The sequence below is a fragment of the Gossypium hirsutum genome, chromosome D01, assembly GCF_007990345.1.
Source record: "Gossypium hirsutum isolate 1008001.06 chromosome D01, Gossypium_hirsutum_v2.1, whole genome shotgun sequence".
In the NCBI taxonomy this organism is placed as follows: Eukaryota; Viridiplantae; Streptophyta; class Magnoliopsida; order Malvales; family Malvaceae; genus Gossypium; species Gossypium hirsutum.
The window spans coordinates 10,712,302-10,856,480 of NC_053437.1; the positions used below are offsets into that span (position 1 = coordinate 10,712,302).

At 32.6% G+C, this 144,179-nt stretch overlaps 7 protein-coding genes and 1 long non-coding RNA gene across 17 annotated transcripts; 3 read left to right on the forward strand and 5 right to left on the reverse strand.

Moving 5' to 3' along the window:
• Positions 1-20,687: 20,687 nt before the first annotated feature.
• Positions 20,688-30,936, reverse strand: LOC107922310 (VPS35 endosomal protein-sorting factor-like). Of its 8 annotated transcripts, none has more exons than XM_016852290.2 (23): positions 30,680-30,936; positions 30,346-30,564; positions 29,753-29,801; positions 29,416-29,600; positions 28,840-28,999; positions 28,317-28,413; positions 27,903-28,072; positions 27,529-27,695; positions 27,039-27,227; positions 26,779-26,868; positions 26,523-26,600; positions 25,957-26,100; positions 25,634-25,716; positions 24,725-24,866; positions 24,555-24,638; positions 23,990-24,151; positions 23,820-23,907; positions 22,516-22,590; positions 21,989-22,055; positions 21,796-21,892; positions 21,522-21,638; positions 21,375-21,431; positions 20,688-21,212 (listed from the first exon to the last, which is right to left on the reverse strand). In XM_016852290.2, exons 1-23 carry the CDS (start codon positions 30,791-30,793, stop codon positions 21,063-21,065), a joined length of 2,784 nt encoding a protein of 927 aa, XP_016707779.2. In that variant the 5' UTR covers positions 30,794-30,936; the 3' UTR covers positions 20,688-21,062. The 8 variants fall into 8 exon arrangements, 5 of the variants coding, with proteins under 5 accessions (XP_016707779.2, XP_016707778.2, XP_016707781.2 ...); XM_016852289.2 differs by having other exon boundaries at positions 28,317-28,416; XM_016852292.2 differs by having other exon boundaries at positions 29,753-29,783; positions 30,680-30,881.
• A 24,115-nt stretch (positions 30,937-55,051) lies between these two features.
• Positions 55,052-55,827, forward strand: LOC107921847 (stigma-specific STIG1-like protein 1). The gene has a single exon (XM_016851682.2). The coding sequence runs from the start codon at positions 55,158-55,160 to the stop codon at positions 55,608-55,610; it is 453 nt and encodes a 150-aa protein (XP_016707171.1). The 5' UTR covers positions 55,052-55,157; the 3' UTR covers positions 55,611-55,827.
• A 2,237-nt stretch (positions 55,828-58,064) lies between these two features.
• LOC107922338 (uncharacterized) lies at positions 58,065-65,423 on the forward strand. Of its 2 annotated transcripts, XR_005909281.1 has the most exons (4): positions 58,093-58,874; positions 63,281-63,639; positions 63,763-63,864; positions 65,138-65,423. It is a non-coding gene; the product is annotated as an uncharacterized lncRNA (long non-coding RNA). The 2 variants fall into 2 exon arrangements; XR_005909282.1 differs by lacking the exons at positions 63,763-63,864; positions 65,138-65,423 and having other exon boundaries at positions 58,065-58,874; positions 63,281-63,685.
• Positions 65,424-67,834: 2,411 nt separating this feature from the next.
• LOC107921729 (3beta-hydroxysteroid-dehydrogenase/decarboxylase) lies at positions 67,835-71,717 on the forward strand. Its single transcript, XM_041087015.1, has 7 exons — positions 67,835-67,937; positions 69,037-69,126; positions 69,207-69,349; positions 69,448-69,618; positions 70,373-70,475; positions 70,625-71,148; positions 71,393-71,717. Exons 1-5 carry the CDS (start codon positions 67,850-67,852, stop codon positions 70,382-70,384), a joined length of 504 nt encoding a protein of 167 aa, XP_040942949.1. The 5' UTR covers positions 67,835-67,849; the 3' UTR covers positions 70,385-70,475; positions 70,625-71,148; positions 71,393-71,717.
• Positions 71,718-84,360: 12,643 nt separating this feature from the next.
• LOC107921962 (stigma-specific STIG1-like protein 1) lies at positions 84,361-84,798 on the reverse strand. Its single transcript, XM_016851758.2, has one exon. The coding sequence runs from the start codon at positions 84,796-84,798 to the stop codon at positions 84,361-84,363; it is 438 nt and encodes a 145-aa protein (XP_016707247.1).
• An 11,814-nt stretch (positions 84,799-96,612) lies between these two features.
• LOC107921963 (stigma-specific STIG1-like protein 1) lies at positions 96,613-97,038 on the reverse strand. Its single transcript, XM_016851759.2, has one exon. It carries the CDS (start codon positions 97,036-97,038, stop codon positions 96,613-96,615), a length of 426 nt encoding a protein of 141 aa, XP_016707248.1.
• A 28,493-nt stretch (positions 97,039-125,531) lies between these two features.
• Positions 125,532-127,343, reverse strand: LOC107920969 (alpha-1,3-arabinosyltransferase XAT3). 2 transcript variants are annotated; one of them, XM_016850804.2, is made up of 4 exons: positions 127,299-127,343; positions 127,016-127,141; positions 126,853-126,930; positions 125,532-126,748 (listed from the first exon to the last, which is right to left on the reverse strand). In XM_016850804.2, the coding sequence occupies exons 2-4, from the start codon at positions 127,131-127,133 to the stop codon at positions 125,580-125,582; spliced, it is 1,365 nt and encodes a 454-aa protein (XP_016706293.1). In that variant the 5' UTR covers positions 127,134-127,141; positions 127,299-127,343; the 3' UTR covers positions 125,532-125,579. The 2 variants fall into 2 exon arrangements, with proteins under 2 accessions (XP_016706293.1, XP_040942950.1); XM_041087016.1 differs by lacking the exon at positions 127,299-127,343 and having other exon boundaries at positions 127,016-127,262.
• An 11,933-nt stretch (positions 127,344-139,276) lies between these two features.
• Positions 139,277-140,340, reverse strand: LOC107921266 (uncharacterized). Its single transcript, XM_016851139.2, has one exon. The coding sequence runs from the start codon at positions 140,143-140,145 to the stop codon at positions 139,564-139,566; it is 582 nt and encodes a 193-aa protein (XP_016706628.1). The 5' UTR covers positions 140,146-140,340; the 3' UTR covers positions 139,277-139,563.
• Between the last annotated feature and the right edge of the window lie 3,839 nt (positions 140,341-144,179).

Sequence of the window (144,179 nt, forward strand, 5' to 3'; positions counted from 1 at the left end):
TTTTACGTGGGTTTGGATGGGTAATGCAGTGCATTTAGTTTACTTTCTATCTCATGTTATATTATTTAATTTCGTTGCTACCGTAATTTGTACATTAATCGTAGATGAATGCACTCTCTATTTAAACCCAGCTTAATAAATTGATGAATACGGGTAGATTCAATTTTGTATAATATATTGTCTAAAAGACTATACCATAATCCTATAAGTTAGCATTTCTAAACGAATTTTTTAAATAAAAGCTAGACAGAGAAAATTATGGACTACTTATTTCTTTTAAAATTAAAAAAGAACAATCCCTTTTTTTGTGAAAAAAATTCAAGATATATAGTTGCAATGTGCCCTCAAAATAGAGAAATAATTTACCACAAAAAAAAACAGTACTAGTTCAATGGTGCCTAACGATTATTTAATTATTATTTTTAAAAATAAAATAAATTATAATATAATTTTTTATTTTAAATAGATCTAACTCTGGATTTTTTTTCCTTATTTTATAAAAATCAATAAGTTAATCCCTATACTTTAATTTGTTAAATTTGAATTCGTATACCTTATGAAAATTGAAAATTAATTATTAACTCGATTAGACTAAATTCTTAATTTTCTTAAAACATGAAAGCTAAATTTAAATATATTAGAATAGATGGACTAATTTTTTTTATAAATTAGAAGAGAAATGTAAAATCCTAATAATAAGATAATTAGCTTAATTTAAATCCAAATCATACCTGAAACAATAAACACATTAACTATCATACTTAACTTGTTAATTTTTTTTTTTTTAAAAATACACCTTTTAGATATCGCTTTACTAACTAATGCAATTTCCATCTAAAAGTGGCACGGTCTTGGACTGGTTCTAAAAAGGCACCGCTGTGATTGGCCAGAATTGGATTCCACGTGAGAGTAAAAAAGGTACATAGTCAACGATATGGACGGACAGGATTCTCCACTAGAGATGTGAGTCCCACATTTTATTTGACCAATCCACGTTAAAAAATCGTGCCTGCAGCATCTGTTTCTATGATGGCGGCCCCACTCTCTTTTTTGTTTTTTACGATAAGTTTTTTTATTTATGGAAGCGTTAATTTGAAGTTCAGTAAATAATTGTTTTTTTTTTTAAAATTACTTGAGTGTTCGACTTGATGACATTAAAGTCATAAAACCAATTTTCAGAATTTTGATTTTGGAAAATGAAAGATTAAACAGGAAATTCTAGTCTTACACGAAACTTTTCCCTTTATTCCTTCTCATTGCCTTCTCCCTAATCTGGATAATTAACTATAATTGTGAATGTTTTTCAAAAAAATAAAATAATAATTGTGAACATTTCTGTATAATCTTTTTTCATTTTTATTAATTAGCTTTAAATAACTGATAAATCAGGTTAGCTATGAAGCTAGATTTGATAAGATTTTTTCAAATTTCTTTTATAGTTGTTCAAATAACTATGAGAACTACGATATTTATTTAATATATAAAATTTAATTCAGTAAGTGTCTTTTGATTTTTATTTTCTTCATAATGCATGAACTTCACACCTTCTATTTCCTTTGCTTTGTCTAAAATGTTCCAATATCACGTAGAGTGTGTGTTTGTTTGTAATGACAAATTCAGAAACCTCTTTCCTTCTAGGACACCTGAGCTGAAACTTGGACTTCTAATGTACAATTTCTTTATAATTCCCTCAATATTTGGACATCAACAGTCCCCTAATTTTGTTTCATTTTTTATATTTATCACCAAATCTTTTGTGTTTTGGGGTTCTTATGAAAAATTCGCTCTACCATTTTCTACTCTTATTGAGGTAACTTCTGTGGCATGTTAAATATGTAACTTATTAAAAAAATATTTTCTTTTTTTTCAATATTAATTTATTTCTCTCTTCTTCTTTTTTTGTATTTCTTCTTTCTTTTCCTTGCACATTTTTTGTATTTCTTTTTTTTTTCCTATTTTTCTCTCTTATTCTTCAGCAAACCCTAGCTATCGTAGATTTCACCACCATCAATGGCTTTCCTCGACCTGTACTAGACCCACTAAAATGACCCTCTTATCTCTCTCCTTCAACGTCTCTAATCAAATCTCCGACAAACTTTCCCAAAAACCACCAAATTTGGAACCCCAAACCCGAAAAAGAACCATTTTGGTTTGTTGGTTTCTTCATTCAATCTTCACACCACTTTGACCATAGTTTCCTCGTGATCGAACAGATCTCCTTATCTTTGAGATTGTTAATGTAAAGCCTCTTAGCATGTTTACTTTTGGTTTCACCAAAAGTCGACTCTTTTTCTTTAGGATTTTTGAAAGGTTTTTTTTTCCTCCTTTTCTCTTTGTTTATTTTTTGTATTTGAAAATCTCTCATTCTTTTCATTAGATATGTTTATATATATATGAGGATATTGTACTTTGTTTTCTCTTTCATCTAATTTCTCGTTAGTTTGTATAAATTTTAAAATTTTGAATTTAAAAGAGTTAGCGCAAAACAACTTAAAAAAATGGACTCACCCAAATTTCTTGAACTCTGTGTAAGCTCAAAGCAAAAAATTAGAGGGTTGTATCAGTGGATGAAAACATTCCAAATTTTTTAAGTATTATTATGGATAAACTCAATAAGAATAAGGTTTGGGAGTAATTGTAACACCCTCTATCCGACCCGAATCATCGAGTCTAGATTTCGGATGTTACGACATACAAACACTTAGCATAAATTTTAAACCATCTGTGGATAATCCTTTTTCAACTCACTTCATATTATTTTAATAAAAGTTTTCTGAACAAAAGATAAAGAAAACATTCAAGAATACATCAAACTCTTAAAAATAATATAATACATTACAACATAAAAGTTTGTTAAAAACAAACTCTTTGGGTAGAGAACTATATGTCATACTCCTAAGATGTTCTTTGTATGCATAATATGCCAACTCGCCATTCCCTGGCACATTCCTGGCTTGGTCTCTCCTAGAGAACTCATTCATGCAGCAACACATGAAACATGAACAAAACACTTGTAACTTCACACGAACTTAGTGAGTTTTAGTACAAATGCCTTGAAGCTTTTCTAGTTGTATTCTTCATCCTAGAGATATTGGATTACCACTATGTACATATCAACTCTCACTTCACTACTTGGTTGACTCCAAATCTTACCAGACAATATTTTTATCTTCTTTCTCTTAGAACAATGAAGGTACTTCTTAAAAGAATATCTATATCGAGCTCACTTTCTACGGATTTCCTCTTCAAACAACATTTAACATATTTCCCTAGAATGGTTGTTTACAGATGCTATTCTTTGGTGGATACTTATTAACTGACCTTACATTTAGCGAATTCCCATACTGAGTTGAATAACTATCAGACTACCAATTAGATCATACCCTAATTTAAACCCAAAACAAGCTCATATTGATGATGAAACGTTCCAAATCATTTAGAAGACTTCCAAATGCCTATGTTACATAGCACAAGAACGTATAAATTAACAAACAACTTAGATTCCAATTAACCCCAGAACAAGACATGATACTACTCATATATGGCGAATGCCCGATAACTCAAATTTCAACCTTACATAACGTAAGCAAGCTTAAACCAACTAACACTTATACATTTCATAATTATGAATACGTCCATATCCTATACTGATATACTACTATGGCGAATTCCCTCTTTAGAAATACAAATACATACTTTCTTTCAGGGATCGTCCCTTGAGGCTTATTCAATTTCATCACAAGACTAACTAAACCAAGCTAATTCCAAACGTATCAGATCCTTATCATAGGTTTATCTATTGAAGAGACCTTAAGACTTACCCAGATCTTACTACAAAGGTGAATAACCAGATTCTGCCACATAGGCATCCCCGAATATACGACATAGGCATTTCACAAATCGTCATAAAGGCAACATATAATACGCCACCAAGGCATTTACAGGATATGCCACAAAGGCGTCATAGATAACCTACCTAAAAATGCTCTATCTGGTTATCACCAAGGCACCACATGAATTGCCATGTTTACGATATGGATTTGCCTAAACTCATCATCGGCTGAGGTTTGTCCATCATCACATTGAGATACGCAGAAACCCTAGTGGATAAATGCGAGTCATCCGCCCTTTCCAGAATATGCCATGGCCATGGTCTTTCCTCAGAATTGTCATACCAAATTTTGTGTTTACTGCCCCGGTAGACTTCGTTGCATACCATCGCAGTGTCCAAACTCATATCACATAATCTCTCAACACCCCGTTAAACCTCTATTTCTCTAATATTTTCAATCATGTATCATACATCTAACATAAGTACACATTTATGTAGACTATACTCATTTTCCTAATTGAGTCATACTTCGTTACATGTTTTGCCCACATAAACACTATCATGTATCATAGTTTATGTTCTATGTACACACATAAATTTGCTTCACAGAATCTTATACACCCATACATACAACATATCACTCATTTGAACTCACATAGATACTATATGAAGATCATATATACACATGCAACATTCACTTCAGGACTCATGCATCTTTACTAGAACATCAACATAAAAAGAACCGAAATCTAAAAGATTTAAATTTTTAACCAATTGATCTTATTCGCTATTCTCGAACTTACGATTATTTAGACAGTGGGCTCTAACTTAAAGAACCGAACACATAACAAAATCGGTACTATTCTTGGAAAAGAGCCTTGCACAATCCTCTATATTCAAACCGAAAATTTTCTACTCTCTAGATCCGAATTATAATTACTAGATGATTGCAATTATGATTACTCCTAATCTAGAATCCAAAATTAAGAAAAACAAAATTTATTTTAGTACAAGAAAAAAGGGATCCAAAATCAAATTTTGGCAGAATATTCATCTCAATGCTTCACGTGCCTATATTTTGAGTGAAGTGAAGAAAAGGGGGATCCTTAAGTCCTCACCATTGATGCGAGTGAACCCTTAAAGAAGGCAATCTTCAACAAAGTGCCAACCTCATAGAGACATTAGGTACAAAAAAGAGGATGATGCCTATCTAAAAGATGTAATTGAACTGGTTGTTAGATGAGGACAACTTAAATAGTTTATTAGATAACATACTCGGTGCTCACCAACAAGAGTAAAATGTGCTTAGGACTTGACAATAAGACAAACAAGCTAAAGCACTTGGAAAAAGGTCCGTCAGGAGGACAATAAATATGATAGTCGATAACACCAATGAGCGACTAACCTCCAAATCAAAGAGAAATACTCATTTGAGAAATTTAATGTCTATAACTTCTCAGTAAAAAAATTCTATACAAGAGAAAGATGGCGAATGAGTTTTGATGAGAAAAACTTGGAGATGGTATTCAATGATAATGGCAATGACCCTTTGGTGGTCACGACGACATTGATGATCATGGGGTGAAAATAATTCTTTTAGATTTTGGAGGGCAGAAGAAGTTTTGCACTATGATGCCTGAGAAAAATTGAATGTCGATAATGACAATGAATCGCAAAGAAAAAGAGAAAAATAGAACACACAAAATTTTACATGGAAAACCTTTCGGGAAAAAACCACGGGCAGAGGAAAATAAAATTCGCTATGTCAAATTCAAATGATACAATAGGAGAGACGATTATGTCTATTTATATGTTTAAAAATATTATTCTAATCAAAGTCAAATAGAAGTAATGCAGTAAGATTAAAACACCTTATTCTAATCAACATCAAATAAAGGAAGTAAACTTCTATACAGATTTTACTTGTGTAGCTTGTATCGTACTTATTTTTGCTTATTAGGGATCTATGATGGCTTGCGGCCTTTACCCTCATAGATCCCCCTATCTTGCCACTTGTATTTTATTTTTAACGGGAATTTGGTTCACACAACTTCTAACAATGCCTTATTTGGATTACCATTTATAAGAAAATCCAAGCTTATTTTAGTTGAGTTCTGTATGAGGTTGAAATTTCATACTCTAACAAGAGTAGGATATATGAAATCAAATCAGTATATGGTGAGAAAGTGTCAAATTATGCAGAGACAAAGCCAAGGGACAAGCAGAGGCCCTGGCCTTCCTTGGTCATATGAGAAAATATTAGTAGTAGTCTCTCTCAAGTATTAATCATTTATTTTAAGTCCTTCAATCATTCAATAAAATAAAAAAGTAAATTTGGCCCCTCCTAAAAATTAATTATATAATCTAAATCCTTTAAGAATAAATTTTTTAACTTTGACCCTTTAAAATTTTAAAATTTTATCTGGACCCCTAAATAAAATTTTGAACTTTGTCCTTGAGATTATATCTCTCTAATTGACACAACATCCTATCAAAACGATATTATTTATTGGGTGATAGTACCTAATAAACTTATTTAAATGATATTATCTCAGATTTATAATATAATATATCATTAATTATTAATTTTAAGATAAGTGTTTATGACTAAAAGTTATAAAATAAAAAAAAAGAAAAAAAAAAGAGTCAAAAACTAAGGGTACATACAATTTTTGACTGGAGGACAAAATGCCTAGGTTTTTTTAATAAGAAAACAAACTCGATCGATAAATAAAAGAGTTTAAAACATGCACGTTGGTTAACGTTTTCATTTACCAACTTAAAATCATCTACGTTGAAAGTGTGGTTTCGAATATGTCATGAAAATAGACTTTTTAGCTTTACTTTGTCTCAATGTATGCTTTTGACATTAAAATAATGATATACATTCCCTTACTATTTTTTTTGGTAAACTTCAATATCACTAAATTATTATTAAATTTATATTTTAATTATTTAACTTCAAAAAATTATAAAATGTTCATTGAACTATTTGAATGTTTTCATTTCAGTCATTGGGGCTACTAGGGATTTTTTTTTTAAAAGTTCGAGTAGTGAGTTCCAAGCGATGATTCAATGATCATATGGTGGATCAGTATCCATTGACGAGTAGAAACACATACCTTAGATCCAAGTCGGTTTGACAGTCAGTGTTGGAGGTCGAAGAAGAAAATTGTTTGGATTTTGGTTCACAGATTCGTGATGTTTAAAGCTATTTTATGTAAAGAAAACTAAACTATAGAAGATAAGGGGAATAAGAGCTTTTAATTGGTGTATATGATGTGTATAAAGAAGACCATACAATAACGATTTTAACAGCCTAATAAATTAAATGAAAAATTTTGAGTAGTTTAATGATTATTTTGTAACTTTATTAAAATTGAGTGATCAAAACGTAAATTTTTAAAATACAAGATCCTTTATCTGAGAGGACTCAAAAATGATTGTAAATATCAAGGAAAGCCAAAATAACCATCCCCCAATTACAACCTGAAAAAATAAAATAAAAATGGCTATCAATTGCACATAGACACTCTATTAACAAACATTTAAGACGAGCAACTGTATCATGATAACGAAACCAATTCACCGCATTTTCAGTCGCTTTCAATAATAATATCAACACTTGCAGCCCATTTCTAAGCTTGAGGTTTTTTTTAAAAAAAATTATATCAACCATGCATATGATACTGTTTTTAATTGATCATAATAAATTAGTATATGTATATCAAATAATAGACATTTCCATATATAATTAGACCATACTATTGAAGTTTTATTAGCATATGATTTTTATTAGGTAAATTGATAGCGAAATTTAAATACCTTGTTAATAAAGTTACCATACTTGTCCTATATATGTTTCTTTCTTCCTCTACCTCAATCTCCCATTCTCTATGCATTAAGAATGGGGTAGTTCAAAAAACTCATGAATGTTTTTGCTTCTTTTCTTTCTAATTTCTTTGATCGTAGCATAGGAAATTAAGGCTTAAGTTACTTTTATAGGGATAGGTTTGGGCATGGCTAAACAACCAATGAGTGGTAAGTCAAAACGTGCCAACTTTCAACTTTGTTTATTACCAATTTGAAAAGATTAAATTCCCCTTTACTGAATCTAGTTTTTGTATTTTAATTTCATCACTTTTAGTCGATACAATTTTTAGTTTTAAAATTTCATTACTCATCAAACAATAATTGTTAAATTCATTAAGTTCTGTTATTTCTAAAATTTGATGCAACAAATATATTGATATATGTGTAATGTCATGTCTGCTTGTTTTTTTCACTTATTATTCATTAAAATTTCAATTAATGCGTAGAATAATATTTGTCATTTGTGTCTAATTTTGAAAAGTATAAGTATTTTGAATGATTGAAGGGTAAACTACACTAGTAGAAACTCGACTATTAGTAATTTTTTTATCATACAATTATGAAAAGTTACAAAATGATCACTCAACTATTTAATTTTGCCTTTCTTTACCATCAATCGGCCAACAATAGTTAGCTTTGAAATTTGGCATAATAGCAACTTTAACCCTCAACATTTATACATTGTGTCAATTTAGTCCCGATTTTGAATAATCTAACCCTCAACATTTACACATTATGTAATTTGTTCTTTTTTTTCTTTTTTTTTTACATTTTTTCTTTTCTTTGTGACCATTTCACCTAAAAAGCTAAAAAAATAAACTTAGTAGCTAAATTTGATTGCAAAAATCCAAGATAATATTTATTTTTTTTATTTTCTCGTTCTCTTTTAAAATTAACCCTTAATGTCACAAAGAAAAGTAAAAGTACTGCAAAAAAGAGAGAGACCAAATTATGCAATGTGTGAATATTGAGGGTTGAATTTTTCTAAAATCAAGACTAAATTGACATAATTTATAAATATTGAGGGAAGGTTGTCATTATGTCAATTTTAAAAGTTGTCACCATTAGCTAGTTGATGACAAAAAAAAAACCAAATCGAATAGTTGGATAACCATTTTGTAACTTTTCATAATTGAGTGACCGAAAAATAAATTTATAATATTTGGGTGACTACTAATGTAGTTTACCCATGATTCATTTGGATAAAACGGACAAGGGTAAATATGGATGGGATGTGAGGTTGAGTTCGGTGAGATTAAAAATAATGGTGGTGGTAGTGGTGATATTAGACTTGCCCAAGGGCTAGGCTTGAACAAGGATTTTTGTACATCGGGCCGAAATTCAATTTAAATAATAAAATATATTTTTAGACTTAAATTTAATTATAAAATATATATAATAGAAATTAAAAAAATATTTTTTTGAATAATTTATTAATTTTTGAACAGTAAAATAGACTTTTTGAATAGGACGACCCATTTATGGGCTTGGGGATGAATTTTTTTTGGAACTGGGCCTTAGCCTAGCCCATGGAAGCTCTAGGTGATATTAGTTACTGTAAAAATGATATTAAAATTAGTAGTGAAATATGTGTTTGGATACAAATGCAATAGCTGTTGTGAGACCAAAATGAAAATGACTATTAAGTTCATTAATATAAATAAATATTATTAAAATATTTTTGTATATTTTTAATAGTATTTAAATATTTTAAATATATTTTATTTTATAATTTCATTTAAATATTTAAATCAATTAACTAATTATATAAATTAAAATTTTTATTATATGAAATAAATGAAATTCTTAAAATGAAAAATTAAAACGACGAAAAAACCATAATTAATTTAAAACATTTGAAATAATATAACAAAATTAAAATAATTAAAAGCTAACAACTAATAAAAAGAGAGAAAACATTCAAAGTAAGGATAAAAATGAAATTTTCAGCTTTCTCTAATGGTTCAGTTCGCAACTGGACCCTCCCCCTCCAATCGAAAATTAAAAGATCAGTGGAGAAGAGTAGGGGTGAGCATTCGATCGAATCGAATCGAATCGAATCGAAAATTTTCGAGTTAATCGAGTTTTCGAATCTCATTTTATCATCCTAACTTTATTTGAAGTTTTCTCGAATCGAGTCGGGTGAGATGAAATTTGAATCGAATCGAATCGAATATATTTGTTCGAGTTAAATTTTAAAAATTAACTTTGGGTCCTTGTAACCATTATCACCATCGTAATAAAATTTGTCCACCTTAATCAATTTTTTTTATTAATTTCATCACTTCATAATTTCATCACTTCGTAATAAAAGTTTTAGAGGAAAAGTGGGAGGGAGTAAAAATTTTGAGGGAAAATAAAAGGTTTTGAGGGTTTTTGGGAGTAAAATTTTGAGAAAAAATAAATGGGAGAGTAAAATTTTGGTGGGAAATGGATTTTGGGTAGATTGGGGGGTTGGGAGGGGAGGGGAGTAAAAGTTTTGGGGGGAAAGTGGAAAGGAGTAAAAGTTTTGAGGGAAAAGTAAAAAGATTTGGGAGTTTGGGGTAAAAATGTAAAATATTATAGTTTGATGTTCGAATTATTTGAATTATTCGAGTTATTCGAATTCGAAAACTCAACTCGATTTGAACTCGAAATTCGAAAAAAAAATTCGAGTTGATTTGAATAACTCGATTAACTCGAATAACTCGATTCGTTTAACTCGAAATTCGAATTTTTTTTCGATTTTTTCGAGTCGAATCGAGTTTTGCTCACCCCTAGAGAAGAGTCTTCAAAACACTTTCTCCAGTGCGTTTACTTTTTCCAATAACGTAAATAATACTAATGGTGGGTTTGGATGACGATGTGTTTAGCTGTGGTTAGTGTAAAAAAAATAATGGCGGTGAGATTAAATACTGTAACAAACTGTAACGTGAAACAAAAAGTAAGCTAAATGCACCGTATCGCACCGTATCGCCATCCAAACCTCACCTTAAAAATTCAATGAATAGAGAGTTAAACGTGCACATGTGTGAAAACTAAGAAGAATTCGAAAAGTATAAATATTAAAATTAATTAAATTAATATACATAAATTAAATTTATAATTTTCGTAAACAATAAAAATTAATAGCATTCTAATTTGCATTCTAATTTTGAATCTAATGATTAAGAGATATAAATTCAAAAAAGAAAACATAAATTTAAGGATGGTATAATTTAAAATTTTCAAACCTTACTATAGAAAAACATGGCTATAGAAATGTTGATTTTGGTTATAATATTTTGAATACATTACTTATTAATTGTTATTATGAATGTGCCATGTAACATTTTTAAAATCGGGTTAAAAAAATTGAGTTTTGAAATCAAGAGTGATCATCACTCAATTTTGAGTTTAGACTTTGGAAACTTATGATAAGTAAATTAATTTGGTTCAGTAGTTAAGTGTTTGGGGTATGTGTGTGAGGTTTTGGGTTTGAATCCGGTTTTTGGAAATTTTTGTTATTTTACTTAAACCCTTATATTTGAACATTAGGTTTATAAATTAAATTCTGTCAATTGATGTTAAGAATAAGCTTGTTGGTTTAATTTTGGTCTTGTGTTCAAATCTTGGCGAAAGCAATAGGATTTTTTGTCATTCTTTTTTTGCTATGTTTCTTCTATCAATCGTTTTCGATATTTAGTTCTTTGTTTTGGTTTCTTCCTTTCAAATTGTTATTTTCTTTTGTTACGTTACGTCGTGCTGATTTTGTACGGGATTTGACTTATCTTTCTAGTTCAATTCGTTGGCCGGTAAGTTCAATTTAAAGTTTTGGCGTCGAAAGTTCTTCGACGTAACTTCGAATTTGGAATGTTAGTTTTTAGCGATTTGACTGTGAGTTAACCATTTGTTAGGCAATTTCTTGTCGTTTAGGGACGGACTTCATCCTTATTGTTTTTGATTTGAATATGTATCAGGTGCGTATCAAAAACCCCTGTTTTTGCGAATTTTGGACGACGAAAAACGTGACTGTCAATGCCACACGGCCAGGGACATGAGCATGTGCCCAAGCCGTGTGAGCCACACGAGCAATGATATAGGCGCCTGCCCAAGCAGTGTGATCCACACGGGCAAGGACATGGGTGTGTGCCTAGTCCGTGTGGGACACACGGGTAAGGACATAGGCGTGTGCCTAGGCCGTGTAACTCACTGTTTACGAATTAGGACCACACGGGCAAGTGACACGGGCATGTGTTATGCTGTGTGGGACACACGGGCAAGCACACAGGCGTGTGAAGCTATATTTGGAATTTATCCCTGAGGCCACAAGCGTCGTCTGAAACAGGCGCAAACCTACTGTAAGATCTGTACAATCTGAATTAGGCTATATAACTTAATATCTGATGATCTGATAGTGAACAACTTGTGATCTGTACGTATATCTGTTATGTTTGAACCTAAGTAAGTAGGATCTGTCAGAACGTAATGTGTTATTGTTTATGTGTGTGAATTATCCAACTATGATCTGCATTCCGTTAAGTTGTAAGTATGCCTTTGCGTTACTCTGTTGATAAAAAATATACGATATCTGACATGTTAGACTGATTGTTTTTTATTCTGATTTATAACCGTGCACGTGACTTCATGGCAAATCTATATGGTCTGTTGATGATTGACAAGTCTATTTTACAAAACATGGACTCCCATATTTACTAATTCTGTTATTGAGAGATAGCATGACTTACATGCTCATTATTCTGATTCTGCAATAGCATGCCATGACACATTGCATGAGACTTGGGTTGATATAAAGGAGGAAGTTTCTGGCAGTTTAATGATTTGCATTATCTGGTGGTTTATCCACATTTCTATTCCGACAGTTCGACTGTACTGTAGTGGCTTGACCACATGTATTTGATCTGACAGTTTTAACTGTAAAATACTGGTGGCATTGTCCAGAGTTATCTATTGGTGTGATCTAGCTGGATAAGTTCTGAAGAACTCTATTTCGGTGTGTAGCGAAGTTGGGTAGGATGTTTTTGATAAATCTGCATTTTGATCTGTTTGAAAAATACTACATCTGCATAAAATCTGCTCTATCTCGTTCTGTTCAGCATTGCTTTGCTTTGTTCCATTCTGTTCGGTTCTATTCTGTTTGAATTGCATTGTTCTACTCTGTTCTGTTTTGCTTTGTTCTGTTGTACTACCTCTGTTGAAATCTCTGTGATACTCTAGATCTGTTCTGTACTGGTTATACAACTGCTATCAAATGCTTGTGTTACTACGAATTATATATTATGCTCTGTTTATTTGTATTTTAGTTTGGTTATACACAGTGCTTGGTGACTCACCTTTTGTCTTACTTTTATCTGTCAGGAAAACATAGCTTGGATTGTTTTGCTGTGAGATAACTACAATTTAATCCTTTGGATTTGTAATCTGTTTTGGACTTGTCTTATTTTTCTTTTTATAACTCGTCAGTATCTGCCAAGTCTAAAACAAAACTACAAAATCATCTAAATCGACTAAAATGAACTTCTGATTTTCAAAGTTAAAACTCTAAAAAGAAATACGTTTTTACTACGTTGGTGTAACTCTTCCAGATTCAGCTTAAATTTCTAAGCCCTGCTTGAGATGTTACATGCCATTTGTTAAAAAAAATGAAATTTAAAGAAAAATGCAAACTAAAAAAAATCAAAATCTAAAACAGCTTGAACCCACTCAATTTGTCCGTTTACCACCTAGCTACTTATTAGGGACTAGTTGTTTAAATAAACTTAATTGAAAGCAATTAATTATTAATTACTTACTGCTAGTTCAACTTGAAAAGACACTGTTAATTACCTAATTAGAAAAAATTAATGCATTGAGATTGAACCTAATTCCCACGCCCAAAAGCAATCCCATGTCCATGCCCTAAATTGACCATAATTTACTCATATACTAATCTTTTTCTCCTTTTAACTATCGGATATTTTGACCCTCTTTTTTTATGTTCCTAATTTAGTTTATATTTTTTTAGAGAGAGAATGAAATTAAATTATAACCTTTTTATGAGGGTTAAAATGTAAATTTTCATTGTAAACTTATACAATTTTAGACAGACTAAATCACAATTTTATCATTTTAAGAAGATTAAAATAAATTTTACTATATATTAATTTATAATTTTTTAAAATTTAAAGGGGTTAAAGCATAAAAATTCCATTATAGGTTCGCTTCTGTATTTTTTTTCCTTAATTTGACCGCAATTTACTCATATTTTATGTTGATAATTTACTTATGATACAAAAATATTGATTAATTATAAAAAATTAATTTAAATTAGCATTACCTAATCTTCAATTAACATTATATATTTTAACTTTATGATTATTGAGTAGAAGCATGTGTTTAGAGTAGAGCTGGCAATATTAAAACATTATTGTAATGTTCAAATGTCTCAAAATTTGCATAAAATAAAGATACGATAAATATACGAATACAAGATAAATTATTATATCTAATTTAGAAATGTTACTCTGAAAAAAACTTACAAATGTTGTTATCATTCGTGTAGATATATAATAGATTTATACGAGATTAACAAATATTTGAGTGTAATGGTAAGACACATTACACTCTTAAAAAAGTTGCGGGTTCAAACTATTAGAAAGAATAACCACGAACCCAAATATGAACCAGAAAACAGATTATAAAAGAAAAAAAAAGGGAAAATGAAATGACTTTGCTGATTGGTACACGAAAGTTATTAATTTGTAGTAAAGTATGGCAATGAGTTGAAAAACTGAGGGAAGTTACATCCAAAGTCCAAGTTCAAATGACGTTTGCAAGCCAAGATTTTAGTTGCTACGCATGGCTGTATGGAAGATTTAATTGACCAACACTTGTTTTTACTTTTGTTCCATGTTATTAAAATACCCCATCACTTTTACCATCTTAATTAATATAAAAGATTTAACTTCAGAAATAAAATCATACACTGACTTGATTCCAGTCATATTTATTTTTGGCTAAATTATTGATTTGAGTCTTTAAAAGATAAAACAAAATCCAGAAAAATCCGAGCATGTATTATCTTATTAATGTGACATGGTTTCTACCAAGTTTCAACCATCTTATACCCAAGAAGTATTAAATAAAAGAAATACTGATAGAATAACAAGTTCAAAATGACAAATCATTTTGGGGATCATGTTATGATCTGACTTTGACTTCTTCACCAGCCCATCATTTATGTGCTGTTTACATATAAAATCAAGCTTCTAACTTTTGCTTTAAAAACTATGTTTATAGTTTAATTTAGTCAACATTGTAAACATTGATGATAGAAGATGAAAGTATAATTATTGATATTCAACGTGGCAATCTTTGTAACCGACCTACAACGAGGAAAACTTATGGTTAATGAATTATATGTTTGAAGAAGAAAGATGGCAGACTTTGAAAATATATAAATTAGTGGGGAAAATGTTAGGTTGGAATTTTGGGTATTTAAGATCAAGATTGGAAAATGACAAGAAAATATCCCATATTTCTTATTAGTTTGATTCAGAAAATGGATTCGGAGGCTCAATTACAAAGCTAAATTAGTGGGGACTCCCAAAAATCTAAATTTTCAACTTTTAGTAAGAAATAAAAAACCTGCTGCGCATGCTAAGAATTTTAAATCCATTAGTCAATAATTCCTTAACCTAGTAAGAACTTCAATTATTAATATATAACATAATCTTCGTTATCCCACCTTTATAATTTTATGTAAAATAATTGTGCGAAAAACAAAAGTTTGAGAAAAAATTGCATTTCTTCTCCCAAACCGTGGCAAATAAAACCAACCAAATTTAATTAAAAACCTAAACCTACCTAGTAATTTACATTCCTAAGATCATAGCTTTGCCAAATTTCTCAGGCTATTTCTGAAAAACTGAAAAACAAGTGAAATCCTTCCCACATTTGTGGTAGATTAAATTTTTAAAAAATCAATTGTAAAACCATAGCCTAGGGACTTTAAATTCCTAAGGTCATAGCTTGCCAAATTTCTGAGACTATTGGTGAAAAATATGTGATTATATATGTGCGTGTGTGCATGTGCCTTGGCTTTACGGCTAACCCATTTGGCAGCAAAACAATTATTCCATTTTTTTCAAAATCAAAATCAAAATCATTTCCAATTCCATTTGACGCATTCTTTGTGATCAAACAAAAAAATTATTGTCATAAATTAATAGAAAATTGTTGCTTCAAATCCCTATTTTCTTCCATCTCTACCTTACTTCCCAAGTTAGCTTCTCATTTTCCGCACTACTGATTTTTAATAATAATAATAATAATAATAATAATTATTATTATTATTATTATTATTAGTTAAGTTCCCTCTTCTAGGGTGATTCAATTCTATCATGAAAAATGGAAAAAAAAATAAAGGTTTTATAAAGTCTATCCCATTTCCCAAATAATCAGGAAATGATGTTTTTAATAATAAAAAAATTAATTAAAAAACCTCTTTTTTTGAAATAAAAAAATTGTAAATATTGAGGATTTTTTTCTTCAGCTAATAGTTGGAGAACCGAAGAGTTGTTTTTTTTTTACTAGTGAAGTTGAATTCAAAATAAAATTTTGAAAGAAAGCATTTTCTAAAATTGCTCAAAGAGGGAATTAAGTTCAACAAAAAAAAAATATTGAGAATATAATATTTGATTATATTTAGCAAAAAAATGAAGTTGTAGTTCCACTGTAAAATATCATTGTAGGGCCCAAATTTTGCGGAGCCCAAACCAAATGAAAAACAATTAAATAGTCCATTGCAATGGCCCAATATAGCCCAAAACCCTTAACCCAAACCAAGCCCAAAAATTAAACAAAGTCAGAAAAAAAACCTAGGGTTCCCTAACCCTTTTTGCGCCGCATGCCTCCTGCGCCCCTGCCTGCACTCTGCCACAACTCCGTACATGCGCACCCTCGCACCTGCAACGACCTGCAGCAACCACGCACAAAACCAGCAGCAAAAACAGAAAAAGAAAAGAAAAAATAACAGATAGTAATAGAAACAAAAAAGAGAAAAAGGGCAGAGAGGAGAGATTTTTGGATTTTATGTATTTTCTCTTCTTTTTCGCTTTGGCTATAAAAAGCCAATACAAACAATGTAAAAAGGGGGGTTTTTTTAAGAAATAAAAAAAGATTCAGAAAAAGATGATTCAAAAGGTAAAAATCGAAAAGTTTGTCTATTTTTTTTTCTCTTTTCATTTTTCTTTTTGATTCGTTTTTTATACATAAGCAAAGCAAATAAAAGAAAAAGAAGAGTAAGAACGCACCTGGTGACCGACCGTGCGCTCTCTCCGTCGCAATCGGAGTTGTGCATGGGATTCGGGAGGCCACTGTCTTTTGGCGTTGGGGCGGTACGGCGAAGGCCTGGAAGGCCGACGGTCGGAAAGGGGAAAAGGGTGAGAGAGAGCTGAAAAGTTTTTAGTTTTTCTTAAAAAAAGGGGAATGGGGCTGAAAGGTTTGCAGCGTCACCAAGAGGATTAATGGTAACAGAGGACCTACGCGGGTATATCTCAACTTGTTGGGGGGTAAAGTCTGGAGGATAAACAGGTCTCTCATTGTCTCCTTCTTCATTATTGAGCACAGAGCCTTTTCCTTTATCAGTTCCTTTGTTGAACCATTGAGTTAACTGAGTCATCATACTCCCTTGAGATTCTATCATTTTGTCTATCATTTTTTGCTGCTCATTCATTTGCTTTTGAAGTTGCTCCTGCATTTCCTTTTGGGATTGTTCTAGTCTTTCCATCCTTTGATCCATATCCTTAGTTTTCAATCGAGTACCGTAGCGGTGTTTAGTAGGCTGGTTGGTTTCCAGATTAACTGAGGAATGATTTATATCAATTAGAATCTTTTAGTGAACTTTAATGCATATGATATCATGTAATGTGAATGCATGCAATGAATGCATAAAGAGATGTTGATTCTGATTCAATTCCATTTAAAGAACTTTACTAGAAAACAAATCTCTTTACATAAAATGAATATTTATACGTCTCTTCTATCTCCTTTTTGCTCGATCCGGGCCGTAACTTGTTGTTCGCTCATCCTCGTGATGCTTGTTGGCTTCTCTTTAAGAAGGTTCAACGGTTCTCAAATAATCTTTGTCATCTTGAATTCTTGGGCAACGGAGCCATAGTCCTGTAATCTTCTATTAAATTATCATCCTTCTCTTATCACATGTTCTTGGACCATATTTGGACAACCATATTGTCATCCACTTTATCAAGAAACTCATTTTCTTATGACAAGCTCTCTATTTAGCAACTGAACGTGAATCAACACCTCTTTTTTTATGATGAAATGAAATGTCATGTCATGCAATCAAAATAAAACACATAAAGTCAGTATCGAATATAAACATAGAATATAATCAAGAAAGAGTAAAACACCTACTAGGATATCTACTTGGGTTTAGTATAGTTCTACCTAAGGTGGATTCCTAAAGTTCACTATATGAAGTTCGACTTCTAGGGCAAAGGTACCCGAACCAGCAGATTCCTCGATCTTCACCCATTATAGGCTCATATGGACCGAGTTCAGTTCAGGGGAATACATTTCCCTATGGCTGCACGGAGATGAAAATCTCACGAAGACATAGGTACGGATGTATCCCGGAAGCAATCCACTACCCTACACGGAGGTAAAAACCTCACGAAGGCATAGCTTCTCACTCTCACTTAAAAGGGTAAAATTGTTCAGCTCATGGATTGTATAAGGCAAACAATATTTAAACAAGAAGATAATGAAGGATGTCATGAGTTTTTTTATAAAAAATATTTTCTCGACTATAAGACAAGAATTAATCAACTTTGTGGCTCGACTCTCTTAAGTTCCCCAGTGGAGTCGCCAAGCTGTTGAAACCATTTTTTTGAAAAATAAAAGTTTTAAGGTTGTCGACCTTTTAAAAAATTAAAATTGGGAGTCGCCACCAATCTTTATTAGGGTGTGATTGGATCACCTAAAAAATGGCTTTGGTCTACGAGTTTTAGAAAAACGGATCCGGGAGTCGGTTACATATGAGGAAGGATTAGCACCCTCGTAACGCCTAAAATTGGTACCTAGTTAATTAATTAGTGTCTTAAGGTCGAGAATTTGGAAAAAAACGTAATCCTTAGCAAAACTTAAAAGGCTACGTATTAAGACCCTTATTATTTCAGAGAAAGAAGATACCACACCCAATGCGTTAGGGCACAGCATTCTAATTTTCCCCAAAATGAATTGGGCCAAAATACTTGTACAATAAAATTTTAAAAGAACATCCACTTATCCAAGATTTAAGAAATCACACCCAATACGTTAGGGCACGATTCCTCTAGAATCCCAAACTTGGAATATTTCCTTTACTTTAAAAGAACATCCACTTATCCAAGATTTAAGAAATCACACCCAATACGTTAGGGCACAATTCCTTTAAAATCCCAAATTCGGAATATTTCCTTTATTATTTTTAAAAAATCTTCATTTCGAGAAATCAATGCGTCACATCCAATACGCTAGGACACAACGTGTTGAATTCCCAATAATGAGTTTTTATTTTTTGATTGAAGAGAAATGCTCGATTATCGGATTTAACGAATAAAATTGGAACCCAATACGTTAGGGCTCAATTCCCTTGAAAATCCTAAATACGAACATTATCTCAATTTTAAAAAATTTTCTATCTTTAAATTTGAGTAAAAAATGATGTAACGTGATTTTATACATGCAAATGCTATAATAACAATAACAATAATAAATACATCATCGACATAAAAATAATATAAGCAAATGAATAAACGAAATAAAAAAGGTAATCCATGACATGCAAAATATTAAATGTAAACACAATTATACAATGGATGGGATAGCAAACAAATAAATAAGGATCAAAAGATGTACACATGGAAATTATGAAGATTAAAAATATACATATAATTTACAAATAAAATTTTAGGTCATAGAATTTATATATAAATACAATACATAATATACTTATGAAAATAAAGAAAAAAATATAATTATACGTACATTTATAAAATAATAAAAATAAGTATATTTAAAAAAAAGGGTGAGTATTTAATCACTTAAAAAAATGTAAATATATACATATAAATATGAAAATATTCATTAAAAATATAGGAAAATATTCGTTTAAAAAATATATATATGTGTGTACATATAAAAGGAATATATATAGATAAAAAAATAGAATAAAAATAATAATTACACTATTAATTAATAAAATAAATAAAAAGAACATAAAAAACTAAATTGAATCGCAATTTAAAAATCTGAGGTAAATCCGCAAATAAATAAAAGTAAAAGGACTAATTTGAACACTCGAATTACATAGAGGGGCTGGAAGGGAAATTTTCCCTTCTCCTCTAAAACGGTGTCGTTCAAAAGGATTAAATTGGAATTTAAAATAAATAAAAGGGTAAATTAAAAAAATAAAAAAAAACTTAATTACAAAAACATTAAAAGGCGGAGGGGATAAATAAATAAATAAATAAAATTCGCAGTGGTATCACATTCTCCCTTTTTTAAAATCGTAAATAAGTAAAAATAATCGAAAGAAAAAAAATAGTAAACCACCTTTAAAAAACTGCCAATCGTTCTTTTTTATTCCTCCTCTTTTTCTCCCCTTTTTTTTGAAGGGAGAGGCCTCTATTTATAGTTGAGACTCCCCAAATCTAACGGTACAGATCAATTACATCAACGGCTGAGATTAAAGGGTATCTACAAATTAAATCTCTAAGATTACAAAATCATATCTTCTAAGATTGCATATATATCATATCTAAGATTGCATATATATCATATCTAAGATTGCATATCCTCAAAAATTATGTTTCCATATGTGAGCCCAGGCTGTAAATTGGATATTACATTATTAAAATGCTTTTACTTTAGAGAATAATTAATATTATTTTAAAAATATTTTGTTATTTCATACTTTTATATAAAATTTCAAATAAAAATCGCACACAAGAGTAACAAATTCAAATTCAAATCTCTTACCCTCACTTCACCGATAATCATTTATTGAAATCTAGTTGTAATAATGGGATACAACTTACATCAAGATAAATGAATGATCTATAAAAAAGACAAAAGGCTTCTTTTCAAGAACTGTTTCCAAGTCTTAACAATCAAGGAATGCAAAGAATATTTCCTGGCCTATTTACCGGTTTTCAATTATGTTACATGGACTCCATGATGAACATCCAATACAAGTATAATTAATTTTTTTTCTATGCTTTTCTACGAACTTATCATACCATCATGTCAATTCATGTGTCCCACATGAATAATTCATAGAAAACGAAGGGTCCGATCCGATCAACATTGTAATTGAAAACCATTTTCATGTCTATCAGATAGCAATAGACGATGAGACAGCTGCAGCAGGCAAGTTCTTGTCCAGAAAACTAATGGTGGAAGTGAGATACTTGTCCTTCGCATTCAAACACAATTTGGCAGTTTCAATCAGTTTCAAGCAGACAGATAATACATGTTCGTTTATCTGCATGAACACGTGAAAGACACAAGTTAGTGGTGCCGATGAAATAATACGATATAGGCCCTGCCGGTGAAGGCACCATAAGAATTTCATAAGAGTTCTATAAGATCAAGCTAAGATTAAGGAATTCAGGTTAGTTACCTGAAAAAGATAAGAGGAACCTACCTTGAAAGATGATGCTATGCAGTTACAAGCTTCAAGTGACAAGCTTCCACGGGCAGCCTTAAGCCAACATGATAAGTCAGTCGTAGAAAAGGTAAAAAAAAAAGATCTATCAATTAAGTACCAGTAAAGTTTTTGAAATAGATTTACCCGGGAAGGCTCTTGCTCAATAACGTCAACAAGGTTTTGAAGAACAGATTCCGTCAATGAGAGAAGTTCACGCACATAAGATGAATCACCAAAAAATAACAAATCATTGCCCATAATCTGTGAATACGGGACAAAAATGTTAAGTTATTTTAGACCGTAAATATTAAGGTTTCTAGAAATTGGTTTGATGCTGATTTTATTGTTCTGAACATATCAAGCTTGAATATATGAATTTCCTAAAAACTGAAACCCAGTAGAAGATAAGTTTACAGACCTCTGGATGATCTGCATGGTATGGGAGCCTTTCTTGAGAAAGTGTAGCTGATAAAGAAATTATTGCGCATAATATTCTTGCCTTCAGTCTTGGAGACCTAAAAAAAGCCTACAACATTAGATAACAGACCAAAGGATACTGAATAGAACATATATTTATTAGGAAGCATTTAACACTAAATAGAAGGGCTTACCATGACCGGGAATGAATGATCAATAATATACTCTTTGGAATATGCAAAATTCCTACTTCAGGATTACCTACATGAGTAAAAATAATCAGACACTATTTGTTTACTAAAGTGATAATTTAGTAGAAATTAGCATCAGAGAACTTGATAGACTGTAGTAGTTAAATTCATACAAGGATAAGGTGTTGACATTAAGGTATGAAGCTGCAAATACTGTACATACATGTTTCCTTAACTCATTCCTTTTATCCTAGATGAAAAATACTTTATAAATTTATCATATTTGTTAGAAGATTTGATTAAGAAACAGTAAAAACTAATCAAATATTCATCTATTAGACAACTTTAAAGCCAATATTTCAACAAATAATTCATTTGTAGCCCCCCGCCCCCCAAAGGAAATGCTAACATTAATCAAACTGGTATTGGTATATGAATGAAACAGTCAAACCTAACATAATCTAAGTGGCTCTTTCAACATAGGTTATATATTAATAGAAAGTTCAGATAACATTAAACCAATAAATAACCTGGAACCATAATCAAGAGGCTGCATAATTTTCGAATGGAGGAAAGCATCCCATCAGAATCAAGTGTTCGAGAGCCTGAAATACAACATTACAGATAAATTACATCAACCTGTAAATAATTAAAATAACAAAGTGAAAAGACTTAGTAGCAGTGGTCTAACTGAGAAAGAAGACTTCTTAAAGAAAACAGGCACACCAAATGGAATTCAACCTTTGTTTCATTGAAGGAAATTGAAAGTTGGGGGGTACTTAAATTTGTTCAGCAGACTCTCCAGGTAGGATCTATTCCAGATGAATTCTGGAAAGCTCATATTACTCTCATCCCAAAAGGAATGAACCCAAGTACTCTAGCCAATTTTCGTTCTATCATGCTATTAAATACTTTTAATAAAATTCTTTCAAAGGTGATTGTTACTAGGATGAGACCTATTCTTCAAAAGATGTGCATTTTCAGATAGATCCCGGCCTGGTAGGAGCAATATAGATAATGTATCGGTCATGCTTAGGTTGTTCATAAAATGAGGCACTAGAAAGGACGAAGGATCAATGATTTTAAAAATCAACTTGCTTAAAGCTTATGATAACATAAACTAGAATATTTTATAGGATCATTTGGCTCACTTTGATTTCCTAGTACACTTAATCGTATTATGTTTTGTGACCGAGCCTCTTCACTTTCAGTGTTATAGAATGGAAATTTTTGCCTCCTTGTGTTCCTCGGATTTGGAAAGCTAGGAATAAAATGGTTTTTGATGGAATGCACTTAGGCCTTGGATACTAAATTAAAAGGGATGACTATTGCCGTGAAGTTTTCTGGTGTTCAAAAGGTGTCCTCCTCCAAGGGTTACCTAGACCATAACATAGAAGATATGTGACCAAGAAGTTAGTGGATAACCAGTGTTATGGTTAACATTGGCACTACAAACAGCCTGCAGGTGGAGCTATGAGGTGCTACAATTAATTTGTTGAAATTGATGCTTCTGTGGCAGTGCAGCCTCTTAATTATGGTGACAGATTCACACCTTTTCATGCTTTAGTGAAGGGCTGTTTAGAGTTGATAAAGGAAAGATGGGTAGTCACATTTTCAGAAAAGGTAACCAGTCTGCAGATTGGCTTGCTAACTCAGCTCGTGAGGCTGTTTTGGTGTTACTGGGCATCCTGATCCTCCAACTACTTCTTTTGCTTCTCTTGGACACAAAAGAAAGGGTTTGATTAGGTTTTAGTTTTCAGTTTCATCATTTGTATAAGAAATGAGAACAGGCACAAAATCAGCAAGACGGTTCAAAAGAAGGCTAACCAATTACCTTCCATCCAATCAGAACTCTGTAAACAGTTGATTGCTGAATCTATCAGTCCATCAGAATGAGAAACTAAACCACCTAACAGTGCAACCTAATATATACCCATGTGAATAAGCTCAGATTCATAGTTAAGACACAATATTACATACTTTATTACAGAAAGGGAACCTTACCTCAGCAGTTCCAAGATAAAGATTTAATTGCTTAATGTGACCCGGAATAGAAGGAATTGTGATTTCACTAAATGCTATGCAAGTCTTTACAAAAGCAGTATGCTTTTTCCCATCTTTTAGAGCTTTTGTAGCTAAACAATTACTAGAATGAACAAGAATTTCCTGCACAATTAATGGAAAACAACAGGCCAACATAAGCTTCTGGAAACCAATACAAATATGTTTCACTAATGGAATAATACATTTACAAAATACATGAACTACTAGTAACTGTTGTTACGCATTGAAGGCATGATCATACCCAATGCTACGACTACATTCTGGCCCCCACAGAGAAAAACCATTGCAACTGTTATCGTTCTTTAATATTCTCCAATTAAGTTGTGGACTGAGTTTAAAAGCAGCAGATGGTTGCATTTATCAACTATTTCCTAATAATGAGCCATATTCTCCTGATAAGTTTGATTGAACCAAACAGATTTATGAATCCTTCCACCACATTATCTCTATTGCTCAAATGGCTAACAAAATTAAATCAAAGAGAAACAGAAAGATAAATGTATACCTTGAGTTCAATAATGCTACCAAGGGCCCCACGACATTCCATAAGAAATGCTAAATGTCGTTCATACTCTACTCCATGATCTACCTAAACATAGAGCAATAGCTGTCAACAAGTCGCATTGATAGTCAAAAGTAATCACAACCTAGAGGAACATAACAGAGAAAAAATACCATTCGGACAAAACGAGAAATCAGCCGTGCTTGCTGTTGGTTATCATCATTTTTCATGTTTACAAGATCAGTATCACTATGTAAAGCCTGTGATATTTCAAAGAGTAACTGTATGGTTGTTGGATCATGTACATAACCATTCCTGCTCAATAACACAAGCATGAGATAAAACTCTAGCTGGATGTGCTTCAAAAACACAAAATACAAATACCCTTCAACAACAAACCAAAGGAAAAGAATGCAGCATAACCTACAAGAAACTTAACAGATATCCCCAATAGCAACAAGTTTTCAAGTTCCTGTATATTGTTGAAAACTACAACCACACCTATCATGGAATTTCAAAGGTTTTAAACAATTCACATGCGGATGAACTTGTTTCAATCCTGATACAAAGTAGCTAGCAGGTCATGTCTAGCCCCCTAGGTATACAGGGCTACCTAATTGTTATAAAGCATATGAATGCCAGCCTCAGTGACTAGGTTTCTAGAATTTTCTGCCACTGCACTGCTTTGAATGTCACATCACAGAAATAATTGTGTTAATACCTACAAAATATTTGGCATGCATTCCGACAGTATAGAAATCTCAACCTGCTCCATTACATATGACAAAAAATTCCAAAGGATGCATAACCTATACCTGATGCTATCTTTAACACATAATAGGGATATTGTCATAAGAATCTTGAGGTGAATCTTTGGTTTTCACTGAGATATTATGTTACGAGTAAATAGTAGATGAAAACAAGTCCAAGTGTCTCATGCAGCAGTGGCTGGGCAGAGATTATGACAGCATCAAGGCAAGCAAAGTAGCCATGACAGCAATAAACAGAACCAAAAAAAAATAAAAACAAAAGGGCAAGGCCTTGGCTGCATGAACTAGGACCATAAGACAAACAAAAATTACCTTGTAGCCATATCAAGTATATGCATATTGACAATGCCCCGAGAGTTCCCATGCATCATATCTAAGATCTGAAGAAAATGATTCTACAAAACAACAAATTGCAGCCACCCACTCATTAGTGATGTGATAACTTAGTTCTGTAATTACACCAAGCTACGCTAGTACACGAAAACATGAAACGACTGAAGTGTTACTAGGTATTCTCAGCACATCTGTAGGGCAATTTCCATGTAAAATGGTAACGAAAAGCTGAAGAAGGAAGAGAGAGAGGGACTAACCAAGATTGAAGAATATTCAATCAAGAAAATAGTTTAGAAAATTACCAAAGAAAACACATGTTCCAAGTCCTTAAAATGAGAAAGAAGCTTCACCAAGATGGATTGCAAACTTGCTAGTTCATCTTCAGCTAACACTTTATCAGATGCCAACTTTGAGATCCCTTCCAGAATAGTCTTTAGATGGTCATCCTGCATAACCAATTGATTCGGAGGATTGGATCTATTACAGCAAATGAATACCAAAAATGAAACTACTCAAAACAGGGAAAGAAGCACTCTGAGCTAGAACATAAGATACAAGTCAAGTAACAAACCACTTCTATGAATTTTTATTGTGGTTCTGCTAGAACTGAAGATTTCCATCTATCATGAAAAGTGAAATTCGAATATCTGTTTGCCTTTTAATTTTCCTTCCAGAGTCAGAACATTTTTCTGTATGTAATTTGGCAACAGAGAAGTAAAGAAACAAAGATCTGTATTTTCTGAGAATTACAGAATTGAAATTTTAATAACTTGGCAACTTTTTGGCACAAGACTCCTCTTTCTTCATTAGTGCAACTAAGAAAGGAGAGTCCCAATAGGGACAAAGCAAAGAGCACCTCCACACTTACCATCTGATTTTGAAGAACAATATCAAGATAAGCATCTACAACCTTCAGGTACTCATCAAGCCCATATTCAGAAACCACCTTACATTGCATTTTATGTTAAAAAATAAATACACCAAGAAAATAAACATAATCAGTACAAAATCTTAAGAAAAATATCTACATAACAAAACTTAAGACTTTATGATAACAAAGATACAAGAATGGTAATTTTCATCAAGAATTCGAACTTTGTGCGAGTAAACAGAAAGGTGCATACCTGAATAACTTCATTGACAACAGCCTCAACACTGCCAATTTGAGATATCTGTTCAGACAGCCTGAGTCCAACCAACCTATAATTCAAACACTGCTCCAAGAAAAAAGAATATAAATAAATATTCAACAGGTACACATCTAAAAAAGACAATAATTAAAAAAAGAAAGAGAACAGTGAGGAGAATGGAAACATAGAGATCTATCTGCTCTAAACGAATAAAAAGGCACATGGCCTAGGTCTCTTCACCAAATGAAAGTTACCTGATCATAGGAGTTATCATTGCTGCACTTAATAAGATGAAGGATATCCACAGCATGAAAGCTAACAATGTCAATAGGAAGTTCCTTCAGTAAATGATGAAGTACAATTGAGACACATGGGGAACCACCAAACAATTCCTCCTGACTTCTCCCTAGTCCAAGCTCAACAAGTACTTTCCCTGCCCGCCTCTTTCAAAAGATAATGGAAATATTGTAATCTCAATGTATTACAAAGAAAAATTGATCATGGAATAGCAATAACTCAGAACATTGTCACAAAGCAATGGCAACAATGCAATCAAAGAATCCTTAGACAAGTTAAAAAATTATAGAAACAGCAATCCAATGCTCTGCTTAAGTTTTGACTTGTACTAGTTCAGACCACTTCTATTAGGTCCAAACAGCACTTCATTGTTGTGGAAATCTTATTGATGAATATGGAACTTAGATATGCAGATGCTTTCAGAAAAGTTATAAGCGCATTACTGACCTGAGATGCATCATTTAATATGCATTTCATAATAAACTCAACAGATGGTTCCATCAGACTGATAAGTGACCTCTTACTGTCAGCGAAACATCCATGTGCAGATTCCTTTGTTGATGATATCCGTGTAAATATGAGTGTGATGTCATTAAGACATGTAATTAGATATCCTGCAACAACAGTATCAAACAAGTTGTGCCAACTAATAAATAGAAACTAGAGTGCAGGAAGCAAAAGCAAGTTGAGCCAATCCATACTATTTCCTTGGCCAGATTAACATAAGCTGGCAATTTTAGAATCAATGCGTCAAATATGCATGCACAAACTGATGATTTATAACATTGGCATAAAGTTGTATAAAAAAAATACAAAAGCACCTGTATCATGTGAGGGCAACTTCTGTGCATGATGGGCAATATACAGGCGACAATAGGCAGATGCTAACGGATCTCCTATCCCTCTAGTCATCATGACGAGGCGCTGAAGAGACTCTGCTGGTTGTTCAATCAGAAAACGCCAACAAGGGAAGATAGCCAGCTCCAAATAACTGAAATACAATACCAAAGTGCCATGTGGTAAAAAACCTTGTTTACAAGCAAGAAAGAGATAAAGAAGCAAGGGTAACTCCAATTACTGTACAAAAAAAAAGGAAAAGGTTAAAAGTAAATATAACATAGCAACGGCAAGCAAATAAAACTAAGCAAATATGAGAAGTACGATATTGCATCAACAGCATCACCTAGAAATACTAAGCCTAAAAGGAAAAAAACATAATATGAAATGACCCTCACATTCGTGGAAGAAGTTCTCGAATGGAGCCAACCTTGCAAAACCAGTTATAGCAAGTTTCCTTGGCATCAATAGGAACATCACTTGCTCTAAAATTCTCTGCTATAAAACCAGAAAAAAGTTTCAAAAAATCAATCCAGTTGCTACATTAAGAAAACACCAAAAATCTAGGTTTAAATCCAACAGTCAACCAAACAGATGAAAACTGAAAGTAAGAGTGTAAGGGTGAGTTTGGATGGGCGGTGCGTTTACCTGCGGTTAGTGTAAAAACAACGGTGGCGGTGAGATTAGATACTGTAGCGATACTGTAGCGTGAGACAAAAAGTAAGTTAAACGCACCGCACCGCACCCAATCGCCCATCCAAACCCACCCTAAGCACTAAAGAAATTCTATGGCGTTTTGTTCTCTAATTTAATTTTATTAAGAAATAAAAACACCATCCAATAGGTTCTTGGTGAAGCGGACACAGAATAGCAACTAAGAAAGATTACAAGAATGTTCAAACAGATTAACGGTATACAAACCTCTCAAGGAGCAAAGTCTGGCTCCATCTTCAGCAAATTCAGCTTTCTGCCTAATGCGTTCCCATACCATGTCCCCAAGCATGTTCAGTACATCCGTAACTAGGACAAACAATGTTGGATAAAAATTTGAAACTGATGTATCCATTAGAAGCCTTGAAACCTGCAAAATGGAGAATTTAATTAATTGAAAGCCATAGTTCCATGAATCCATATGCAAGCAAAATAAAAGAATATATACCCCAAACTCAAATTTTCACATCAGATTGATATTAGTTGCCAAGTATATCAACTTCATAAAGACAAAAAAGTACATAACATTATTTAACTATTTCATATAAATGAACAAGAGTAATCGAATTCCCTCCTCACCTACATGAAAGTGTTAAAGCTCGGTTTATTAAGTTGATTATATTCAGAATTTAAGACTCTCATATGATGAAACATCAATATAACTAATTGTATGAGCTAGAGGATAAAGAAAAACTTAGCCAACCATGCAGGCATTCGGTCCTTTCTAGACCTGTATTTTATTAGCTATTAGATGGAGCTAAAAAGTTAAAATTAGGGAATTTTCACCTTTATAGATAACTTCAAAGATTTTACACGATCTTCACTGTGCCAAGCACGATTTATTTCATCTTTCAGTTCATGTAATCGTGATACATATTCCTGCTGAGTGATAACCTTGGTATCCATCTCTGAAAATTTTTGTGGATCATCCAGTTCTTCCAGATGTGTGCTACTTGAAGATTTCTCATGTGCTACAAATTAGTATCATGAAATAGCTACAATCAGAACATAGCTCAAGTAAATGGAAAATAAACAATTACAGCACCAAGCTGACTACTAAAGCCTAAAGGTACATAAGTAAACTAATAACAAAAACAAATTAAAAGGAATAGAAACTTTATACCTTTTCCACTTCTCACTATTGTATTGGACATCTGTGAGAAGAAGAATGTCTCAACGTCATCACCAACAAAAAGAAAAAGAAACAGAAAGTGGTAAAGTTTCAAAAATCTAATTACTAGGTGGCACAAGAAAGAGAAACATATCAGAAACACCAAATATTCTCTACAAACATCATACAGAAGCCAACAGATATTCCCCTAACTCACATTGGAGTTCAAAAGCTCCACAACCGAGATCATATGCTTGTCACATGTCAATTTAACTATAAACAAGAATTTTAATACTGAATTATGACCATCTTGATCTTATATACTAGCTATGGAGCTTAAACTCCACGAGCAGATTATATGCTTGAGTGACACCAAAAGAACTGCTTAAATAGACAAGTCACAAACATATACTCGCTTCTGCCGATTTTAAATTCCACCACAGCATAAAAATTCATCAAATCATTAAGTTGCCATAATTACACAAATTTACACGTTGTAAGTATTTAGTGATCCAAATTTTAACATAATGCCGCCATAACTAAACCTAAAGTCTTAAATTATCAAATTAGAAATATAAATCCGCAAATAAAATCAATTTGCTTACAGAAGAAACTGAAATCATTTTGGAAACAGGAAATCTCTGCATTAAGAATCTCTTAAAAGAGGTCCACTCCTTTGTTTGAACTGGGAAAGAATCGTCGTTTCCATTAGAACTACTCTCAAAATCGTGTCCGTCGACAGTTTCAACCGATGCCTTAGAATCAGGTGCTCTAAGCGGATCAAAGAACTCCTCGTTGTTTCTATTTTCCTCGTTATCATCAACCTAAAATCATGGATTCTTAAAATATAATTAAATAACTCAAGAAGTGCTAGAGGTTTTAGTAAAATCCGAAACACAAGAAAAAAACGAAAACGAAAAATAAGTAGAGAATTTGAACCTGGCGGAGGATAGGCTGAGGAGAGGAGGAAGAGAAAGGGTGGATATCGGCGCGTGATCGAGGAAGCGAGTGGGACTGCTCTTCTGCGACGTAGTTTCGAGGTCTGAACTCCATTGAAATACTTGCTCTCTCAGCAGAGCTAAGCTAAGCTTAGAGAACAACGAGATCAACTTCTTTTCTTTTCTCTCTCTTTCTCTCTCTTTTTATGAGACACTAGGACATTAAATTCGGTTTCAGAGTTTTCGATCCACCTGAAACGCATCGTTTTATGTCCTTCCTGGCAATTTTAATGGGAGGTATTTAAAAGTGTTTTTCGAAAAAAAATATTTTTTATTAAAAGCAAAAGTAAATTTTAATAAAAAAATATTTTTAAAAAGTATTGCTAACTAGTTCTTAATATTTATGAGTTTTTTTTTTTGAATGGGTATTTTGTCCATTTTAAATTTTAATAATATTAATAATTAATTTTTTATCCCGTGCTATACACAAATTTAAGTATATCTATTAATTAGAAATCGCGCACGTTTAAATTTATCTATTAATTGAATTATATTATATAATTTGCTCAAATTTTGTGTCAATTACTTTAATATTACTTTAATACATAAAAGTATAAATAAATAAATTTTAAGTATTTGATGAGACATCCTCATAATTATTTTAGACTGTATCTTATTTACATTTGTATAGTTTTTGAGATTTTTTATATGTTTTAAATTCAATTTTGTGATTTGACTTTTTTATTGATATTGTAAATATTGAATATTTTTAGTGTTTTTCATGCATTTAGTTTCAATAAAATATTCCATGTAGAATTTGCAGGTAAAATAGGTTTGGGAAGAAGATGTCAATACATGAAACCATGAAATGAGATTAAATGCACTAAGCCTAAAGTTGATCCAAGATGATGAGTGAAAGTTCAAAGTTTAAAGATTAAAAATTTGTAATTTGAACACATTCAGAACTTTTAGTCAGAACACTTCTTAGTGTTTCGATTTGGGTGTACCTTACATCGTCAGAAAGGGATTTGAAGATCTATTCAAATATTGGAACACCAACACCAAAATGCATCAGGAAAAGATCCAAAAGTAAAGATAAAGTTACAAGTTTCACATTCATGGACAGTTTTGACGCATTTTCGTGTTTGGCTCATATCTCCTAGCACAATTAGAGTTTGGAGTTGATTTTTTTACAGCATATAGACAAGATGCAAACCATCAATCAACTCTCTTGGACATTTCCCATTGAGGTACGTTCACTTGGACAAAAAAAGTCATTTTTCACAAATCTTTATAAATTGTCTTTGGTTTCAGCATAGGAGGTATCTTAAAGTTGAGTTCAAAATCATTTGCTTGTTAAGTTTTTGTTTTGTTTCATTATTCGTGTAAAATTTCAAGTTTCTTATATCTAATATGTTTATTTTATTTAAGTTTGAGTTATTTACTTTTGTTATGTTATTTTAAGTTTTTAATGCTGAGGTGAAAGGGTGAAACTCTTGGGAAATATTAAGGCAAATTCCATACTCATCATTTGAGCTAAAATTAATTATCAATCATTTGTTATAATCATATTTGTAAAGTAAGATATTTTATTTGTTATAGACAATATATGACAAATGAATGCTTGGATAAATTAACTTTGATTTGTTGTAGACATAAAAATTGACATAATAAATATTTACTTAAATAGTTGAACTGTCATCTTGCACCATCCTTTGCTTATGGATTCATTTGCTAAACACTTGAACTTATTGAACAATCATTTTGTACACTCCATTAATGGACATACCTTTGCTCATAGATTCATATGTTTAATTAGTGGACGTACATTGCTAGATCATCCAATTGGGACCTCCATTTATGTGTGGATTCTAATTTAGTAATAACATTGGGTATTAAAATTTAATCTTAATATGACACCAATAGTTGATCCTCTAACCTCAACATATTTTCTTCATGGTATTTACTTTTTATTATTTTTAGTTAATTTCTTGTGTTGACTTTTTATTTATAGTGTTTCTAGCTACTGCTTTCATTATCAATGCTTATTCCAAAGTCAAGTGTTAAATTTATGTTCTACCATAATACTTGTAATCTTGTAAATTCTAATCAGCTTCTCTTTGGATCGACCTCAGACTCCCGAGATTTTATTACTTGAATATAATTTGCACTTAGTTTGTAGACCTAGAAAGTTATTGTCTAGTTTATGGCGTCGTTGCTGGGGAAGGTAAGATTTAGATTACAAGTTTATAAGTATTCTTTTTTCTATATAGATACTTGACTGGTTTTACATATTCAAAATTTCTTGCAAAATTCAATTGAACCATTTTTCAATGTTGAGAACGTTTCAAAGATTTGTTAAAGAGTGTTTAGGAATTAAAATAGATGGCTTAAAAGGTTAAAATACGATATAATGAGGTTAACAACCGGCGGGTTGTGCAATCGGGTCGGGTCAACCCTGTAAAAAATTGCAGCGATATCGCAACACAGAGATTTCCTATCACGACACCTCTGGCAGTTTGTCGTTGTCACGACATCGGGGTTCGATGTCGTGACACACTATGAAATTTTGGAATACTGGGTATATTGTCTTTGGTGTCATGACACACAGAGTCCATGTCACGACATCAAGTTGATTTTCTCAATTTCTTCAATTCTGGCTTTGGTGTTGTGACACGGGGCTGCCGTGTTACGATACTAACTCTAGTTTTCTCAAAATTCTAATTTCTAGAATGTCACGGTTCCTATAAAACGTAGATTTGATACAAATCAGAATCTAGACTAAATGGTTAGTTAGATATACAATAATTTACATAAAATTAAATATTAATCTAAATTGTCAAGTTTTACTGCCGAATTTGTTCGACAGTTCCATTAACATGCGCGAGGACGTGTTTTTGTTTCCTTTAATGTTAATCCATCTCCCGTCGTGCCACTCCACCTCTTTCCACTTGTCCCTTTCTTTAAATATGTTCTTTCGACTTGCATTAATTACGAAAAAACATTTCCCTTACTTCAAGGTAATCAGATTTATAAATAGATATTTAATATATTCTTTTAACTTTTCCCGATTTTCCCCACTCTGTTGGTGACCACATTTAAAATTTTCTATTTCACCATTAATCTTCATGGTTAATTCATTTTTTATAGATCAATGGTAGACCTTGATATAGCTAGAAAAGGTCTGTTTAACAGAATGGGTATCTCTCGATCTTCTTCAAAGTCTAAGACTACAAAATCTGTCGAAATGATAAAGTTGCGTACATTGACTAACACATCTTCCAGCACTTCTTACTAATGCACTGAGGATCTATCAGCCAACTGTAGTGTAATTTGTGTTTTCTTAGGTCCCCTAACCAAAGTTTTTCGAATATAAATAAAGGTATTAAATTGATGTTGGCTCTTAAATCACATAAGGCTTTATTGAAATAGATTTTTCATATCTCTATGGGAATTGTAAAATTTCCCGAGTCTTTTAGCTTTTGAGGAACTTGTTTAGATACAATAGCACTATAGGAAATGCTCATGTTAACTTGTTCACCTACTTTGATTTTCCTACGCTTGGACATGATTTCTTTTAAAAATTTGACGTACTTAGGGACTTTATCAATTAGTTCAATCAAAGGCAGGTTAACATTTAATGTTTCAACGAGTTTAAAAATCTTACAAACTCGTCTTCATCCTATTTTTTTCTTTCTTCCAACCTTGAAAGGAATGGTACCTGTGTGATGGTAGGTTCCTTGGTCAACTCTTTCTCCGACTTAACTGCCGGTTTAATTACTTCTTTTGGTTCTAGTTCTGGTTCTTTGTCAGCCTTTCGGGGGTCTTCTTGAAGATCTTCTATATTCTCTTTTGTCTCCTCTCATGTCAGAGTTTCTGGGCTACTCAAGGCTTTGCCCGAATAGAGTGCGGCCATTTTCACATGCTCATTCCTTTCCTTTCAAAAATTATTTTCAGTATTTCTAGGAATGCCAGTACCAATTTGTCTTTTGTTATCTCTCATCATACTCATCAATTGGCTCATCTGATCTTCCAGCTTAGTCAATATTTTTGTCAAGTTAGTGCACTCAAACTGCACTTGCTTCATATCTGTCTTCATTGACTGCATTTTCCCCTCTATCCAATCCAAACATTGACCACATACAGTATGGTCATTTGGGTTGACCTTTTCATAAGGTTTCGATAAATAAGAAGGTTGATAATTAGTGTTTTTGACTTGATTAGAACTATTACCTCCTCTTTGATTTCCTCCCCATCCCAAGTTCGGGAGATCTCTCCATCTGGGATTATAGCTGGCTTAATCTTAAAGTTATTGGCTGTGATGGCTAGTCTTGTTATACTCCCTTGAACCATATCCAGATTTGGCAGCGCATATTCCCTCAAATTTCTTTCGTTACACGCCATATTTGTGGGTAGTTGTAATGGTGGTGGATCTTCTAATTTATTATTGTTAACTTCGTCAAACTACGAATTATCTCATGGTGGTAAATTACCTACAACAGGTGGTTGGTTTTACATTTTTTGATATTGTTGTTGCTATTGCTGCCGATGATTCCTACGAATTATTCTTTCTAGATCCATGATTGGTTCTGTAGGTGTTCCCCTATACGAGTCATACTCTAAACCCAAAGACATTAGTAAAAATAAGAAAATAAAATTGTAGCTATAATTTAAAAAATTCCTAATTATTCTATTAAAATGCAAATAATAAAACCAAATTAGTGACGTTACCTCCCGAACAATAGTGATAATAACTTGACGCCTCCGGACGTACCAACGTCCAGAGTAGAAATCTTACACAAGATATATTAAAAAGGTGGTTTCCGCAAGTAAACGGGTCAGGTTGTAATATAGTTACAATAGAGTAGGTAAGTACTCCGAGGATCGTACCTAAGGGAGGCGAGCACTAAGTTAACTTTAACCTAAGGGCAAATAGATCTAATTAGTATCTTAGTTAAATTATATTACAATAAAATATAAAGAAAGGTTTTTAGGATTTATAGTAATAGTAAAAAGAAAATAAATAACGAGAAATCAAATAGTAGAATCTCTTAAAATTGAGTATGGGTGATTAGCTTGCTTTGGTAACCATAATCAACTGTTGCTTCGGGTTTTCTTACTCAAGCAACTAGTTGATACCCCATCATGATCTTCTGATCTTTCATTAGAATAACGAGTCGACAAGAATTACTTATCTCTCAACTTCATAGTCCAAACTGGTTCAGGGTTAAGGTGTTCACGGATAGACCATACCAATTTTGGGTCAATTCTAACGTTAATGTCTTCTTAGGGTTACCAAGCTTAGGGTTTAAGTTCTTTCTTTCCTGAATAGTTGATCCGCTAAGAGAACCCTACAAAATAGTTAATTAATCATATCTCTGCTCGCTAATCCCCCACAAGAGGATTAGTTCCTCATGGATTTCATAAACAATATAGACTTGATATATATAATAGAATAATATAAAGTTTAGAAGAATCCTTATTTGTATTGAATAAAATGTCGAATCCTCACAAAGTTTGATCAAGTTCACAAATTTGATCTCTTCCACAAAAGCAAAAAATAAAACTGAAATAAACCTAAAACCTAAGAAAATAGAAAGACTAAAACTAGGAAGAAAATTCTACAATTTGAAAAGCTGTCTATAAATTGTGTTAAATGAGCCTATTTATAGACTTAAAGTAGTCATCATCTTTGACCCTAAGTCAGCTGACATCCTCGTGCTTAATGTTTAATTGTACAAACCAAAACGTCCATGACTCGTAATTATTTCCTATACAGAGTTGATGTTGTGACATACCAGGCCCTGTGTCACGACATCGAAGGTAGTATGCTCATTTTCAATATATCTTCAAGGGTGTATCGCAACATCTTTAGGCTGTGTTGCGACACCGGAGACAATCTTGAAATTCTTCTATTCTGGTCTCTATGTTGTGACATCCAACTCTCCGTGTTGCAACACAGCAACTAGTAACGAGTTAGCATACCTTCTAATGGTCTCCTGCATGCTCTCAAAGCATATTAGCTCACCTTTAAGCTTCATTCGGCCCGTAAGGTTAATAAAAGACTCAAATTACAAATTCTATTAAATATAAATAGAATTACGAAAAATTAACTAAAATTTAACCAAAGTGCTTATACTCAAGCTCCTAAAGTGCGAAAACTAGTTCAATCTGCTACACCAAATTACGGTAGATCAGAGACACATGTGGAAAGAACACTCGGACTTAAACTTGGAGCTTTCGCTTGTTGACACCAACAAAAAATTATCACTCTTTTCATGGCCAAATTAGCACCAGCTAAATCTTCCTCGTTGCTCTTAGCAACCTTTTTATTTTGTAGTTTATAACAATTTGCCTTAACGTGACCTAACTTCTTGTAATAGTGACATCTCTTGTCTCGCTTGCTTGATGCTACCAAAATTGAAGCTTGCCTATCTGGCTTGCTATTCGAACCAAACTCATTGTCGAAATTGTTTTTTCTCAACAGATGACCCTTCACATCCTCGAATGAGAGATTATCTCTGTCATAAATTAGAGTTTTCTTGAAAGACTTGTATGAAGGGGGTAAAGAGCACAATAATAGCATAGTCTGATCCTCATTGTCAATCTGAATCTCAACATTTTTAAATCATTCAAAAGAGTAATATATTGACTGAGGTGACCTCTAAGGTGCTCATTTTCGTCCACGCGAAGCGTTTATAAATGTTGTTTCAACACCAATCAATTAGCCAAAAATTGTCGCGTAAAGGGTTTCTAACCTTTTACATAAGATGAATGCCGTTTTCTCCATCAAAACTTCTTACAATATATTATTTGTTAGACATTATTAAATCGTGGATAGAGCTATTTTATCTAACATATCTCATTTTGATTTATTTATGTCTGTAGGCTTCTTCTATGTAAGGACCTTTTCAAGATCGCCCTGAATCAGGATTGTCGTTATCTAAACTTGCCATAGATTGAAATTTGTGATGCCATCGAATTTATTAATATCAAACCTTGTTGCTTCTATTTGAACAAGTTGATTGCGAAAATCGATTAAGTTTTAATATCAATTTGTTAGGAATAAACCCGATTAAGTAATAAATAAGTAAAATAATGAAGAAATAGAATAAATAAAACAAAAATATTTTATGTGGAAAAACCCTCCTAAGAGGATAAAAAATCATGAGTGAAGATAATTTTACTAAAACAATAAAAACGAAAACTATAAAAGGTGAAGATAAAATTAAACCCTAAAACCTAAAATAAGAAATTTTAAAACGTAAATACAAAATTCTCTGAAAACTTGTAAAAATTAATACCTAAATATCTAAATTTGTAGGTCAAATAATATTAAAATAATCTTCCTTAATCATGTTTAAGTGAGAAATTAAAAACAGGATTTACCTAAAAAAAATCAACAAATATGAAGTATAACTCCACACTCAAAATTCATATTCAACCCCACTGCCGCCATCTCTAGCAGCCGCTCCCCGCTTTGCAACTTCCTCGATGATGCCAATAATGGTGAAGGATTCGTTATACCAATGATACTGAAATGGTATAACGAAACTAATTGATGAGAATGCTGTGATAGTTCTCGATAAATGTGGTCGTTCATGTGATTATGTTGCTGCTATAGAATAGGGTGAATCCAGTTTGTGAAGTCGACAAAGAGAAAGAAGAAACAATGATCAATGAATTGTCTGAGAATCAACAGTGCTGATGATTTTTTTTCTTGACTAATATTTATAGTGTTGAGCTTTAATATTAAAATTTTTTTAAAATTGATTGAGAGAGATTTACGTTATTAAAATTATTTTTTTATAATAATTCTATCATATTAAAATTAATTTGAAAGATTTAAGCTATTAAATAGGAATGCAATTAGTATAATTAGAACCAAATCAAACCTTAAATATGAAAATTACCATAATTCTAGACAGATAATTTTATGTACATAATAAATATTTTTCCAATGAAAATAGTATACGTAAAAATTATGATAATATATCTCTTTGGAAGATTAAAACTTTCATTCCATATAGTAATAAATTGTAGTATACGAAATATTCTGGCTGATTGTATGTACAATCAATTTTGTTTTTTTTGAAAATGAGGTAGGTAATCGATTTTAGTCACTCTCAAGAGAACATTTTTCCTCTCTCGTTTTATAATCCTGAAACCTGGTCCTCTCCGTCTTTCTTGTCCTTCACGTAGCCAGAAGCTTGGTCAATCGCTATGACTCTCCATTTTCCTTCAGGCTCCTTGCCTTACTGTTCCCTCTCTCCTTTGCTTAATGGTTCATTTTTCTTTTCCTTCTCATTGGGTAAAGAAGTCAGGTTAATGCCCCTTTCTCTCATTTTCTTCGGGGGACGTCATGGGTGGAATCTAGAGTTGAAAGATATTCCTCTTTGAGGCCTTTTCCAACGGTCACTTTGTCAGTCTCTCCCAATGGGGTGTTCTCCTTGATGGTGGGGATGGGATTTTGTAGTGGACAGACAGCGGCCATGTCTTCTCTTTGGTGGTGTTAGGCTAGAGATCACACCATTATTTTTGTGCTTTTTTTGTCTTTTGCACTTTTCTGAATTCCCCATCATCGGGTAAGCAAGGTTTGGGCAACATGCTCTTACATATTATGGTACACAAAGATGCCATGACCATGCAGTCGAAGTTATGGGCTAGGATCTCCTCTCTCACTCATGATTAACAGAAATTGCGCCTAAAGGATCAAAAGAGTCCTCTCTCATCATTTATTTTCACCCAATTAAGCTCTTATTGATGAAAAATTAATTAATTAACTCTTTCAATTAATATTAATTTTACTGATTGTTAAATTATATTGACATAGAAAATGATAGCATATGATTAACTATTCGCATATCACGTGAAATTGATGCTGACATGACATATATTATATTGACAAATATTTTTAAAAATGTAAAAGTTAGAAAATTAAAATATTATAAAAATTAAATGAAATTAATAAAAAACTATTTAAAAAAAACCACTGGTCCTGTTTGTTTTCCCTCGTACACTATTCTACATAATACCTCAATCCATCATTGTCACCTTTCTTTAAATGAAATTAATATAAAACTATAAAATAAAAATAAAAAAAACCACTGGTCCTCTTTGTTTTCCCTCATACACTATCTCACATAATACCTCAATACATCTTTATCCCCTTTCACTACATCACGTCTCATCAACTAGAACCATCACCCATCACTCAACTTAAGCAACTGTTATATTATATGTCAATAATGGCAGTAGAAATGATTGCAAAGCAATAAGAAAGAAAAATAAGAACATACATATTTTACGTGAAAAGCTCTTATCGAAAAAAACCATGGATACAGGAGGAGAAATTTACGAATGTTGAAAAATAAGAATACATGAGGTTTTCGGCTATGTGCAGTTTTTAAGGGTTAAACAACCTTTTTTTAATCAACATCTAATAGAAGAAAATATAGTTCTATATGGATTCAACTTCACCCTTCACATATTCCCAATTTTACCTCTCTATTTTATTTCTCTATCAAGTAAGTTGCATATCTAACTTTTCAAACAGGATCAAATGGGATTCAAATCACACAACTCTAACAGCAACCAATCACTAAACTTATCATCACTCAAACCCCTTGCTTATCACCTTTCACAAGTCCAACCACAATCACACCTCAAGCACCCCATTCTTTATTTCCGAAACCATCATCCCCTTTAACTAACTCACCACCCAACAACCTTCCCCCAATCAAAACCACCAAGAGACACCATGCCGCATTCACCATTCAAGCCCTCACATGTCTTTTTTTCATATAATCCACCAACAAACTCAATAATCACACAAAACCTTACCAAGCCTACAACCTAGTAGTCTTCAGTACCGAAGACTCTAAGGGTGAGTTTGGATGGGCGGTGCGTTTACCTACGGTTAGTGTAAAAACAGCGGTGGCGGTGAGATTAGATACTGTAGCGACACTGTAGCATGAGACAAAAAGTAAACTAAACTCACCGCACCGCACTCAATCGCCCATCCAAACCCACCCTAAGCCTACAAAATAACAAATAGAAATAAGTGGTCAACAACCCACGAGAGAAAACAAAAAAACCAAACCTAGCCACAATACCTTTCCGTATCTCTTTTTTGAAACTCGAGAGATTTTGGGCCATTCTTCGAAATCTTTGACGGTAAAAAGATGAGGTTCTAACAACTAGTGACAATGGAAAGGCTTTAGTACATTTTCACAAAACATGTTCGAGTTTGAAAGTTTATCTGTGTCGATTAGAGTTTGCAACGATTTCAATTTGAGAAAATTCAAGCTCGTAACAAATTTAAGTTCAAGAAAATCGAGCTCAAAAAGCCCAAGCCCATAATAGACTCGAGCCTGAGACCGATAGAACTTGAACTCAAGATAAATTCGACTCAAAACTCAAAAAATTCCAACTTTACAACTGAACAACCATGATAGACATTAATAATTAATATAATTTTATGATATTACTTAAAATAAAAATAAAATAAAAAATAATTCTTTATTTTTTTTAAAATGTATTCATTCGCATAGCATATTTATATTAAAATTTTATTAATAGGAAAAGTAATTAATAATAATTTTTTATTTTACATTATAATATAATTGTTAAATTTTAATTTAACCCCTTTTCTTTTTTTAAGATTATATAATGATGGTTAAATTTAAGTTTTGGTCACTATATTACACTCAAATTTTAGATTTAATCTCTATGTTTTAATTTTTTTACATAATTTGATGAATCAGTTTTATAATGTCATTAGTTATTCTAAATACTATATTCTAATTAAAATGTTGGCATGAATTTTAAGAATCATTAACATCATTAAAAATCTTTGTTAAATTTAAGTACATTACAATGTCAAATTTTTGTCACATGATTGTCAAGTGAGTACCTTTTTTTTTAATTTCAAAATGTCGCACCAATAAATTTAATAAAATTTTGACGGTGTTAACAATTAGATCTAAATTTTTAAATAAAAAATAAAAAGACTACATTCTTAAAAATAAAAGTACGAAGACTAAATTTTAAATATAAAAAAATAATCACCTTTATTTTTTACTTTATAATTTAACCAATACAAAATAAAATCCATATTATAAATAAATTTTCAGTTTTTGAAATCTAAGAGGTGATTTAAGACCAAAAAGAATAAAAAAAAAGGAGTCTTATTTAGCTGCTCTAAATAACATTTTTATATTAAAAGTTAAAAGAAATTATGTTTCAACAAAATCTTGATTATATATTAAAAAAGAGGAAAAGTAACCGTGAGTGGGATTATTAAATGATTAAAGTGTATGAAATAGCGTCAAATCAAATCTCAAATTGCCTTTCCTCTATTGAAGTAATGCCCAGCTCACCATCCTCTACAAATCATATTTGTCACGTTTTAAAGGTTTCGAGATTCAACTTAATTTAATCAAATCTTACGAATCAAGAGAGTAACCATCCTAATTAAAAGTTTTACCATAATTCATCGCACAAAGTGAAAAAAAAAACTAAACTTCTTTTAATAAAAGAAGTTCAATAATTGGCACGAAAAAATAATTAAAGAACACACACATATAGTTGTTTAAAGTAGATAAAATTTTAATCTTTTAAAAAATAAATTATAAATATAAGTTTACATATATATATAATTGAGTTCATATCCCCAACAAATTTCAAGTCAATCATGTTTCAACATCATCACAAAGTGGTTGACATTTTAACCAAGCCGTATGTTCTTTGTAAAGCTGTGACATAAAATTTAGAGTACTCTCAGCTAAAGGCTGCTCATATAGCACAAATAGAAGAAGGGAAAAAAATAGGGTGATAATTTGTTGTTAAAAGAGTTTAATAGCATTAATTAATATTAATTATGTAATACCTCAAAAATTTTCGATAATGAAAATAATATTATTTTAAGAAAATGTATTAGTAAAAATTTTAAGGAAATGGATTAGAATAATTTAATATTTTTTTAGAAAATGATTAGACACCGGGAAAGGATGTTAGCAAGGGTAAATATGTGAATTTTAAATCTCGAGTATGGACTAAATTGAATAAATGTTAAAAGTACATAAATTAAAGTGTAATTTTACCATTTTGTGAGCATGATGAAATGATTTTATGGGATATAATGATTTGTTGGGACACCAAAGTATGCTAGGTGTACATGTATGGTGAAAATGTAAGCTGATTAAAGTTGAAAAGTGGGTTAATGTGATTGGTTAGTAAAAAAGCAAGGAAAATTTTCAAGAAAATGAAAAAAAAATGGACTAAAATTTCTTAGGGTGCCCTGCCAAGAAAAAGAGAGAAGGATAGAGAATATTCTATATTTTTTCCATAGGAAAAAGAAAAAAAAAAAAAAAGAAGAAGGAGAAAAGAAAGAATACAGAAACTGAAGATTTCAAGCTTAAAACAAGCAAGAAATCATGTTTTCTCATAAAATTTGATCTTGTTTTTGAGAGAGAAGCTTATATTCAAGTTGTTTACATCTTTTCTATTTAGTATTAGAAAGGAGAAGAAAGTGATGAAATAGCTTGTTTAAGTGTAGAGAATTAAACGAGCAAGGTAAGAAAATTAGATGCTCATCTCTTTTTCACGTTTTAATTGAGTACATGCATTGGTAGTGATTTCAACTTGTTATGTATGTATGTATGTATGTATGTATGTATGTATGTATGTATGCAAACTTAAAGATAAAAGAGAAAGAAGTGGAAATTGATGCAAGTAGCAAAGGAAAGGAGAAAGTTATAGGTTGAAAGATAAGGTGTTGATTTCAAAAGTGAAAGTTGTATGTAAGCTTTGAAATCTATGTACCTTGAGTGTATGAGTAATTATGTTAAATAAAAGTTTAAATTATATTAATGAAATTGTTTAATTAAAGATAAGAAACATGATCTTAACATTCAAGATTAATAGTCATGTTAGTAAAAAAGTTTAAACAATTAGTAAGAAAAAAAATGTAACGCTCCAAATTTTCGATATAGTAAATGGTACTGTTCCAAGATTGAATACAATAAATTTCGAGGAAATTGAAAATTGAGTGTAATTAATGAAGTTTTAAGGAATTAATTACATATTTAGAGAATAAAATTTGGGAGTACCAGAGTGGACTTGGAATACTGGAAAAAAGGACTAAATTGGAAAAGTTTGAAAACTACAAAGACTAAAATTTGATTTGACCATAGAAAATAGGAGTTATTAATGATTATTTGGCATGATAATCATAAATAGTATGAATTCGTCTCAAGGGAGTCTTGGTTGAACTAAATTGAATGAAGGTGAAGAGTACAATGACTAAATCACAATTTTTTATTTTGCCAAAAATGTTGCATGCAAGCAAAATGTTGCATGTATAATTAATAATCATGAATGATAAGTATGACTTATGGAAATTTTGATGTGCTAAGTGCCATGAATGGAAATAAAAAAAGGTAATAAGTGATAAAAGGTTAAAATGCATGTAACGATCTAGTTTCCATTGGCATCGAAAAATATGATTTCGGAACCTCATTTTTATAAAACAAGTCCGTAAATATTAAATAGAGATATTTATGAAGTTATTATATAGATGAATTGAAATCCGATAAGTAATTTAGTCAAAATTGTAGTTAATTAAGGCCTAGGGACTAAATTGTAAAAGTTTAATCACTATATATTTTTAATTAGGAAAAGATTTGGGGAGTAAAATAGCAATTATCTCAAGGACTAAAATGGTTATTAGACCATTTTTTTATATAGTCAGTGGACAGTTATGATGAATTGGTTAAGATTAAATTATTAATTAAAATAGTTTCATTAAAGAATAAATTGAGGTTGGTTAAGATTAATTAAAGATTAATCTTTGCATATAAAGAAAAAAACTTAGTCGGAAGTTGCCATCTTCCTCCCCTAAGCCACCGAAACCATTACAAAGAAAAGAGAAAAGCTTGGTTCTTAGTATTTTCATTTCGGTCAACCATTTGTTAAGGTAATTAAGCATTTTTCATATAATTTTTATAGATTTTTTTTTTATCATGGGGGCTTGATTTAGCTAGCCCATGTATCAATTTTTTTTTTCAATTTTTTAAGTTTTGATAAGTTTCCGTTGTTGAGAATTGGATGAATTAGGTGTTAAATTGATAGAAATTAAGCTTGGATTATGAAAAAGACTAAATTGTAAACCTTAATTGTTAGTTTTGTACAATAGGGACTAAATTGAATAAAATGTAAAATTGTTTTAAAATTTCAATAGGAATAGAAAATAAAGGGTCCCTAATGAATATGTGCAAAATTATATTTTAATCCGAAGCTCTATATTGAAAGTTATGTTTGTCTCGATTTTAGGGACTAAATTGAATAAATTGAAAAAATATGTGTAAATTGATATTTGGTTATGAATTGGATAGAAATTGATAATGTGTTATGTTTTGTGACTATTCGTACCTAACATCGACGTGGACCCTTTAAGAAGGAAAAGAAAAGCGAGAGTTGTTGACAAGTGACGCGAGACAACGGTTTGTAAATTTATGATTTAGGTTTGTATTGATTGCTTGCATCTTCATGTTAACTGCTTTTATAAATATAATTTGAGTATCTAGTGATAATATGAGCTATTGAATTGAGCTTAATTGTGAATTGCTGAAATAGAGGACTAAATTGAACAAAATGTAAAATTACATGAAGTGTTTGAATTATGATATGTGCTATACGATTGGGTGACAATGTATTGAATGACATGAAGTATATATGATATGTTAATAGATTGGGTTGTGATAGTGAATATGTTTGATAAATGTTAATCGTACTAAATTGTAAATAAGTTGAATATTGGTACCTTATTAGCTATTTGGGCTGTGTTGGATATAGTTGGCATGCCATAGTATTGGTTTGTGTATGGGATTATGCGCTTATGCGCTAGGGCCTAGGAAAACTTCGTATGCCAAGATGCACTTCGTGTGCTAGTATGTGCTTTGTACGTCAGGATGCATTTTGTACACCAGTATGCAGGTTACGTGCCAGTTACCCTACTTCGATTTATCCGATGGTGCACTTCGGTGCCTGTTTAGTGTTTTTGTTAGATGATCCGAGTATCCGTATGAGTTTGAGTCAAGTTAATAGGGGTTTCAAAATGTATAATTGGTAAATGATATGAATGTGATATCAATTGATGCTATTGGATTGAATTATGTATAATACTGAAATTTTATTGCTAATTGAGTAAATAAAATGAAAACGAGCCCCGGTGGCTGAAAAAAATGGGAATGAGTAGATGGAAATAAGTTGAATGATATGAAATCAAAGTAAAATAGGTTATTTCCATGAATTATGAATAGGATAGTGTTAATAGCATGTGGTTAAGTTACATAATGGTATGTTTAAATGATTGGAAAAGGGCAAGCAAGTTGTGTAATGACCCAAATTTAAGGTTATCAGAATAGTGGTTTCGTAACCACAAATCTGATTTAAAGAGAAAATTATTATTAATTTTTATGATTTATCGAGTGATTAGATATAAGTACTAGAGTATTGATAAGAAATTTTATTGATTGCATGCCTAAATTGCCTATTAGGACTTAATTGCAAAAGTGGGTAAATATGAGTTTTAGATGATAAAGGATTTATTTGAAGTGCATAATCAAAGTAGAGGTCCTTAAATAGTAATTATACCATAAAATTTCCATGGACAAAAATAGGCATGCATAGATAAAAATAACTAAAGTTTTAATGAAGGGTATTTTAGTCATTGAATAATAAAAAGAATAAAAAGGGAAAAAGATGGCAAAAAATATCATCTTCCCCAAAAAGCTTGCTGCCAAAATTTGAAGGACACCATAGCTAGGGTTTTCACACTTTCTCAAGCTCATAATCAAGAAGAACGGGATTCGAGGTTAGATCGAGGAAAGAATAAGATTGAAGACTAAGTGGTAGATTTGGCTATATTTGGTACCGTGGTAAGGTTACGGTAAATAAATTCAATATTTTAATAATTATTATTAATCCTGTTATTTTCCAGCAATTATGTATTTATTTTATGAATTTATTTGATGTTGACTCAAGTATGAGACGATAGAGAATTGATATTAAAAAGTCCCGTTAAAACATAAGGAATGTATTGGATACAAATGTCATGACATTTGGGTAAAGAGATCTCATGTAAGACCATGTCTGGGACATGACATTAGCATCCTTGAAATCATGAGAGGGCCCATGTAAGACCATGTCTAGGACATGGTGTTGGCACCGAGACGAGGGGTCCCATGTAAGACCATGTCTGGGACATGGCGTTGGCACCGAGATGAGAGGTCCCCCGTAAGACCATGTCTGGGACATGGCATGGGCACCGATATTAGAACTCCCATGTAAGACCATATCTGGGATATGACTTTGGTAGTACATGAAACATCCCATGTAAGACCATGTCTGGGACATGGCTTTAGCATGTTATTATCAGAAAGAGACCCAAGTATCCTTATTGTTCCAATGTGGCTCAACGGGCTAGTAAATAACTTATGTTCATGAAAGTTCAGTTAAAAGCATAAATGGCAAGTTCAAGTGAGTTATAAGAGTTAAGAGTATATTATGTTACCATTGAAAATCAACGTTTTAGCAAGAGAAAAGCAAGTCATAATTATGAGTTATCTAAGTAAACAAGCAAGAGAACGAGTAAGGAAATAAGTAAAGAGGAAATTAAAGATTATGTCACTTGAGTATTATTAATTGTTTAAATGTTGTTATTTATTTACTTGTAAACTTACTAAGCATTATACTTACTTTGTTTATTTTCTTTTTATATAGCATTATTAATCAAAGTCGAGGATCCTAAAGACGTCGGAGATCGTCCACACTATCAACCACAACGACTCGGTATTTTATGATGAACTATGTTTGAACTATGGCATGTATAGGGACTTACTTATTTTGAATGTTGTATTATGATTTTGCTAAAGAATGATGTGTAAATATCTAAAGATGAATGGTTGTCAAAATGGTTAAGTATGAAGGTGTTTGTTGTTATACATGTCTATGTGATAAATTATGCATAGAAATCATGAAAGAGTAATAATTTGCAAAGAAACAGATTTCAAACAGCAGCAGTGACGTGATTTTGAAAAATAACTTAGGATAGTATAAAATAAATTAGAGGGTGTATGATATATAGAATGAAAGCTTGTTGAGTCTATTTTCATGGAAAATAACGGTTTAGCAAAAGGAATTTTATATTTTGAGATATATGAATTTTGGTGAGACAGGGGCAGAACCGTTTTTGGAGTCCCCTATTCTGAGTTTAGAAAATCACTAAAAATTATAAAAAATATTTATGAGTTGTAATTTATATGTCTAGATTTCTTATTGAGTCTATTTTCTATAGAAAGAAGTGATAACATCATATGAAAATCCTACAATGAGAAAACTTATTTTTAGTGGCAAGAGGTCAGGACAGTCGAGTGGTGAAATAGGGGAGACTTTAACTAATAAACTGTACTAATTGGCTAAACCAAAAATTCTGAAAATTTTATGGTAAGAATATATATGAGTCTAGTTTCATGGAAAATTTACAGATTTAAATTTCGAGTTCCGTAGCTCAAGTTATAAATGATTTAGTGACTGCTGCGCGAGTGGACAGCTTTATCATAGATAGTGAGATAAATTTTAAAAGCAAACTTTTATGCCCCGAACTAATAAGTTAAATAAAGTAATGCCTCGAGCTCTACTCCGGAAATGGTCTCGGGTAAGGGGTGTTACAAGTTGGAATTGATCATTTATGTGTATTGTTGGATAGGTTGGTTGCTAATGTCTTAGCATGCTTGCACATATAGATTGATGATGAAAAATGGTTGACATCTTGGAAACATGGTTTGTCTAGATATTGAGTACACATGTAACATCCCGCTCGGCATAGTCCTAATGATCCGGTTACTGTCTATGGAAGTATAATGTTTAGAGAAAGTTTTGACTGGGTAAGGTATTAATTGTGACTAAGTATGTAAGTCTATGAGTGCGCCCTTGGGTGAAGCCTATGATGGGTGAGCTTAATGGTTTGGCGAACTTTTCTAAAAAGTATACGCCACCCCAGCTGTTAGATGAATATGTTAAGCCCTCAGTTTGATAGAATCATTTATTATATTATTATATTATTATTTTGGTTGAAAATTTTAGTTAGACAAATGAGAATTGGTTAGAATAAAACTAAGTTACCGTAGTCAATAAGGCTCGCATTTATGTTAAGAGAGAAAGTTCTTAGTCACAAAAATCGAGAAGGTTAGTGAGATAATCAGATCTATCCACTAAACCTAACTTCCGTGTCTATTTGTATAAAGTTGGTATTAACTTATTGATCAAGCTTTTACGTCTTCTCTTGTATTCACATTTTCTTCTCAAACTTTCTTTTCACTTTTCTCTCGGAAAGCCTAAGACCAGAGACCTGCTTGAAGATTTGGGTTCACTGTACTCACCAACTCTTTCGTTATTTTAGCACTTGGTAAATGTTAATAAAGCTTAGGTTATTTTCATGGTTATTTATGTGGCTTTAGGGCTGCACGCTTAAGCGTTTGTTTTGAGTGTAAGGAAGGAAACTTCCTGAATCTGGGTTTTGTGATGTTTCTTGTAAGTTTTTTTTAGTTTTGTGGTATACAATCTAATAAGTTTAGCTATTTATATTATATAACTCAAGATACTCTTGAAGGTTCTCGTGATAAGGGCAAAAGTCCTGTTTTTTGAACTTGTTGCATTTTCTAGTGGGTTCCTTCTTACTCTATGTGTGTGTGTAATGTCTTTGTTTATGTTTGGTTTAAGGCAAGTATACATATTCTGTAAATTGAAATGTTTGTACAAGAGTGATGAATGCTTGTTGTAATTAGTCTGGTTTGGTCTGTTCGTGTTAAGATGTAAGAAGCTTCTTTCGTGTTTAAGCCACTACCCCTTACTTTTGAAATGAATAACATGGTCTAATACATGGAAATGAATTCATGGCGTTGCCTCCAATGAAATGAGCATTGAACTGGCAGATCGCAATACATGAAAATTATCGTGTAACCTCTGGTAGGGCAAGTGTTATTGCAAACCAGATTCGTAAAATCATGTCAAAAGAAAATGAATGAAAAATTAATGCTTATATTCTACCAAAATATATATTTAAATATAATATAATATCATTAGCGGGTCTTACACTTTTAATTCATTGCAATTTAATCCCTAAGCTCAGAAAATGACTTTCATGCAATTTAATACTTACTCAAGCCTAGTCAATTTTTATACATAATAATAGCAGCCCACATAATTCACAATTTCACAAATTTACCATAAAATTATCATCTTTTTCAATTTAATCCTTAATTGATAATTTCATCAAAATTTTCTTTACAAAAGTTGTTTATCTAACAACAACCTTTTATTTTCTATCATAAAATTTCAAAATTCAAGCATACTCATCAATGGAAAAACCCTAATACTTTAACAATTTTGCAATTTAATCCCCGAGCTAGCTAGATTAAGCTACTATGATCTCAAAAATATAAAAATCATAAAAAACGAGACAATGATACATACCTAATTGAGCAAAACAAGCTTGTTAATATCCCAAGCTTCCATGGCTAGGGTTTTTCTCTCTCTCTTTTTTTGGTGGTAGATGATGATAATAGATTATTTTATTTTATTTATTATAACTTTAATTGATAATTTTCAAAATTACCCTTAATAATTTATTCAATTTCCAATGATGACTATTCATACTTATCTACTAACAACTCTAAATGGCCTATTTACTATGTAAGGACCTCAAATTTTAAATTTTATAGCTATTTAATACCAATAGCTATTAGAACTCAACTTTTGCACTTAATACAATTTAGTCCTTTTCATCAAATTAGGTATGTAAACGGTAAAATTTCTTAACGAAATTTTTATATTGTATTTCTATCATACAGTAGACCATATAATAATAAAAAAATAATTTTTTTCGACTTCGAATTTGTGGTCCCAAAAACACTGTTTCGATTTAACTGGAAACGGACTATTACAATCTATCCTATGACATGCCAATTATATCCGACTCTACCTGAATAGTTAATAGGGTAATCGATTATCCAATTCTGAATATAGCTCAATTTCACAATTCATCATTTTCAATTGTTCAACAAAACCATCAATTTATATGTATCATAGGATGAATCAACTCAATTCAAAGTTAATTTCATATTTTCATCAAGTTACAATATTTTCAATTCTATTCAATTTAGTCCTCTATCTCAATAATCAATCAAAACCATATCAATTCAATTCGATCAATCAATTTCCACTCACCTCATAATCTTACCACGCAAAATAGAATAAATATGCAACAATTGAAGTGATTTGAATTATAGAAATACAAACCAAAAATTTCGAGCTATTCGTTGATGGCTTTAGCTTTTCCTTTCCCTCTCGAGGAATTTGGGTCGACGTTAGCTACGAATTAACATAAACATACAACACCATCAATATTCAACCAAATTCACAATCAATTGTCATTTTATACAAATTTTGTATTTTATTCAATTTAGTCTCTAAAATCGGGACTAACATAACTTTCAATTTAAAACTCCAAATTAAAATCTGATTTCACTATTGTTCATTAGGGATCTTTTATTTTTTATTTCTAATCAAATTTTACAATTTATTTAGTTTAGTCCCTAATGTACGAAGCTATTAATTAAGCTTTACAATTTAGGCCTTTTTCATATCTAAGCTTAAAACCTATCAATTTAACACCTAATACTTTTAATTCTCAACGACATCTTTTAAAACTCTAACAATTTTACAATTTGATACATGGGTTAGCTAGATTAAGCTCCCATGATCTTAAAAACATAAAAATTACAAGAAAAAGACTAAATTGCACTAACCAATTATCAATTAAAAGCTTTGAAAACCCTTTCAATGGCATCTTCTTCTTGCTTTTATCTTTGGTTCGGTTGAAAGATATCAAAATTCTCTCTCTTTCCACCGATTTTACTTTTAATTTTATTAAATTTTACCCATTAAGCATAATGATATTATATCGTCCACTAATCTCAATTACATAGGGTCTAATTGCTATTTTGGGCCTTTGGTTAATTTTAATTTAAGTCCTCAATCCAATTTCTAATTAAAAACCTCTAGCTATTAGACTTTACAATTTAGTCTCTAGGTCCTAATTAAATACAATTTCGGCTAAATCACTTATCCGAAATTAAATTTAATTATCTAATAATTCTGTAAATATTTTTATTAAATATTTCGGGCTCGATTTATGGAAATGGGGTCTTGAAACCGTATTTTCTAATACTATTGGAAACCAAATCGTTACATCAAGTGTCCATATCAATTGCCACGTCAACTACAATGCCATCAATTTTCAACTTTAGTTGCCATATTAGCTGCTACGCCAACTTCCACATAATGAATTTGCCACATCATCCATCATGTTAACTACCATGTCATCACTTAATGAGACGTTAGGAGCTTTAGTGGAAAAAAATAATTTCGAGGATTTAATTAATTGTTAGTTTTCGATTAAAACTTTGATCGAGTGCTATTTTAGATTTTATTTTTATGAGGAATTTTTTTCATCTAAGCTTCCTTCATAATTAATACATGGATTATATAAAAATAAAACTTAATTAAACAATCATCTAAACTTGTTTTATTATAATTAATTAAGCTTTCAGATATTCATTTTCAGCTATTTGGGTCATTAATCCAATGAAAATTGATTAAATGTCATCACCGATTCTCATTAAATCGAGACTCAATTAGATCATATTTGGAGTTAAATTGGATGAAAATAAATATTTGAAAATTTTAATGATAATTTGAATTATTATTTAATTTAACTGTTTAATAATTATTTAAATTATTATTTGAACCCCATATGATAACCTGATGGTTAAGATATTTATCGCCTCAAGTGCGATATAGATTCGAATCGCGCTAATCGTGTTTGTTATTCAAATATTGTCCTATTCTTGTATTTAAAAAGAGAGAAAAAAAAAGCATTTCTCAATTGTTTTCACTATCGTGGCACTTGGCACTCTCTTGTTTTATTTTCTTATAATAGCAAATTTTTTTACTTGCTACACAATTAACACATCCACGCGCGTTGATAGGTGGAATGGAATGATTAACGACTTCGATCCACCTCTCTTGGATTTAAATTTTGTAAATAAAAAATAATAATATTTAAATAATTTTATTTTTAATTTAAAGATTTTATTTAATTACACTTTAAATTTGGGTATTTGGTGTCGAAAATATCAAATAAAAAATATATGTACACCAAATATGATTCATTGCTAGCTAACTTACATTTATGTTCATAAGATCAACATTAAGCTTTGAGCTCAAGTATTGGTTTCTCTAATCAACACTTTCAAGTAACAGCTAGCTGTCTAGAGTCCTTTTTGTGGCTTAAAATTCTTAAATGGGAATGCTCCAACTTTGCTTGGCCAAACGGCAAGGCAAAATTTCATATTAGGAGCACCTTTTAGTTGAATCTTTTCACTTCATCGATGGTTCAAAAAAGTTGGGGGGGGGGGGCTTTGACTTTTCACATTCCATGTGATTGTACCTCTAGCACATGCTTCAAGCTTAGTGTTACAACAAAACAATTATTTAATTATAGACAATAAGCTTGAATCACCTCCCCAAAAAATTTCTAAAGTTATACTTAGAGCTAAAAAAACATAAATATATGCATTGAGGCAATATTGAAATACCATATATTAAGGTTCTTTGCATATTTCCAAAAACGATACTTTGAAAAACGAAAGTGAAAGAAAGAGATATAAATGTCTTTACTTGCATTTTTATCTTAGTTTACAGGTAATTTTATTAGATCAAAAGTTTTAAATATTGAAAATTAAAATATATATAGATGTAAATGAATTTGATAGGTTGTTGGTGTCTAAATATTAATTACCAATACAATTTTTTTAAGCTTAAAAAATTATATTATCACATACCCATGTGTGAATAAAATATGTAATAAATATATCTATTAAAGTTTATATAAAATTTAAATGATGTTTTGGTTTAGATTATAAAGTAAATTTTTAAAATTTATTGTGTAATGGGTTCAAATTTTACCATAATTGAATTTTTATTGATTTATAAAATGTAAAAGGACAAAAATATCATCGTAATAATATAAATTACTTTGTACATAAAAGAATATTTTAGTTATTTGTCAATAGAGTATAATATAGGGTAAACTACACCATTAGTCACTAAATTATTGGTAAGTTTTCATTTTGGTCAATGAACTATTCAAAAGTTTTCATTTTGGTCATTGAACTATTCAAAAATTTTTATTTAAGTCATTGGGCTGTTAAGTTAAAAAAAAAATTCATCAGCGAGCTCCAAGTGATGATTCAATGACCGGTGTAGTGGATTAGTACCCATCAATGAAGAGAAGAATATACCTTAGATCCAACTTAATCTGACAGCTAGAGCTAAAGATCGAAGAAAAAAGCTATTTGAAATTTGATTTCGTAAACTTGTAACGTCAAAAGCTATTTCATGAAAAAAAACTAAACTATAAAATAGAAAATGAAAGAGAACTTTCGATTGGTGCAGGCAGAGCAAACAAAGAAAGTCATATAATATTGATTTTAATAACCCAATGACTTAAATTAAAATTTTAAATAGTTCAATGTTCAAATTGTAACAATTTTTTAAATAATTGACTAAAATAAAAATTTATGATAATAATTAATGATGCAGTTTAGAATGAGGGGTCATGCCTAGTGGAATCACCAAAATCAAAAGAAAAAGTGACCAAATTACATGTTTTTGTATCAATAATTTTTTTTACTATTTTTAAAATATAAAAATATCTAAAATTTTCAATGCCAGGTCCAGACTTGCTGCCTCTAGGGGCGGCACCGAGGGTAAGAAGCAGCTTTAGCTTGCAATAGAATATTTTTAAAAGAATATAAAATTATAAATTAATATTGTACTAAAATTATATTTTAGTCCCAAAAATTTATAATTGAATTTTAATCTTAAAATAATTATATAACTTAGCCCCTAAGCGCCTCCCTATGCCCTAATTAATTAATAATTTAAGAAAAAGGTACTATAAGTGCTAATATAATTAACTTCAACAAACGTCTAACTTGGGATGAATGCAACAATAATTTGATTAGCTTACCAAGTATAAAACCTACATTTTCTAATGTATTTCATTTCTTAAAAGTTGATTAGTCAATTAATTAAGCTTTAGAATTCGACCATACTCTTTGCTTCGAATCCCAAAGAGCCTCGCCTCCCATGCACCTTACCTATTTTTCCCGTTTCTTTGGTCAACCCCGCCCTTTATTTCCTTTATAAACCCCAAATCCCTCCCATTTCCCTTCACCAAATATCTCCAAACTTGTCCTATTTCCTTCACAAAAACGAGGAGGAGAACCCATCAAAAAACTCTCTTAAAGAACCCAAGACCCAAACACACACACACAAAAAGAAAAAACAAGATGGAAGCTGCCAAAATTTTCGTCACCTATGCTGTAACAATTGCTTTAGCGATGAAAACCATCGGTGCCGTTGCCGAAGATAACTCTCTGATTCCATTAACGACTTTCAGAGACGCTGGACCACCCGTACTACCAATGGGGAGTCCCAAAAGGGTAAGTCGTTTCCTCCAGCAAGGATATAGAAACCCTAGAGCTGCCGACCATTGCCACAAAGATGAAGAGGTTTGTTACGTCCTAGAAGGCGCCACCTCCACTTGCTGCAACAACAAATGTGTCTTTTTGGCGACCGACAACCACAACTGCGGTGCATGCAAGAGGAAGTGCAAGTTCACCCAGGTTTGCTGCCGGGGAGAGTGCGTCGAGATTGCTTTCGACAAAAGACATTGCGGAGCTTGTAACCACCGGTGTAACCGCGGCGAGTATTGCGTTTATGGCATGTGTAACTATGCATGATTTTAAGACTTCTTTGTGAGGGTTGGGATTTATTCATATACACAATAAAAAAGAAGCCACATTTAAAGTGGTTCTTAACTATTATAATATATATGATATGAAATTAATTACTAATCTTATCAAAATGTAATGGTATACGGAAAAAAAAGTTTAAGCAAAAATTTTATGAATACTTCATGTTGTTATATACCTTTATACATTTTTTGTGTTAGGGAGAAAGGGGAGGGTATTTCATTGTATACTTGTATCATTGTTTTATAAAACAAAAAGATTATGTTTTTTAATATACGATTATGCTAAATATCATTATCTCCATCAAATTATAAGGATTGAAAATCCCAGGTTTTTCTTTTCAGTTCAATAAGTGATATTAGATTGGATTTTTAGCAAAACTACATTAAACATTTCAAGGCTATTTTTTCTCATCAGCAACAAAGAATTTTTTTTTTTTGGGAAAAGGAACTAGATTTCATTACACACTAATTTAAAAAGTTGTCGGATATATAACACAACTATGCTATTATTAGGGTTTAACAACTAGGAGGAAAGTTGCAAATACAAAGCAAATTCTGGAAATTTAAATCACCCAAGGGCAAGGTGGATTGAACAATGCTCCCTAACTGAGCTAATGAGTTCGTGCAATTGCTCCCTTCTCAAAATATAAGCTTAAGGTGCCAATATTCAAAGAGTGGAGGAGTATCCTGCACTCATCAATCAAAGGTGATGATAAAATATTAGAAGTTAATTTAATTTTCATTAAGTGAATGATGGTGATAGCATCAACTTCGACCTCAAGGTTATCGAGATTTAGGCTAATAGCCAACTAAAGTTCATTCTTGAGGACCCAGAGTTCAGCTTCCACACTAGTTGACCTTAAGATATGTAAATAAGCTCCAATAATCCAATTCTCGTTGTGGTCACGAATTAGGACTCCCACCCTCGCTTTTCCTCGGTTGCTTAAGGATGATCCATTCGTATTGAGTTTATACTAATTCATAGGTGTGGTTTCCAGGACACTGGAATAAAAGATGGAAGGTGAACTTTTTTAACCAAAGAGGAAATGGCCAAAAATTCCTCTGTTGCTGAAGGGACTCTGACTAGAAAATTCCTTATAGGACAGAAGTTTCCAAAAGCACAGGCATTCCTAACCAGAAAAATTTCTCATAAAGCAATGGCAAAGATGGTAATCCACAACTTAGATGAAAGATTCAAGGAGATCAAATCTTACCATCTAAGAGAGGTAGAAGGGGAGTAACTGTAGTTGCAAAGTTCTCTCAGAGGCGTTTTGTGGCAAGGCATTCTTGAAACAAATGGTTGATCTCTTCTTGAGTATTAGAATAGAGAGGAAAAAGACCCTCCACATTTAGGTTTCTTGAACAGAATAAGGCCTGTTCATGCGGTCAAATTGGTTAGAACACAATGTGGAAGCATTTGGAATTGCATGAAATAGTTTGGGATGGTAGCCATCGTAGATTGAATAAGAATAAGTCTCCCGATAGGGGAGAGAAGATTCGCTTTCTAGGCTCTTAGCTTACTCCTAACTTTCTCAATTATGAAATCGTAATCTCCTCGAGTCACCCTCCTAGAGTGTATAGGGAACCCCGAATATTTCTCAAGATCTCAGGTCTCTCTAATCCCCAAAAAGTTTGCAATCAATCCTAGTGCATTGATGTGATACCCTCATGCAGTTTTGAAGAGTCTTTCCAATGGCTTCCATCGTTTTGGAGTTTGTTTTGGCAAAAAGTATAACATCATCTGCAAACATTAAGTGAGAGAACCAAGGACCACTTCTTGAAACACGAATCGGTTTCCACATTCTTTGCTCTAGTGCTTGGAGAATTTACAAATTTAGGAATTCCGTACACATAATGAAATCATGTGACAAAAGGGGAGCCCCTTGTCTAATTGCTAGAGAAGATCAAAAACTTTGGAGTTAAGACCCATTCAGAAGAATCGTGGTGAAGGTAGTTGAGATGCAACTCATAATTAAATTAATCCGTTTTCTCAAAAACCCAACAAAAATTAAGTACCTTTCTATATTAAAAATTATTAAGAATTTTATATATTAAAAATTAATTTTTATTAAATTCAATTTTAGATTTGGTTTTTAATTTTTACAAATTATATTTGGGTATTAAATTTTTATTTATTTATTTTGGAGTTGATATTTGGGGATATAATGAGTTTATTTTAGTTTGGGTTTGGGACATTTGGTTTTGGAAATAAATATTTTAGATTATGAGTTTGGATTTTTTTTTTGAATAAAATGACTGGGTATTTTATTAAAGATAGAATAAAACAAACTAAAGGCCTAAATAAATGGGCCTAAAACTAAATACATCAAAAATTGAAAGAGCAAAATCGGGCCTCACTAAATAGAAGTGAAAACCTCCTAACTAGCTAGTTGCTTACTGACTTAATGGAAAACAGAAAGCATTAAATGAAAATAAAAGAAATCAATTATACCTACCACAGTCAATTCAAAAACGGCTGGATACCATAAAATCTGTCGAGTAGTCATTTCCAAAGACCCATCCGTTCTGTCAATAGCTGTTCCCAAAAGATAAAACTTTATTTTTCTATCTGCTTTGAGTACTTTTCTTTCATCCGCTCCTTCAATCTGGATTCCTTGACCAGTTTCCTTCCGAGGCAAAGGCATGTCGATTCAGTTCTTCTCCCATCAGTAAGTGGTTTCTTCTCTATCAAGAGCATTCTTTGCTAGTCTATGTGCATGCGAGTTTTTTGATCTATGAATATGCTGAAAAATAAGTTCTTGAAAACATGTCTGTTGAAGTCGTCTGACATTTTTTTATTATTGTTTTAGAGTCCCCCATGAGTTTAACTGATTGTGTTCTTAGTGAAATCCCTAACTTTGTACCCTCTAAACATGCATATGCTTCTACTGCGAAAGGTGAGGGGACATTGCTATGAATAACCGCCTTTAACACCAGTAAATTTCCCCTCAAGTCCCATCCCACCAGACCTGTCGCTGATTTGAGGGTTCTATTGTCGAACGCTGCATCAAAATGGATCGTTGTTCTCGATATGTCCTCATATATTCTATAACTTCTGTTCATTTTTCCATTATTCTTCAAAACTTTTATTCCTTCATATTCTGCCATATACCTCTGAACGTTTTGTGCTAAAACCCTTCCTGTTGTATTTTTCCCCTCATGTATGAGTTGGTTTCTGGAGAACCATATCAGCTATAAAGCATAACAGAAGAGTCGACATTGGTTGTTGTTGCTTCTCTTAAAAACCCAGGTTAGCCACTCTCATATATTTTGATTCATATTATTCATAACCCATGATAAGTTTAACGATTGCCAAACTTCTAGCGCACGTTTGGTTCGGTGTATTGGATTAGAGGTGTATTGGATTAGAGGTGTAATAGCAAATCAACTGTTTGGTTGAATCTAATGGAATAGAGGCGTAATAGTAAAACTGTGTTTGGAATAGAGGTGTAATGGAATAGAGGCGTAATAGTAAATTTGTATATTCTCTCAGTTGCTATATTTTTTAGTTTTCTTACTTTATTCTCTGAATTTTCTTCCTCAATGAGGTTCTTTTTTATTTTTTGATTTTAGCTTTGCCCCTATGGCATGAACCTTGTGATGAATTAAAAAATTAAAAAAATATATAAAAATGGGTAAAATTACAATTAATCATTACTCTAAAGTTATAAACTAGTTATTCTAATATGATATTAAAATGCCAAGAGTGCAAAACAAATAATTTTTCAAGGATACCAAATCAGAAGGGACTTAAAAGGCCAACTAGACAGAGAAATTCAAGCAGATGCATCGCCGTATTTCATCATTGATATGTTGCATTTTGGATCATAATTCAAATTCAACTACAAATTATAGGTTAATGGGTTTGAAGTAGCACCAACAACTGTAGCCATGGGATTTGACAAATTGGGAGCAGCAAGAATTGCAGTAGTGGTGTTTGATGGAACTGTAGTTCCTACATTTAAACAAGTTTAGTCAGTTAAGTATCTAGCATTTCAATATGATTCAACAAGCATACAATTCAATGTTATAAGAGGTAAAAGCATAACATTTGCCACTCTAAGTCATGTCAATTGCCGGAAGGTAAATGAGCAGAACTGCTAAAAGCTGGTGACCTTTAAAGCCATTATCAAGCCCAAAAGAACAGCAAAATAAAATAATTCGTTGTACATATCCGATATAGATTAAACATCCGACCCCAGCCTCTCTCAAAACCTTCCCTCTTCTATCTTGATGAGGAAATTACACAAAAAAGGGAATGGAAAAAAGAAACAACGTAAAATCCTAACAGCTATAATTCCTTAAAAGTTACACCAAGGAGTATAACTGCACCGCATCACATGATCAACCAGCACCGTTTCTATTGAAGTTAATATATTGAAAACGGAAATATAACTACACTGCACCACACGATCACCCAGCATCATTTCTCTTGAAGTTAATACAATACTGTTTTCAACAAAGTTATAAGCTAGTTAGGGGTCACCACTTCTAAACGCATAATAGTAGCATAGGAGATACATGTTTATGTTTGACCCGTTCTAAGCCAACACCCTTGACTTTGAAAATTGGAGAATCTCTATGGTTCCTTTTCCTTTTCAATGCCTGGCCCTTTGGCTAACTTGAGCTTTTCTCTTTATCGTTTACCATTCTAATACATTTTATATTTCTTTTCTCTTAATACTCATATTTGGTTTGCCATTTCCAAGATTCACGACGGTAGTTATACAAAGATGAATAGGCATATTCCTGGATATATATGACAGTTTTAAGTAAAACTGCTTTGCTATTTATAGATCAATGATTTAGGCTTGATTTATAAATTACTCGGGCGCATGCACATCTCATAATCCTTCGTATTCACCAGTGTGCATCAAAGACCATCTAATAAGATAAATCCCAGAATTAGCCATATGACCTCACCTAAGAATGAAGAGCTCGATCAGACAAACAAAACCTACGGAGCATTTTAATTGCTCTCATTTCCCGTATCACTTACATGAATAACAATAGTTTTGGTTAATTTCATTTCCAAGTCAAATTACATCAGATGTTCACTAGAAAGAATCAGAAGAGTAAATTTGTTAATCACATCAAAGCAGTGCTTGAATATTCATACACAGATGACCACATAATTCTCTAAAAAGGACTTCTTGAAAGCTTCTATTGCAATCTCGCTAATGACCAAAGCAAATAGATAAGACTTTAATTAAAACAAAGACAACAACCTAAAGTAGCAAAGGAAACTAAAAAACTATTGGAAACAACCACACGATTATTGAGGCAATGAGGTCTAATTTTTCTATAGAATCATATGCCTATTTCATGCATAAATGACTGCATAAGTCTACTCAAAGGATATCTTTAGTTTCAAGTTCAATACTGCTAATGACCAATGTATATGAACAAGTCAACACCATAATTAAACAAGATGACAAAATGAGATACTCCATCCATTCGTGGCCCAATGAAGTTGCTAAAAAAAATAGAATACCATTGAAAAATCACAGGCATATATTTTTACTCAAGCAAAAGCTTGTACCATGATGCTGCCTTGGATCATAAATCACCATCTGAGATGTATCTGGACGAAGGACTTTAAGAGAAGTAGTCGGAACACCTGATGGTGCTGATGTACTCTTATCTGCACAAATGAAAACAAAAATTAGCCCAATGAGTATTAATAGTAACCTGGAACAAGAAACGGTGTACCTGTCATTGCAGATCCATTAGAGAGAGCTGACTTATTCACCTTCTTACCAATGTTTTTAAAGAGCCACTGAAGAGAATATCAATGAGTTCAAAAATTAGCAAATGCAATTTCAATGATTTAAACATAGAGGTACAGAAGCAATTTTAAGAGTTATACTTACAGTTTTCAAAGGAAAAAGAAATTACACATAAACAAGTCCCAAATTTTTTCATATCTATTGTTGAGACATGAGCAACAAATTTGCGGTTTTATGAAAGAACAATAAAGCATGTTCAAGCTTAAAGCATCTAAAAAGTAGGTGTTAATCATGTTATCCGGACAGGTTTCAATAATCTAGGGCAAGAAAAGATCATAACATTTCATTTTGACTCGAGGTTCCAAAGGCAGATGTGCATCCGGTACAATCAGAAACTCTAAAAGGAGCCAAATTATGCATCGGCCTTTGCAATGACATTACAATGACCATAACAAACACCAAGGTTATGACTAAAATAAAAGAATAACAGCCCTAGTTGCTGATACGTTATAGAAAAAGTTGGAAATGCTACATGGTTATCTTGACATGGAAATTTCTGACCTCATTACATCACTGAACTTCAAAATTTCCCATCAGTTGTAAACATAGCATATTACTTTTATTTACGACATACTTCTCAAATACATCAGATCAACCTAAATAGTCATCAATTGTATAACACTCACTGCCACCCTCAAGATATTGATAGATATCTCTACAACTATCTTTATCATGGAAGATTAAGAAGAAGGCCCTTGTTGCAAGACCAAGTACCAAATAAGGCTACACAGCTATGGCTCATTCTTCTGTGGACTTATTTGGCTAAGATACTTGCTAGAGGAACTTCATTCTTCTTCTTAGGTTTGCACCTACACGATGTGTGTGTATGTGTTTATCTTTGTCCCCTTCTAAAATTTTCAATACTACTCAAAACTGCTACCAAGCATAAAGCATCCATTCTTTTGGCTACTAGCTTCAACATAGATGCCAAAATGCTGCTTGCAAAAACAGGCATAAACCAAAATCAGGTAATCATCAAAATCCCCACCTAAAGAGCAAATTACCATTCATAGACCAGGGCGGCACCAAACATACAACTAATACAGTTTTCTTAATACTATTAACCCTACATCCAATTTTTAAGAAGTCTTACTAACAAATATTTCTACCTTCTTGCACACAAATAGTTATTAGTCCTAAGCCAATGTTTAATGAATGTCCTAGTCAGACCCTCCTGCAGTCATAATCGAAAGTTGTACTGCTTAACCATCCTCTCTATTACCAAAAATTACTACTCTCAGAGGGTATCACCAAACATAGTTCCTGTTCTAACTAATAGTCTGCATTATGTCACAAGTTTTCTCCCTCAAGATTTCTAAGATTAACCCAGTTAAATATGCAAACCAACAACCTTAGTAATTTTCCTTCTCATGCAACTGATTTCTCTTTTCTATTTTCTGATTGAAATGTTCCATTTATGAGAAGTGTGAAATCGAAACAAAGAGAAGAAAGAGGGGCTGCTGCTGGTTACTGTTTTGGCTGCTGCTGCTAGAATTTCTAATTTTGTGAATATATTGAAGAGAAAAAGAGAGGGTTTTGGTGTGCGGAGCAGATAGTGTTGGGAGGAAATGGGGAAGGGAAATTTGATGCCGAGACGAGAAGAAACGATGACGACAGATTAATCAACGGAATCAGTGGGAAATGGGAGGAGAAAATGATTAGGACGGAAGAGGTGAGGGTCGGGTAGGGAGGGAGGGTAAAACAGAGAGATGGGGAGGGAGGCCGGGCGTAATGGCTAATACAACGATTTGGGAACGGATTGTAAAACACGGGAATTTGGGGATTAGGGGCGTAATGTAATACGCGCGTAATCGGGGCGTAATGGATTGGGTAATACGGCGAACCAAACACGCTGCTATTGTTATAGGGCATTCTCGGAAGACATGAAGGCTTTCTTCTGCCCATAAGCAGCAACGAGGGCATCTATCATTTGAAGTGACTTTCCTGTACTTGAGATTAACAAGATTAGGGATATAATCTCAGGAAATCTGCCAAATAGTAATTGCAATTTTTGAGGGCAGTTATAGGCTCCATAATTTCTTGTAAAATTCTTTTATTTCGGTCTGTAATAAATAATTAATAGGATTCAGATTAGCATATTGTAATAGTTTATAGGCACTGCGTATTGAAAACTCGCTAGACAATTCTCCTTTCTAAACTTGAGTATCCTCGTGCTCAGTCTCTGCAAGAGGGATCTGTAGAATTTTTTGAGTATTCTCTTGAAAGGTACTATTTATCAAATTCGACCTCCATTTCCTGTTTTTATTATCAATAAGATCCGAAACTAACTGTAATTCCCCATTGTTTATTCTGTTTTGTTTGTCAATTTTATCAATCCCGTGTATCCAGCTGTCTTCCTAGATAGAAATGTTGTCTCCTCTGCCCACTCTGCAACACATTCCTTTTTGAAGAAGTCCCTTTGCTGCCTAGATCTCTTCTAGGTAAGTGAAGGTAAATTTCCCAACTCTGCCTTTAGGAAGCTTGAATGCGAAAAATATTTTGCTTTAAAAACTCTGGCTAATAAAGAATTTGGATAATTTATGAGACGTTAACCTTTTTTAGCTAATAACGCAATATTAAATTGACCAAGATTTTGAAAACCTAAGCCACCATTTTCTTTTAAAGAACAAAGGTTTTTCCAAGTGCACCAATGAATATCCCTTTTACCCTGTCTCTTTTACCACCAGAATCTTACTACAATGCTTTCCATTTCATCACATAGAACTCTAGGTAATAAAAAATAAGTCATCATATAAGTTCGTATAGCCTGAAGAATGGCTTTTATAAATACTTCTTTTCCTCCCGACGATAAATACCTGTTACTCCAATTGTCAATACATTTTTTGAATCGGTCATTTAGATTTTAGAAAGATTCATTTTTCCTCCGACCCACCATATTAGGCAACCCTAAGTATCACTCTGGTTCATTCGAACTGTGTACCCTCAACAGATTGACAACCTGTCTCCTATCCTCCAACATGTTCTTGCTGAAAAATATTGTTGATTTGTCAAAGTTAACACATTAACCCGAACAAGATTTGTATTCACGTAGGATGTCCTTGAAAAGATTAGCACCCCTGCCTGTTGCCTCCCTAAACAATATGCAATCGTCAGCAAATAAAAGATGGGATATTTGTGGACCATTTCTGTTAACCCTAACTCGTTTTAAAAGGCCTCCTTTCATTGCTAGCCTCAATAGACTCGATAAGCCCTCACCACATAAAAGGAATGAGAACGGACTTAGTGGATCACATTGTCTAAGTCCTCTAGCTGGTAAAACTTTATCCCCGCTATGCCCATGATTATCGAATAAGAAATAGTGGTAACACATTTTATAATGGCGTTTACCCAACTTTGATCAAACCCTATCCTTATCATTATCTCCTCTATAAAACTCCATTCAACCTTATCTTATACTTTTCTCATATCAAGTTTAACGGCCATTTTTCCCTAATCTCTTCTGTTTTAACTTATGTAGTACTTCATATGCTAGTAGCATATTATCTGATATTAACCGACTAGGCACAAAGGCACTTTGCGCCTCATCAATACATTTACCAATAACTTTTTGAAATCTATTTGCTATTGCCTTTGTTATAATTTTATAAAGTACATTGCAGAGACTAATCGGCCAAAACTGCATCATATCAGAAGGGCTATTAACTTTTGGGATAAGTACTATATTTGAAGAGTTTATTGGACTAACCTCCATATCTCCGTTTAGAATTCGTAAGAAAAATGAGGTGACTTCTTCTTCAACAATTGCCAGCATTTTTGATAAAATAATGCTGGAAATCCATCTTCCCCTGATGCCTTTATTGGTCCCATGTCAAAGACTGCTTCTCTGATTTCATCTTTAGTGTATGTTGTTGTAAGTTTTTGGTTGTCTTCTGCATTGACACACCGCTCGATCCCTGATAGTATGTGTTCATAGTTCCCCTTTCCTCCTACCGACACCACCAAAACAGGCTTTTAACGGCATTTTTAGTGGCGTTTGGACAAAAAATATTTTTAAAAGTGAGCATTAGCGACGTTAATGCTCAGGGCTTTAGCGACGTTTTTGAAGAAGCGTCACTAATGCTCAGGGATTTAGCGGCGTTTTTGAAGATGCGTCGCTAATGCTCAAGGCTTTAGCTGCGTTTTTAAAGAAGCGCCACTAATGCTTGGGGCTTTAGCGGCGTTTTTGAAGAAGCGCCACTAATGCTCTTGTCTTTAGCGGCGTTTTTGAAAAAGCGCTGCTAATGCTTGGGTCTTTAGTGGCGTTTTTGAAGAAGCGCTGCTAATGCTCGGGGCTTTAGCGGCGTTTTTGAAAAAGCCCCGCTAATACTTAGGGCTTTAGCTGCGTTTTTAAAGAAGCGCAACTAATGCTTGGGGCTTTAGCGACGTTTTTGAAGAAGCGCCACTAATGCTCGGGTTTTTAGCGGCGTTTTTGAAGAAGCGTTGCTAATGCTAGGGTCTTTAGCGGCGTTTTTGAAGAAGCGCCGCTAATGCTCAGGACTTTAGCGGCATTTTTGAAAAAGCCCCGCTAATGCTCAGGGCTTTAGCGGCTTTTTTGAAAAAGCGCCGCAAAAAATTTTATCTGTCTATTTACTATTTATTTTTAATTAAATATTTGTTAAAAATGTATAAATTTGAAATAATGACACGTAGAAATAATTTCAAATAAAAAACATAGAAAAATGTTTGTTAAAAATGGAAAAATTAAAATACTATTATTTAAAATAATCTTAAAAATTTTTGGGTACATGACTGATTGATTTTTAATTTATATATTAAATAATTTCATATATAATTGTAAAGGATACGATAGTATTAATTTTAAAATATTTAATTAATTGTCATTATAGTTTATGGTTTAATATATATATAGTTTAGGGTATATGGTTAAGTTAGGATTTAAGGCTGGTTTAGGAGTTACAATTTTAAGGTTTATAGATTATGAAATTAGGGATTATGGATTAGGGATTCTGGTTTAAGGGTTGTGATTTAGGGGTTAGGGTTAGGGGTTAGAGATTAAGAGTTAGGGATTTAAAGTTTATGGATTCGGTGTCATGTTAGGGTTTAGGGTTTAGATTAATTAGTGTGTTTTAACTTATATTAAATAAGGTTTATGGGTTAGGGGTTAGGGATTCGGGTTAGGAGTTAGGGTTTAGATTAATTAGTGTTTTTTAATTTATGTATTAAATAAGGTTTAGTGGTTTGGGGTTAGGGATTAGGGGTTAGAGGTTAAGAGTTAGTGATTTAGGATTTAGAGATTCGGGGTCGGGTTAGGGTTTAAGGTTTAGATTAATTAGTATTTTTTAATTTATATATTAATTAAGTTCTTATATAATTGTAAAAGAGGGGTTAGGGGTTAGCGATTAGAGGTTAGGGGTTAGGGGTTAAGGGTTTAGATTAATAGGTGTTTTTTAATTTATATATTAAATAATTTATTATATAATTGTAAAAGAGATAATATTAATTTTAATATTTAAGAGATAATAGATCAATTTTATATATATTAAATGATTTAGGATTTAAGGTTTAGTTTAGATTTGTTAAATAATAAAATTTTATACAATTAATTAATGTTTTTATATTTAAAAATATTTAATCTAAATTTAGATTAAATGGTTGAAACCATTTGATATATTTAAATATTAGATTTAAGGTAAGTATCTATTTTGGATAGGACCAAATTATAATAAATAAAAATAAAATACAAAAACTAAAATCATTCCACATTGAGCATCTAGCAAAATAGTTATATCTTAGTTAGGAAGAAATATCTCTAATAAAATAGAAATTAGATCGAAAATGAGTATTTTATAAAATCACTTAACTAATAATTTCTACAAAATAAAAGATTTTATAAAAAATAAATATCTTATAAAATCACTTAACTAATAATTTCTACAAATAATTTCTAATAAAAATTTAATTTATAAAAAAAATAATAAATATTTTAAAAAATCATTTAACTAATAATTTCTACAAAATAAAAGATTTTTTTGTGAAACGTCGCAAAAATCATTTTACTTAAAACAATGGCGCCATTTTACCCAAATTTTCCCCCGTAAAATCCCTAATCTTGGCCGACAATGTTTTGAACTTTCTTTTGATACCCATTCCCTTTCCATTCACCAAATCCTTTCTCCTATTACCCTTTCTCCTCTCCCTTTCTCTCTTTCCTCTTCACCTGACCCTATCAAATGAACCCAGCTTTCCATCTCGCTACCAGATGACGATGTTTTGAACTCCTTCTTCATCGTTTTCTCTACTTCCCGTTCTTCTTCTGCTCTCCAATGGCTATCCCCGCCTCAAACGTTTAACAAAAAACACCTTTTTGTTTATACCAAATTTCGAGAGTGCCTCAACGAACCCCTTCCTGCGCTTTGCAGTTTGCTGTTACCGCCTCTTCAATTCATGTCTTTGGTTTGGCCATCTAACGAGGAGAATGTGTTCGTCGCAGATCATCTCTGTAGCATTGGGATACAGTAGAGACCCTGAAAACCTTGCCCGGGTTTCTGTACACAAGTTACACGGTAATGTTTCGGAACAGCGATAATTTGTCTTCCAGTTAAAAAAGTTTGTCGAGTTCCAAATGTTTCTTCCTTTTCATTGCTTCATAGAGTTCAAAAATAAAATTATTTGAAAATGAACTTGTTTATTTATCATTTTCCAAATTTGTTTTTATGCACTAGAATAAAAAATAGTCATCTTCCTTTTTTTTCCTTATCAAGCTTACTCAATTTATTTTATTTCTATTTTTTCGCTCAACCAAATCTCAAAGAAAAGCATAAGCGTGTTTGGCTTGTTGGCAGCAGAACTAGTGCCCGGTTCAAGATGAATTTGTGTAACTTAGAAAAATCAAGAAAGTTGGAGAATTTCCACATTGTACAAATTGATCAATAAATGGCGCCTACAGCTGACATGTATTTTCTATGCCATAATCATATTTAAGATGCTATTATAATTTTTGACAATTTTTTGTACGTGATCATGTGTTTTTTCATGTCATGTTGGGGGTCTTGATATGAACCTTAAGAACTAATTTTAACTGCATGCCTTGGATGATGTGGATTACCCCAACCCCAAACTCAACAGTTTCCAATTGAAACAAACTGTTGTTGTTTACCATATATAATTTACTTGCTGCATGGATGGATGAAATTTGGGTAGTATTTGCCTTTCTTGACTTTCTATAAATGATTTTTCCTTTTGCTAAAGACCTCCATCTATAATGTGTGAGCTACAGTTTCTTTGTTTGCAGATAGATGAGAATGTGGCAAGAGAGATTATCAATCACAGATCTCTTAGACACCCTAATATAATCCGGTAGTGTAGAAAACCTTTTCTTGTTTTTGCTTAGCGTAATAATTTTGGGGTAAGGTTTTTTTGGGCCTGAGTCACGCTTAGATTTCGGCATATCATTTGTTTCTGTTTGTTTGCGAGAAAAATAGATAAAAGAAATTAGTATCTGAATTTTTTTTTGTTAAGGAACTGAAGCGTATGCTGAGACTGAAAGGAAATAAATTGAATTCACATATGTTTCATTTTTATGTCATCTTCAGTTTTAAAATATCATTGCAACTTTGGAAATGTTTGAGAAATTGGCTCGTTCTGACAATACACCTCTTGCAGTAACTACAGGTGCAGATGTTGTATTTTACATGGAACCGACTGATTTAGACACACATGATTTCAGTAATTGCTACATGATCATAGTTCAAGGTAATGGGCCTTTCTTGTTTGCCTCTTTTGATGAGATTTATAACTATATACTATATTTTAAAATCATAACATTGCGTTAGCAATAATTTCAGGTGCAAAAAATGTCATTAATGCATGCCAAGAAAGTAAAGTTAAGCGACTTGTATATTATAGTTCTGCAGATGTTTTTTATGGTTCACAAGATATACTTAATGGTGATGAGTCCTTCGCTTACCCAGGGAAAGTATGTTTCATATTGCTTCAATCTGATAAAACTTTTTTGGCTTTTCAATTTCCATTTGTTTGCTAATTGTCCTTTTGTTTATTGATGCGCCTCTACAGTCTAAGGATATGACAGTTGACCTCAAGTTTGAAGCTGAAGGACTAATCAGGTTAGCTAACAAGATTGGCGGTCTTCAAACATGTGTACTTTGCCTTAGCGATGTCTTTGGATCTGGTGAAACACAATTTGTGCCTTTGCTAGTGAATCTAGCCAAATTCGGTTTGGCAAAGGTTTGTGAACAATCTTAACTTCGCTTTATTTGTGTAGAGCTGTAGTTTTACTATTATCTTGATTATTTTAAAATTCTTACTGTTATCTACCGTAGCGTAATGGATATTTCTACATTGATTATCAAAGTATAGACTAAAAGTGAAATATGGCAATGTGTCTTTAGGAATCTCTTTACTACAATGAAAACTGTTCCCAGGGTCTATATGTTGTCATTTGCAAGTGGTAATTTGGTAGAGATATAATTATAAGGTACATACTTATTACCGCATGCTTGTTTTAAATTGTAAGGTTTTAAGAAGTTAAAACTGTAATAAGCTCTAATGTGTCATGTATCTGATTTGACTGCCATGCTGTGACATATTTTTGCAAGACTAGATGGTTACAGATCAAACACTGTATTTCACTAAATCAACTTTCTGATAAGTGCTTCATTTGTTGTTGCTTGCTGATTTACAATTATAGCATGGTTCTTCAAAATCTATGCTCTTCAGCATTGTTATAAACTTTGTATTAGGTAGTTATAAATCCCCAAGTATTTAAATTAGGAGGTTTCCAAATTATTATTTTCAATTAGAATGAGTTATGGTTTCCTTGGTTAGACTGATAGAATGAAGTATCCAGGCTCTGTTAGGGAAAAAAGAAAAACTAATAGCGTTCCCTGTAGAATGCAGAACAAAATTGACTGGCATTGTACTGATAGGCACTAATATATTCTCGTGCTGTCATTTACCAGTTCTAACTTCTCTTTTGCAGATACTATACTGATCCCTCTGGCACATTTTGGCAATGCAATGCAAAAGCTATAGGCTCAGGTTCTGAAGGTGCAGACAGCTCTTTGCAAGAGCAATACAACAAGGTATACCTTCGTCTCTGTTTGTATGTTGTTTTTCAGCTTTAGGAGTGCTTATCTTGGTGACCTTATCCGTTTAGGATTGTTTTACACACATATATGTATGAGTATTTTTGGTGCTGAGTTACCAAGGGATTTTTCACCCCCACCTGCAGGACCTGACTCTTCAAGAAGCTGAAACTATTGCTCTGTCCATTTTAAAGTAAGTAATGGAAGAGAAGGTAAAGTTTCGTGCGAAAACATTCAGTTTTGAGGTTCCGCTATATGTATTTGTTTAATTTTGCTGACTAATGTATGCACCATTGAACAACGATATTATCTGCAGGTGACTCCCAACAATGTTGATATTGCTGACTTTAGGGAGCAGTACTCGAAGTACTTGTTCTTCATAAGCTTATTTCTTAAACAAAATAACTTATATTGTGTAGTACTTGATTGTGAGGTAGCCTTATACGTATCTGAGTCTTTTTATAATAACTATTTATTGCAATTGGTTCCAAATATTTGGTGAATTCAATTATTAATTTGCACTGCTAGTTTCCTAGTGTCATATGCCTTGTGTTAGAATTTTAATTGTTCCCCCTAAACAATTTTCTCTATGTACAGGTTTGATTGTGGCATGTTTATGTTAAAATATATCGACTTCTATAGCAGAGGCTTAAGTCTTTGTTTTGAGCAGGTAAGTCCATGGAACAATTTTTTATCCTTGTAGTTCATGTTTTATTTTGATTTTTCTGTGATTAAACTCTAGTACTCAGGGCAGTAGTTGTTAGGATGTAAAATCTGTTGTCCATCTGCCTAAATATATGACAAAAGGCAGAAGTACATATTGGAGATACTCTTACATGCACATTCATTCGTTTGAAACCTGATATCTGGTTATTTGTCTTTGAACTGAGTTGGATTTTTCCATGCTTATGTAGGAACACATGCCCTATTTTCGTTTAAGCACCGCCAAGGAAATTCTGAAACTGAAAGCTGATTGATCGGTTGTGTATGCCGGCTTTCATCAACTACTTTCGAAGGCCTTACTAGGAATTGAAATAGTGTGCAAAGAGATTGCTTCTTTTGATCTGATTTTTCGATATAAATACTGGACAAAGTATGGATATTTCTTGTTAGTTGCATTTACTGCTGTTAGTAAAATAGGATTCTCTTCTTAGGATCTTAGTTTCTCCACTTGTATTAGACTCAACAATGACTTGCATTGCATTGATGTTGATTTTACCTAAATTTCGAGGTTTACAATTTTTAGTTTTTATTAATTATTTATGTTTTCTCACTTTTATTAATTTTTATTATTATTTACGCTTCTTTTATTTGCTTTCTTTTATCATTTTCATAGAAAATTTAATTTAAATAATATTTTTGAGCTTCTTTTATTTGTTTTCTTTTATCATTTTCATAGAAAATTTAATTTAAATAATATTTTTGTATCTATCCTTGAAAGTATATTTAAAGTTCAAATTTAAAAAATAAAACATAATATAATATTTATCATAAAATAAATATTATTTGATTAAAATAGTTTTTTAAAATGTTATGTTTTTTGCGGCGTTTTTGCGAGAAGCGTCGCTAAAGGTCATGGTCTTTAGCAGCTTTGTGACAAAAGCGTTGCTAAAGGTCATGGTCTTTAGCGGTGTTTGTGATAAAAGCACCGCTAAAGGTCATGGTTTTAGCGACGTTTGTGATAAAAGCGTTGCTAAAGGTCATGGCCTTTAGCGGCGGTGTCTATGCCTAAAAAAATGCTGCTAAAAGTCTATTTTGCTATAGTGCGAAAACAGATTCTGAAAATAAGACCGTGCAACACCTTTTATTTCCTGCAAGGCCACCATCTCTCTTCCTTCTTCGTTTTCCAACTTGTGAATGAGATTCTTCCTCTGCCTTTGTGATGCTTGACTGTGAAAAAATACTGTATTTTTATCCCAAACTTCAGCCAATTTATTTTGACCCTCTGTTCCCAATAACATTCATATTTTTTGATCTCAAACTTTAAAATAATTTTTGTATCAATCAACTCAGCTAAATTCTTATCATTTCTTTCGGCTTCAACCAACTCCACAAGTTTTTCCGTAAGGATCCGTTTAGTCTTTTTCCTATTTATTTGAATTTGCCCAGCCCACTTCTTTAATCCTTTTTTCAAAATTTCCAGCTTCTGTAACAGCTCCCCTGAAGGTTTCTCCCACAAACTCTTGACTTCATTAATGAAAGACTCCTCCAATGACTACCAAGCTTTAAATTTAAAATTATTGTTCCTCAATTGTTCTTCATTCCTCCTAGTATTAATAAGAAAAGGACAATGATTTGAAAATGAATGTATTAGATGTTAAACTTTGACCTCCAAAAACAAAGCAATCCAATCTGTGTTAGCAACACTTTTGTCTAGTCGTTCTTGTATGTTCGTCTCCGGTAAATTTCATCTCTCCGAAGTGAACCAACTACCCTCAAAGCCCACGTCGTTCAGTTGATATTCCTCTAAAGTTCTTTGAAAAATTTCCGTCATTCTTTTATCTCTAGGTAGCCCTCTTTTTTTTTTAAAAATCCATACATAATTTCATTGAAGTCTCCACAAACCAACCAAGGAATTTTCAAATCAGTAGCTAAGCTTTTCAAAATAGCCCATGAATCATTCCTATCTTGTGCGTACGGGGATCCATAGAATCCTATGAATCTCCAATTTACTCATTTTTCCTTATCTTCAATTGTCACATCAATGTGTCTTTTAAAAAACTACAAAGCATTAAATCAACATCAGTCCTCCATGCTAAACACAAGCCTTATCCCGTACCTTCTGAGTCGACTTCAATACCATTTACATAACCACATCTTCTACGACCTTTTTCTATCTACTTTCTACTAAGTTTTGTCTCCATAAAGAAGACTATTTGAGGATTATTTATCTTCAACAAATGCCGAAGTCTTCTAACCATTCATTGTCTCCCCAAACCACGGACGTTCCAACTTATAATTTTCATTGCACCCGGTTGGCTTGCCTCTTGGTAGCCGCCGATAATAAAAGATTAAGACCTTCTATTTCCCCCTGTTTCGCTTTTTCCCCTCCTCCCCTATTAAGGTTTCATCTTCCAAGTCATGCTCTATGACTATTTGCATTTGATTAGACCATAATTTATCCTTCTATTGTTCTACAGATGACACCCCCCTTCTAAGTTAAAACCCAATATTGGATCAATGGTTTCCCCCTTCTTCCTTTCATATCCCCATTCCTTGAACTAATCCCCACAAACCTATTCTCCATCCAGCTGTTGCGGAAGCGACGATAATATTAATAACAATATTATCAGAAATATTTAGATAATTATTATGCCAACAATTATACTAAGAAAATTCCCAGTTAAATTGGAGGGGTCACAATGGTCCCGCTTAAAACCCAACAACTAGACAGAACTCACTTAGATATTTATAGCAATAATAACTAAATAAATATAACCAACATAAAGCTATTAAATAAAAGCAAACAAATAAGAAATAAAATACCAGAGTTTTAACGAGGTTCGGCCAATTTAGCTTACGTCCTCGGACACTACCAAATTAATATTTCCTCTAGAAATATTACAAAGGAGAAGATTTTGGGATGATACAACCAAAGGGGGAGGGGTTCTATATATAACAAACCAAACCCCCTCCATTTCTATCTTTTCCTAATGTGGGATATTGCCAATATTCAACAAATCTCCACCTTGGCGATATCCCACATCTTCGAACATCTTCTCATAACACAAACTTCAATAGTGTCTTCAAATTTGCAACCAATCGCCTTCTTCCCTTTTGGTAGTTGTGCCAGCTTCCACGTCTTGTTTTTCTCTAGAGATTGCATTTCCTCTTCCATTGCACCTAACCATCTATTATTCTCTAAACTCTGAATGGCTTCGGTGTAAGTGGATGGAATATTATCAACAACTGAAAGTGCATAAGCTACCATGTCAGTGAAACGAGCTGGTTTCTGAATTTCTCGTCTCTGCCTTCTGACTGCAATTGGCTCTGATTGCTGTTGAGGTTCTTGGGTAGAAACCTCTTCCTCATCTGACTCTGCATCTGCCAATGAAGAATCACTAGTGGTACCTTCTGCTGGAATTACCACACTCTGCTCAAACTCCACCTGCTGCAGAGTACACTCCACCTGCTGCGAAGTACTACTCACTCCTTCTGGATTTACCTTATTCAACATGGCAGATTCATGAAAGGTAACATCCCTACTGATTATCGTCTTCTTTGCCTCTAGACACCACAAACGATATCCCTTAACACCAGCATTGAAGCCCATGAATAGAGCCTTCTTTGCTCTTGGATCTAACTTTGATTCTTTCACATGATAATATGCAATAGAACCAAAAATGCGCAAGGTGTCATAATCAGTAGCAGGTTTTCCATACCATTTCTCCAAAGGAGTCTTGCCATTTATAGCAGATGATGGCAAATGATTGATGAGATGTTGAGCGTACGTCACAGCCTCAGTCCAAAACTTTCTATCTAATCCAGCATTAGATAACATACATCGAACTTTCTCCACAAGCGTTCGATTCATACGCTCTGCCACCCCATTCTGTTGCGGTGTTCCACCTACGGTGAAGTGCCTTACTATGCCACAATCTTGGCATATCTTCAGGAAAGGATCGCTTTTATATTCTCCACCGTTGTCTGATCGGAGAACCTTAATCTTCCTTCCTGTCTGATTTTCAACTTTAGTTTTCCACTTAAGGAAAACTTCAAGCACCTCATCTTTGTTCTTCATAGGAAACACCCAAACTCGTCTGGAAAAATCATCAATAAAGGTGACAAAATAACGTCTTCCTCCAAGTGATGGAGTCTTGGACGGTCCCCATACATCAGAATGCACATAATCCAGAATACCTTTAGTATTGTGAATCCCAGTGCCAAATTTCACCCTTCGTTGTTTTCCCAGAACACAATGCTCGCAAAATTCAAGTTTGCAAGTCTTTGTACCTTTCAATAATCCTTGCTTGGCTAGAGTTTGCAAGGATTTTTCACCAGCATGGCCCAAACGCATATGCCACAGCTGTGTTGCCTCAGCGTCCTTCTTGGTACTCGTAATTGCTGCTGCTGTTGTCCCGACCACTGTACTACCTTGGTAGTAATACAGATTGTTCTTTCTTATGCCTTTCAACATCACCAATGCTCCTGAAGTTGCTTTAAGAACTCCATCTCGTATTGTCACAACTAGGCCTTTAGATTCTAACGACCCCAAAGAGATGAGATTCTTCTTCAACTTTGGGACATATCGTACATCCCGCAAAATTCTAGTAGATCCATCATGACTCCTCAGTTTAATTGAACCTATCCCGGCTATTTTACATGTGTTATCATTACCCATGTAAACAACCCCTTTATCTAGTTTTTGAAATTCAAAGAACCATTCCCGAATGGGACACATATGATAGGAACAACCAGAATCCATGATCCACTCATCTGCATATAATGTTGAAGATGTCATACTAAGAGAAAAGTCTGACTCTGCTTCACTATTGCATTCTGCAACATTTGCATCTTGCGGAGTCTTCCCTTTTTTCTTCAATTTTGGACAATCTTTCTTCTAATGTCCTTTTTCTTTGCAAAAAGAACATTCATCTTTGGCAACAGCTCGACCTTTGGACTTTCTTCTCTTCCCCTTAGACTGACTTTGCTGACGACCTCTTGTTACCAATGCTTCCACTGCTGCTTCACCTGAACCTTTCAACTTATCCTTTCGGCGTAGTTCATAGCTATACAATGCAGCAGTTACTTCATTGAAAGTTACTTCCGATTTTCCATGAAGTAGAGTAGTTTCAAGGTACTCAAACTCCTCAGGAAGCGATCCCAACAACATTAACGCCAAGTCTTCGTCTTCAAAAGTCACATCCAAATTCAACAAATCAGCCACCAGCTGATTAAAATTGGTAATGTGCTCGTTCATCGTGGTACCAGGAACATAATTGAAACGAAACAGTCTTTTCTTCATATGCAACTTATTTTGACTGTTCTTCTTCAAGAATTTCTCCTCCAATGCTTTCCACAATTTACTTGCAGAAGTCTCTTTACTGAATGTATACTTTTGCTCTCTGGAAAGACATGATCGAATTGTACCACATGCCAATCGGTTGATGGTCTTCCATTCTTTATCATCAACCCCTTCTGGTTTTTCTTCCTCAATGGCAATATCTAGACCCTGTTGAAAGAGGGCATCTAGAAGCTCACTTTGCCACATGCCGAAATGACCTGTTCCATCAAAAATTTCCACTACAAATCTCGTATTTGCAGTTCCAATCCTCGGCAAAATGTACGAAGTGGAAGTTGTTGATATGGATGGTTTTTCTTCTGTCATTTTTGCCATAGCTTCTATTTAATAGCCACCAAATGCGGAATACCCACAAGCTTTCGGAAATGTTTCTGATGTCTAAGATCAGACTAAGCTGCAAACACAAAGCATACTACAAAACCTTGGCTCTGATACCAATTGTTGCGGAAGCGACGATAATATTAATAACAATATTATCAGAAATATTTAGATAATTATTATGCCAACAATTATACTAAGAAAATTCCCAGTTAAATTGGAGGGGTCACAATGGTCCCGCTTAAAACCCAACAACTAGACAGAACTCACTTAGATATTTATAGCAATAATAACTAAATAAATATAACCAACATAAAGCTATTAAATAAAAGCAAACAAATAAGAAATAAAATACCAGAGTTTTAACGAGGTTCGGCCAATTTAGCTTACGTCCTCGGACACTACCAAATTAATATTTCCTCTAGAAATATTACAAAGGAGAAGATTTTGGGATGATACAACCAAAGGGGGAGGGGTTCTATATATAACAAACCAAACCCCCTCCATTTCTATCTTTTCCTAATGTGGGATATTGCCAATATTCAACACCAGCTTCCTTCCCATTTTTCTTCCCACTCTTCTCATAGCCAAATACTATTCATTGATAGGGCTCTTCGAGATGGTGCTCGCAATGATAAATCCCAACCCATTTTAGTAATATCCCCCAACCATCCTTTTTGTCTCACAAAAAGACTCATTATGCCCCAAACGTCCATAGTAGAAAAAAAGTGATAGACGTTTATACTTAAATTTAACATACGAGCGTATCCCATAGCACATAACCTGCTTCTTTCTTTTCAAAGGCTTCTTAACGTCAATCTGCACCCTTACCCTCATGTAATTACGATTTTCCTTCCCCAAATTTGAACCATCATATTCCAAGAAAGCTCCAATAAAATTGCCCAATTGTATTGCTAGATTCTCAGAAAATAAACCTATTGGAACATCATGAATTTGTACCCAGAAAGGGATAAAAAATAATGGTACTTTTAGTGGATCCTCACCCCTTTCCAATTTGTAAAGTATTAATAAATGATTATTGAAAGTCCATGGTGAACCTTTCAAAACTCTCTCCATATCCATACTATGAAAAAACTGAAAAAGATACATTTCCCCCCCCAGATCTCGAATTTGAACCCCACAGACAGGATGCCACAAGTTTGCCATAGTGCTTTTCATAGCCAAATAATGAATTATACTTGTTGTTAGGAAGCATCCCACAAGCTAAAAATCCCTTAGCTGAAAATCCCCCACTTCTCTTTGCGTACTCGGATCAACCTGGATCTGTAAGATTTTTTCTTCTTCCTCATTGATCGATAATTGTGCTAATTCAGTTTCCATGACTGCAGATTTGAAAGCCAGAACACTATCCCACACTCCTAGTCGTCTGAATAGGAGTAGCCTGAAGACGCCGGTTACAAAAACAAGAAAGTAGATCAAAAACTAGAGACAAAAAAACCTAAAAACTCATGCTAGGGACGACAGGCAATATCGTGCTTGGGTAGTAGACTTTTTTATTTGCCTATGTTTGGATTAAATTTTAGAATATGAGTATTGAGTTAAAATTAATAAAATATTTTTTAATATTTAAAATTTAATAATAAAAGTAAAATTATTCAAATGTTAGTAATAAAATAAATAATAAAGAGTATTTTTATTTGTTTAAAAGCTTTTCCAAATCAATACTTTATATTGTAGATAATAATTCTACTATATAATATTTATATGCATATCATATAATAATATTAACTATATTTATAAAATTCATATATTATATAATCATAAGCATTACATATAAAAAACACATTTAGTTATGTTATGTTATGTAAAATGTCTCTATTATGATAAAAGATTTATATAAAATTCCTACTTTGAGTTAGTATTTAGTAAACTGAGAGTTTACTTTTCTTTTTATTTCACAACCAACCTTAATAAATTGCCATCTATCTTTTTTAAATACTTATTTTTTAAAATATTTTTCTATACATTTATAAGACATTTGTCAACCTCTTAACATTACTCGTGGAGTTAAAAAATTTTACTAGTAGTGTACCAAATATTTTCTCAATTTTTATTGTGTTATAATGTAAAAGTAAAATTAAGGGTAAACAACACTATAGGTTGCCCAACTATGCTTAGGTTTCCTTTTTCGTGGATGGAAGGGTGAGGTGGAAATTCAAATTTTAGTATAACAACAAATTTAGCTCTCAATTTTTACATATTGTGTCGATTTAGTCATAATTTTTTAAATAAATTAACCATCAACATTATAGATTATCTCAAATTAGTCCTAATTCTAAAAAGTTCAAAATATAAAAAAAAAAAACATAAATATTCTCAATTTGACTCATGTGGATTTTACATATATATTTGAATTTTTTTAGAATTATGACCAAAGTGAGATAAATTGTAATGTTGAAAGTTAAATTTTTTTATAAAAAGTATAACTAATGTAATAGGCCAATTTTTACGCGGGCCAGATTCCAAAATAAAACAAACCAAATAAATAAAACAAGCCCAAATTAGTAGCCCAAACCAAACTAAAACCTAATAGCCCAAAACTAACCTTAGCCCAAAGCCCAACAAAATCAAGAAATAAACAGTAAAAAAAACCCTAGGTGCGCCGCACCTAGGTCTTCTGGCCCTGCTGTCGTCGCCACTCACCTATCACCGGCCATCCATGCGTCTGACACCTGCAAAAAGAAGAACATGTAACAACAAAGGCCAAACAGAAGAAACAACATGGAAACGAACAAAAAAGGAGGAAACAAAAAGTTGTATTCGGCTATAAAAAGCCAAAAATCTCATCTTTGTTTTTTTACGAGATTAATAAAAAAAAGGAAACAGAATATCGATTTCAGAGGTGAAATTTTTATTTTCTTGTTAGTTATCTTTTATTTTTTTTTTATTTTGCATACTAAGTAATAAAAAGAAAAAGAAAAAGAAAAAAGGAAGAGTTTACCTGAATCGGCCCGCAGCCCCGCCGTTGGTGGTCCTTTCGCCATCGTTGGATTCGGGCTCAAAAGGGGGCTCGGGTCCTTTTCCTTCGGTCTCTAGGGTTGAGGAGGTTCGACCTTTGGGTGTTTTAAAACCGGGCTCAATAGGGGGTCGCCTTGGGCCACGCCGGCCACTGGCCACGGCGGCTGCGCGGCGAATCGCCATTGGAACCCACGCCGGTCAAGGGGGAGGGGTTGAGAGTTGAGAGGCTATGAGAGTTTTTTTTTTAAGAGAATAGAAAAATGAATTTTTAAAAAAATTACTTTTATAAAAGGTTTAGGGCGGCGTCGTTTAGGGCCCGTTTCAGTGGCCTCAAAACGGCGCCATATAGGGCCACCGGCGCGCGACCCGACCCGCTCCAGGGGGATCCACGCGTTTCGTTAAATAGGTTATTTACAACCCTGGTCCCTTCGCATTTATGCTTCTTTTAATTTACTCCTTTGTTTTTTTATTTTTTTAAATTTGGACCCTAGAATTTTGATTGGTTTTCAATCGAGTCCCTAGCCCACTGATGCTCTGGAAAATGGATACGTGTCCAGATTTGGTTTTTTTGCCCATTTGGTCCTCGGACTTTTCACGTGTTTTTATTTTCAGTCCTCATATATTTATTTTGTTGTAATTTTACTTTTAAATTTCATTTTGTTATGATTTAGTCCCTAATCTGCCTGATTTTAATCCTTTAATTTGTTATTTATTTATTTTGTTTAAATTTTAATATATATATATTATTATTGTTAACAGTTTACATTTTATTTATTTTAAATTATATATATTATTTATATTAAACTGTTTGATATTATCTATATATTATTTATTTTGAGTTGCTTAATACATTATTTTATCTTAAATTGTTTTATAAATTATTTATATTAGATTTTTTTATATTTTATTCTTTTAAATTCTTTTATGTATTGTTTATTTTAAATTGGTTTGAATTATTTATTTCAAACTGTCTTATACTTTATTTATGCCAATTTTTTTATTGTTTATGTTGAACCTTTTTGTTGAATTATTTTTTATTTTATGTACTTTAAATTGTTCTTGTATATTATTTTACATAATTTGTTTTTGATTATTAATTAATACTTAAAATGATGCACATTGTGTGATTATTGCCATCATGTGTACTATAACTAGTTCGTTCGTATTTTCATATTATTGTCATTCATTGATGCAACATTTTATTCATAAATTGTTATTCCATGTTCTATATTGTCATTCCATCATTTCAAAAGTTGCACTTAATGTATTTTATATACCCATAATAAACCGTTTTATGTTACCCCTAAATAAATAAAATACACATCGTTTAAGTAATGTATTCGCTATTATTCAAAATTTTTTTAATTACGGCAATATTTCGCGTTTTGGAGATTCGAGAAATCATACCCTAACTAACAGGGTTTCGATTTTCTCGTTAAACCTAAATAGCAAAATATCCTTTTAAATTTCAAAATACATGAAATTTCAATAAAAGATAAAGGCAAGGTTATTCTCAAGGGTTCCAAATGTCGTGTCTTAACTTATGGGATGTAACATTTGTTATCTCGAGACGAGAAGGTCTTTGGCATTCGTTTTGATTTATTCAAGCAAATTCTTTTAAAATAAAATAGCGGGGATCGTATTTTGAATTCTTTCGAAAATTTTAATCTTCAACATAAAGACATTAATTAATCAACTACGTACCAATCTTGGGCTTTACGAGGGTGCTAATCCTTCCTCGCACGTAACCGACTCCTAAACTCATTTTCTCAAAGTTCGTAGACTAAAATTATTGTTTTGACAAATCAAAATATTTTATTAAAACAACCAAATTACGAGGTGACCCGATCACACCTCATAAAAAAGGATTGATGGCGACTCCCGTTTTAATTTCTGTTTTCAAACAAAAGTCGACCCCGTTTGCAAAAATGGTTTCGACAACTAACTTGACACAATATTAATAAGTTGAGGGATAAATTTATTATTATACCATTTTTTGAATTGCCACCTCACTTTTCCATCAAACACATAATGGAAATAGATTAAAAAAAAACCTTAATTAGTTGAGTGACCATTTTGAAAGTTTTAAAAGTTGGGTGACAAAAACAAAAATTTAAGCATAATTGAGTGACTCATAATATAGTTTACCCTAAAATTAATAATTACATTGGAAAAAAATTAATAACAAAATGATTTAAATTTGTCAAAGAGCAACCTAAATTAATTTGGATAAAAAATAATTCGAGTTTAAAAAAAATCAACTTTGAAAAGACTTGAGCTGATAATAACCCAAACTCAAAAAATATCAAGAATAAAAAAATCTGAAATAATCTAAATCCAAAAATAACCTACACGAGTCCAGCGGTTCACCGCTCCTGTTACCAATACTGTTAAGTCTTCATTTGCAAATTATTCATCTATTATTAAACCAAAAAAAAAAAAAAAAACCCAAACTCATATGATGACGATGATAAAAGGCCAGAGAGCTTGTTTAAAACAGGAAAAAGAAGTGGTCCAATTTTACTAAATGCAGTTAATTGGAATGAAAAGATAAAGGTAAAATAAGTGAATTTAATCTTAATTCTAAAAAAAAAATCCTTAATAATCATACATTATGTCAATTTAGTCCTTACTCTACCAATGTTTCCCAATAATATTGTAACATCTTTACCCAACAAGACTCAACACACCACCTCACACCATCTCCAGTCCTCAAAATTATGATCGAACTGACATTCATCTCTTTATAATAAAATTAACAATTTAGAAAAAAAAAAACTAGTTTACTCTTTGAATATATATTGTGCAAATTAAGGTTTCAAATTTTAAAAAATAAAATTTAAATATATTCGTATTAAATAAATCTGGCTTAGTGCCCCGCTGATGCATTTCCAGATGAAGTTAAAACTAGAGATTTTATTCTTCAGCAACTTCTAAGGAAATGGCAGGTTGCATTCAAGGATCTTAATTATGATCCCATTAAATGTAAATCTTTGGACGCGTCGCAGTGGTTTGTAGCTATCTCATGGTACTAATAAATTAATATAACCCATCGGTTATTTATTTATGTAAAATTATATCTTAAAATTTGATGTTTTTAAATACTTTGTATATTTTAAATTTATTTTTTTAAATTTTATTTTAAATTTAAAAATTCAGATCTAGTACAAATTTGATCACTAATATTTGTATCTTTTGTCAAAATGGCTCTAATTGTATTTTTGAGCCTTTTTTTATTATCAACCTTTATTTTTTTTTCAATCTGCTTCTTCTAACATATTTAATTAAAGTATTATTAAAAAGGTTAACAGGAATGATGTGAAATTTCATATGTGGAATATTTTTAATGAGATGTAATTTATTACTTAGATAATTGCATGTGGAAAATAAAAAAATTAAAAAATAATACATTAAATTAAAAAATAACCCTTAGTTTAAAGAAAATAAACATAATTATCTAAAAAAATTAACTAAGTAGAAAAACTTCTCAGTAAACAAACATACGAAAGATTGAAACCTTTTAAAAGAAAAGAAAGATTAAAATATTGAATTTATTTATTAAATTTGTTAGAAAAAGCAAATTGAAAAAAAGAACAAAAGTTGATGGCAAAAAAAATTAAAAAATACAATTAGGGCCATTCTGACAAAACGTGTAAATATTAATGACTAAATTTATCATTAAACCTTGTTCTTGTTAAATTTATTTGGTGTGACATTTAGAAATTAGAAAAAATATTCACGATGTAAAAATAATATTAGAAAATATTTCTTAAAAACTCTCATATGAAATCATCATTGTACAGTTGAAATGGTTAATAATATTTCTTAAAAACTCTCATATTAGTGAGATCCCTAGGTGATTATTGCGGCTACAAGATTGGTCACTCCCACTTAAATATTTAGGCTACCATCTTGGTCCCAATCTTCGAAAAAGGGAGTGATGAGAACCTATTATTAAAGGGGTGAGATTTAAGCTTCACTATCGTTAGTTATGAGAAACGTAAACTCCTTAGCTTTGCGACTCCCCTCACTATCGTTGATGCTGTCCCTTCTGCCCGCCCACTCTATTATATGTCAATCTTCCAAGTCCCTGTCGAGGATTGTTCAGGGTCCCATAACTCCTTTTTTCGAGGATTGGCACCAATATAGCAAATTAACGTAAATTCATATATTTTGTGGATTGTTCAGGGTCTTCGAAATACATCATTGCCCCCTTCAACTTTAGTATATATTTTCATGTTAAATTTTTGTTGATATTCAGTGTAGTGCCACTATAAGGTTCGAATTCTATTTATTTCTTTGTGAGTATGACGTGCTTTACTACTACTAATAAAGTGGACTAGTTAAAAATTTCACGATGATAATATAAATTAAAATACTTATGAATAATCGATTTGGTTTTTTAAATTAGAATAATATTTAAATTTGATATTTTAGAAAGTATTCGCAATCAAATAGCTAAATCTACTTAAAAAAAAAAATCAATGATATTCATTGAAAGAACTACAAAATTCTTCTGATAAACAACAACCACAAAAGAATATAAAGCAAATAAATTTCTTTCTAAGCGTAATTGCACAGACCAAAAACACAAAACTCTCCATTGCTGCACCTATTGTTGCATCCACCACAATGTTTCCTATTGAAAGATGGATTCACACATTTTCCCTTACAGCATATCTCATTGTACTTGCATTTCTTCCCACACTTTCCACAGTTATGCCTATCTGTTAATATGTTCACACATTTTTTCTTGCAGCATTGAGGTCCAGGGCTCCCCTTTGCATCACAAATCCCGGGAAACTTCTTGCAAGTAACCCTACGAGTTCGTTTGTTTTGCAAGAGCCAGCGACCTTGTGCTGAAGAGTACTCTGATGAATCCATTATTGCATCATTAAAATCAGTAGTATCTTGTTGATGGTCTAGATTTGATGCTGCTGAAGTGCTTAGGACTATAACCACGATGAGAACCGAGACGAAAACTAGCTTTGTAAACTTCATAGAGATTGTTTGTAAGAAGGGATAGAGAACTTAGAGATGGTGAAGACTTGAAGAGAAGTACTGAAAATAGAGAGCTCTATGGGATGGGGAGTTGGGTGACAAAGAAGAAGGGTATTTATAGAGAACTAACTACGAGACGTAGGGGTTGGACTTTGAACTTTTTTGCTAGGTCTTAGTGGAAGGGTCAGCCCTGTGCATAAAATAATAAACTAAGTTGAAGAAAAGCAAAGACCAAGTTTGGAAAAGTTACTACATTCCTCAAATTCAAATGCTTATCAAATATGATATTATATATATCAGACACGCGTAGGAAAGGGTGGAATTCATCAAAAAAGTTGCTGATTAATGGTTTTAATAAATAAATAAATAAAACAAATCATTTTGTTAGTCAGATTTTGGCAACTTTGCAAACTCGCTAGCTGGATTAGTGAAAACTCAAGATATTTCTAAACCAAAAAGTCAATTTTTCCACCCTAAATTAGGTGCTGCCTGAAAATAAACACCATGCGACTATTTTTGGCTTCTTACTATAATCTATAAAATTCAGGGTCAGAAAAGAACAACTTATATATTTGGCAAGTTTACAATAGCGGAGATGTGTTTGACAAATTTCATGTAGTTTCTGCATTTGTATAGATGGACTTTGTTTTAGGTTAAACTGACCTTAATGGCTAATACTATGGATATATATAGTCATATCTCAAGTACCGTAAACTTATTTGCTTTCTCATTAAAATAAAATTTATCAATAAGGTGGCCATACTAGAGTTACACAATCACGTAAGGTTAATTAATATAAGTTGGTTTGGTTTTAATATTTAATATAGCTTTAGTTTTTCTTGCTCTCAATTTAATTTGATTTTAATGTTATTTAAGTTTTTTTTCCAATTAAATCATATAATACTATTTCGTTTGAGTATAAATTGAATATTGAAATTAAATTAAATATCTGGACTACTTTTTTTACTATAAAATACCAGTTGAAACTTTGTTATTTACTTTGTTTTCTCGTACGTGTGATTGAGAAAAACAAACACATTGATAGAACTCGGAACAAAACATTAAAGGAGTGCTCATAAAGTAATTTTCTACACATGTGAGTTAATTTAGAAGCAAATTTTTTTTATAGTAATACATGAAAGGGAATGCCCGGTTAAATGAGAATTTATTGTCATGATTCATGCGATTTTATTTTTCTACTTAAACATATGGTTTACAAACTATTATTGAATACAATGTTATAAAATTAAAACAATCTGGGAGAATGTTAGAATATCTATTATTAAATAAGTACTTTATCTATTTTAATGGTCATTAATTGTATAATAAATTAAATAGTTTTATATATTTTAAAAGTTGTGGGATCGTTGAAAAATTGATTGGAAAATCTAATAACAAAAAAAAAAAAAAAAAAAAATTCATTTGCTCGTTATTTAATTCGAATAAATAAAATGAAGTAATCTATAAAACTAATTCAATAGGCCTTGGAAAAAAAGTCTGAGAGTTCCCTCTGAGAATTTAGAAAATTGATGCTTTGATCAAAAAAGATATCGTTGAGCTTAATATAACTCTTCACTTTTGTTTGGTATAACTCTTCAATTTTTAGATATTTCAATAGATACAATCTTTCAACCAATTACAGTAGTTGTGATTTATTGAAAAAATCTTTTAAGTATATGAATTTTGAACTATGATGTAAGATTAAATCGTTAATTATTTTTAATATTTTTACGTATATTTCGATTTAGAGTATATTACTATTACATATGATTATCATGAAAATAAATTCATCTAAATAATTTTAGAATCTCAAGAAACAAAGAAAAGTCACCTGATAACAAAAGTTACTTTTAACATTTGCAATAACATGTTTCGCAAAATTATAATTTTTTTCTAAAGTAATTTAGTTTTTTTAATTAATCCCATCAAAATTAATGTCAAAATCGACGGTTAGCTCTTCTTGTTATACATTTTACATTGCATGAATTAATACTTAGGATTATAGCTCGAAAACCCCCGTGTTAGAATTGTAAAATTTTGATATAAAATTTAATAAATTATGATTTATCATAAATAAATTAGTAACAAAATTAAATGTAAAAGCATATCTGAATCCATTGGTATTGACAGCCATCCATCTTTGAAAAGTCAAAGATATTTGTGTCAGAAAATTGGCACCGAAAATCTGAGCATTTAAGGCACTAAAAATTGGGTTGAAATTTGGCATGGGATAATTGCAATTTTGGTCCTTAATTGTATAGAGACTTTGCAAGTTGATCCTTGAACCCCAACTATAAATAGGCCTAACTATTTCTCATTTTCAATATCCCACATATGCCATTCTCTACTTAAGGCATTGTTCTCTCTCCTTATTTGTAAATTTTCACTTGTATTTTGGAGTGAAATATATTTGGTAGTGCTCGAGGATGTAGGCAAAATTTGCTGAACCTCGTTAAAATTCTAGTGTTCTTTATTGTTTATTTTGCATATTTTGTGAGTGTGATTGTAGTGATTTATTGTGCTATTAAATTACGATAGAGAGATATTCTGGCTAGGAAAGACCTGGTACTTAAGTAATCCTCGTGATCCACCTCTCTTTCCTGGGAATTGAACTTAGTGTGATTTTTTAGTACAATAATTTTACTCTTTTACATGCTTCCGCGCAACAGTTGGTATCAGAGCTAGATTCGTACTTGGAGAATACGACCGTTTACGGTACTATTTACGTATACGGTATTGTTCATCCATGACACTATTTACGTAGACGGTACTGTTCACGTATACAGTAGTTGGGATTGAGGAGAAAAATGGCAGAGGCATCGTCATCAACAAAAACTACCGTGACTAATACAAAATTTGAAGTAGAGAAATTTGATGGTACCAATAATTTTGGTATGTGGCAATGTGAGATCCTAGATGTCTTATGTCAGCAAGAGTTGGATATAGCCCTTGAAGAAAAACCTGACAAGATGGATGACAAGAAGTAGGCCAAGATCAATAGAAAGGCGTGTGGTACAATCCGCCTATGTTTGGCCAAAGAGCAGAAGTACTTTGTCATGAGGGAGACATCAGCGAAGAAGTTGTGGGATACACTGGAAGAAAAGTTTCTAACGAAAAGTCTTGAAAATAGGCTTTATATGAAAAAGAAACTTTATCAATTCACGTATGCACCTGGTATGTCGATGAATGACCATGTGAACTCATTCAATAAAAATTTAGCTGACTTGCTAAATTTGGATGAGAAATTTGAAGATGAAGACAAGGCATTATTGTTGTTGAATTCTCTTATTGATGAATATGATCATCTTACCACCACATTGCTTCATGGGAAGAATATGATCACATTTGATGCAGTCTGTAGTGCGTTGTATAGATCTAAGACTCGAAAGAAAAATAAAAGAGATCACAGAGATACAACTGCAGAAGTCTTGACAATAAGAGGACGTTCACACAGTAACAAACCTGGTAGAAGGGGTAAGTCCAAAGGGAGACTCGCCAAAGATGAATGTGCTTTTTTTTGGTGAGAAAGGGCATTGGAAAAAGAATTGTCCTAAGTTACAAAAGGGCAAGGCTATTTCTGATGCATGTGTAGCGGAGCATGATGAGAAGTCAAACTTTAGCTTGGTTGGCATGGCAATGACATGTCATACGGATGAGTGGATTTTGGATGCGGGATGTACTTACCATATGTGTCCTAATAAGGACTAGTTTTCTAGTCTTAAATAACTAGAAGGTGGAGTTGTTTTTATGGGCAATGACAGTACTTGTAAGATAATGGGAGTAGGTACAATCAAATTGAAGAATCACGATGGCTCAATCCAAGTCTTGGCAGATGTTCGCTATGTACCTAGCTTGAAGAAAAATCTCATCTCATTAGGGGCCCTAGAATCTAAAGGGCTCACAATCACTTTGAGAGATGGATTACTAAAGGTAGTAGCTAGGGTATTGATGGTGATAAAATGCATTAGAAGAAATAACTTGTACTATTTAAATACAAGTACAGTTATTGGATCAACATCAACAGTTTTTGCGAAAGATGCAAATTCAGAGGCTACCAGGTTATGGCATATGCGATTAGGACATACTGGTGAAAAAGCTTTGCAGACTTTGGCGAAGCAAGGCTTGTTGAAAGGTGTAAATTCTTGCAAATTGAAATTCTGTGAACATTGTGTTTTGGGAAACCAGATGAGGGTAAAATTTGGTTTAGCAATTCACAATACGAAAGGAATTCTGGACTATGTTCATAGTGACGTGTGGGGACCTACCAAAGTGGCTTCTTTGGGAGGTATACACTATTTTGTTACTTTTGTTGATGATTATTCAAGAGAACTATGGGTGTATCTAATGAAAAGAAAAAAGTGAAGTTTTGGATGCATTTCTAAAATGGAAGAAGATGGTGGAGATTTAGAATGGTCGAAAGGTCAAACGACTTCGATCAGATAATGGTACTGAGTACAAAAATGATCCATTTCTACAAGTATGTCAGGATGAGGGCATTGTGTAACGCTTCACTGTTCGGGATACACCACAACAGAATGGGGTGGTAGAACATATGAATCAGACTATACTGGAGAAAGTTCGACGTATGTTGTCCAATGTTGGGTTAGGCAAGGAATTTTGGGCTGAGGCAGTTATATATGCGTGCCATCTAATTAACCGGTTACCATCAGCTGCAATAAATGGAAAAACTCCTATGGAGATGTGGACTGGTAAACCTGTTATTGATTATGATTCTTTACATATTTTTGGTTCCACTGCATATTATCATGTAAAAGAATCTAAGTTAGACCCAAGAGCAGAGAAAGCATTATTCGTAGGTATAACTGGTGGAGTAAAAGGATACCGTCTCTGGTGTCCTGATACAAGGAAGATTGTTTTCAGTAGAGATGTGACTTTTGATGAATCAACAAAGATAAAGTACAATGATTCACAAAAGGATGACAAAACCAATAGTACTTTGCAGCAGGTAGAGCTTGAAAAGGTTAATGATGATCCAGCTAATATTGAAGGAATAAATGATGATGAAGTTTCGACCCAAGAACTTCTACAGCAACAAGATTCAATTACATATAGGGGGCCAAGAAGAGAGATTCGTAAGCCTGCTCGCTTTGATGATATAGTGGCCTATGCACTTCCAATTGCAGATGATGATGTTCCTTCTACTTACACAGAAGCAATAAGTAACCTTGATGGTGTAAAGTGGAAGCAAGTTATGAATGAAGAAATACAGTCTCTTCATAAAAATAGGACTTGGGAGTTGGTGACACTGCCCAAGGGAAAGAAGACAATTGGATGCAAATGGGTATATGCAAAGAAGGAAGGATTTTTTGGTAAAAATAAAATTCGATACAAGGCTAGATTGGTAGCAAAGGGTTACGCTCAGAAAGAAGGAATAGACTACAATGAAGTGTTTTCTCCAGTTATATATGTGTGCCATCTAATTAACCGATTACCATTAGCTGCAATAAATGGAAAAACTCCTATAGAGATGTGGACTGGTAAACCTGCTACTGATTATGATTCTTTACATATTTTTGGTTGCACTGCATATTATCATGTAAAAGAATCTAAGTTAGACCCAAGAGCAAAGAAAGCATTATTCGTAGGTATAACTGGTGGAGTAAAAGGATACCGTATCTGGTGTCCTGATACAAGGAAGATTGTTTTCAGTAGAGATGTGACTTTTGATGAATCAACAATGATAAAGTACAAGGATTCACAAAAGGATGACAAAACCAGTAGTACTTTACAGCAGGTGGAGCTTGAAAAGGTTAATGATAATCCAACTAATATTGAAGGAATAAATGATGATGAAGTTTCGACCCAAGAACTTCTACAGCAACAAGATTCAATTACATATAGGAGGCCAAGAAGAGAGATTCGTATGCCTGCTCGCTTTGATGATATAGTGGCCTATGCACTTCCAATTACAGATGATGATGTTCTTTCTACTTACACAAAAGCAATAAGTAACCCTGATGGTGTAAAGTGGAAGCAAGTTATGAATGAAGAAATGCAGTCTCTTCATAAAAATAGGACTTGAGAGTTGGTGACACTGCCCAAGGGAAAGAAGGCAATTGGATGCAAATGGGTATATGCAAAGAAGGAAGGATTTTCTGGTAAAAATGAAATTCGATACAATGCTAGACTAGTAGCAAAGGGTTACACTCAGAAAGAAGGAATAGACTACAATGAAGTGTTTTCTCCAGTTGTGAAGCATTCGTCTATTCGAATTTTGCTAGCCTTGGTTGCGTAATATGACCTTGAACTAGTTCAGCTTGATGTGAAGACGACTTTTTTACACGGTGATTTGGAAGAGGAAATCTATATGACTCAGCTTGATGGATTCAAGGTTGCTGATAAAGAAAATTAGGTTTGCAAACTGACGAAGTCACTTTGTGGATTGAAACAATCTCCGAGGCAGTGGTACAAGCGATTTGATCAGTTCATGAAAGGGCAAAGGTACACAAGAAGTAAATTTGATCATTGCGTGTATTTTCAGAAGCTACAAGTAGGAACTTTCTTATACTTGCTCTTATATGTTGATGATATGTTGATAACATCTAAGAGCAAAGTTGAGATTGAGAAATTTAATACTCAACTCAATCTTGAGTTTGAGATGAAAGATCTAAGTAAAGCTAAGAAGATTCTTGGCATGGAAATATGTAGAGATAGAGCTCATGGTAGAGTTAGTTTGTCTCAGAAGCAGTATTTGAAGAAAGTACTACAGCAGTTAGGCATGAACGAGCAGACAAAACCTGTAAGTACCCCGTTGGCTTCTCATTTTAAGTTTTCTATACAACTATCTCCTTCGACGAATACGGAACAAGAATACATGTTACAAGTTCTGTATTCTAATGCAGTGGGTAGCTTGATGTATGCAATGGTGTGTACAAGACCCGACATTTCACAGGAAGTTAGTATAGTGAGCAGGTATATGCATAATCCTAGAAAAGGACATTGGCAAGCTGTGAAATGGATTCTACAGTATATTCTGAAGACCGTGGATGTTGGATTGTTGTTCAAGCAGGATATTACACTTGGTAAATGTGTTATTGGGTATGTTGATTCTGACTATGCCGGTGATTTGGACAAACGAAGATCAACCACCGGTTATGTGTTTACACTTGCTGGAGGACCAATAAGTTGGAAGTCTACACTGCAGTCTACAGTTGCGTTGTCAACCACAGAAGCCGAACACATGGCTGTAACAGAGGCTGTAAAAGAAGCTATTTGGTTACAAGGTATGGTTAAAACCTTGGGATTGGTTCAGAAGCATATTAACGTGTATTGTGATAGTCAAAGTGCTATTCATTCAGCAAAGAATCAAGTCTATCATGCACATACAAAGCATATCGACGTAAGATTCCATTTTGTGCGGGAAATTATTGATGAGGGGAAAATTCATCTTCAAAAGATTAATACTGCAGATAATCCCGCAGATATGATGACCAATGTGGTAACAACAATCAAGTTCGAACATTGTTTGAACTTGATCAATATTCTGCAAGTTAAATAGTTGAAGAAGGCACTATCAAGTATTGTTGTCAAAGGCAGAAAGAATTGTGTGAAGATAAGATTATCCTAATCAAATCTTCAAGGTGGAGATTATTGGCAACCATCCATCTTTGAAAAGTCAAAGATATTGGTGTCAGAAAATTGGCACCGAAAATCTGAGCATTTAAGGCACCGAAAATTGGGTTGAAATTTGGCATGGGATAATTGCAATTTTGGTCCTTAATTGTATAGGGACTTTACAAGTTGATCCTTGAACCCCAACTATAAATAGGCCTAACTATTTCTCATTTTCAATATCCCACATATGCCATTCTCTACTTAAGGCATTGTTTTCTCTCCTTATTTGTAAATTTTCACTTGTATTTTGGAGTGAAAAATATTTGGTAGTGCCCGAGGACGTAGGCAAAATTTGCTGAACCTCGTTAAAATTCTAGTGTTCTTTATTGTTTATTTTGCATATTTTTGCAAGTGTGATTGTAGTGATTTATTGTGCTATTAAATTACGATAGGGGGATATTCTGGCTAGGAAAGACCTGGTACTTAAGTGATCCTTGTGATCCACCTCTCTTTCTTGGGAATTGAACTTAGTGTGATTTTTTAGTACAATAATTTTACTCTTTTACATGCTTCCGCGCTACAATTGGTATTTTGAAATATTCAAGTTTTGTGATTTTGGTCCTCTAAATTAATACACAATTAATTTAGAGAAAGTGACTTACTCTCTTTTCTGAAGGATTGGATATTAAAAAAGTTACGCATGTGAAATTTGAGAACCATAACATTAATATGTAACTTTTTGCACATTAATCTTAATTTCTAATTAGTCCATCATCAATTATCAATTAGAAATTAGTTACTAGAGTATCTAATGTACTAAATTATAGTAAATAATATGCAATTTTGGGGAAAGAAGGATGTTTAGAGGTTTGTGATGGAAGAAGTATTCCTTTTTCTAAAAAAATGTTTAAAAAAAAAGCCTTGTAGGAATAATTAGTCTGAATGATTCATCTACTATTAAACAAATAAAAAGTGAGATTTTATTCTATGTATGAACACAAAGAAAACAGCAGTGATTTGTTGTATTCTCCAAATTCAAATAATAAAAAATAATTATAGCTAAAACAGGAAAAAGTAAAGGTTCAAAAGCTGAGCTGAAGCACCGAAAATGTTTACTCATTTAAACAAATTCCTTTCTTATTCAAGCATTGACAATGTGATTTATATTAGAGTGAGAATTCAAGTCAACCGTCCTTAAATGTGATTTTTTAAAAGAAAAACTTAATGCTGTGGTGGATTTCATTGCTCCAAATAAAGTTAAAACTCAAGATTTTATTCTTGAGGGAATTCTATGGAAATGACAGGTTGCATCAAAAGATCTTAATTATGATTCCCATTCTTCATTATAAATCTTTGAGCTTGTATCTACATATAGGCACCAACAAGTTAATCTAATATTTTACTCTTATCATTGGTTTGGTGATTAAATATGTTTAATTATGAAATTCAATCAAATTCGAGCTTTCAAAGGGAGTAAGAGAAAGTGGAATGCTTTTATTTGGACAGATGATATAGGTATGTGTACTATCATACTCACAGGTGTATCATGTGCATTATTTAGTTTTTATCCTCAATTCTCGTAAAATTATGATAATTTATTATAATTCTTATTTTTCATTACAATTTTTTTTTTGTTAATAAGTAAATATATGATGTTGAAATAAACTTATAAATTATAATTATAATAATTTATTAAAAGTGATTGTAGCACCAAACATAAATATAATTATAACCATAATTGATATATTAATAAATAAATAAATAATTAACTAAAATATAATATTATAATTGTAACGTATGACAACTATTGGTTCACTATTAAGAAAAAATAAGTAAAAAGATCTCTTCAATCATTCTCATCAATTTCAACATTGAGTAAATTGGTCCCTTTAAAAAATTGGAGCAATTTAATCTCTACCAATTTTGAAAGTGAGTAATTAAGAGCAATTAATCATGACATTAATGTCTTCATCCAATTGTACATAATTTTGATTGGTATAACAACAAATTTAGCTCTTGATGTTTACATGCTTTGACAATTTGGTTTAGATTTTAAAAAAATTAATAAATTTAGCCTGCAACGTCTAAATTTGTTAATCATTACCAAATTGACAAAATGTGTAAAATTTGAGTGCTAAATTTATTATTATACCAATCAAAATTATGTACAGTTGACAAAAATACATTAACATCGTGATTATTTGTTCTTAATTGCTCACTTTCAAAATTGTTCAGGATTAAATTGCTCCAATTTTTTTGAAAGGGGCTAGAGTGGTCTTTTTATCGATATATATATTTGTTTTGATTAGTCTTAAGTCCTGATTGATAAATTAAAAAAATTAAGTGTCGAATAAATAAGTGTAGAGAAATGAAGTATTGAAAATTTAAATACTGAATTTAAGTTATAAAATTTGTTTGATATTGTACTTAAATTTAATTACTGAATATAATTAGACCGTGTGATAAATATAGATTTAAAATTATAAAATATTATATTCTACATTTTATCTTTAATTTTTAAACATTTCATCTTATCCTAGACAAAAAAAAAAATAAAACAATAAGTTTTTATAAGATAATATCAAATTAAAATAAATAAATTTATATTAAATTAATTGAAAATATTGCTCATTAAGTGATAAGTAACTTTTATCACCTTATTATTTTCCAGGCAATTTTGTAGAAAAAAATTATTTTGTTTTAATTTTCAATTACCAAACATGTATAAAAATAAATCATTGAAAATATTAATTTTCAATGATTTAATTTTTCAATGGTTTACCAATGCTTTAAACTTTATTTAAGAAAAAAAAACTAAATTAATTAGAATAATAAAAGTAAAAAGTAAATTGATCTAAAATTTAAGATTATGTCCGTAATCTAAGCTAATTTAAAGAATGTATTATAATGAGATTACACTATATATTACGACAATTTAATACTATTTTATATTATGAGATCACAGATAACTAAAACATTAATAATCTACCCACCGTAATCTCATTCCAGGAGAAAACATTATGCACCATAGTTTTACATTTTCACAAACCAAACTTAACTTTAACTTGTTTTTAGATTTCACTAAATTCATGTTTCAGTGAGTTTTGCATGATTTTTTATGCAATCGCACCACAGTAATGCCTTTAATGACAATGGTGGAACACCTACACCGTACGCTACATTATTTTCCGTGACCCTTGCATTTGTTTATATCATAAAATATAAATACTTAATTATTTATATATTAATATAATTTATCATTTTAATAAATTATTTAATATTATAGTTTTAATTAACAATAATTTTAAATAATATTATTAATATATATTAAAAATATTTATATTAATATTTTAATAATACAATTTATAAATATTTATAATAAATCTTTTATAGTATAATTTATGAATGTTTTAAATATATAAATATGAGTGTTTACCTAAATCATGCTTAGCTTCGTTTATCTCTTCCAACTCTAATGTGTCACCATCCCTCTCTTATATATGTAATATATGTAATTTAAATTAAAAAAAGTGTTTCATAAACTGAAAAATTAAGTTCAGAAAAATTAAGTTCTGAATTTCACTGCTAAATTTTATTAGTGTTAAATTTATATTATAAAATTGTTTGGTAAATTAATAAATATAAGTTTTGAATATAATTATGTTGCTTGATAAAAGTGACTATTAATTTTTAAAAGATTATTTATTTTTATTTTTAATCTTATTAATATAATATTTTATATTATATTAGATAGCTTTAGATGAAAGATAGATATGGTAATTTGAATATTTTAATTTTTTTAAAATTATTTATTTCAATTTTTAATAAAATAATAAGATTATATTTTATATTTCAGAATTTCTTATATATAATTTCTAGTGTAAAGTATTTAATGGTCATTTTAAATCCTCATCTCATCACGAAAGTTATATTTGAATCTAAATATATAATCTCATTACTAATAACTATCACACTATACCTGTCGATTAACTCGATGGATATCATCATTATTGCCAATATAGTAGGATGTGGGCTCGAGTGCTTTGAAACGCATTATCCTTCTATTTATGAGTTTAGTGAATTATGGGATGCTCTAAATAATAATAAAAACCATCACATCATAACCATTGTTAATAACAATTTTCATTAAATTAACTATATTTAGATTTTACAAATCAAACAATTTCAACTGATAATCAACAACAACGACAAAAGAATATGAAGAAAATAATTTTTTTTCTAAGCATAATTGCACAAACCGAAAACACAATACTCTCCATTTCCGCACCTATTGTTGCATCCACCACAATGTTTCTTATTGAAAGATGGATTCACACATTTTCCTTTACAGCATATCTCATTGTACTTGCATTTCTTCCCACACTTTCCACAATTTTGCCTGTCTGTCAATATGTTTACACATTTTTTCTTGCAGCATTGAGGTCCAGGGCTCCCCTTTGCATCACAAATCCCCGGAAACTTCTTACAAGTAACCCTACGAGTTCGTTTGGTTTGCAAGAGCCAACGACCTTGTGCTGAAGAGTAGTCTGATGATTCTATTGTTGCATCATTAACATCATCCTTACGATCATCTGATGCTGCTGAAATGCTTAGGGCTAGAACTATGGCGAGAACCGATACGAAAACTAGCTTTCTGAACTTCATAGAGATTGTCTGTATGTAGGGATAGAGAAACTAGAGATGGTGAAGATTTGAAGAGAATTGAAAATAGAGAGCTCTATGGGATGGAGGAATTGAGTGGCAAAGAGAACTAGTATTTATAGGGAACTAACGATGAAGTATAGGGGTTGGACTTTGAACTTTTTGCTAGCTCTTAGTGGAAGGGTCAGCTCTGTGCATAAAATAATTAATAAACCAAGTTGACGAAAAGCGAAGACCAAATTTGCAAAAGGTACTACATTCCTCAAATGTGATATATCGGATAAGTACGCGTAGGGAAGGCAGGAATGCATCAATAAAGTTGCAGATTAATGGGTTTTTTAAATCATTTTGGTGGTCAGATTTTGAAAAACTTAGCAAGCTCGCTATCTGAATTAATGAAATCCCTCGATTTTTCTGAACTGAAAAGTCAAATTTCCCCCAAAATTAGGTGCTGTCTGAAAATAAACACCATGTGACTGTTGTATAATCTATAAAATGCAGGTGAAGTCAAATTCAGGGTCAGGAAAAAACAACTTATATATTTGGCAAGTTTGCAATACAGAGATGTGTTTATCAAATTTCATACAGTTTCTGCATGCAGTCCTTTTATAGCGGTGAGCCTTGAGGTCTATATTTATGATTTTTTTTTAGGACAACCTGAACCTAATACTAAGGAGAGATATATATATAAATATATCAAGTGTTGTAAATTGGAGACTTCCTTTAGTTAATTTGATCATTTTTAGTTGTTATATTTTTTAAAATTTAAAATTTCAGTCCTCATCAAACGATAAATGTTAAATTCATTAAGTTAAATTTTGCTATTTCTAAAATCTGATGGGACAAAAATATTATCATGTGTAATGCCATGTCAGCTTGTTGTTTCCACATATTACTCACTAAAAATTTAATTAATGGATTAATGAGTATCATATGTGTCAAGATTAAAATTTTAGAATTCAAAAAATTAGTGACTTGGGATGATCTAATAAGAGAATATGAGCTAAATCTTCAATTTTAAAATTTGAAAAATTTAGAGACTTCGAATGATCTAATCAAAGAATATGAGTTAAATCTTCAATTTTACTGTAACACCCCACACCCGGCTTAGACGTTATGGCCGAATTTTAAGGAATTACATAAACTTGTTTTAAACCCAAATTTTGAACTAGAAAAAATATGTGTGTTTCAACAATATTAATTTTAACAAATCTCTTATAAGTTTTTAGGAAGGTACTTGTTGAGGTTATTTACTTTACAGAAAACACTTAATTGATTACTTAATCTTTGCAGCGGAAATTTCAGAGTTTTAACTTTGAAAGCTGAGATTCTAATTTGATAAACTGTATAATTTTGCAATTTACGATAAAAATATCAAAATCTGACAGAACAAACCAAACTGGAAAGTAAAGTCCAAAATAGTTTTACAGTCCAAAAAAAATCTAGGAATAGTTTAAAAACATAAACCGTCTCATTTTATTAACCAAGAATTCAATCCGAGCTCCCGCATGTCGCCCGGTCTTAAGTTTGTTGATTGCTTGAGAAGATAAAAAAAATATAGGGTGAGCTAACAAAGCTTAGTGTGCAACTCAGCCCATACAAATGGATCAGATTGCAAATAATGACACAGAAATCATGAATTGAACAGATACAAAACATGGCGTATCTTGCAATGCAACATGACAGACAGATCAGATATAGATGGCATGGCATGGCATGGCATATCATGCAATGCAACATATTTCACATATAAAATACATATCCTACCCCTATTCGCTTCACACCATCTCTGTCCGTCCCCACACACCAATTAGGTAATGAATGCTTATCCAACCCCACACACCAAATAAGTGATCATATGTCACTGTATAGAAATGTGCAATCAAGGTTGCCAGAAAAATAATGTGGTAATTAGCCAAAATCAGATAAGTATGGTCAAGCCACTAGAACAAATATGTGGTTAAACCACCAAATAGGGCAGATCATTAAACTGCCAACACTTCCTCCATCATATAATTACCCCCACCTCAAAGCACACGTTGAAACATAATACATACTCAGATGCACATAGATAAATCATGCTTTAAAAAATTTCCTAAATTTAAAAATCAGATGTAAAATTTATTCTAATGACATGCTTTTAGATGCTACACATACAATATCAGTACAATAGATTTCATATATCGGAGTCATGCATATCACATAACAGACCCTACGAAGTAGCTAACATCGAAACACTCTTCAAACGTGACCCTAACTAAATTTTACTAAAAAAGGGCCCACATGCCTGTGTGGCCCACACGGCCTAGCACACGGTCATGTGGCTCACACAGTCTAGCACATGACCTAGCATATAGCCGTGTGGCATCGATAGTGTGGTTTTTGGCTTTGTGTCGTTCACTAATTTTACGAGTTCGAGTCACACACCTGATTATTTTTTGATGTCGACATAACAACAGCATTTGTAGAACCTAAAACGACACCCAAATAAGTTGTTTAGTACAAAAATATCAAACCCAAAACAAAACCGGCCCTTACTTGATTACAGTATACGACCACAACACTAAAACACTTAGTCACTTACCCCAACAAAAGAATAATTCCTATCGCTCTCAATTTTCTAGAATATTAATCATTACCAACTCTTCACCAAAATCAATAATTTCAAACAATCAAAACTATTGTCACACAAAACAGGAAACCATAATCCAAGAATGTGAAAATTCCATTAACAATGTAATTGCCCGATTTTTAATGATGTTGGAAACAGTGGTTCGAGACCACCAAATCCAGAAAATGAGCTCATAAATTTTATTATTTAATATTTACAAGTCAAATGAGGTTTTTAAAATATTTTTGAATTAGTAAGTTTGTGGTTATAAGGTTTTATTAGATTAATTGATTTAGAAAAAGAGGTATCAAAACCTCGGTGTTATAAAATGAGCCGTAAATATTTTCATAAATATTTACAGAGTGTCAATAAGGTAGTATTAAAGTTTCATTAGGAAATTTTAATGTTTTGCTAGTCAATTAATTAAAAAGGACTAAATCGAAAAAGGCGCAAAACTTACTAAAGTGATTAAATAGTCTAAATAGTAAATAAAGGAGGACTAAAAGGGAAAATAGATATGAATGGATGAGGTGACATAGCATGAAAAAAATCAAGGATTTTATGTGAAATAAGGGAAAAATTATAAATTTTGCCAAATTAAAAAGAAATAAATGGGAAATTGAAATTTCTAGACAAATTCATCATCATTTTCAGCTCAAAAATAGTCATTGAAGAGGGTTAAAGCTGGTTTTTCATATTTTAGCTTCATATCCGGATATATTAAATACGGAGCTAGATCGAGGTAAAAAAAAGTGACGGATTAGTAGACATCAATTCACGAACACTTGTCGAGGTAAGTTCGTGTAACTAAATTGTGTATATTTATATGCTTAAATTTGAATGTTGAATATGTAAATTGTATAAATTTCATGTGTGTGTATATAATTTACCTCATATCCGATAATTTCTGATAAATGAATAAGTCCCGATAAAATGAATGAAACTCGATTGAATATAGGGTTCTGTTTCCCGAAATGGTAATGTTCCTACATATGTTGCGGACGTACCGTAGCTCGAAAGAGCGTCCCGTTACAAGCCCTCTCAAGCTTCCCGTTATAGTGTTCTTGCAAGCTTCCCGTTAATTGCTCTTCTGAGCATCCTGGCTGGTTGTGTTCTGTATATGTTGTAGACACACCTACGCTCTTATGGGCGTTCTGTTTATAGGTTCTTTGTGAACCTCCTGTTAAAGTGCTCTTTGGAGCTTCCCATTAGTGCTCGTTTGAACTTCCCGTTATATGGCTATCTGGTGCTCTCTGTTAAAGTGCTTTTCGGAGCTTTCTGTTAAGTACTCTTCGGAGCTACCCGATAAAGGCTCTTTATGAGCTTCCCGTTATTAAGCCTGGATAAGTTTCCCGTTACATGGCTCAATGAGCTTTCTGTTATAGCGCTTGAGAGAGAGCTTTCTGTTTAAGTGCTCTAATAAGTACTCCCGGACATGAATTGACGGATTTCTGATTTGTACACTTTATGTGAACAACCCTCGTATCTATCGAGATTTCAAATGATTCAAGATGTGAAATTCTGACATGAAGACAAGTGAAAATCAAAATGAAATCAATATCTGAAAAATACATGAAATGCATGGAACTTGGTATTGATATTTACATGAAATGATTAACTAACATATTTGATGAGATTATGTGCTTAGGCTATGGCCAAGTAGTTTGGAATGCATGAGTATGTTTACTTAGTGTACAAATGAATGGTAAGTTTACTTCTCGTTATACGAACTTACTAAGCACTAAATGCTTACTCTGTTTCATTTTCTCTATTTTATAATATTCAAAAGCTCGTTGGGTTGAAAGCTTGGTGGAGATCACTCACACTATCCATCGGCTCACTTCGGTATATTTATGACATTATTTTTGGATATAATGGTATGTATAGGTTTGGTTAGCCAAAGTTGGCATACAAATATTTTGGTTGTAAATAGCCATTGGAATGGCTTGTGATGAATGTGTTTTGGCTTGGCATATTAACACATGAGTTAATTTCATGTTTGGTATAAGTGCTTAATTTGGTTTATGAATATTAGTATGATATTAAGCAAATGTGGTCAAATAGATAAATTCACAAACATGGATTATGAAGTGATATGGCAAGTATGAGACATGAGTTTTGCATGTTTTTAAATGTTTTGGATTGGCTTTTGGATGTGTTGAAATGTTTGTGTAGGTGAATGATCAAATAAGTAGAAATAAGGCTTGGAAATGGCCTTATTTTGTCCACACCGGCGCGTGTCTCAACTGTGTGTGACACACGACCTAGCACATGGGCATGTGTTCTAGATGTGTGTCCACTGCATCTTAAAATTTTACAACAGAGTACTTGAAATTGATCACACGCCCTGGCACACGAGCGTGTGGTTTAGCCGTGTGACCCTTACACTTAATTAGGTTGTAACCAGAGAGTTACACAGGTTAGGGACACGGGCGTGTGCCTTACCTCATATGCCATACGGCCTGAGACATGGGCATGTCACTTGGCCGTGTGAGCCACACGACCTGACCACACAGGCTTGTGACCCTTGAACCTAGGAAAAGTTTTGAAAATTTGTGAAAAATTCTCTGAGCTCCCGATTTAGTCCCCACTCGTTTCTAATGTATGATTTGGGCCTCGAGGGATCATAGAATGGACGATATGGTTAAATTATAATTAATTTTAGATACAATTGTAAAATAACATGAAATATTTGAATATGATCTGTAAATTTTGGTAATGCTCCTAAACCCTGTTCTGGCGACGGATACGGGTTAAGGGTGTTACAAACAGAATACGAATATTAAATTGACAACCTTACCTGTAACACCCATATCGCTTATTCGTTACCGAATTAAGGATCAGAGTGTTACAGAACCAAATATAACAATTTATCTTAATTCAAAACAAGTATTCAATTAATTTTTAAACACATATCATTTCATAGAATAAATATGCATATGGGCCTTAATTTGGGTTTCTGGGGCCCTAAAATTAGTTTGAAAGCAATTAGGGATCAAAATGAATCAAAACCTAAATTTTAGAAAAAAATTGAAAATTTGGTAAATAGGGGTCACATAGCTGTGTGACCAGGCCACATGACAGAGCTCGGACCGTGTGAACATTCAAATTAAGAACACACAACCATTTCTCAGCCCGTGTCATAGTCTGTGTAACTTATTGACTTGGCTTACACAACTGCGTCACAGGCCGTATGATAGCTCGTGTAACTCACTGACTTGAGACACACGACCGTGTCTCAGACTGCGTAAAACCTGCACTAAAACTAACAGATCACATACGACTATGTGGGGTGACCGTGTGTGGCACACGGTCGTGTGACAGCCCATGTCCCAAGTTGTGTGCTTCCAAATTAACTCTTTAAACAAGCTAAAATCAAGCCAAAACTTGCCCAATAAGGTACACCTAAAACACAAACCATCCCATGACCAAAACAATCAAAACATACACTTAAAGCATAACAAAATTAATAACCTAAACTTCTAACCAATGTACCATTCATAGGTACCTCAATTGTAACAAAACGTTACACCAAAAATTTATCCATAAACACACTGCAAATCAACTTTCATAACCGACCACACTATTAATCTTCTAAACATACTATTAAATTTTACCATTCAACATCACATAACATAATCACAAATACTAAATAACTTTTCATGTCTTCCAAACTTTTAATATTAACTTTCTTACAACAAAACCTATATACATGCCACAACCCAAAAAGAGATATAAAAGCTACAAAAAGTAAATGGATAGTGTGAGTTTTGATGTCGATCCTTCAATCCGTTTGTAATCGTTAACTACAAAATGACATGAGAAAAATCATTAAGCTTAAATGGCTTAGTAAGATCATAGTGTAAATTCTACTTGACTTGCTTTTAGTAAAATAATCAATTAAAAATTATATGATGATAACTAAAATTCTCAATTGCTTTGTCTATAAGCTTTCAAGAATTTATCATAACTAGAATATGTCAACTCCAAGTAATTCTTCATATTATTTAATTAAGTTCATCATTACCCAGTTCACCTATTCGAACCTCACTCATTTTCAGAGGCATCATAGATGCAAAACAAGGGCACTAAAGTGCAATCAGGGGCATTGGAGTGCATTCAGGGGCATGAATGTGCTGTCAGGGGCACCAGAGTGCATTTAGGGGCATAGTTGTGCAAACAGGGACACCAAAGTGTTTATAGGGGCACCGAGGTGCATTGAAGGCACTTCAACATTTCTGTATACATATTAGAACTCATTATAGTCTCATACAATTCATATAATATGCAAGAAATACTACTAATAACCATTTCTCAATTTCATATATATATGAAATACTTGCATTTCTAATAATTATATAAATAACTAAATTATATTCACATGTACATACAAAGAGATCAACTAACAAGATAAAAATCATATAAATTACAAGTGAAACACATTAAATTGCAATAATTATGAACTTACCTCTAAAACACTTCTGGTTTAAACATAGGTCTTTTCCTCGGTTATTGTCTTTTTTATTCAAATCTTGATCTATATAGTAATTAAATACAATATATTAAATTTTCATTCAATTCAATACATATGGCCCTTAACTTTTCATTAATTACATATTTTTCTTAAATTTTTACATTTTTTACAATTTAGTCCCTAAACTTAAAATCTCCAATTTTAGCAAAATTTGTCATTTATTCATGCTAGCCAAATATTTATCCTCTTATTTCCATCCCAAATATATTATAAATTCAAAACATTTCCCCATGCATTCTAACATTTACTCAATTCAATCCTTTAATAAAAAAACCAACAAAATTACTTAGTAAGCTAATTCAAATTAACACCTATAATTTTCCACTCCATCAAATAACATCCAAATTAACAAGGTTTCATCAATGACATCATTTAAAATCTTTGACAGTTTAAAAAAATGGTGGTACTAGTTAGATGAACCTAATTGTAACAACCTCAAAAACATAAAAATTACAAAAATTAAGCTCAATTTGAACTTACATGCAAAGAGTACCTTGACCGAACCTTGCTAGCACGACAATGGAGAATTCTCTTTTTTATTTTCGGTGGGGGAATGCTTTAAGGAAGATGATACTCATTTTGTTTTAATTTTACTTAAGTTATATTACTTTAATTACTAAAATACCCTTATAATATATCGCTCAATGAAGCCAAACCTAAACCTATTACCGTCCATCATGGATTATGATGGTCTAATTACCATTTAAGGCCATCAAATTAAATTTCTAAAGCTATTAAGCCCAATTTACTAATAGCAACTAACTTTCACAGCATTTACAAATTAGTCCTTTTTACTAAATTAACTAGGTAAACATTAAAATTTCTTCACCAAAAATTAATACGACCTTAATGCAACTCTACAATTAGTAATTAATTAGTAAGACACGACTCCACATTTCAGAATTGTGGTCCCGAAATCACTATTTCTGACACCACTAAAAAACGGGATTATTACATTACCACACACAACCCGCAACAATACCAAAAGAGAACGCTAGTAAAAAATAGCTCAACAACAAAGAAGAAAGAAAGAAACAAAAAGAAAACAATAGGAGAAAATTTCAATATCAAAAGTTGAAAAACAACATTGTTTTGAAAGTTCAAACCGCAAAAACTATTAAAAATAAATTTTGAGCTCATTGTTCTCCAATTATGAACTAAACCAATAATAAATAAAATATAAATATAAATAATATAATATAATTAAAGACATAATAACATAATTTAAGGTAAAAAATATAACAAATAAATAGAAAATTATAGACCTATCACTAAAGGCGTAGCCCGAGGAGGCTAGCAGGGCCCCGACCCCCTAAAATGGAAAGGCCCTTTAATTTTTTTAAAATTTTAAATTAGTAAAGATAAAATTACACTTTGACCTCCATAAAAATGATAAAAAATTGATTTAATCATTTAAAAATTATAAAAAATATAAGCTATTTAAATAGTAAAATTACATATTTATTGTCATAAAAATTAAGATTTCAAAAAATTTCTACCTTCAACCTTGACTATCACCGATCAAAATGATCTTCCGAATGTTGACTTGATCAAAATTGTACACAATAGGTAGGATTCAATTATTGTTAATTATTTGAATAAGTTTGAGTGTTTGAATAACTCAAAGTTGTAATTTTAAGTCGGAGCAAAGCCGTTTAACTTCAACTATTTATTCAAGTTGACTTAAAAAAGTGAATAACTTAACCTATTTAATTTGACATGTAACTTTTTAATGGATTTTTTTCCTAATTAAATTTGGATTATTCTCAACCGTATTCGTAATGTTAACATACAAATCATGCTTTTATAAAGTTGATATAAATGTCACTCATCATAAATAATACATATAATGTTATTTCTTGTATACCATAATGAGATTTATGACATATTATAACATAATTATAGTATATGGTAGATTATAATATATTATTTGGTATTTAAGTTTGATTTCTTTTAATGTGGTATTTGTATTCTTTTTTGTCTAATTTAATACATGTGTTTGATAAAAGTTATATATTTTGATACCCTTAAGTAAGAGTGCTAACTTTTTAATGCTTAAATCTGGTTTTTATAACAGATTTGATAAAAGTTAACTGTCAATTAGGTTTGAATTTTTCATAATTTTTTAATAAAATAAATTTACTGTTAGTTGTGAATTTATTTAATTTTACATTTAATTTGTCAAATACAATCCGATGGATGTGATTTAGTTTAAATTTTAGGGTTAATTTAATGAAAATTAATTGCTAATATTATTAGCTAATTATGAATTTTCATCAAATCAACTCCAAAATCCAAGTTAAACACTAAAAAGTAACAATGTTACCCTTCAAGTTCCAAAATGTATAACTTTTTTCAAAATACAAATATCACATTAAACCAAAAAATAACAACGTACCAACTTAAAAGAAAATATCAAACTCAAATACAAAATTATGTATTAATCCTAGATTATATAATTTTTTTTGCTAAAAAAATTATAGTATCTACAATATACTATAATATTATATTATATTATATTACACATTATAGTATAACTAGTTATGTGACATTTATTACATTATTGTATATGTATATAACTAGCATTGCTTAAAACATTTTAAAATTTTAATTATATTAAATTACATTATATGAAATATATTTATCCAATATATATTTAATCTAGGGATATTTAAATAATATCTATGAGTTAGTATTTTGTACATTGATAATGTATTTTTTAATTACACAAACAGACTTAAAAATTATCATGTCACATTTCTTTTATATATTTACTTTTTTAATATTTTACTATACCCAATAGGGCACTTAACATCACCCCAACCCGGGCAATTTACCAATAAAAGCTATTTTTTTCAAAAATTACCGAAATGGGCCCATTATTTTATTATTTACCAGAATGGTCCAAAAACCGCGAAATCGCGTCCACGTCAGCGTGATGTCAGTGCACGCTCGCGCTGACGTGGACGCGATGTCCTGGCGCGTGCACTGACATCGCGCTGACATGGACACAATTTCGCGGTTTTTCCCACGTTAGGTTTTTTTGGCTTTTAGGGTTCAGGCTTTTAAGGGTTTTTAGGTCCTGGAAGAAATAATTTCGAGTTGACGTTTCTGATAAAATAATATAAAATCGCTTCTAGCAGGATGATATTTGAGAAGAATTTGTGAAATCGCGCCCTCGTGGATGCGCTTTTGCTAAAGTAGGTCACGGAAGAAATAATTGTTTTTTTGACGTTTCTGAGCAAATAGTATAAAATTGCTTCTAGCAGGATGCTATTTGAGAAGAACTTGTGAAATTGCGGCCTTGTCAGCGCGCTTTTGCTACAGTAGGTCATGTAAGAAATAATTTTTTTTTGACGTTTTTGAGCAAATAATATAAAATTGCTTCTAACAGGATGCTATTTGAGAAGAATTTATGAAATCGCGCCCTCGTGGACGCGCTTTTGCTACAGTAGCATGTTTGGGCTGAGGCTATAAATTAGGCAGAAAATGTTCTCAGAATGCATAAGTCACAGCAGAAACAATTTAGAGAGGCTAAGAATGTTAGAGTTTCAAATATGAGTGAACGTATTAGTGCTGTTATTTACTATGATGGTGAGGTTTGCCACACGGAGAATGGTGTTGTTTTTTTGTCGGAGAATACGATGCGACTAGTTTTTAACCAGAACATAGATTTGACAGAACTTCGTAAAAGGATTAGGCGTAAAATTTTTGGAACGACGCCAATGAAAGTTCTGTCTATCACGTATCGATTTGGTTCTTCTGTTGATCCGGTGACATATGACTCGTTCGACATAAAAGGTGCTCGTAGCTTGGAGGCAATGGTGCAGACTCATCTTGCTAGTGGAGCAGCTTATATTGAGTTATATGTACAATTTACATCGCCAACTGATGTACCAGCGACCGGTGTTCGAGATATATACACCACCCTTGGCTGACACTCGGTCAGCGGGTTACAAAATACGGAACAGCCCATGTTCGGTAGCGGTGTCGATTGCACATCCCCTACAAGACACTCTGTCGGTGGATGGGACATGTACGTCGGTGGCTCGATGTTTGATGCTAGAAATACGTACTAGGGAGCGGCATCAAGTTCTAGCGGATGGCAATCTACATCCAATTGGGGACGTTATCAAATGCCCAGAAGAAGGGATGATGTACTCCCTACGACGTCAACCGGTGAGGGGACCTCGTACACTGCAGATGATTGTGGGTTAGAAGATGGCTCGGATGTGGATCCACCTCGAGAGCCCGGGCCGGATGGTGCAGAAGTTGGCTTATTTTCTGAACCGGAACCTATTCCAACAGAAGCTGAAGATGATGACAAGAGTTCAGATGAGGAAGAAAATCCATGATTCAGAGCATACTCACCTCCAGCCCACATGCATAATGTCGATCTGTCTGCAGATGATGCGTTAGAGTTTCCAGATCTACCATACTGATTGCGTGATCGTACAAGTTCGGGGGTAGATTTCGGTGAACTTGAAGTTGGTAATCAGTTTACCAACAAGGATAGTTTTATTGGTGCTTTGAAACAACATAACGTCAAAAACGGCGTTAACTACCACGTCGTTAAATCAAAATCTGATAAGTTTGAGGCGAAGTGTGCAGTGCAAGACGGCACATGTTCATGGAAAATCTGTGCCTCGTTAAGGAAAAGGACAGGGTTGTGGGAGATAAAAAAGTACAAAGGTCCACATACATGTGCTGCAGGTATAGTATTGACTGTATCTAAATAACAATTTTATTATGCAATGTTGCATTATTTAATGTACTCCCTTTGTAGGTGTTTCACAAGATCATCCCAAAATGGATTCAGCTATGTTAGCTAGCTTGATACTGCCCACGATAAAAGCAGATCCTAGGACTTCAGTGTCTTTGTTAATTGCCAATATCCGTAGCCAAATGTGGTACACGCCCTCTTACCGCAAGGCTTGGATAGCTAAGCAAAAGGCGTTGGAGAAGATGCATAGTGGGTGGGATGCCTCATAAAATGAAATATGGCAGTGATGTCAGGTGCTAGAGAGATACGTCCCCGGTGCCATCACAGACCTTGAAACGGAACATGCGTACTACAACGGTCGATTGCTACGTGGATGCCAAGTCTTCAAACGCCTGTTTTGGACCTTTAAGCAATACCAAGACGCATTTCCATACTGCAAGCTGTTGGTACAAATTGAAGGTACCTTCATGTTCGGTAGGTATACTCATCGGCTATTGCTTGCAGTGGCACAGGATGGCGGTGGGAGAATTCTTCCAATTGCATTTGCAATAACACTGGGGGAGTCGTCTGATGACTGAGATTTCTTTCTCTATTGGTTAAGGAGGCATGTGTGCCCCAACCTGATATCTGTGTTATTTCAGATCATGGCGCTGGTATACTAGCTGCATTTGATCGAGAGGGAAGCTTATGGCAGTGTACACACCATAGATATTGCCTAAGACACGTTGCTTCAAACTACTACAGGCAATATCCATCTAAGAGTGAACGACGACAAGTGACCAACTTGGGTATTTAGTCTATATCTGTGGTATTTCGTTTATTAATTTGAATTAGTTTTATTGGTAGAAGTGGTATAAATTATTCGCTATGATATTATATTGGCAGGGTATGAAATAAATAAAGATCGTTTTCACGAGATGCTGGCAATTTTACGATCCCAAAACGGCAAAGGGGCGGACTACTTTGTAACATACGTTTCGAACAGTGGGTACATGTAACAACCCGATCTTGACCCTAATCAGACAAAGTGGTTTCGGGACCACAAATCCAAGTCAAAAAAAATATTTTAAAATTATTTTTGATATTTGCAGTATGTGAATTACTATGTGTAAAAATTTTGTATAAAAATTTGATCGTTTGAGTGCACAATTTGATAAAAAAAAGGGCTTAATCGCGTAAAATAAAAATTTAAGGATTAAATTTAAAAGCACCCAATTGTTGTTGTCTTTTAAAAATAAGGGTTATAAATGGGAATTAGGCCATTTAATAGTTAGTGGGCTGCAATGGTCTAAATTACCCTTAAGTTATATGTTTTATAATTAATTAAACTAAGGTTAAAGTAGTCATTAAGTAATTAAAATATATATTAGTTAAAATAACTTAAGAAAAGATGATTTTATCATCTTCTCCAAGCCGAATGTTAAGCAAAAAGAAGCTCAACTATGGCTTTCTAAAGTTCGGCCATATCCTTGCTTAATTAAAGGTTCGTTTTTGTTCGGTTTTTGAAAATTTTTACGTTTTTTATATCGTTGCTTTGTGTACTACAAGACCCATGCTTTAATTTTAGAATTTGGTGTTGATTTTGTGATATGCCATTGATGAATGCTTGAGCTTTGTGATAGTTGATGATGAAATATGAAAGATATGTGAAAGATTAACGTGTTTTGTCTTTGAATTTTTGGTGAAATTGAGTAATTAGGGATAAATTGTGAAATTAAAATTTTGAAGGACTAAAATGTGAAATAAATGAAATTTGTGGAATTGTATGAGCACTAGGGACATTCGGCCCTTGTATAGTATGGGCAAATTTTGTGTATTTTGTGTTTTATGTAATAGGGACTAAATTGCAAAAAATGTAAATATTAGGGGTAAAATGATAATTTTCCCATTTATGTGTTTTTGGACTAAATTGAATGTAATAATATTTAATTTATCTCATTTTGAATATATTTAGATCAAGAACCAAAGAAATCGGAGTTAGATCGAGGAAAACTTAAAGTCGTCAACTAATCGTCCGGTTTCGGTTTTACACTGTCCGAGGTAAGTCTATTAGCTATTTAATGTCATAAAAATCAGTATATAGGTATGTATATGTGCTGTATTTTGATGAATTATAATTTAAAATATGTTGGTTGAAATAATTAAAAGTATGAGTGAATTATATGCATTATTGTTACATGTTCGAATCATAGGTATATACTTATATGGTCATTTGAATTTAGTTAAAGTATGAAGGTATATAAGGATATACAATTACAAATGTTATCAAATTTAGTTGGAGTATAAAAGTTTTATATTTTTATATGTACAAGTTTTGAATTTATACATGTATATACAAGTATAAAGTATTGGTTTAATAAAAGGTATATATATATGTGTGTGTGTACTTAAGATTCGGAAATAAACATAAGTTTATATTGGTATAAAACTTTGTATTGGATCTATAATATGAAAATGTACATGTATATGTCATTGTATTGAATTCAGGTATGCCATTTATACAAGTTTATATGAGGTTCAATTATGCAAATATGCATATATATATGTTTTGTAATGAGTTTAAGTATGAAATTTATATATGTATAAGGGAGGTTCGATTATGTATGTATATTCATGTAAAAATTTTTGAATGGAATTGAAGATATGAAATTATTAGTTTGGAATATCATAAGGTGTTCGAATGCATGATATTAGGTAGTAGGCTTTAATGTATTAAGTTATATATATATGTTCGGATGTATAATTAAGTTATTGAGCTGAATTTGATGTCTGAATTTTATATACCTATGTGGATTAAAGATATAATTTATAAATTATTGAGTTGAATTTTTATGTGGATAATGTATACAAATATGAGATATAACTTCTATGAATTGAGATTTTAGGCTCAGTGCCTATCAGGTTTATTGCCAGTGAAACATTTCAGACTTTACGTCTAGCAGGCTTAATGCCGGTGAAACAATATCAGACTTACGTCTAGCAGGCTTAATGCCAGTGAAATAATTCCAGACTTTACGTCTAGCAGGCTTAATGCCGGTGAAACAATATCAGACTTTACGTCTAGCAGGCTTAATGCCGGTGAAACATTTCAGACTTTACGTCTAGCAGGCTTAATGCCGGTGAAACAATATCAGACTTACGTCTAGCAGGCTTAATGTTGGTGAAAGAATTCCAGACTTTACGTCTAGCAGGCTTAATGCCGGTGAAACAGTATCAGACTTTACGTCTAGCAGGCTTAGTGCGGTGAAACATTTCAGACTATATGTCTAGCAGGCTAAGTGCCGGTGTACTGAATCAGGCTTTAAGTCTAGCAGGCTAAGTGCCAGTGAATCTGTTTAAAGAATGTGATTAAGTGTATAGTTATATGATTTTGGTTATCTTTAATTGATGAGCATATATACCTTCGGCTAAGTGTGTTTAATGAATATGTACATATTCGGTCTATGCATTTGTAAAAATATACATACATGCTTTCGATTTATACAGTTGATAAATGTATACGTATAAATATTCGGTATATGTATTTGATAAGTATCTACATATGCATTTGAAATGTATACACCTCTATTTATAATTATTTGATGAAGATGAATGCATTTGGTCACATGTATTAGACTTGTATTTGGTTATAAGTTTATTATGAGTATACATACACAGTTGGATATGATATGTGTATAACATACATATATGCTCGGTTATATTCATTTGGTTGTAATGTTGTTTGGTATAAATATATATATTCAATTAAATGCATTTCGACAGGTACATATATTTGACTATAAATAAAATGGTCTGAGTACAGTAAATGTATAAATATTAATTATATGTGTTAATTGCAATCTCAGTAAATTAAATTAAAAGGTTATATTATTTCTATATATATATTTCATTATGCAATAGACTTACTAAGCTATAAAAGCTTACTTTGTTTGTTTATGTCTTTCTGTTTTATATACTTAAAGATCAAGCTTCAAGCTCGGGGATCGTCAGCAAGATCATCACTCTATCTACTGTCTCGGTATTAAATTGTTTAAATTTTAATTATGGCATGTACAGGCTAGATAAATGTTTTGGAAAGTCGTACTTTGATATATTGTATATGAAATTAATAGTCATACGAAAATTACTTATATTCTTATGCTTTAACTGGATTGTAATTTTAAAGAGAAGTTTAAAATTTTACATGTTTAATATTAGACCTAGCAATTTATATGTAACCGTTAAAATTATTGAGCTATACTGAATGTCTGTTCTAAGTTCTGTTTTGATTAGTAATGCCTCTTAACCCTAATTTGATGACAAATACGGGTTAGGGGTGTTACAGCACAAGCATACGACGGCCACCTACGATATGACCATATGACGTCGAACCTGGCAGAATACATAAATTCTGTTCTTAAAGGAACGCGCCATCTACCGATAACATCGGTTGTGCGAGAGACATATTTTCGTTTGGCGGCGCTATTTCCAAAGCGAGCAGCAAGTTATGCAGGCCAGATACAGGAAGACAATGTATGGTGCAGTAAGGTAGTTCAAGAAATTAACAAGGCCAAGGCGAGGGCAAACACCATGCACACAGTGTGTCACGATCGAGACAATTTATGATTTCGCATGACAGAGTTTGACAGACCGCACCAAGGTGTTGTTGGCGGGCAATGTCGTGTACACTTGCGAAATAGGACTTATGACTGTGGGATGTTTGATGCACTTCGATATCCATGCGCTCATGTTATTGCAGCTTGTCAGAAACTCCGTCTAGATCCGATGAGTTATGTGGACAAAGTGTACAAATTAGAAAACATGTACAACGTATGGAGACACGTTTTCCCACGGGTCCCAGATGAACGTAAGTGGCTGCTCGTATCTCTTGCTCCTTTTAAGCTGTTACTAGATAGAGAATTACGTCGCAAACCAAAGGGTCGACCTTGCTCGACTAGAATTCGTAACAATATGGATATCTGAGAAACAGCCAGTCAAACGAAGTTGTGCGGATGGTGTAGGAATCTAGGCCATACAAGTCGATCATGCCCTAATCGCAATAGTTGAATGTAATTGTAAAAAAATTAAGTTTGTGAAATTATTAATTGATAAATTGTATTTAGTCAAAAAATTGTATTAATGGTTAGTAAAATTATCAAATTATATACAATTATTAATTGTTAGTACTAGTCAAAACATTTTTCCAAATCTAACATTATGTGAATGTAAAATTATTAAGTCAAAAAATTGTATTAATGGTTAGTAAAATTATCAAATTATGTAAAATTATTATTTGTTAGTACCAGTCAAAACATTTTTCCAAATCTAACATTACGTTAAGGTTGAGGTTTTTAAAGTTAAATATGGATTTGAGAGAATTTTTGAAGGAAATTGAGAGGAAATTGAAATTAAATATAGATTTGAGAGAATTTTGGAAGGAAATTGAGAGAATTTTGGAAGGCAATTGAGAGGAATTGAGAGGAAATATGAGAGAGGATTTGTTTGTGAAAAAATAAAAAAGGGTGGGGGTATTTATAGTTTTTTTACCGTTGGGAGGGACGCGATTTGCTGGCGCGTGCACTGACATCGCGCTGACATGGACGCGATTTCCTGAAAAAGGACCATTCCGATAAATAATAAAATAATTGGCCCATTTCGGTAATTTTTGAAAAAAAAGGAATTTTATTGGTAAATTGCCCCCCAACCCTACTTGTAAAATCTAAAAACTCCACTAACAATGTACCAAATATTTTCTCAATATCTATACCATAATAAAACATATGTATAAAATTTTGGCCTTTTAAGAAACAGATTTGGTTGTATTATCATTATCTAAAAGTAAATTTAATTATGACATTTAAATAAAATATTTATAACTTCTAAAAGTTTAAAATCCATCTAAACCTACTCAACCCAAACTAATTCAAGTATGAAATAATCTAAATTTAAACTTAGAATAGCACCAGCTCGAGATAGTATAATCCCAAAAATATTCAAATCTAGTCAATTTCGAGCAACATTTGATCAACATGTGATCAAAAGTTAGTGCTTATATGGCTTTTATGCCACATGTCCTAAGTGATTGAGTCACATCATTGTTGGCCATTGTAATAGGCCCAATTTACCCAGGCCCAAAAGTAAATAAAATAAATCAAATTAAAAATTAAAAGTCCAAAAATAATACAGTCTAGTTCTTTACATTAGCAGACCTAAATTTAAGTAGGCTCAATTAGCCTAGCCCAAACCTAAATTCAATTAACCTAGCCCGGCTAAGGTGCAAACAAAGAAACCCTAGTCTGCTTCAGTGGCCGTTGCTGCCCTAGCCACGCACACCTCCGTACGGCCACCTCCGTACACGCTACGTCCGCGCCCCCATGTGTTGTACCTGCAAGAAGGACATGCAAATGAAACACAGCAGAGAACGAGCCAATGAGGATTTTTTTATATTTTCGTTGTTGATTTTATTTGATTTTTTCGGTTCTTAATCGAATCAGGATATAAGAACCGAAAAAAAACCCCTTTGTATTTGGACACACAACGCATATAGTATAAAATACAAAAAAAGATAGATTAAAAAAAAACAGAGAGAAATCAAAGATCGATTGATTTTTCAAAGGTGGTTCTTTTTCTATTTTTCTTTCTTTGCGTTTTTCTCCGGTTCTTTCATTTTTTTCGTATACATATAGATATAAACGAAAAGGGGGGAATCGAATGTAAAAAAAAAGAGGGAGACATATTGAAATACAAAAACACAGAAATAAAAAGATCGACTGATCCTTTTTTCAGAGGTGATTCTCAATTTTTTATTTTCCTTCTTCGTTTTCATTTTTACGCAAAATAATAGAAAGAGAAAGAGAAGTGAAGATTTACCTTTAGGACGGCCGTCGCATCCCTATCCGCTTCGTCGCGATCAGAGTTTGGATGGGGATCGTGAGTTTCCAAACAGTGGCACGTTTGAGCGGCGGCAGAAGCTAGGGCAAAACCCTAGCAGAGAAATAGAAGCAGTTTTTTCTTTTTTGGGGCGTATGTTACTTATATTTTTTTAATGAAAATTTTGTTTAAATAATAAGCAATACGACGCCGTTTTTGAGACAAAGGCACCAGCGCCAAAACGGCGCCGTTTGGTTTCTTGACCCGCGCGGTGACCTAACCCGAGGAAGGATCCGCGCGTTCTGGGTCTGAAGGCCTATTTGCGCAATTGGTCCCTCTGATCTTGCAGGGTTTTTAAATTGATCTTTTTATTTCTTATTTTTTTGCCCCCCGCATTTTGATATTGTTTTATTGCGGTCCGCGTCACTGCGCTGCGTTGTGGGGGATGGAATAATTTCCAATCTGGCCCCCTCGTAATTCGCAAATCACAGTTTAATCCTCTGTTTCTTTTAAATTTCATTTGTGGCCCATTAATTCTGTTTCGACTGCAGATTAGTCCCTTTTGTATTTGCGTTTTCACTATTCAGTTTAATATTATTATTATTACTATTATTATTAGTATTATTTTTTTATCAATTTACTTAACCTTTTTTATATACATTATTTTATTATGTAGTATTATTTTAAGTTTTCCATATATTATTATTTAATTTCATAATGTATTATTTTATATATATATTTATGAGCCTAGCATAGTTTGTACACATTTTTATGATTTTATTTATAATATATCCTTAATGCCCATATATATATTATTTATTTTAAAACTTTTGTATGCATAATTTATTGATTGTAATTTCTCCTCATGCTATTGATGTTTTTTTTAGTATATCTTTTAAAATTGAATATTAATCCATTTAATTTTTGAATATTTATATTGGTATTTGTATAATGCATGATTGAAATTATTGTTGGTACGCTTGCTTGTATTTGTCTATTGATTATTTGTGTTCATTAGTGTATACTTTGGTCTACGAGTTATCACTTCACATTGTCATTCCATCGCGCTTTATTCGCCTTAAAAGAATTACGTTTAATATCGTTTAAGTATCAAAACCAATCTATCCAAAAAACTTTCAAAATAACGCAATACTCGAAATGTGGAATCCTCGAGAGAATGAAGCCCTAACGTATTGGGTTCCAATTTTTCTCGTCGAATCTAAATAATCGAGAATATCCCTTTTGATTAAAACATAAATAAAAAGTTCATTCTCGAGAATTCGATACGTGGTGTCCTAACGCATTGGATATGACATATTGTTCTCTCGAGACGAGGATTTTTCCAATAAATGCAAATAAAGGCAATATTCAATATTTAGGAATTTTGTGAAATCGAGCCCTAACTTATTAGGTTTTGATTTTCTCATTTGACCCAAATAATCGGATATCCTTCTCAAAATGCACAAGTTTTAAAAATTAAAGAATAAGCTTAATTTTGAGGATTTGAAATGTTGCACTCTAACTTACTGAGTGTAACAATTTATTTCTTTAAAATAAATGAGTTTTATCTTCCAATTCATTTTATTCAAAATAAAAGGATCGTATTTTAAAATCTTTTCAAAATTTTGACATTAAGACATTAAACAATCGATTCGGTACCAATTTTGGGCGTTACGAGGGTGCTACCCCTTCCTCGTGCGTAACCGACTCCCGGACCTATTTTCTCAAATCTCGCAGACCTAAAATTTATGGTGAACCGATCACACCTTAATAAAATATCGGTGGCGGCTCCATTTCCATTTTCAAAATCGATACCCATTTTTCAAATATCAAAATGTGGTTTCGACAGCCATTATTGATTAATGATTAACTAATGAAGGTAACAACATGGAAAAAAAATATAGTTTAGATACCACTTCTAACAATAATAAAAGAAGTTTAGGTATCAACTTTTTTTAAAAAAAGGTTTAGGTATCAGTATGAGAAATAAGTATGGTTTAAATATCAATTTATAATTTAAATTAAAAAAAATTGAAGGAAATTAATGAATAAAAGAAAAAACTCTCTCAATATTATTTTCTTCATCTACAAAATTTAAACTCGAGATGTTTAAGCTAAGATGCATGCGTATGCAAAAACCATTTCATATTTACCCCTTTTAAGAGAGAGAGTAGGAGAAATAAAGAATGTAACTTGCAAGAGATCAAAAACCCAAATAGAGTAGGAGAAATAAAGAATGTAACTTGCAAGAGATCAAAAACCCAAATCAAACATTAAACCCAAAATCATAGTTTCAATAGTCTTTCTTAAAGCCTTTATTTATGCCAAGTCCAAAAGAAGCAATAAATTTTTAATTCAATTTAGAATAAAGTAATTAATCAAAATTTTGGACCCAAATGGCTTAGGTTGGTAAGTAGCTGGTGAGAGTGTGGCCTAATTTGGAGTTTGGTTAAGCAAAATTGTTTTGATGCATATGTTTTCAAATCTTGGAAGAGCTAATGTTAATATTGGATACTATTATGCTACTAAAGGATGGATGTTTAATAATAGGGTTTTTTTTATCAAAATATTACAAAAAAAATAAAAATATTAAAATAATATACAAAAAAGTTTATTTACCAAAATAATACAAAAAAAAACAGCTGAATGGAGGGCCTGCCACAGACGGCACCAATGGTGCCTGTGGCAGAGGCGGCACCAACATGTTCGTATTTCAGCCCTTTGTTCGTATTTTTTCCCGGATTTTATTACTTTAAAAAAATATATTATTTTCTAATTTATTATTTTACATTATTTTAGTACATTATGCTTGAAATATATTCATTTAGTGTGTTTTTTATTGAAAGTAATAAAATTCGGGGAAAAAATACGAACAAATGGCCGAAAAAAGGGTTTTTTTTTAAAATTTATTTAAAAAACACAGTAAATGAATACATTTCAAACATAATGTACTAAAATAATGTAAAATAATAAAATATGAAAATAATATACTTTTATTAAAAGTAATAAAATCCGGAAAAAAATACGAACAAATGGCCGAAATAAGGGTTTTTTTTAAATTTATTTAAAAAACACACTAAATGAATACAATTCAAACGTAATGTACTAAAATAATCTAAAATAATAAAATTATAAAATAGTATATTTTTATTGAAAGTAATAAAATCCGGAAAAAAAATACGAACAAAGGGCTGAAATAAAAGTTTTTTTTAAATTTATTTAAAACACACACTAAATGAATACATTTCAAACATAATGTACTAAAATAATTTAAAATAATAAAATTAGAAAATAGTATATTTTTTTAAAGTAATAAAATCCAGGAAAAAAATACGAACAAAAGGCCGAAATAATGGTTTTTTTAAATTTATTTAAAAAACACACTAAATGAATACATTTTTAAAAAAATATATTATTTTCTAATTTTATTATTTTACATTATTTTAGTACATTATGTTTGAAATGTATTCATTTAGTGTGTTTTTTAAATAAATTTAAAAAAAACCCTTATTTCAGCCTTTTATTCGTATTTTTTTCCGGATTTTATTACGTTCAATAAAAATATATTATTTTCGTATTTTATTATTTTAAATTATTTTAGTACAATATGTTTGAAATGTATTAATTTATTGTTTTTTTAAATAAATTTAAGAAAAACCCTTATTTCTGCCCTTTGTTTGTATTTTTTTCCCCGGATTTTATTACTTTCAATAAAAAAAACACACTAAATGAATATATTTCAAGCATAATGTGTTATTACAAAACTCCGGTAAGGAAAATCTTGAACACACGATCGGAACTCGAAAAGAAAAAGAAGAAATAGGACAAAGCTCCAAGGCGTGTATCAAGCCACTATCTTTAAGGTTATATTCGCCCCCACTTATCTTCCGTGTGCAAATGAGTTCCAAGCAAATTAACCTCGAGGATACAATGAAGCCAATGACTATTTGTGTTTTGCACTGACGAGAATAGTCCACTATGCACTGAGTAATGTGTAACAAAAACTCAATTTCTACAAAGGATTTCTGCAGTAATACTTTATAGAATAATCTAATAATATTAGAAAATGAAGGAAGAGAAGAAATAATATTAGAATTTGTTGATATATTTCCAAATGAAAACCCATTCCTATTTATAGGAATTTTCTTGTCTCTTCATAGAGACATCTCTCAATAGGTGTCTTTATGAATAAATATATAATAATTATTCATTTAATTTGTAACTATTCAAATAATATTTTTTGAATAATTATAATTCTTTTTTAAAAAATCAAATGATATAACTTTTGACCAATGACCAAAAGATTTATCTTTTGATTAATTACACCCATTCATTTATAGTTATTGGGATACTATAAATATTTGAAAATGTTCCAACAATCTCCCCCATTTTTAAAATATTTAGATTTTGATATTCTTGGAAATCAATTTGCATAAATAAAGGTGTCTTACGATTGAACCTTCACTTAGTGAAAAACATGTTAAAGTTAATCGAAATTGCGTGGTAGACTAAGTTTTGAACCAACTATTCCATTTGATTAACTGAACACATGTCACACAATGATTTCAACATCAGTCAATGCTTAGTATCTAGGGACACTATTATGGCCATGTGTCTATGTCCTCTTTTCATGAGTGCTATCAGAGCCAAGCCCTTAAGCTTCTAGAAGCGGCCACACTTCCACTCACATAGGTAGATCCCATCAAAAGTGTTCTCGTAATTATAACACTCTAACATATTTATGTTATGGGTCCATTAAGAGTATATTACTCATCCTTCCCTTATCATTACGGGTACCTAGCACTTTAATCTTAGGATGAATTTATTTATAGTGCTAACAGTCACATACTAATGATGTACTTTGTCTCATTGAACTCAAGACTTGACGTTATACCAAGCGTTGAATCGAGTTTCCATCATGGGTGACTCTAATTAATAGGCTTGAGTCCCATCCCTTTTGAGGTCCTTTTTACTGCATCTCTAGCAAGACTTTTTGTCAAAAGATCTGCCAAATTTTCACTTGACCTCACATAATTAATAGTGATCACTCCATCAGAGATTAATTGTCGGACATAACTATGTCTTAATCCAATGTGTCTAGACTTTCCATTATATACTTGGCTATATGCCTTTGCTAGAGTAGCCTCACTATCACAACGGATAGAAATAGGTGAAATTGGCTTAGGCCATAAAGGTACATCATAAAGCAAATTTCTTAACCATTCTGCTTCTTTAGATGCAGCGGCTAATGCAATAAATTCTGCTGCCATGGTGGAATCAGTAATACATGTTTGTTTCTTGGAACCCCAAGAAATGACTCCTCCACCAAGAATGAAGATCCATCCACTAGTAGATGCATGATCTTCCAAACTTGTAATCCAACTAGCATCCGAATATCTTTCTAAAACTGGAGGATATCCATTATAACACAATCCATAGTTAATAGTTTTCTTTAAGTACCTAAGTACTCTATTCAAAGCTTGCCAATGCAAACTACTTGGATTACTTGTGTACCTACTCAATTTTCCAACAGCATATGCAATATCTGGTCTTGTACAAGTCATTATATACATAAGACAACCAATTAGACTTGCATATTTCAATTGATCAATTTTCCTACCAGCATGAGATACTAATTTTAATTGAGGATCCATGGGTGTAGATGCTGGTATACAGTTGAAGAGATCAAACTTTTTAAGCACATTTTCAATGTAATGTGATTGTGATAAAGCTATAGTGCTTTCATCTCGGGTTATTTTAATCCCAAGAATAACATCTGCTACACCCATATCCTTCATAGCAAAGTTGTTTGACAAGAATTTCTTTGTGTTTTCTATTTGTTCCAAATCCATGCCAAAAATGAGCATGTCATCTACATATAAGCAAATTATGACACCCTTTCCATTATCAAATTTGCTATATATGCACTTATCGGATTCATTTATTTTATATCCATTAGCTAAAACAACCGTGTCAAACTTTTGGTGCCATTGTTTTGGTGTTTGTTTAAACCCATATAAAGATTTAACAACCTTACATACCCTATGCTCTTGTCCTGGAACAACAAATCCTTCTGGTTGCTCTATGTACACTTCCTCTTCCAATTCACCATTTAAAAATGCAGTTTTAACATCCATTTGGTGAACAACCAAATTATATATAGAGGTAAGTGATATTAATAGTCTAATTGTAGCAATTCTTGCTACTGGAGCATAGGTATCAAAGTAATCAATACCTTGTCTTTGTGTAAAACCTTTTGCTACCAACCTTGCTTTAAATTTATCAATGGTTCCATCGACCTTCATTTTCTTTTTGAAGATCCATTTACAATCTATTGGTTTGGAACCTGGTGGAAGATCAACTAAGATCCAAGTTTGATTTCCCATTATTGAATCCATCTCATCATTTATTGCTTCTTTCCAAACAGTAGAGTCTTGAGATTTTACTGCCTCTTCAAATGTAATAGGATCAGATTCGGTATTATAACAATAAGGTATCTTATTGCATATACTTTCACATTTTCCTTCTACAAGAAACATAATGAAATCTGGTCCAAAATCTTTTACCTTTCTAATCCTCTTACTTCTTCTTAATTCTTGACAAGATTCATCATTGTTATCAATTTGTTTCAATGGAATCTCATTCTCATTTGAAGAATGAATTAATTGTTGTGGTTGTAATTGTCTTGATATAGAATTAAATCTATTTTCATCAAAAATAGCATCTCTTGATTCAATAACAGTATTAATTGAAATTGAATCATTTGGTTCAATTACCATGAACCTATATGCCTTGCTATTATGTGCATAACCTATAAATATGCATTCAATTCCTCTTTCACCTAACTTTTTACGTTTAGGTGTTGGAACTTTTACAATAGCTCTACAACCCCAAACCTTCAAATAATTAAGGTTTGGTTTCCTTTTCTTCTATTGTTCATAGGAGGTTATTTTAGTTTCCTTATTAGGAACTCTATTCAATATGTGACAAGCTGTTAGAACAACTTCTCCCCAAAAACCTTGTCCAAGACCTGAATATGATAACATTGAATTTACCATTTCAGTCAAGACTCTATTTTTTCTTTCAGCTCCACCATTTTGTTGTGGTGTATAAGGGGCTGAAACTTGATGGACAATTCCAATGAGTTCAAAATAACTTGGATTATAGTATTCTCCACCTCTATCCGATCTTAAGCACTTGATAAATGATTCACACTGAAGTTCAACTTCAGATTTATAAACTTTAAATTTATCAAGCACTTCATCTTTTGAATGCAATAAATATACATAACAATATCTAGAACAATCATTAATAAAAGTAACAAAATATTTCTTTCCACCTAATGTAGGAGTATTATGCAAGTCACATAAATCACTATGTATCAAATCAAGCAATTTTGTTTTCCTTTTAACCTTAGGGAAATGATTTCTTGTAATTTTAGTCAACATACAGGTATTGCATTTTTTAATATTATTATTAAAAACAGGAAATAAATCTAATTTATACATGTCATTCAATTTTCTATAATTCAAATGACCTAATCTATAATGCCACAAACAAAATGATTCAACTATATAAGCAGAAATAGTATTTTTATTCTTATTAATAATATTAAGTTTGAACATGCTTTCATACATATACCCTTTTCCTACAAAAATTCCTCCCTTAGACAAAATAAACTTATCTGCCTCAAAAACAAGTTTGAAACCAAACTTATTCAACAGACTTCCAGACACTAAATTTTTCCTAACTTCTGGTACATAATATACATCATTTAAGGTTAAAACCTTTCCAGAAGTGAATTGTAGTTCAACAGACCCTTTGCTTTTAATTGTTGCGGTGGAAGAATTTCCCATGTACAAGACATTGTCATTTTCACATTGTGTGAACTTTGTGAACATGCTTTTGTCTTTGCACACATGTTTGGTTGCTCTGGTATCAATCCACCATGTATTATCATCTTGTGCCATATTAATTTCAGATATCATTGCAACGAACTTTTCGTTATTATCAGCCTTAGAAGATGATTTCTTCTTTAAAAATCGACATTCATTCTTGAAATGTCCCGGCTTTCCACAATGATAGCATGAGCCCTTTTGTTTCTTTTTGAACTTAGGTGCTCTATCAGCCTGATTGAACTTTCTTTTGAATGGTTTAGTAGTCTGTACTTCCTCCGTAACATGTACTTTGGCATTTTCAGAATTTAGGTTCTGATCTTGTTTTCGATACTCTTCTTCAATACGAAGATGATTTGCCAAAGCCTCAAGAGATATTTCCTCTTTCTTATGATTTAGACATCTTTTAAAGTCTTTCCAAGATGGAGGAAGTTTGTCTATTATAGAGGATACCACAATCATTTCATCCATTTTCATATCATATTGCTTAAATTGATTCAGCATCTTTTCAATATCACGAAATTGTTCCATAACAGAACGACCATCAACCATTTGATAATTATTGAAACGACTGACAAGAAATTTCTTACTTGTAACATCTTCGGTCATGTATCTTGCCTCCAATTTGTCCCATAATTCTTTAGCGGTGACGTCGTTTTGGTAGGTGTCAAACAAACCATCAGATAAACCATTCAATATGTGGCTCATGCACATGTAATCAGCATTGTCCCATTTTTGTCTTTCTCGGGTTGCAGCAACAGATTCGTTTTCATTCTCTTCAGGTCTTGGAGTATCCAAAACATAAGCAATCTTCAAAGTTGATAATAAAAAGTGCATCTTTTTCTGCCATCATCGAAAATTGCCACCATCAAAACGATCAAGTTTAACAAAGTTGGAAGCCAACTCCCTTAGTGTTCCACTTTCATGTGTTGTGGTAGTCATCATAATATAACCTTAAAATTGTTATTACAAAACTCCGGTAAGGAAAATCTCGAACACACGATCGGAACTCGAAAAGGAAAAGAAGAAATAGGACAATGCTCCAAGGCGTATATCAAGCCACTATCTTTAAGGTTATATTCGCCCCACTTGTCTTCAGTGTGCAAATGAGTTCCAAGCAAATTAACCTCGAGGATACAATGAAGCCAATGACTATTTGCATTTTGCACTGACGAGAATAATCCACTATGCACTGAGTAATGTGTAACAAAAACTCAATTTCTACAAAGGATTTCTGCAGTAATACTTTATAGAATAATCTAATAATATTAGAAAATGAAGGAAGAGAAGAAATAATATTAGAATTTGTTGATATATTTCCAAATGAAACCCATTCCTATTTATAGGAATTTTCTTGTCTCTTCATAGAGACATCTTTCAATAGGTGTCTTTATGAATAAATATATAATAATTATTCATTTAATTTGTAACTATTCAAATAATATTTTTTGAATAATTATAATTCTTTTTAAAAAAATCAAATGATATAACTTTTGACCAATGATCAAAAGATTTATTTTTTGATTAATTACACCCATTCATTTATAGTTATTGGGATACTATAAATATTTGAAATTGTTCCAACATAATGTACTAAAATAATGTCAAATAATAAATTAGAAAATAATATTTTTTTTAAAGTAATAAAATCCGGGAAAAAAATACGAACAAAGGGCTAAAATACGAACATGTTGGTGCCACCTCTGCCACAGGCACCATTGGTGCCGCCTCTGGCAGGCCCTCCATTCAGCTGTTTTTTTTTGTATTATTTTGGTAAATAAATTTTTTTGTATATTATTTTGGTAAAAAACCCTTGATAATATCAAGCTTTTGAGAAAGTAGAATATGCAGTTGAAATGGGTTTACTATGATGAAGAATTGTGCTACATTTAAGCCAATTTTCATTGCTTTTCTTGATCGAATTTACATTCATCAATTAATGGGAGTTGAGCTTTCAACAATTTGCTTAGCTTCAATAAGGGTCTTCTTAAATCTCTCTAAATTGATCTTTAGGTCTTGATCTAAATACACAGACCTGAATGCATTGTATCCTTTAGAGATTATAGATTTTGGATCAGTAAACACAGGGTGATCTTTACCATAAGTGTCGAACAACGAACTTTCTTCTGGTTCAATCTTGTACTCTAAATATCGGACACCCATTTCCTTTGCTGGTCCACCGTAGTAGGTGGTTGCCACCCATTCATTTTGCAGTGGCACCACTTGAACCATCACTGCTCCAGTGGGCAAAAATATCTCATTTGTTAGCCCAGCACCATGGGCTCCAAGCATCACACTACAAGAGTTCACCACCTCAGCAAACTCGTCCAAGTTGTACATCCACTCCGGTTCCACCCTTGTGATTTGAAAGCCTAGTTCCATTATCATCTCCACCATTTTATCTTCGTTCAAAAACCGTCTCGTTTTACGGCGTGATATAAGCATCAGCATTGGCTTTTGTATCTCAGACACATGGTTTATTTTCAGATTGTATGATTCTTTCAAGAACTGCTTGAAATCAAACATGGAATAACCTCCTGGAATATCAATAGAGTTGAGGGCTAGATTGTCATGGTATGTAAGCCCTATAACAGCCCCTGGAAAACAATGAACGCTTCCATCATCTGTTCCAGGATTTATAACCTCATAAGCGGACAAGTGAGATAGACATCTGTTGTACTTCTGAACCCACCAAAGCTCGAAATCTGTGATTACAAACCGTACTCTGGATCGGAAATGGCGAGTAGTGATGAATAAAGGGATGATAATCTCATTAAACTCATGAAAAACATTGCCTGTGAAGCCTTTGGAAGAGAAGACAACAGCTGTGACATTGTGGGTGAAATTGCAGGCTGGTGGATCAATGGTGTTTTTCCCATGCAGTATCTGAACTGGGGAAACACGTTTCATGGCGGTTTCATCTTCCAGCCTTGCGTAAGGCTTAACAATTCTCTTAACTTGAGGTTGGTCAGAATCAGATGGCACATAAACTGTCAACCCTTTGTTGTAAATCCTTACTGGTTTATTTGCAACGCATACTTGTGCATGAACATCCGCGCGGCATGAAAATCCATTGGAGTCTAATTGAACTCGATCATCTCCTGTTCCACGCAACACAATCTATATAATATATGGTCTTAATATACTCTTGATTGTGAATTGGCATGTATTTAATTCAAAAAAATGAAAGAGATGAAGAGATAACCTCTAACAAGCCTCCTTAATAGAAATTCTTGAGGGTCAACTGCATCAATATTGATCTTTTCACTGCTGAGATTGCCCCCTTCATTTCCAAAGAGTCTCAAATCAGCCAATAATATATAAACGAAAATATATACCAAAATACTTAACTGCTAAAGGATGATTACATGATTCAAGAATGGTGTCATTAGAATGAAAAAACGTAGCATAAACCAGACTGATTAACACTAAACAGATAGGTAAAGTTGCACAATTCACCAGCCTCCTTGATTCCTTCTCCATCATCTTTCAACCTGCAAAAAGAAAAAGAAAACTGTTTGATACTAATGAATGCCTTTGAAAAACCTCAAACAAAAAAAAGTAAATAAAATATTAAGATTTCATATAGTTAGCCTCCGATCATCATATAATATATTTAGCATTTGGATCTTTCTAAGGCATAATTATTACCCAATGAAAGGGAAGCTTCAGCTGCATTGCTGAATTATGTTCTTCAAGAATAATTGGTTGTATAACTAGGTTTATATTTTTAGAATAAGGTTGTTGGTAGTTGATAGTTGACCAGTAGTTTTTAAATTACTAATTACTAATTCCTGATAGTTGTTGCTTGTTTATTGGCTTCATTTCGTGGCTCCCACGCTTTAACATCACTATTTACCATAAATTTGAAATTATAAAACTTGCAATGTTCATTCTAGTATATATATTTGGTGGTTAAAACAATCCAAAACTTATTTTTATATATTTGATGATTAAAAAATTTAAATCTAATTATTTCACACATATACAAAAGTACAAGAAATCTTTTGAATAATTAATATCTTATTTTTTTCATTTACTAAGTTTTATTATTTATAAGATTAATCATATTTATAGATAATATTTTGATTTAATGTACCAAATGGAGATTGAAAGAGAGAGGGAGAGGAAGAGAGCAGGGAAAAAATGCAATGGGTTCTTCAATTTTTTTGGTTCTCGCACTTAAGTTTTTCTTTTTAAAATTATTAATATTATATTATGTACAATAGAAGTAATAAAAAAATAGTAAGTTTTTAACTTATTTAAAAGAAACCTTGAATCAAAAAAACACTAGTGAAATGTTGATTGGATAAATTTTAAAATTTAATGGTGTTAAATTTAGACTGAAGTAAAAAAATAAGAATCTAATTGGAATAAAAATAATATAAGTATCACATTGAATCATAATGCGAAATTCACGTATCATTTAGTACATTAACACTAATTTTTTATTATTAAAATATTAAGAGAGGGAGAATGAAAATGACACAATTTGAACACGCTACATTTAGGTGTGCCACTGTAACTACTACCCAAAACAAATCTTGGCTTATGGATAAAAATTTTGATTCACACTTTTGTTAAATGTAGAATAATAATAATAATAATAATAATAATAATAATAATAATAATAATAATAAGGGCAAATTACATTAGAGATCACCCTATTTTGGTCACTCTTAAATTCTTTTTGTTAATTTAGTCACCGTCGTTAAAAAAATTGACCAAAATAGTCACACAGCCATTAAAACCTTAACGGATTGTTGAATGGACCTGCAAAAAACAAGGAAGGAATATTCTTTTAGTCAATTTAAAAATTACAAAATTTCAATTAACATCGTTGCTATACTTGTGAAGTTTTAATTTTTTATGCTTAGGCAAAGGAAAACACATCGATTTACCGTAACTCCACCCTCTATGATGTCACCATCATATCAACTCCGTCGTCTTTCACCCGAACAAGAAAACTTTGTCATGGTTTCCACCTTAAAAAATGTCATCATTGGTTCAATACCTTCTTCTTCCTCCATCGTTGATGCCACCATTGACTTTGATTGGAAAATAAATAAATGGGAAAACATGAATAATTATGGTGCATTTGAGAAACGTGTGCAACTAAACTATTTAGTTGGAAAATAAATAAATGGGAAAACATGAAATTAAAAAATTTACCTCAGTGTCGAGATTAGCAGAGGAAACGAAGGAGATAGTGGGGGAAGACAGCTGTAGAAGCATATTGGAGGTTGGATCTAGTATTTTTTATGTTAATTAATATAGGTTTAATTTCGATGGAGGTTTAAGGGAATAACTTAAATTTTTTTTTAATTTTTAAGGGGACTAAATGAATATCTTTTTTTCCTTTTTTGCAAGTACAGTTAACAATCCGCTAAGGGTTTAATAGTTAGGTGACCATTTTGGTTAATTTTAATTACGGAGGTAACTAAATTGACAAAAAAAATTAAGTGATCGAAATAAAAACAATATTATTTTAAGGTGACCCTTGATATTTAATATTAATAAAGAGGAGGAGAAGAAGAAGACTGATGTTAATTAGCTATGGTCTAGTGTCACGGGCCAAAGTGCAAAGCCCGTGACCATGGCACAAGATGAGCCCAGTAGAGGTTTGTCGATAAGATGGGAATCGTTTAGCCCCGTGACAAGTGGTATTAGAGCTATTGGTTCGAAGGCATTGTTGGGATATCGAAAGAAGTTATTGGTTAGAGCGAGCCAATGGAGACTCGTGGAAGAGCCAGAAAAGTGAGTCGATTGAGGGATATGGTTAATCTCATTCATCAATGTAACTTAATCTTGTCCGTCGGTTTTAGGGGAGTTCAACTATAAATAGAGAGCCTCCCCCCTCCCACTTGTAAATCATTCCATTGTATGTTGAATTCTTAAGAGTAATAGAATTCTGAGAGCATTTACTCAAACACCTTTCGTACATTCTATACTGTAGCTTTTTGTTGTTCTTTGTAGCTTCTTTTGGCATAGTTTGCTTCCGCTATACAAATTAGTGCCTTGGAGGAGTTCTTAAGGAATCCTTACTTGAGTAAAGGCTGTCTTAGGCGAGTTTGGACGAACGGACTGCCTAAGGCCGAACAGATCACGAAACGAAAGATTTAGCCCCGTGACATTAATGGTAACTAACTAATATTGCTTAAGATGTTGTCGACATCAAAACCAAAGTTCAAGCCAACTCATTCCCCATCTAATAAAATAATAAATTAAAATGAAAATGTTAAAAGATTATTTCGAATTACTTTTATCTTTGAAGTATTGTTCCTGAAAAGTAAAATGTAAAATTATATTTATATTATTTTGGTTTTAAATATTAAATTTTATAATAAAAAATATTAATGAGTGTAGTAGTAAGGTGCATTGTACTCTTAAAAAAATGTAAGTTCGAACATTAAAAATAATATTATTGGTAGAGACAGTAACAAATCCTATAAATAAATTGTAAAATGAACATGAAGAAAACAAAAAATATCAAATTTTAATTATATATAAAATGAGTAACTATATACTTCATATATAAAATTTTATAAATATTATGTTTATATAATTAAATATATTGTTTGTGAATAATCCATTTAATAATTTTTTTTGGATAAGTATTTTCATTAGTAAAGTTTTGCTACAAACACAACCTCGAGAGAAACCTAATTTTCAATTAGTCCCCAATCCCTAAACATTATATTTGAAACATTCAACAACTTCCTACATCCAAAGGATTTCTCCAAGGTTTCATGAATTCCAAGCAAGTAGAAAATCAATAGAGCAAAAAGATTTCACCTTCCATGCCTTTGTATCCAATCCAGAAGCTTCTACCAAGAATAAAATTATTGCTCCACATTACAAGCCATCAGCACAAACTTCCAATCTCGTTTAGCAATAAAAGACAAATAACTGGTTTCTACTTTCTTTACCCTCACTGCATAGCACACACAGTGTGTAGTTGATACTCCCAAGAAACTAATCTATCCTTTGTTGGAGCCATGGCACAAAACCATATCTAGGACTTGAAAGCCCTCCCCAAACAATCTTATGCCAGAGTAACTTTTCTTTTTATGTCTTAACAGATCCCAAACAGCTTTTACTTTGTATGGTGCAAAAGGATCTTCAAAAGAAAGAAAAGAATCTCTTAATTTCAAAATCTTCTTCCATGTTCAGCTATGCCATTGGAGTGGCTGACCATGCCAAACATTTACCCCTTTCAACATATACTCCTTAATCTAGGCCACCCAAATTGACCCTACATTAACAAGAAACTGCCACTAGTTCCTCATCCTGCAAGCTTTATTGCAAACCAACAAATCTTTTATCCACAATCCACCTTTTATTTTAGGGTGACTGATATTTCCTCAACTAACCTTTGCTCCTTTAGCTAAAGTCTCATCCCTTTTCCGAAGAAAGACATTACACAACTTCTAAATCCGCTAGTTACCTTCTCCACAAGAACTTTACAATCACTCCTCTTGAGACTCCTAGTGATTAAGGGTACTCCAAGATACATTACAAGTAGTTTCTCAAGCTTCAAACTTGTTTATTCAACAATCTCACCCAAACAAGCACCGCTAATACTAGAACTATAAAGCTCATGTTTACAAGAAATCATTTGCAACCCTGTAATTTTATGAAAAAAAATCAAGCACAATGCAAACAACTCAAATGGAACAACAATTTCCTTTGGTAAAAACTAGCAGGTTGTCAACAAAGCACAAATGTGTAAGTTGAACTCTTTTGTACTTTGGATGATACTCCAAAACCCCTTAAGAGCTAACCAAATTGAGTAAACAAGACAAGACATTCATTCCAAGAATATACAAGTAATGAGACAATGGATCTCCCTGCCTTAGTCCTTTAGCTCATGAAATATAACCCACTAACCCACCATTAAAAGAATTGAAAACTTAGAGTGAGTAATACATACCATAATCCAACTCCTAAACACTACTGGAAAACCAAAAACCCTTTAAAATAAATTGATAAAGCCCCATTCAAGTGAATCAAATGCCTTCCTAAGATCCACCTTGAGAACACACATTGGTGAAAGATTTTTCCTCCTATATCCATTCACAATTTCTTATGCTAGAAAAACATTGTCTACTAACTCCCTTTCTTCAAGAAAAGCACTCTGATTTGAACAAATAATAGCGGGCAGAGTTTTTTTTGTAAGAATCTTTGTAATGTATTTATAAATAGTGTTGCAACATGAAATTGGCCTGAAATCAGTGACTTTCATAAAGTTTTAAACCTTCGAATTTGGGGCAATAATGTTATAATTGAAAGCAACAGGCAACTCTCCTAAATGAAAGAAAAACTAAATAGCTTTCACCACATCCATCCTAACAATATCTCATGTAGCTTGAAAGAGTTTGGTTGTGTAGCCATCAAGACCAAGGGCCTTGTTAGTAACTCTATAAAACTGAATAATAGAGAGAAATATTGAAAAGAATGATTTAATATTTTGTATTCATAATCTGCCTGTATCAATACAAAGATAGGACTTATATACATAAGTAAGTATGACTAACTACTGCTAACTAATCCACTAACAATATACCAGACTTGATAACAGACTAACAACCTAACGTATTCACATACTCTAACATTCACCCAACTTCTCAATAGGTAAGACTCGAAAAAAATTACAGAATCGAGTAAACAAAGAGACAGACAAGGGTTTTGTAAAAATGTCAGCAACTTGGTCACATGCTGGTACCTCACCGACAATGAGCGAATCGTCAACTACCTTTTTACGGATAAAAAATAGGTCAAGTTTAACATGTATAAACTTGGAGTGTAAGATCGGATTAGCAACAACCACTACTGCACTAGAATTGTCATACCAAACAATAAGGGAATCGACAGAATGAATCTGTAACTCCGTTAGCAGAGAGACTAACCATGTAATATCACTAGTAGCGGCAACAAGACTTCAATATTCTGCTTCTGCTGTCGGTTGATAAATAACTTGTTACTTTTTCAAACATCACGAGATGGGCATATTGTCAAAATACATACAATATCCTGTCGTAGACCGACGATCATCAAAATCCAATCCCCAATTGGCATCAGCATAACCAATAAGAGATAGTCTGTTGGATGTATGAAAAATCAAGCCATGATCAACAGTCCCACGTATATACCGTAAGATTCTTTTTAAAGCCACTAAATGAACTGAAGTAAGCGCATGCATAAACTGACAGACACGATTCACAACATAAGCAATATCAGGCCAGGTCAAGACCACATATTGAAGTCCACCAGCAAGATTTGGATATTCCATAAGATCAACAAGACGATCGCCCTCATCTTTAGACAACATGGACAAATTGATTATTGGTGTATGAACACTCTTTGCATTAGTCAATGTTCTCCGGTCAAGAAGAACTCTGATGTACTTGCACTGGCATAAGTGTAGACTTCCAGTGGAAGATCGAGTAACTTCAATACCTAAGAAGCAATGAAGATCCCCCATGTCCTTTAGGGAAAAACTCATTATGTAACAGCTGAATAAAACCATTTATACTGTCATTTGTACTCCCTGTAACAATAATATCATCCACATAAACCAGAATATAGATGACAAACTCGGTCGTTACACAAACAAATAGAGACGCATCAGACTCAGACACGAAAAATCCTGTAAAAACAAGAAACCGCTTTAATTGCTCACCAGTCGGACCAGACTAAACATAACTTGAAGGTTATTGCATGAAAAATTCGTCAGTGAGATCACTATTTAAAAAAGTATTATTGACATCGACTTGAAGAAGTTGCCAACCACGAGAAATAGCAACTGTCAATATGGTTCGAATAGTCACTAGTTTGACCACAGGGCTAAACATTTCATTGAAATCACACTCAGGAACCTGCAAACACCCTTTCGCGACCAGTCGAGCCTTTCACCGAGCAATGGTCCCATTAGGATTTTTCTTTATCTTGAAAAGCCACTTACACCCTATCACTTTCTGTCCATGAGGCAAAGAAACAAGTTCCCAAGTGGAGTTACCCATAAGAGCATCAAACTCAGCTTGGACTGTGAGTTTTCATTTTGGATCAGTAAGCGCCTCCTCAACCGTACGTGGTTCATAGTCAATGTTTCAACCGACAGGGCCTTGGGTTTAAAAATCCCAGCCTTAGATCTAGTAACCATAGTATGAGTATTCCCCAGCGGAACAGATGGAGGAGCCGAAGAAACCAGACCTGGAGCAGAGCCTTAAGCAGATGAACTACCAGCGTCTGTTGAGACCAAGGGCTAGAATGCACGATACTCACCACCCCAATCACTTTGAAACCTTTTAATGCCTTTTCTAAATTGAGTTTGGATCGTTTTCTGAAACTGAAGAAAACACTCCACTGTCCGAGACTTACATTGAATGAGATAAATCCAAGTAAACCGACTATACATGTCAATAAATGAAATATAATACAAATTATTACCATATACAACTGATGTCGGGCCCCATAAGTCGGAGACAACCAAGTCAAAAAATCCTTATATTTAGTAGCAGAACTTGAAAAATACAGTTTATGAGATTTCCCCTTTTGACATTCAATACAAATATTATCAAGGCACATTTATTGGAGACAATTTTACACTTATCAAGAACAATTTTAATAATTCAATAGACAGATGACCAAGTCTGCGATGCCATAAGGTAAACACATCATCACCATCACTGGAAGTTTGCAGGCTAGTGTTGATGACAGAGGGATCACTGACAGATGAGTTAGAAGTAACCGGTGAAAAATAATAGTGCCCGTCACGAGTGTGGCCCCATAGCAAAATTTCCCGAGTCGGGATATCCTTAACAACATAATAAAATAGATGAAATTCAAAAAACACATTATTGTCCTTAGCAAACTGAGATACAGATAACAAATTCTTCTGTATATTTGGAATGCACAGAACAGTAGACAGATGAAGCATCTTACTCATTGTAGGTAAATTAGAATTCCCAACACACGATATTTTTGTAGGAGTCCCATCAACCATAAGGAGAGGAGATGTACTTGAGTACGGCGTGGACTCGTGGAAAGCGGTGGCCTCTCGACAGACATGATGTGTAGCACATGAATCAGGACACCAAGATGTGGTTCCTACAGGCATAGGAATATAAGAATTTCATTATCAAAATTAGATCCATATTGAGTTGTATTGGTATTAGACCCAGAGGTGGTCAAAAAATCAGATGCATTAAAATCAGAAATACGAGGAAAGCCAACGCACGGCGAGGTGTCAGCATCATGAACACGTGGCCTTGGTTTAGTTCATCACGGCACATAATGATTTTGTACGGAATTATTACTAGTGGCCTCAAGCCCAACAAGGTTGGCACTCGGCCTATTATTCTGGCCAGTAGTCGGGTACACACTAACTGGCCTACCATAAGGCCCAAACCCATGGCCTAAAGTATATGGCCTAGACGCACCATAATAGCAAAAAACATGGCGACATTGAAAGCATTGAAGGAGCATCATAAGACGGTCTGGTCCACCGATGGGCCTAACCATGTGGCCTGCGTCAGCAGCATGAGTAGTTGTAAAAGGGTTAAAAAAGGTGGCTAAGTAGGCACAGAGAGATTATTTTGTAAATTTTTCCACGAAGGGCTAGATAGGAACACCATCGAGGCCATTACTGAAGGGCCGATGCACTGCCCAGGTCCACTGAATGTAACTTGACCACCGTGAGTAGACGACCACCATCTAGTCTCGCCAAAGGTTTCTTCGCACAATCCTTGACCAGCACGTCCAGTCGGTGCCATGGTCGGAGAAGAGGCGCCACCATATTCGTGATCAAAATAATAATAATATCTTTGCGCCATATGGCCATATCTACCGCAGATCTGGTACTGGAGCCGAGGCTGAAAACCTTACCCACGAGCAAAAGAAGATGAACGGCCACCATGCACGGAGTCCGCCACTAGTGTCGTCGAAACGACTTTAACCAAATGCATATGAAATGACGCGTCGGTCACTGCACGAGTTTGACGACTCTTAAACTCCATAAGTACATTGATAAGCTTTTGTAGAGGGAGAGATTCAGTCGAGAACGTGACCAATGTTAAAACAGCGTCATAGTCCGACGAAAGTCCGACAAGGATGATCTCTACCTTTTTTGCCTTCGGTACCGTAGATCCAGATGCCTCGAGCAACACAGAGGTATTCTGTATTTTAGCCACATACTCTTTGATCAACATGATGCTTTTTCTTGATGGAGTGAAGTTCATGCCTTATTCATGATAACTTTGCTCCAATGGCATCGGCGAAGAGACAATTGGCCGTGCTCCAAACATCACACGCTGATTTTACAGCAGCAAAACAAGACAACAAGGAAGAACTAATGGTAGAAAGTAACCAAGAAGCAATAAACTTATCTTACTGAACGAATAAAAAGGCATCGGGATTCAGAGTTAGAACACCATCAAGAGAAGCGACAAATCGATGCAGAGTAGGTAACGTCCCTTCTAAATATCTGAGCAACTCATATCCTTCAATTATTAATCGTATATGTTATTTCCATTGTACAAAATTTTCTCCGTCCAATTTCATCGTATCATGACGAGGAAACGTCTGAACCAACTGAAAGTTGGAGAATGTGAGACTGCGACGGTCAACAGTAGTAAAATCAGCGAAATTGTCAATAGATCGACAACGGGAAGAACTTCCAGGAAATTAGGCAACTAATACCATGTTAGTAACTCTATAAAACTGAATAATAGAGAGAATATTGAAAAGAATGACTGAATATTTTGTATTCATAATCTGCCTGTATCAGTACAAAGATAGGACTTATATACATGAGTAAGTATGACTAACTGCTGCTAACTAATCCACTAACAATATACCAGACTTGATAACAGACTAACAACCTAACGTATTCACCTACTCTAACAAGCCTCAACCCCATTCATAGAAAACATAGTCACCTAATCTCCTCAGCAATGACAATGGCTACCAACTCCTTTTTAAATGAAGGTTTAGATCAATTGGACGACTGGGTCCAATGGGGCTACTAATGGGGAAGATTTATAATTTATTTTAGGGTAAATTATTGATCTGATAATCCAAATTTTAGGGTGTTTTCATTTTGATCATTTAAAATAAAATCTTTGTAATTATGTTACCTAACTTTTAGGACGTTTTCATTTTAATCACCTAACCATTAAATCCTTAATGACAGTTGAATGTACACACCAAATCATTTCCATATCATGTTTACATTTTCATTTTTGTCACCCAACTTCTAGGCCGCTTCCATTTTGGTCACCGAAAAAATATTTTTGTTTTAAATCTTGATCCAAATATAAAAAATTAAGGATTAAAGTGAAAATGCGGTATAAACTAAAATAATGCATTTAAAACCCCAATTTGTTACTATAATATTTAAACTAGTCTAATTTAATCTCCTAATTTTTAAATTTTTATTTTATGTTTCCAAATTAAAATAAAATTAAATAACTCATTTTTAACAACTGTTTATGAAACCCAAATTTCTTTTGATTATATGATCTTGAATCTTCAATGCTAAACTAAAAGCAAAGAAAAATACTTTGCAATTAATTTAATTAATTAATTTTATCTTCCATGCCAAACAAAACTTAGAATGATTTTCATCACTTTTTTACTCAAATGAAGAACAAACAATTAATTTAATCAATTGCAAGGATTTTTTCCTTTACTTTTATTTTAACATGGAATATTTGAGGTTATATAATAAAAAGAAATTTAAGTTTCGTAGAAAATTATTAAATATAAGTTATTTGAGTAAAATTTAGAGGTTGATTTAATTAATTTACTTATTTATTTATTTAGTTTAAATATTATAGTAATAAATTGGTTGACAATATCAAGGGGTCAAAAGTGCAACAATTTATTTAATTAATTTTGATATTTTGAAATTTAAATTTTAATATTAAAAAAGAAAAAAGAAAAATTTTGAATTTTCAACAATGGGATAAACAAGTATAATTTTTTAAAAAAATTAATGCATTATTTTATTCTCTCTTTTTCACTTTAATCATTTTTTCATTCGGATCAAGACAAAAAAATTATTTCAGTGACCAAAATAGAAGTGACCTAAAAATTGGGTGATCAGAATGAAAGTATAAATATGATGTGGACACAACTTGGTGTATACAATCAGTCACTGTAAAAGATAATGGTTAAATGACTAAAAGTTAGACGACCAACTAAATAGTTTACTCTTATATTAATTTATTCTAAAAGAGCCCACATTCACTAAGGCCCAAAAAGAATGATGGACAATGGATTATAGACTGCCATATAAAAGCTCTGTCTTAGGCCTTAAAATTTGCCTAAGGTTTTTGGTTTCGAAGAGTAGGAAATTTTACAGCCTTAGCCCTTCGAGGAATGAGGGATGTTTGCTCCAACATCAAGGGTCTACTGAAAAGAGGCCAAAATGGGCAAAAGCTCTTATAGTTAGGACTGTGACTGTAGAATAAAAGACATCCTTCTCATACCGAGGCATCTTTTCTCAAAGAATAAAATTGAAGATAAAAGTAGGTAGTATATTGTAGTGGACACAATTCTTGCAATGCTATTTGCATGATCTTAAGAGAAAGACAAATATCAAGAGACAAAGTTTCATAGATGTACACCCAAATGACATGTCTGTTCATGCTCCACTTTTCTTTTTTCACATTAGATGTTGAATTAAAATGTGAGACAATGAAATGATACTATAAATAAATATTTTATATTGGAATCAGATAAAGATAAAGTGATCAGCCAATGTTACTCATATAAAAGGTTTCTCAAGGTTAGTTTCTAGACTTAATTCTTCACTCTTTTTTTTTAGTTATCCGTATTAATATTTTCGAACATAAATATAAAAAAATGATCCATTTAAAAAAAATCAACATACCGTGTCAAACACATGTACGAATTTACATAATAGAGTGGCTGTCCTCATCCGAAAATGCCACAAGAATGTCAAATGGAACCGGGGGAAAGAAAAAAAGAGAGTAAGATAAGGTTCCAACATTAGCAGCCACAGCTAGGACCACCACAGGCCACACGGCACAAGTGGAGTTTTACAACATAAATCATAAGTGAAGAAAGGGGGTTGTAACATTTCTATGATAGAAATTTTGGAAACATCTAAACTGATAAAATATTTTTAAGACAACATTAATTCCAGGCAAGTTAACCCCACACATAAAAATATATGGTCACCAAAAGGTTGCTGAACAGGTTTCTTGTCAAGCAAAGCATCTGGCACCTGCATTTATTACCATCAATTGACAATTTGTCTGGATGAAGAGGGTGAATCAACCTACACTACATGCTTACTGTGGCCTTTGCATTAACTTGTACACTTTTCATATGAAAGGAGACTGCAGATGTCGAGATTTGAATCTCAAATCGGTTCTTAAAGCTGAAACCATTTAGCTAAATCTCGGGTTTACTTGCACTAAAAGCTTGTTGAAGACTCTATTATATCAATCAACATAGCAAAAGAGATTACTGAGTACTTACTATAGAACTTTTTCTTTAAGGTAAGAAACTCATTGGTTAGTTGACCAGTCTATGTTATTTTCTGTCAGATAAACGGGTCAAATATTAATTTTACTTGAGCAAACACCAGTACCATCAAATTTCAAGAACTGATATTCTTAACATTTTTAACAAATTATGTTACAAATATGGCAAAATCCTAAATTATATATCTGCAATATTATATATATGTACAACTCTTGGAAATCTATTGTCTCTTGTTTTCATGACTCCTCAAGGTGAAATATGGTTTGAAGTGCCTGAAAGAGACTATCCATTCACCTGCTTGGCAAGCAGGAAAATGAGAGAAAATCATGCATTATCTATACTGACCAAGATAATTATAATACTATATGATCTGCTGAAGATTTGTAGAGCAGTAGATCACTTAAAAGGCTTTTTGATAAGATCCATGGATCTTCTTCCAAGACTCTTCCCTCTGCATCTTCAACTGCTTGTAGAAGTTGCCAATGAAAATCTCAGCTTTGGTAAACAACTCAGGTCCACTAAGCCCTCCAACATCTCCTTCTTCTTCTTCTTCCATCTCTAGCTCTTCCCTATTAACAGCTTCTGCTTCAGTTTCTCCACTTCCTATAAAGAAAAGGCTTGGAGTTGAAGGGCATTTCTTTACTTTATCCACCTTGATAGACCCAACAATGATCTTCTTCTCAGACACAGATTTCCCAACAACTTTATTACCTTTCTTTTCAGTGCTTGCTGTAGGAGCAGCAACATCTGTACTTTCAACACTACCCTTAACTTCTTGGGTTGTATCTGGTCTTGCTGCAGCATAAGAAGGCCTAGAAAACACTAATCCTAACCCGGCTTCGGCTCCGAGTGATATGATAAGAAGATTGAGGATAAAGTAAAGATAAGTTGGCCTCAAGGATGAAGATAAAAGTGGTGCAATTAATAAAAGTGCTGCTACAATAGATAGTGTCAGAATTTGAGATTTCTTGAACTTGTTCATGGCTACCTTCCCTAGTAAATGAAATGGGAAAAAATGGATTTGGGATTGATCGGTATAGCTTAAAGGAAAGGATTTGGTGTTTGAGTTACTGCAAGTAGAGACCAAGAAGAAGCTTTTGAAGATATATATAGAACAAAAGAAAAGCAAGAGGATTCATATATTAGTGGATTTGTATCATTTATTAACGGTGATGGTTGCATAGCTGTAAATAAATTTATCAGTCGACAAAAGTACAAAAAGATATCCACGGCAGCAAGAACCTGTTTGATGCTTCCTCTTCAAATTTCATTTCCATTCCGTTCCATTTCCAAATATTTATTGTGTTTCAATAACTATAAATGAAATGGTGTAATTAATCAAAAGTTAAATCTTTTTATTATTGGTTAAGAGTCACATCACTTGATTTTTTATAAAATTATAACTATTCAAACAATATTATTTGAATAGTTATAATATTAAATGAATAATATGTGTCTTTTTAAAGACATTATTATTCAAAACAGACACCTATTGAAAGATGCATCTATGAAGAAACATGAAAATTCCTATAAATAGGAATGATATTTCATTTGGAAATCACACCAACAAGTTCTAATATTCTTTCTATCATTCCTCTATTCTTTTAATATTATTAGATATTGTATAAAGAATTACTGCAGAAATTCTTTATAGGAATTGAGTTTCTTGTTATAAACTGCTCAGTGCTTAGTGGGCTATTCTCGTCAATGCAAAACGTAAATAATCATTGGTTTCATTGTATCCTCGAGGTTAATTTACTTGAAACTCTTTTGCACACCGAATATAGGAGGGGAGAATATAACATTAAAGATAGTGGCTTGATACTCGCCTTGGAGCCTTGTCCTATTTCTTTATTTTCTGTTCAAGTTCTGATCATGTGTTCGAGTTTTCCTCACCGGAGATTTGTACTAACAATTTTAAGGTTATACTTCATAATGACTACCACAAAGCATGAAAATGGAACACTAAAGAAGTTGGTTTTCAACTTTGTCAAACTTGATCGTTTTGATGGTGGAAATTTCCGACAATGGCAGAAAAATATACACTTCTTATTAACAACTTTGAGGATTGCCTATGTTTTTTATACTCTAAGACCAGAAGAGAATGAAAACGAATATAACACCCTGAATAATTTATTTCTATTTCAGTAAATATTTGACACAAAAGTGTATTTGCTTCAGTGGCTAAGTGTTTTGGGTGTGTGTATGAGGTCTTAGGTTCAAGTCTCACTTTTAGCAAATTTTGTTATTTTTGGTCCAAGCCTTACCCTTGTTGAGTGGGCTTATATAAAATTGCCTGTTAATTTATACTAAAACGAGATTGTTGGTTTCAGTGGTAAGGGGTTATGGTGTTGGAGGTCTTGTATTCAAATCCTTGCGCAAGCATAGATGTTAATTTTTCCTCGGTTGCAAGGCAGAGTTTCGATGGTTGACGTTATTTTCTTTCTTTCTGTTCTCTACCACTTTCCCCTTCCTGTTCTTTCCGGTGGTTCTGTTTTTCATTTTTCTACTCGTTGTCGTATTTTTGCATCTCGATATTTCGAGTTCATTGTGAGTTTCTGGTAAGTGCGATGAGTGTGATTATTTTTTTGTTAGTGAATTGTTGGTTAATGGGGTTCGTTTGGTGCTTAGGAGAAGTTCAAGGGGCTGGGGGCTTCCAATCAGCGTTTTAACTGTGTGAAATCACCGTTACTCGTTCTAAGGTAAGGGTTTTGGTGGATTAAAGGGTTGTCTATTTCGATGTAATTCGGTTTAGTATCTATTTAGGCGACTAATTCGGTGATTTATTAGTCAATTTTAGGTGTTGTATGGCTCTGAGGTGTTTTTGCATCAAAATCGAACTAGATGTGCTCTCAAAATGCAGAAAATCGAGCTTCGGCGAAAGCCAAAAAATATTACTGTCAATGCCACATGGGCGTTTGCCTGGCCGCGTGGTTGGCTGTGTGCAAGACATGACCGTGTGTTTGACGAGGGCATGGTCTTGTACAAGACACGACCGTGTGGTGGTGCGGGTGTGGCTGTGTGAGCCCAAACGGGCATGCCACACGGGCATGTGAGTTTTCGGCCAAGTTGTGTGGGCCATACAAGTGAGGCCAACCTGGGAGTGTGGGCCTACACGGGTCGATAATGGCTAACCAAACCCTAAAATTTAGTGATCTGATATTTTGATATTCTACTCTAAATAGGACACTGTTATGCATGTTTGATTATTTTGTTAATTATATATATGACATTTGTATATGAGCATGTTATGCATGGGATTACTGAATCTGTTATATCTGTATCTGTAACTGAGGTGGGTTTTGTATATGTAGAGGAAGTGTTCTGTATGGCGACCATCGCTTATATTTTGGCAGCTTAGCTGCACATGATCTGATATGTGTCGTAATGGCATGATATGGTTTGTAGGGACGGGTGGGTTTTTTTAACCTTACATGGTGTGATGGGATGGTTGGAGTTGGTGTGTAGAGGATGGGGGTAAGATTCTGTATATCGTTTCTGTATATCTGATTCTATCATTTGAATCTGTAAAGAACTTAGGCCCGAATCTGAATCTGACTGTGTATGTGATATCTGTATGAATAGCATCTCTATTTCTGTTGGGTTACACACTGAGTTTACGAAAACTCACATCTGTTTGTTTGTTCAGTTCAGGTAATCCATAGACTTAGACGGATCGGTGTGACAGAGCCTCACGGTGACCATGAGTTTGTAAATTGTTTAAGTTTATGGTTTTTATTTTAATTTAAGGATTATTTTTAGAGTTTTGTAATAATTGGACTCTTCGAAATATTTGGTTAAATTTTGGGATTTGGATTTTTGTTTTAACATTTTATTTATGACGAATATCTAAAACCATGGTTTTTACAAAAACAAAGGTTTTTCAAAATTACGAGTGCGGTTTTCAAAAACAACATTTTCTATAACTTCTGCTGTAAATCACGTTTTGGAATACTACTTAATTAAATGACGCTTTTGATAATTGATGTAAGCAAATATGAGTTATAAAGCTGGAATGACTTATCGGATCGACTTCGTTTTAAAACCCTTCTTTGTGACATCTTCAAATTCAGCCATAACGTATAGTCCGGGTTTGGAGTGTTACATTTAGTGGTATCAGAGCTAGGTTTGCAAAACTCGGGCTGTAAAATTTTGGGTTCCAAAATTATGTTTCAAAAAGAATTGATTTTCAAATAATTTGGATAATCTTGAGAAAGTATGTGGTACACCGAGTCTCCGAAGTCGATCCTGTAAGTATTTATGAACTTAGATAGAATATCCTGAAAAAACTGTAGTTAGTACTTTCTGAAACTGTGCTGAAACCTCTGAAAACATATCTAAACTTTTGTTAATTTACGCATAAAATATCTACTAATAAATACTAGAACTTATACATAAAATTTTATAATGTAGAAAAAATTTGAAATCTACGATGAGCGTTCGTGGAACTCGCGGTCTTGGTATTCGTAGGTGTGGTAGAGGTTGTAGGGGGCTCGAGCTGAGTATTTCTCTCTGGGTAGTATACCAAATCTAGACACGAGTGAGACACCGATTTCGTTTGCTACTAAGACTGGGTCTCAAAGTCGTTCGGCTGGGGATGACGCATTGTCCCAAGCCATGTTGAGGGTATTAGAGAGGGTCGTTAGATCCTATTTTAGATCTAGGGGCGATAGGTCGATAACTGAACGACTCCGGTCTAATGGTGCTGAGCTGTTTAGGGGTGTTACTGTAGTCGCCTCTACTGTGGCTGAGTATTGGTTTGAGGCCACTGAGAGGATCATGAACGACATCCACTGTACTCTTGAGTAGAAACTTAAGGGTGCTGTCTCTTTGCTTTGTGACGAGGCATATCAATGGTAGTTATAGGTTGAGGAGGGTACTCAACCTGATCATCTGAACTAGGACTTCTTCAAGACTATTTTTTAGGAAAAGTATGTAGGGACAAGCTATGTAGATGCTCGTAGACGTCAGTTCATGAATCACATGCAAGGTGATAGATCTGTGGCCAAGTATAAG

What these genes read in the sequence shown, in the direction of transcription:
- LOC107921963 (XM_016851759.2), bottom strand. Translation starts at nt 97,038, where the DNA reads ATGAAGTTCAGAAAGCTAGTTTTCGTATCGGTTCTCGCCATAGTTCTA.
- LOC107921847 (XM_016851682.2), top strand. Translation starts at nt 55,158, where the DNA reads ATGGAAGCTGCCAAAATTTTCGTCACCTATGCTGTAACAATTGCTTTA.
- LOC107921266 (XM_016851139.2), bottom strand. Translation starts at nt 140,145, where the DNA reads ATGAACAAGTTCAAGAAATCTCAAATTCTGACACTATCTATTGTAGCA.
- LOC107922310 (XM_016852289.2), bottom strand. Translation starts at nt 30,793, where the DNA reads ATGGAGTTCAGACCTCGAAACTACGTCGCAGAAGAGCAGTCCCACTCG. An exon ending in TTTATCTTGGAACTGCTGAG is followed by an intron (nt 23,908 to 23,989) that starts GTAAGGTTCCCT and finishes GGTATATATTAG; the next exon opens with GTTGCACTGTTAGGTGGTTT. An exon ending in ATCATTCATTCCCGGTCATG is followed by an intron (nt 21,893 to 21,988) that starts GTAAGCCCTTCT and finishes GGCTTTTTTTAG; the next exon opens with GTCTCCAAGACTGAAGGCAA.
- LOC107920969 (XM_016850804.2), bottom strand. Translation starts at nt 127,133, where the DNA reads ATGATGGAGAAGGAATCAAGGAGGCTGGTGAATTGTGCAACTTTACCT. An exon ending in TGACACCATTCTTGAATCAT is followed by an intron (nt 126,931 to 127,015) that starts GTAATCATCCTT and finishes TTGGAAATGAAG; the next exon opens with GGGGCAATCTCAGCAGTGAA. An exon ending in ATTAAGGAGGCTTGTTAGAG is followed by an intron (nt 126,749 to 126,852) that starts GTTATCTCTTCA and finishes TGCGTGGAACAG; the next exon opens with GAGATGATCGAGTTCAATTA.
- LOC107921962 (XM_016851758.2), bottom strand. Translation starts at nt 84,798, where the DNA reads ATGAAGTTTACAAAGCTAGTTTTCGTCTCGGTTCTCATCGTGGTTATA.
- LOC107921729 (XM_041087015.1), top strand. Translation starts at nt 67,850, where the DNA reads ATGTGTTCGTCGCAGATCATCTCTGTAGCATTGGGATACAGTAGAGAC. An exon ending in TTCTGTACACAAGTTACACG is followed by an intron (nt 67,938 to 69,036) that starts GTAATGTTTCGG and finishes CACCTCTTGCAG; the next exon opens with TAACTACAGGTGCAGATGTT. An exon ending in CTACATGATCATAGTTCAAG is followed by an intron (nt 69,127 to 69,206) that starts GTAATGGGCCTT and finishes ACATTGCGTTAG; the next exon opens with CAATAATTTCAGGTGCAAAA.